This window comes from Nelumbo lutea, chromosome 2 (assembly GCF_056320005.1).
Source record: "Nelumbo lutea isolate HS-2025 chromosome 2, American lotus-T2T, whole genome shotgun sequence".
Taxonomy (NCBI): Eukaryota; Viridiplantae; Streptophyta; class Magnoliopsida; order Proteales; family Nelumbonaceae; genus Nelumbo; species Nelumbo lutea.
This window is the reverse complement of record NC_142685.1, coordinates 103,470,189-103,614,367: the sequence shown is the minus strand read 5'-3', so window position 1 is coordinate 103,614,367 and position 144,179 is coordinate 103,470,189. Positions and strand designations below refer to the sequence as shown.

General features: G+C 38.0%; 6 protein-coding genes across 13 annotated transcripts; 3 read left to right on the top strand and 3 right to left on the bottom strand.

Annotated features, from left to right (window-relative positions):
- The first annotated feature begins 45,221 nt into the window (after positions 1-45,221).
- Positions 45,222-47,507, top strand: LOC148872438 (acetylajmalan esterase 1-like). The gene is made up of 5 exons (XM_088967522.1): positions 45,222-45,486; positions 46,040-46,252; positions 46,371-46,519; positions 46,662-46,935; positions 47,061-47,507. The coding sequence occupies exons 1-5, from the start codon at positions 45,222-45,224 to the stop codon at positions 47,276-47,278; spliced, it is 1,119 nt and encodes a 372-aa protein (XP_088823648.1). The 3' UTR covers positions 47,279-47,507.
- Positions 47,508-61,152: 13,645 nt separating this feature from the next.
- LOC148872437 (sulfite reductase 1 [ferredoxin], chloroplastic) lies at positions 61,153-66,819 on the top strand. 3 transcript variants are annotated; one of them, XM_088973047.1, is made up of 8 exons: positions 61,153-61,789; positions 62,082-62,864; positions 62,953-63,249; positions 63,420-63,617; positions 65,041-65,175; positions 65,314-65,430; positions 65,581-65,739; positions 66,134-66,819. In XM_088973047.1, the coding sequence occupies exons 1-8, from the start codon at positions 61,622-61,624 to the stop codon at positions 66,338-66,340; spliced, it is 2,064 nt and encodes a 687-aa protein (XP_088829173.1). In that variant the 5' UTR covers positions 61,153-61,621; the 3' UTR covers positions 66,341-66,819. The 3 variants fall into 3 exon arrangements, with proteins under 3 accessions (XP_088829173.1, XP_088829174.1, XP_088829176.1); XM_088973048.1 differs by having other exon boundaries at positions 61,395-61,728; XM_088973050.1 differs by having other exon boundaries at positions 61,395-61,728; positions 62,016-62,864.
- Positions 66,820-66,922: 103 nt separating this feature from the next.
- LOC148872436 (40S ribosomal protein S27) lies at positions 66,923-79,075 on the bottom strand. The gene is made up of 3 exons (XM_088973046.1): positions 78,834-79,075; positions 69,322-69,662; positions 66,923-69,215 (listed from the first exon to the last, which is right to left on the bottom strand). Exons 1-3 carry the CDS (start codon positions 79,021-79,023, stop codon positions 67,062-67,064), a joined length of 2,685 nt encoding a protein of 894 aa, XP_088829172.1. The 5' UTR covers positions 79,024-79,075; the 3' UTR covers positions 66,923-67,061.
- A 17,440-nt stretch (positions 79,076-96,515) lies between these two features.
- On the top strand, positions 96,516-105,368 carry LOC148872435 (cellulose synthase A catalytic subunit 3 [UDP-forming]-like). Of its 4 annotated transcripts, none has more exons than XM_088973042.1 (16): positions 96,516-96,846; positions 97,032-97,126; positions 97,319-97,611; positions 98,217-98,406; positions 98,497-98,702; positions 98,794-98,911; positions 99,642-99,825; positions 100,201-100,467; positions 100,565-100,910; positions 101,020-101,157; positions 101,550-101,675; positions 101,765-101,977; positions 102,159-102,423; positions 102,547-102,749; positions 103,945-104,295; positions 104,414-105,368. In XM_088973042.1, exons 3-16 carry the CDS (start codon positions 97,588-97,590, stop codon positions 104,996-104,998), a joined length of 3,216 nt encoding a protein of 1,071 aa, XP_088829168.1. In that variant the 5' UTR covers positions 96,516-96,846; positions 97,032-97,126; positions 97,319-97,587; the 3' UTR covers positions 104,999-105,368. The 4 variants fall into 4 exon arrangements, with proteins under 4 accessions (XP_088829168.1, XP_088829169.1, XP_088829171.1 ...); XM_088973043.1 differs by having other exon boundaries at positions 96,704-96,846; positions 96,995-97,126; XM_088973045.1 differs by having other exon boundaries at positions 96,721-96,846; positions 96,995-97,126; positions 97,325-97,611.
- Positions 105,369-108,632: 3,264 nt separating this feature from the next.
- Positions 108,633-108,956, bottom strand: LOC148872434 (photosystem II 5 kDa protein, chloroplastic-like). The gene has a single exon (XM_088970125.1). It carries the CDS (start codon positions 108,954-108,956, stop codon positions 108,633-108,635), a length of 324 nt encoding a protein of 107 aa, XP_088826251.1.
- Positions 108,957-112,169: 3,213 nt separating this feature from the next.
- On the bottom strand, positions 112,170-142,134 carry LOC148872433 (Aldolase-type TIM barrel family protein). Of its 3 annotated transcripts, none has more exons than XM_088973984.1 (13): positions 141,934-142,134; positions 141,032-141,263; positions 140,780-140,906; positions 139,649-139,776; positions 139,485-139,554; positions 139,258-139,360; positions 135,552-135,669; positions 126,405-126,486; positions 123,626-123,687; positions 113,285-113,357; positions 113,108-113,191; positions 112,731-112,811; positions 112,170-112,615 (listed from the first exon to the last, which is right to left on the bottom strand). In XM_088973984.1, the coding sequence occupies exons 2-13, from the start codon at positions 141,235-141,237 to the stop codon at positions 112,451-112,453; spliced, it is 1,299 nt and encodes a 432-aa protein (XP_088830110.1). In that variant the 5' UTR covers positions 141,238-141,263; positions 141,934-142,134; the 3' UTR covers positions 112,170-112,450. The 3 variants fall into 3 exon arrangements, with proteins under 3 accessions (XP_088830110.1, XP_088830112.1, XP_088830111.1); XM_088973986.1 differs by having other exon boundaries at positions 141,032-141,159; positions 141,934-142,078; XM_088973985.1 differs by having other exon boundaries at positions 113,108-113,179; positions 141,934-142,073.
- Positions 142,135-144,179: the final 2,045 nt, after the last annotated feature.

Genomic DNA, 144,179 nt, shown 5'->3' with positions numbered 1-144,179 from the left:
AGATGACATAGTGGATGGAGGAGCAGAATCAGTAGGGTTCGTCCCACGAACTGAATTCTTTAGCAAGAATCCAATGGAGGCAGTGAACACAACTTCCTATCAGCCTTTCACCAAAGACTGATGTCAAGATCCAATCTTCACCACTCCTATAATGTTGGAGAACGAAATGGCAGTATGGCGGCGGCAGGAAGGGATCACAGGGAGAAGGCGCAGTCACACTGTGTATTCTTCTCTCTATAATTTGAGATCTGGTATCTCTGGAATTTCTGGGATGGTTTGGATGGTTCACCCCTTCCTGCTTTTATAGGCTTAAAGAGATCAGCTTCTGATCCTATCAGGAGTTTCCTAATTTAGATCATTATCTGAATCTGGACTCTCTTTAAGTGATAAGGATAAGACCCTTATCTTATCTGCAGATTAGATCAGCCTTTTCCTAATCTTATCAGGAGGTTTCCAGATCTGAATTCAGATGTGGACTCTCTGAGTGGATAGGGTAGGACTCTATCATATATGCTAATTTAATCCCAGATCCACCCCATCTATTTAACTAATCAAATTAGGCCAGTTCGAAATGGGATTTAGGCCCAATAAGTCTATGTGCTCAAAACTGCTTCCAAACTATTGCCCAGTTGGGCTTCTTTGTATGGCGTGGGACACAAGCATTGATCTACACATCAGCCACATGGATTCGGCCCAGCCTTTGTTACAAGGCCTAGCTGAATACACTGTTGTGGACAGTGCACCCCTTGAAACCCATCACATGGGCTTCTATTGGGCCCAACACTTACATTAAGTGGTCCTTGGGCCAAGACACCATATAAAACCCAGGGGCTATGGGCAGATGCAAGATTAGCCCATCAGGGATTACCCTCAGTGGCCTTACACTTAACCTATCAGCCCATAATGATCAAACACTGCCCGACAAGAGAGGACATCTCCCTCGGCTGCAAGGAACAGTGTTGCACACTCTTTTTATATGGATCCCGGGAATTAAAACCTTTTGCAAACATTTTAGAAATCATAATATATATACTTTTATATCTCATATAAAATATATTTTGCAAATCAAATCTCAACGATTGAAATTGGCCACCGACAGTCTGTGTTTCCATCAGAGAGAATGCATCCCCGATCATTACCTTTGCTCGACAAAGGGGCTAATCCTGTCACTATGATCACCCACTCAGATGAATTCTCAGACTGTCCCAACATACCTAGGTTTTGACCCCCGCTAAGGATCTCACAGATTGGTACATCAAAGACAACCCAATCCGACACCTAGTGCAGTATCATAATCGAGTCTAGGGGTCAGGTGTAACTTTCCAGTTTTGCCCATTAATCTCCAAAGTCCCGGGAAATATTGGAAATCTGGTCCAATTCAAAGATTTAATTAGTCCTACACTGCATGTGCCTTGGGTCTCACCTTGGCAGCTGAGACAGGCCACCCAACCGACTTGGTGGCACATCAGTTTCAGCCTTATCAAGATAGGTCTCCCAGACTGACCCACCGGCTGTGAACATTCTAAACTAACACGAGTCTCATTAAGTGTCCAGTTTAAGGGTATAACAAAGAAACACACCACAAGAACATTAATCAAATATGCACTTTATTTATTTACAATAAAAGTCAAAAGTACATCATTCTGATTGAAGGTAAGGGCATACAAAGACTGTCTAACAACTAAGTGTTGTCTGGGATTTCATGGGGCCTTATGCACAGATTTTAAATTCCTTGTATATTTTATATGTCAATTGGATATTGTATTTAAGTAATTTTTTGGATATTATAATAATTAATAATTTAAATATTTTTTTTTATTTTTATTTGCATTTTTTTGTTTAAATTGATTTTTATGTATTATCTGCCATGAGATTTGTATTAAACAGGTACCAAAATAATGTTGAAATCAAATTGATATAAAGAATAAAAAATAAAAAAAGCAAAGGCAACTGTCATACAACTGCTGCCTTAGATATAAAAAGACCTAAGGCGGCAACCTAAGGGGAGCTATGCCGGCGGTCCAGACCGCAACCTAAACATGGAAGAAACATTTTAACTGACCTAAGGCGGTGGTCTAAGGGGATCTAAGCCAGCGGTCCAGACTTCCACCTAAACATGGAGGAAACATTTTAACTGACCTAAAGCGGCAGTCTAAGGGGATCTAAGCCGTTGGTCCAAACCGCCACTTAAAAATGGAATAAACATTTTAACTGACCTAATGTCACGGGGTTAATTGTTGAGGCCTTGTGTGGCACTCGAATAGGGCGAGTAAGCCTAAGCAACAAAGCAAACACACACAAAAAGGCAACAAGATGGCACACGAATTAACAAAAAGCTATTTGTATTGAATTAATAGATGGCATTCACAAGCACACAATTTAGTGTCGAGGGGATCTTGTGCTTAACATTTACACGCTACTGATTCACTCGACTACCTACCTCCCCTCAAAGAGTACGTTAAGCTTTTGGGGGAGTGCAAAAGAAAACATCAAAAGAGTGGAAAATCATACTAAATAATTACAATAACACCATTGGCGGTCCCCCCTTACAAGATACATACATAGCCCACCCATGACACCCATGATGACACCATGAAGGCACGTTGTAGGCACTCTGATGGCATGACGGTAGGTGCTTGACGGCGCGGTGAAGGAGTCACTTGTAACACTAAGGCGGCGGCCTAAGGGGATCTAAGCCGATGGTCCAGACCACCAGCTTTATTAACTCAAACCCAGTGGTTCTGATATACCACCGCTTTAGAAATGATTGAACCATGTTTGCGAAATTTGACATCCCTTTGACTATTGGATTTTCCTTTTAATCAATACCAAGGAAGCATTGATACATCGTTCATTACTAGTCTCACCTAAGGGTGTCAATGGACCTGTTTTGGATTGGATCTCATCTAGTCCAAAATCAATTTGGATGGATTGGACTAACCAATAAGACATATTGGATTGTACCAATCTGGTCCAAAATATTTATTAGATTGGATTGGACATAGTCCGTCCGTAACAAATTTATTTTGGATTGGATTGGATTAAGCCAATATTTGGCCCACTGATATAAGATAAGAATATATATGTCAATGGACCGGGTTTGGGTTGAAACCAATCTAAATCAAAATGAATTTGAACAGATTGAACGGTCCAGACATTGAATTGGGCCGATCCAAATTGATCCAAAACATTCATTGAATTGGATTGGACCCAGTCCATTTATAATAGACTCACATTGGATTGGATCGGACTGGCCAGTCCCTTGACACCCCTAATCTCACCTCACTTGAGTACTTCTCTTTCCTATAATCGTTTCCAAGGTTCATTTTCATTTAGTTCATTAGCTAACATTTCCAAACTCGAGGTGTTTCATTCTGTAGACAACAACCTAGTTGTAGAAATCGACTCTTCAAATTGGGTTCCAAGTTTCCAATTGAAATCTCTCATTTTATCAAGTTTAACATTCATAAATGGTTCCATTCCAAGCTTCTTCTACCATCAACACGGCTTGTGAATAGTTCAATCTTTGACAACGAGAACTTGAAGGGGAAGTTTCCCATTGATTGTTAGAGAATAATTCCAAATTAGAAAGTTTAGATCTAATGAATAACTACTTTATAGGCCCTCTTCTTCTTCTTCCACCTCATCCCTGTGTAAATTTGTCTCAATTATTTCTTTCTCATAACAATTCTCTGGTTCGATCCCAATAGAGATATCAGTGTTATTTTTCCAAACCTAGAAATAATTACTTAAATGGATTGGACCAACATTTTAAAAAATGACTTGGAATTGGAACCATTCTGGCCATTGGTTTCTAGGTCGACAGTTCGACCATCCAGTCCGAATGGATGATCCATTATGACAAAATAAATTAAAAAAGGAAAAAAATAATTAAAATTTAAAAACAGCTAAAAACCATTGAAATGATCGATGGTTCAACTGCTTGGGTCAATGGGTCACTGACCGATTCAACCATTTTTGGTCAAGCACCAGATTTAGGGTAAAACGGAACCAATTGCTTGGATGGTTTCTAGGCAGAACGGTCCAACCATCCAGGTCAACGGCAGTTCAAAAATCATGAACCCACATGCGAATTTTGTACCTAGACAACAAGTTCTTTACGGGAAACCTTCCTGATAGCTTGCTGAATAGTTCTAATTATTTGCAAGAATTAGATGTCAGTCATAACTACATATATGGTCCTCTACCTGGATGGTTGGGAAATTTATCATGACTTATATCTCTTTCCATGCCTAATAATTGTCATGAAGGGCCAGTCCCACATGTAACTATGGCAATTGGACCAACTTCAATTTAGTCCAAGTTCATTGCAGCAAGTACATCTTCAAAATAATGGGCTCAAAGGACCAATGTCAAAAGCATTCTCTAATTGCTCCTCCTTGGTGACTCTAGATGTTAGTTATAACCACTTAACTGGTGCCATTCCAGAAAGGATTGGTGAACTTTCAAATTTAGGTGCCCTTCTCTTAGAAGGAAATCAATTTGAAGGTAGAATTCCTAAGTTGCAGAGGCTTAGCATAATGGGCTTCTCCCACAACATTCTTTCTGGTCAGATACGTTCATGCTTCAACAACATAACATTTGCAAGGGAAAACGAACCATATGAAAGAAATTGGGAAGTTTTCTTGTCTGGAATTGATCTTTCATGCAACTAATTAATAGGTCACTTCCCCTATGGAATTGGAGACATAAAGGGAATCCGTGCATTGAACCTATCCCACTATATATGAACCACAATCAAACTGAGTTCTTTCTTTTTTTCACTTTGTGAAGAAATTTATTTGTTCATTTCTACTGAGAAAATCTTTTTTTTTTTTCAAAATAATCTAGATTAAGTCGTTATTATGCTCAATTTTGGAACCCCTACATAAACATGGTTCAAAATATAGAGCCATAAAAATCAAAAGCAACCATGTATGTAAATTGCTATGACTTGAAGTTATGTACTTCTATATGGCCTCACAATTTAAGGATCTGCCCAAATATACAGTGATTAATTAAATTACTCAAATCTAGTTGAACCACCGGTGGATCAAATTCATGCGTGTAGCTTTTGCTGCATCAACTCTATGTGTACAATTCGACAATAACTGACTCAATCATTCACTAATTCCCCTATTAATTACTTATTTTATAACTAACCAAATTTACCCTGTATCTTTTTTTGAAATTCAAATTGATATTGTAACTGACAACTGTATATATTTGGTTTCAATTACAATCAATCTAGTGAGAGAAAATCCTTTTTTTTCTATACTGTCCAGTTTTTGCATTCTTCCTAACCTGGTATCAGAGCTCTCGTATCAGGGCTCTCATGGTACAAGGAAGCACCTCCTCTAGAGCAACCACTGTAGCATATGGATCAATGAGTGCACTTAGTCCATCAAACAAGGGAAACATTGCACACCTTCTTCCCATCAAGTTGAGCGGGAACAACTTTAATCAATTGAAGGCTCAGCTCATGCCAATTTTCAGAATTCACCAACGATTGGGATATATTGATGGTATGAACCCCTGCCCTCCTCATTATGTTAGGAAGCCTGTCCCTAGAACTAATACTGAAGACACAGTGAGTGTCAATCCTATTTATACTTGGCAACAAAATTATCGAATGATATTAAGTTGGATCATTGCCTCCCTCACTGAATCCACTATCGCACATGTTGTTAGTTGTTCTACATCCTATGATGCGTGGCAGAAACTTACTCGGACATATTCCTCATCCTCTCGTGTGAGAGTTCAACTATTGAGACTTCAATTAGCAAATCTCAAGAGTGGATCTACTAGTTGTACTGAGTACCTTCAGAATGTCGTATCATTGCTAATAATCTTGCAGCAATAGACAACCCAATGTCTAATGAAGATCTCATTTTGGCCGCTCTAGGAGGCCTTGGCCCTAACTATGGACCATTTGTTACATCTGTCACTACAAGAGCAGATCCTCTTTCCTTTGATGACTTTTGTGGTATGCTTCTTAGTTAAAAAATTCGTTTGAATGATCTTCAACCTCACAACTCATCAGATCTTCAAATACCATCAATTAATGCAGCTACAATGTCCTATCAAGGTTCACACTGTGGTCATAACAATTATAAAGCAAAACAAGCCCCACGAGCTTGGTTTCACCGTCTTAGCAATTTTCTTCAAGCACATGGATTTGTTGGATCTAAAACTAATTCTTCACTCTTGGTTTACCGCAATGGAGGCACTCTCATTTATTTTTTGGTGTATGTCGATGATCTCCTTTTCACGGACAATGACACTTCAGCAATTAACTCCCTCTTGCAGTCCCTTGGTTCTACCTTTGCTTTACGGGAACTTGATCAACTCAATTATTTTTTAGGTGTTGAACCCGCCTACAACCCTAATACACCAGGGATTTTCTCCAACGGACTAAGATGGCTGAATCTAAGGCTATCCAAACACCCATGTCTCCTTCTACCACTTTAACTTGCACATCTGGTTCAGCTCTCCCTGATCCGACAGAATACAGGAGCATTGTTGGTATGTTATATAGCCTTATCAGGCTTCACATTCAAAAATGGTGCATTTTCGAGTTTCCTCTACTACCAGCATGAGTTGAGATTAGTTCAACTCTCTAGAAACAACTTAAAGGGGGAGTTTCCTATTTGGTTGCTAGAAAAAAATACCAAATTACAAAGCCTAAATCTAATGAATAACTCCTTTACATGCCCTCTTGTTTTTTCTTCTCATCCTTGTCTAAATTTGTCTATTTTGATCATTTCCAACAATAACTTCTCTGATTCAATCCCAATAAATATCGGTGTCATCTTTCCAAATTTGAGAACCTTAAAACTATCACAAAATTGTTTTGAAGGAAAAATTCCTCCATCAATCGGTAATATGAAATCATTATGGACTTTAGATCTTTCCAACAATAATTTATCAGGTCAAATTCCAGAGCGCTTGGTCACGGGGTGCTCCATGTTAACGTTTTTCAAGTTGTCATACAATAATTTGTATTGAAAATAATTCCTACAATTACAAACCTAACTAATTTGATGTTGTTATACCTGGATCACAATCTCTTTGGCGGAAATCTTCCAGATAGCTTGTTGGATGGTTTTAATTATTTGTCTGAATTAGATATCAGTCATAACAACATATCCGGTCCACTACCTAGATGGTTGGGAAATTTATCAAGTTTTCAGTCTCTTGTTATAAGTAATAATCATCTTGAAGAATCAATTCCAAGTGAGTTTTGTCAACTACAACACCTCATGTATTTGGATCTCTCTGAAAACAATATCTAGGGCTCGATTCCTTCTTGCTTTAGCCTACAAGATTTGGAACATGTGCATCTTCAGAAAAATAGGTTGGAAGGACCAATGACAAATGCATTCTCAAATAGTACTTCCTTAGTGACATTGGACATTAAGGATAACCACTTAAATGGTGGAATTCCAGAATGGATTGGTGGGCTTTTATCTCTAAATGCACTGCTTTTGAAAGGGGATCAATTTGAAGGTCAAATTCTAGTTCAATTGTGCTAGTTGAAAAATCTCAAGATAATGGACTTCTCTCTCAGGTTCGATACCTTCTTGCTTAAATTACATCACATTTGAAGGAGAATCAAGTTCATATGGAAGAAACTTAGAAGTTGTGCTTACTGAATTGGAATATGTTCATATATATTCATATAAAAGTATGTTAATTGGATATAGAAATTATTTGAGTGATGAAAAGGTCACGGTGGAAGTAGAAGTGGAGGTCACAACAAAATTCTAGTACGAAACTTACAAGGGTGTTGTTCTTGAGCTCATGTATAGAATTGATCTCTCTTGCACAACTATTTAAATGGACAAATCCCACCAAGCTTTTCAAATCTGAGAAAAATAGACCTTTCCTACAACAATTTGACGGGAATGATCCCTCCTCAGATGATTGAGTTAAACTCTTTGTCAAATTTCCTACTCCCTAGAATTCCCCTCCAACCCTAAAATTTGTTGATTTTCTTCTATTGTTTCACATTCTTTTTTATTTTTCTGTTTTATGTGTTTTCTAAAAAACCATCAAGGTAATTTCAATCAATTGCGCGAGCACTTAATGTTAGGCATCTCTGTGCATCAGTATCCTGTAGGGTTCTTTGAGTGACAAAAGACTCTTTATCAACCCCGACCTTACTGCAGCATCGGCTACCAAATTAATTAACCGTCATGGAGCACTACCCAAAGAAGGCGGCCAAACCAAAGCATAGCAACTTTAATATCCCTTACACACAAAAAGAACTTCATGCCGAAAGCTATCAACGTGCTGACGTGCTATGTCATGCCAGCCCATAGGTTTTGAACCCCCGGCCCAACACTGTATGAATCTCTATGCCGGGTCTGACATGGTGCATTTGTCATTGTGCCATATCTAGCTGTGCCAAACCATACCGGGACACGGACGACTTGATTCGATTTACACCTCTAACTATCATGCAATCATAAACCCGTTTTATTAGTTTGGGCTTCCAGTTTAATAACAAGAGTATGCAAATGGACCTGTTGAAGCCATACAATAAGCCAAAGTGTGAAATACACAGAAATAATTACACCACAAACTTTCAAGGCTTTTGGAAGTCTATTGGCCCGTCGACAAAACTTCGATTCAATAAATAAGAAAGAAGCCCGCTGTAACTCAAATTTCACTACATATTTTAACTCAAATCATGTAGAACTTGTCAATAGCATATTTTAACTCAAATTTCACTACATATATTGATCTATGCTTTATTAGTGTTTGTTTGTTGATGTTTTTATTAGTTCTTTTAGTAAAACAAAAAGAAAAAAGAAACAGAAAAGTAAGCATTTGAAATGACTAGTTTATTATGAGTTATTACTTATAGGTAGCAAAGGGCTGAGAGGAGGGGAAGAATAAAATATGTTATTAGGGTTTTAGTCTTTTGGATTGGGATTAAGTTAAGTGATTATCTTTAAGACATGATAGTATGTGATGGGGCTAAACAACTATTATGCATCAAAGCAAATCTGTGTATGGTATATCATATATAATATATTTATTTATATATGACATGTATTATAGAGTTGGGTTCAGGTTGCCCAAGGGGTCAACCCTAATTCAACTCAAAGTAAAGTTGGGTTCAGGAATTTCAACCCTATTCCTAACCCGAACATCAGCCTGGCTCAACTCAACCTGACTTCTAAGTTGCAGCCTTATATATGTGTTGTATGGGATAAAATTCTAAAACATAATACTGTATTTGGTTTGATAAAAGTAAGAGAGAAATAGAAATTTGAAGTAAAGGTCATAAGAATTTTATGAAAGCTTTAACCTTCATTTTCTGTTTTTCTCTTATCCTATCAAACCAAACATAATATAAAGGCTTATATAGCAAAAAGCAACAGATAAAATAGAAATTCTTATTAAAATACATATAATCCTCCAACACCCAGTCCCATAGTACCGGTAGATTTCATCTCAGTATTCCAATTCTCCATTTTACTTCAAACAGTTCAACAGTAAGAAAAAATAGATTGGAGACCTTCAAAAAATAATTTATTATCACACACATAGAAACCAACCCTTCCGGAAGAAGAAAACCCTAGCTGGAGGGAAATCTCTCTCCTCCCCACGCCTCCCAACAGAGAGAAAAGTGAACCGATCACTCAAAAAACATAATAAAATTTGGACTCACATAACTACTGTGGTCCCCAACTCCTATCTAACAACTAACAAAAAACATCTACTCAGAAAATATCATAAAACTAATTGATCTTCAACAGTTTTCAATAGTTATTGCAATAATGTTTTTTGAAAAATGTATTAATTTTAAAAAGTATTTCTTAAAATTTAATAATTTATATTTTATTGTCCATTAAAAGTTAATCACAATTCATTTTCTTTTATTTTCAAATATAATTTAATCAATAATTTTCTAAAAATGTTAGACTTTATCAAGAATTTTATGAAAGTGAAATAGTTTATCTTTTTTTTCAACAATTTTCTAAAAATGTAATAATTTTTTGACAACTGAATTATTGATATTTTATTTTTCAATATAAATTAGTCAAAAAACTAATTATGTTTTAATTTATGGTAAATTATTAATTTGTCATAATTAATCAATATTAATTTACAAAAATTAATTTTTATTGAATTGATCAAAATTAATAATTTTCAATAAACTGTCAAAATTAACCAATATTAATTTACTGAAATTATCCTTTTTGGTAAATTACAATTTTTTATTAATTAAATTTTTGTTAAATTAATTTTACAGAATTACCGAAACTAATCTACAAACTTTAGTTACCAAATTTACCTAGAATAGTATTTCTAAATTAGTTACGAGACTGAAAAAAAAAGAGCTTACCACAATTAATTACAAACCTATCAAAATTAATTTTTCCAAATTCACCAATATTAATTTTGTAAATTAACAAAATTGTATTATATTAGTTTTCTCTAAGATTACAAAAATTAATAAAATAATGGTTTTACAAAACTATCAAATTTATTGATAATAAGATCTTGGACACCTTCCCCTTCCATTACTTCTAACTTGTTCAAAGAACACCGATCATTAAGGACCAAAGTTTGAACCTTTCAGTTCAGGTGTGTTCGGTTTGTTATAGAGTTCCGTTTTCTTAGCATCTATCCATTGCAAAGAATCAACAAATTATCTCTCTCTCTCTCTCTCTCTCTCTCCTCAATCGACACGTCAAGCCTTAAGGCCCTTAACACCAAAGGTAGGAAACCCTTGAAATTTCTCACCACGGTTCCACTCTCATCTTTCATGTCCATTCATCGTAGGTAAGGCCAAAAGCTATAGGTCCATCCTATCTTTCTTTACCAACTAAATTCTATTGTTCTACTATTACTATTTTTCCTTTATGTGTGAATTGCAAATTCTATAATGTATTATTTTAATGTGCTTTTGCTATTATTCTAAACTAATATATTGTTTGCAACTCTGTCTAGACTTTTTTGTTCATAAAGCTAAATTTAGATGATTCATGTCATGAATATGAAGCAATTACTCTTCTTGATGCACTTTAAGTTATATTTGGTTTGATAGGTAATAAGAAGAAAACAAAAAGCTGAGAGACATCATAGGCATTCAATCACTAGAGAGAGAGAGAGAAAAAAAAGCCGATGCAAATAAATATTTTATGGATTTTTAAAAATAAGTTTGTCATTCTCAATATAGATCTTTCTTCCCATCCTCAAACAGACACCATCATCATGGCACCACACAAAAATCTATCTATGTATCTATTCCAAAATTTATGATAGCTGAAAGACAAGGTATTGAATATGCTTCGAACAATCAAATTGTCCCCTTTAACATTAATCTACATGAGACTCCAAAACCCTCATTGTAATTTTAATATTTATTTTATTTTATTATTTTAATTCCCTAATTAACGATACCATCTCATTGAATCACTCATAAAACCTGGCCCTTTCCTAAAATTTCTCTTATACTATCTCTTCCACATATTTTTTTCTAAAACATCTCTTAAATATTATCTTACATCCCCAATGGACTATCTAACCTCTCTCTCTCTCTCAATCTCTTTCCACTAGGGATTCGAGCTGACCCGAGCTGAATATCTGGCTATTCGAGCTCAGTTCGGTCATAAATTATTAGGCTCAAGCTTGGTTCAAACTAGTGACTTGAGCTCGAGCTTGGCTCGAGTCAAAAGGTAGGAAGTTCAAGCTCGAGCTCGGTTGCCTCTGATTGTAAAGCCGAGGTGTTGATATGAGATGCAAAGCCGAGGTCTCCCTCAGCTGATGAGGTACCGAGCAGAGGTCTCCTTTAGTTGTCGAGGTACCAAGCCAAGGTCTCCCTTAGTTGTCGAGGTACCAAGCTGAGGTCTCCCTCAGTTGCCAAGGTGCCGAACCGAGGTCTCCCATAGTAGCTGAGGTGTCGAGCTGAGGTCTCACGAGCCTTACGAGCCGAGCTATATTAAGCTCGAGCTCGGCTCGATTAGCAAACAAGCCCATTTGGTAGGCTCGAATTCAGCTTGAAGCTTGGTTTAGACCAAGCTGAGCAAATCTTTTCATGAGCCAAGCTCGAACAGCTCGTGAACAGCTCAGCTCGTGGCCACCCCTACTTTCCACCTTCCCAGTACAGTGTATAATTTAAACTTTAAAAATTTAAATAAGATAAATCAAATATATCTTATATGCTAATAAGAAAAAGTATATAATAAAATAAGATAGATCATAAAAGCAAAGTAATAAAAGTTAGTAATTGATTATAAAATCTTATTATAATTAAAATAGCGGTAAAAGGCTTAAACATAATAGGTCTTTTATCCTTCATTTTCTTCCAAATTTTCAAAATATACCTTGAAAACTCATGTGGATTATTAGCATACTAGTAAAAAATGCCGAACAAAATTTCTAATCTAGCACAATCTTATTAATGGCAACGGGTGATGGACTACAAAGAGTAAAGGTATATAAGACTAGGGGTGTAAATGGATTGGATCACGATTTGATCCGATCCAAAATCTGATCTTATTTTGATGGATTGAGATATACCCTCATTGGATTTTCAAATCGGAATTGCCCCCATCCAATCCAAATAGATTCAAATCTGATCTTATTTTGCAAAAGCAAAAGCCAAGAAGAAAGACAAGAAATTAACACATGTTTCTCACTCATTGTCCAAAGATGAAGTTTTTGAAGGACCTAGAAATGGAAGACCTGATACTAGTCTAGACCATCTGATGTGAGTTCTTGTACCAATGAACTTATTCATGCAAAACAAATGGTCATTGACAGTCTTCATTGGCTGATTACTGCATGGGAAGAATGGAAAGAATTAGTAGTTGTTGTGGGTGTTCACTTAAGCCTCAACTTTGTAGTGAGTAGATATCATTGGAAATAAATAACCCTTCCCTCATCTCTCACTATTTACCATCATACTTGTATTAAACTAAGATTCAATAACTCTTATTCTACTTATTCAATGACTTAAACATTAAACATAAACACACTATAACTAGACAAATTAGACCCTACCATTGGAATCCATAGGAAAATACAAACATATCCCCAATGTCCAAAAATACGAAAACACAAAATTTCACAAAATTCCAATTCTGACTCTTTAGCTTCTACATTAGACCAACTCCTTTGGTACAAACTGATAGGACTGGTCATTTTTTATTTGTTTAAAAGAAATATAAAGTAGAATTTGATTAAATCTGAATCTGATCTAGTTTTGCATGATCTGAACCTAAGCAGATAACCTATATCTGATTGGCCGGATTCAAATTTCAATTTATGTGGCTGGACCCAATTTGAATCTGACCCGATAAAACCATAGACCCAAGTATAAGTCTATGAAGAATGAACTAATGATGGGATAGGAAAAGCTTAAGGAATATTTTAGGACTACAAAAAGTGTTAAGAGGGGTTAGAAAAGTTTTAGTGTGAAAATAAAAGAGATCTAAAATAAATTGACAGAAACCAAACGTCAGTTCTTGGTGGTGGCTTTCTTCTCCCATTGATGGGTCCAATGTCTAATCCTTTTCCTTGGATGATAATTTGAATAGAGCCTGGGTTCCATCTAAGATCTCATTTTTCTTGTAGACTGTGATTTCTGGCAGGATTATAATGATTGACCATCTCATTCATAGAGGGATGGCTATTGATTATGTTTGTTTGCTATGCAACCAAGCAGGGAAGTCAATCAACCACATATTCATACAAAATGATCCATCTTGGGGTGCATGGGTGTACATTCTAAGTCTTTTTAGTAGGGTTTTGGTGATCCCAGAAGATTACATATGCTTTTATCTTGTAGGTAGGTGAAAGGTTTCCGTATGAAGCGAAATCTTTTGGAAATCAGAAAGTACTCCCTTTTGCTATATGCTGGTCATTCCAAGAGAGTGGAGGGTCTTTAAACATAAGGTTTTAGGCCTCATTGGATAGATTATTGAATAACCTAAAAAGACACTAAAATAACACAAAATAATTTTGAAAATTGGATGAAAAAAAATGTAACATGGTTACAATGGGCCCCTACAAGTGGTTTTAGGCCTTTATGTGCTTGGAGTAGACTATTATGATTATTAATTCTTTAGAGTGGTTTAAGGAGTGTATTAATAAATTCTTGAGGTTGAATCTATAGCCATTTCATTCTCATTCTATTATGTATTTTTAGGTGATAACTATGATCCCATCCTATTATTTTGTGATTGAAGATGCATTGAGATCAAGGTCAAGATTGTTATATGGTCAGGTTCAACTTCTATTTGAAGCAATTCACAGAATGTGGCAACTGCATTTTGGGAATTTTTGCTCTCGACATGCACACCCATCATAGTATTCCACATAGAAATGTTGCTCTCATGGAATAACTCACCCAGCTATTAAAGTATTCAATGAAACCACATTCCTTATTGCCATCTTATGGAATAACTCAAGGGAAGAAGAAAGTCGTTCACAATCACAATAGAAAGTTAATAGTGAATTTAATATATTATTTAATTATTTCTTTTACAAAAAGATCCCCATTTCCTATTCAACCAAAGGTGTTAACATTTCACTGGCCTTCCTCCCTCCAACTTAGCTATTGTTAGATTTTAGAGAAGACTAATAAAACATTGCATTGTTTGAACATTGTAATTACATCATATTTATAGACTAAAATAGACCAAACCTATTCAAACTCATACTTAAAATCTTAGACTCGACATAGGACTCTATGTAGTCTATCTCAATCCATATCAAACTCTATCATAACATAACAAACCCAATCCATATCCTTAATATGCCCCCTCAAACACATGGGGATCAATGATCATCATGTGTTTGACCAAAAAATATTGTAAGTTGATGATGATGGCTTCCAACCCTTCAAGTCTTGATGTAATTCAAAGGATGTTTAAAATACAACATTATTTCAACCTTGCAGCAATGATGATGATGTGTTTGCATCTCCCAACTATAATATGATGTGGTAAGGAGCTGATGATGTGCATATATTCAAAATTTGAAGTTGTAGTGATGACAATGTGGAAAGAGGTCCAGTTGTGAAAATGGTGTGGCAAGTAATGGATGACTGGTTATGACAATCACATATCATAATGACAAGAACCTATTGCTTCTTCAAAATGAAAAGAGCCTCTATGGGATTGTATTGGTATGAAATTGGGACAATATAGGCCAGATTGAAGTTAGGCCAAAACAAGCTACCAATAGACCTCATTGGGTCAACTAAGATGCCTTAACAAGTTGGCTTTTGGAGTCTATCTAAAATGGGCCAACAATGGCCATATATGAATAGAAATAGAGAGGTAGACAAGTATAAGTGAGAGAAGAGAGAGGTAAAGAAGGTAAATTGTGTAGAAAGAAGTCCAATAAGAGAGTAAATAAGAGGTATATACACGAGGATGAATCATCAATGAAATAGTAGAAGTGTAAGAAAGGGCAGGAGAAGGGGTAAATCTATTTTTGAGGATGATATGATTGAAGATCCCAGTAGCAAAGAGTCGATGAGGGTAATATCAGATGCAGAAGGTGTCCGAACTAATAAGACCTAAAGTTATGTTGGAATAGGGGCTTAAAATCTGATAAGTGAGTTTCTCTTTAAAGTCTATACATGGAAAGATGGGAGAAACTGAAAGTAAAAATAAAAATAGAACTAGAAGAATAAGGATAGCAACAATATTAAGAATAAAGGAAACTAAAAAAAGTGACTGAATGGGAAACATAACAAGTAAACAGAGAGAGTAGACCTGGAGGGTGGCTAAGATTCCAACCACCCACCGAAAACATAGGATGCATGGTGGGAGGCCTCTAGGTTCAGACCTTTATTTTTGATACCATGTTAGACTTCAGAGAAGACCAATAAAATATTGCATTATTTGAATGTAGTAATTACATCATATTTATAGACTAAAATAGACCAAACCTATTCAAACTCATACTTAAACTCTTAGACTCTACCTACAACTCTATGTATTCTATCTCAATCCATCTCAAACTCTATAACAACATAACAAACCCAATTCATATCCTTAATAGCTACAAATGACCACCGTCTCCTGCAAGGTTACACTAGTCTGGTTAGTTGTCCTTCCCCCATATCCCTCTCATCTTCCTTTTCTTTCTCTTCTCCCCTTTTTTTTCTCTTCTTCCACTCCCTCTTCTTTCTCTCCCTCTTCCTCCTCCCTTCTCTTCTTTCTTCCCTTCATCATCATCATCATGTTCTTCTTCTTCTTCTTCTTCTTCTTCTAATAATAATAATAATAATAATAATAAGGGCAAAATTATAAATTTTGACTGACTCCAAATCCTGCTTCTAGTTGAACCAAACAATAATCCAATTCTGATTCTTAGTAGAACCAAACAAGCTTCAAGAATAGGTGATTCTACTTTTGATTGTGGGGATTTTGATTCCAATCATAGGCACAAACCAAATAGACCTGTAGGACTGCACTCAAGTCAATTATTTTAACTTCAGATAAGTCCACGAGGAAAGGTCTATTATTCAAAGTTGAAAGTGATGCTAAAGTAATAGTAGACCATGATAATTAATGTGTAGAAAATAACTTGAATAACGGGTAGTATTGGATTCAACCATTTTTCTTTGGAACGGGTCCATGTGGGATTGCTAATGGGGATCATAATTATAATTTGGGGTTTTCCTCCATCTCATAAATTCTTATTGGTGTGTATGGTTGTAAACAGTGTTAGGTGAGGAAATGTATCACAAAAGGGAGTAGTGGGGGTTTAGGATAATGCATTCAAAAATCAATAAAAAATTATAAGTGGGAGCAAATCATAAATTTCTCTTATAAATTTTGAGAGGGGTCATATGACCATTAATAAACACCAATAAACCAGATCGATATTGCTGAATTTAGCTTCTATTAGGGCAAGTCGGTGCTCACACCCTTCGAGCAGCCCCTTGCAACCTTGCATCGAGAATATTTCCCATGAAAAAAATCACATAACTATGGAGACATTCCCAATGCAAGGCTATAAAGGCTGTTGGAACGGACTTTGCTCTGACTGAAGCTAGTCTCGAAATTGCTTCTTTATTATTTACCTTCTTATGATCACTTGTTCAAGTCCCTCTAATGTACAAACCTTGAAAAAACTCCTTAATTGTGCATCAGATAAATTAAAAAAAAAATGGTAACTTGTAGATTGCCACCCAATATTAGGCTTATGTTCGGTCCTCAAAATTTATTTTGCAGCTAGACCCCTTTGGACTTATGGATTTCTGCACATTGCCCACTATCGTTGAATGGTGAGGTTGTAGGAAAGATAAAATTACTAAATTTCCCATCCATGATTGAATAGGCTGAGATTAAAAGCTATCAAAATGATGAAAATGGGCATTTTTTTGGTAAAAAATGGACATGCTCAAAAAAAAAGTTGTAACTCCAAACCTTTGTCAATGATTTCAGCACTATGCTTCTAAACCCTTGTTAATGAAGAAATAGAATTTAAGATCAAGGGTTTAAAAGCACAGCAACCCAATTCAAAAGAAATATGGTGCTTTAGCATGCCCATTTTCATCATTTTATAGTTTTTTTGTCAGTCCATCAAGGCAATTTCATACATTGACATTCCATGATTGCATCAAACCAGTTAATGGAGTAGGGGCATTTGCCGAAATCCAAAATCTCAAGCTTGTCGCTAAGCAAGGTTCGAAGTGCTAAGTTTCAACAGCCCCAAAGTCAAGGGTTACAGTCTTTAATTTACCTAAAAAAAAATCCTTAATACTACAGGGACATTGCACACAAAGGTAGTAACCTAAATTTATATCACTTCTCCATTTGTTACGGTTGTATTTGATTTGAAGGAAAAGGTAGGGAAAGGTAAGGAACCTATACAAGTTTTGTAAAGGTTTTCCTACCTTAACCTACATTTTCCTTCAAACCAAGCACAACCTACAAGAAAAATAATATTTTTTCCTGACTGTCATGGCCTACTGGTATATGCATTCCAAAATTTAGCCAGCATAACCTAAACTAGCCAACATAGTCCTCAGCCTTTATATTAAAGACTAAATTTCATTAAATAAAAGCTAAACACCTGATTATAATAAGATAAGTATGTTTAACAACGAAGGAGTACAAGGGTAAACTAGGATTATTGTTTCTAGAGAAAGGCTCAAAGTTAATAATCTTGGATGACCAGATGGAGACAAAAGCAAGTAAATATGGGTAGGTGGGACAAAATATGTGAGATTTAAATGGATATTGTGGGGAGGAAAACCATTCACCTTTCAAGCAGTTAGTCCTAGCTAAAAAGTTGGCTATTGTATTAGTTTAGCTTCCTTGTCAAATGAGAGAAATAAAACAGAAATGGTTGTTTCTCACTTAAGATATCATTCTTCTGCTCGTTGTGGTATTATTATTTTGGAAGAAAACTCCAGGTTCTTTAAAGGGGTTTCATGTTCTAGTCTCCAAACTCGGAGATCAGCTATCTTTTCAGAAATTCAAACTCTTCTCATGGGGATACATCTAGGAAAAAAGATGAGTGAGAATCAAATTATAGTGAAATCTGATTATGTGCAGCTAGTAAACATGAAACCACTACACACAAGTAGATATTATCGCAATTTTATCTTTTCATGTAATTTTACTTGTTAGATTGATCATATCACACCATATGATTTACATGAGGTTACAATACAACAAACCCAGCTTTATTGCTACGATTAACCTTGGCATGTATGGTGGATTCAAACTGTCATGGTGGCAAGATGCTGCAGCCATGAGAATCACATTGTATTGTGAACTTTTAGATCTGTAATGGAGGGTATGAGGTTCTCAGACCTCATGCAAATCAGGCCCAACTCAATTAAGGTTATAACATGATAGGCCTATCTTAATTTGTCCATGTTTTGGGCTGAATTGCATTTTTCAATTGGGCTCAACTCAACACATGGGATGGCATTAAGTCATAAGAATGTTATGTCACTAAGTTATTTATTGGGCCCATTGGTTATAGTGGTAATTAAGTCGAGCCCATTTACTTTTATGATATGTTATGTTGTTTAATTTGTTAAACTTGCTGAATATGTTGAATTTGTGACATGGGCCATAAGCAATTGACTATGTCAAGACTTAATGTGATTATCCTATGTATCATGGGTGGATGTACATCTTTCCCATGATAATTTTAAGATAATTGAATGATATCCCTTGATGAATTGGCCTTTTATTAGATTCCTCCCCAAGAGGGATCCTCTCATTGCCACTTACCTTTTGAACCAATCGGAAATCTAATTGGGAGTCACTAAGGCTAACTGAACCCTAGATCCACTTAGGATTGAATTAAGTTCCATCATATGTTTATTAGACTATCTTTGAAGGCCTTCCATCAATAGTTTAAAGGTGAGTTGATGTGGTAAATGGAGATGCAACTTAAAATGTGGCTATCTACTTGATCATCAATGCTCTTTGATCACTTCATTGGATGATAGGGATGTTATAGACTATTAGAAGTGGCCTACATAAAATGGAAAACACTCTCACAAAACCTTGCGTCACCGATTTGATAGATTACACTTACTATTGGAAAGGTTCAACCAACAAATGGCAATGGATCTTTTCTGATAGAAGCCAAAGAGGGTATCTATTACATAAATGGATAACAAGTATTCTTCATAAAAATTGATGGGATTATGCAGTTGAAACAATTGGCCCCATGGACCTATGTGACTTTTCACATTTTAAGATGTGAAAACACCTCTATCTCTAGATCTAAGGGAATTTTCAAAGATGAACAAATGTAAATGGAATATAGATGAAAACTCTTCTATGTAGAGACACATGAAATAATGTTGTGGGATAACTAATGCAATTTGGAATTATAGAAAATACAAATGAATCTTTTGCCAAACTTCTCAACTATAACAAGCTTAAAGGGCATAATTATGTTGATTGGAGACTGTTACCTCAAAATCGTTCTCACATTTAAGAAATTGGATAAGTTCACTTACAATACACTAGAAGCACTTAGGAATTGAAACTTTAAAGAATAAATAAGAGAACATAATGATTGATAGCATAAGAATTCTCTTGCCAAATGTTATATTCTTTCTTCCCTACACAACTCCATCCAAAAACAGTATGAAAATGTCTACCTATAAAGAAGTTATAGAATGATTGAAGTCTTTATATGAAGAACAAAATCATTCTTGTTGGATGAGTTATAAATCAGATTAGATATGGCCGAACTAAATCTATTGGCTTGCCAAAATTTTAAATATTTTCTAACCAAACCTAGGAACCGATTTCTTGATGATTTTGAAATAAAAAATTTCGAGATGGATCTTGCAGTAAACCTGACCAGATTTGAAATCTAAATTTAAATTTGATTATACCTGATATGGAATCCACAAGTGAAGTCGATTTAGCAATGTAGTTTCTACACTTTGAACTTCTAATCTTCTTGGGACTGATGTAATAGTGTGAGCCTTCTTAGGATTGATTTTTTCTCTAAAAACATAGTTAGGAATAGAGGAAAAATATCCCTACTAGGGCTAGAATGGACTAGGCTTTTATGGGAGAAAGGGAGGTAAGAGAGAGAAAGAGAGCTGGAAAGAACTTATGATAGAATGGTTTGCCCATCCCTCTCTTCACCTATATAGAGCACTCTTCTAGTCCTACTAGGAGCTGAATTCAAATTAAATTTGGATTAAGGTTTATCATTATGGATAAACTCTATCTTATTAAAATAATGGGTGCTCCATACCAATATCCATAACTTAAATTCACCCCATGTCACATTAAGTTGTCATGTGCCTATTTAATTAATCACATTAGTAATGGGCCCATTTTTAATGGATCACTTTCCTATGAATTGCAGGGCCATGTAGACCTGAACAATGTATGGTGTGGGACCTACAAAGGTTTCAAGAAAGTCCATAGGGGTTTGGTTGGGCTCAGTTGCGCCCAACATTTACATATAAATGATCCTTGAATTCAACCACCCTATAAAGACCTAAGGACAATGGAGCTATGTAAGATGAAGCCCATCACCCTGTAATGGCCTCTTACACCTAACCTCATAGCCCATGATAATCATAAAACTACTCACAAGGAAAGATCTTTCCCTTGACTGCAAAATGCAGTGTCACACTCTCTGCGCGTGTGGATATCACGAAGTGGAGGCAGACTTTTGAGAGATTGTAATGGGGACCTCTTATTGACTTTTGCAAGGGGAAATTTCCAACACAAGGGTTAAGGCACAGGCATGGCAATTCTTTATGGAGCTCAGATCTATTACCTAGGAATGGCAATAGGTAGGGTACCTGTGCAAATTGCCCTATCCATTCTCAAACCCACCTATGTATCCCTGATTTCAAACCCGTCTAACTTTTCCTCTCAATTTCCCAAACATGTCTAACTGCACATCCCCACCTTGTATTAGAAACATTTTCTATTAAAAAAAGTTTCTTAATGCTTATAGTGTGACTTGAACCCGAATTAATTAATGATATCATCAAATCCCTTAGCACTATTTTAAGCTACTAAGCCATCTTGCCTTTTTATGCTATTTAATGAAATAAAATAGATTTTATTAACTTTTGTGTTCATCAAAACAATAGATCCATATATATGATTAACAATTCCAACTAAAAAATAAAAGAAATAATATTTAAAATTAGCATTTTATAACTAAATGAAAAAAAAATCTATCAAATCCAAGTTGAAATCAAATGATGATTTTAATCCCAAAAATTTATACAAATAAAATATTAATAATAGAATAATTATCTTACTACTTAAAATTTATAAATTTGTGCATGATATATAATATAATAGGTTCATATTTATGCATCCCGGGAATCGGGTATCAAATACCCTAAACTCAAAACCCAAACCCTATTGGGTTTTAATTTAAAATCCCAAACCTTATAGGGCTTTAATCTAAAATCCCAAACCCTATATGGTTTTAATAAAAAATCCCAAACCCTATATGGTTTTAATAAAAAATCCCAAACCCTATAAGGTTTCGATAAACAAGTCCTATTAAGGTCAGGACAGGTTAGATACCTGGAAATTCCCACGAAATTTCCATCCCTACTCAAACCCCAAGCTATTCCCACATCTCTACCCATGACACATTACATCTCTACCCATGACACATTACAGCTATGCATTGGTTGAACATAGCAGAAAGAACTTGCATGCTAATAACAAACTTATCCTGAATCAGGATTTTGCACTCCATTTGCATCGCTTCCAAATGCAGTGTAAATAATTTGCAGAGTAGTGGAAAAATAATATCACCCTGGATTTCATTCTCCGAAATAGTTGTTTCTGAAGAAGCCACTGTTCGCATTCCTTCCTTAGTTCATTCTTCCAGCTTCATCATATCATTGGCACTCTCTTGAATTTGTGCCAATTGACTTCCTTAGTCCATTCTTCTCTCCAAAAGTCTTCAATTAACATACAAACATTCCTTTTCTCTTCAGCCCACATAGGCATAATTAGGGCTGGATAGAAAGAAAGAAGGGTAGGGTTTGAATCCAAAACCAGTACTGAATGATCTGAGAAAATAGTATATCATGATGTTATAACTGCATTAGACTTCTGCATAACCATTCCGGAGTAACAAGGCCCCTATCCATGTTTTCTTTTACAAACCCACTCTCAACTTGGCCATTGGTCCAGGTATATTTCCCTCCCACCATTTTAATTTCTTGCAAGGAAATTTTGTAATTAATTCGAGTACAGATCGTCAGGGATTATGGGATATTTTTCGCTTTCTTTATATTCATCTGCTGTTAGCGGTGCAAACGGATCAAATTTGAATTGAATCAAGCAATATCTGAATTCGAATCCGATTAGAAAATCGATACATGAATTCGATTTAATATCCAACGGATATTGAAAATTAATATTCGAATTTGACCAATTAATTATTTTAAGTAACTAATAAATATATTATTTATATAAATTATATAAAATATTTAATATTTTTATATAAGAATTAAATAATCAGTCGAATTTGGATATTTATCGAATCGAATCAGGTCAACATATCCAAATTCAACCAATTAGATATTCAAATTATCTGAATTCGATTTGATTATGTCAAATCTCAAATTCAAAATCAGATTTTCAAACATCGTTGATACCCCTATCTCCTGTAAATACCTCATTTAAATTCCCTTCCCAATCATCAACCAATTTGTACAGTTGTTATTCATAAGAGCAGACACTAGCACCCATGTTTCTGGCTTTGTTCTTTCCTTGGGTGCCTATATACCAGGACTACCTTCGAGACTCACATCTTGGGTGCACCATGAAAATCAACTCGATGAATCTCTCATGAACAAGACCTACTGATAGGTCCACATCCTATTTCCACCACACAAATAGTCCTCCCGACTGGCCTTGTTCAGGGTATCCTACATATCGATAATAACCCAGCCTCTTACATAGGAGCCTATACATTTTATCTGGGTTTTGTTTTCTACAGGTTTTTAATAGGGAACGGATCGTTTAAGGGTCAATGGATCATCACACCCTCCAGCTTTCAAGCCAACAATTTCAAAATGCACAGGGATATGCAAAACAACAGGGTTGTCCGAAGCCCAAGCCCACTGCAAAAAATCATTGGGCCTGGTATTTGAGAGACTGAGAACTGGAGACAGGGGGAGTGAGGGAGGAGAAAATGAGAGTGACAATGAGGGGCACCACTAGGGAGGAGAACTTGCAGTTGCAAGGAAGCAGCCGTAGAGAAGAGAGCTGAGACTAAGAGAGACAACAAAAGAGAGTGAGAGAGAGGAGGAAGAGCAGCCGAAGTTCAGTCGTTGAGGGAAAATTTGCTGGTAGAAATGTGAAGAGAGTTAAGATTGTGAGAGACGATGAAAGAGAGAGAAGGAGGGCGGGAGAGAAGAGGGTGGGCCCTGGCATGGTCATTTTAGTCTTTACAACTTAAGGTTAATTTTCAAATAAAAATTTAAATAAATATTATTATGAATGGAATCCGAGATGGATTGCCACCTCACAGGAAAAACATAGGTAAGTGTATGGGCTGGCCTGGAGTTCAGATTTCGGCCTGCCCATACTTTTCCCATCAGTAAATGGCATTTGAAAATCCAAATTCGATGATCAAATTGAATTGGGATATTGGAATGTTGTAAACAATCAAATTCAAATTTGGATGCATTTGATTTGATAAAAATTCAAATGGGAATAAAATAATATTATAGTATATATTATATGTTAATTATGGATGATTCTTATTCTTATATGTATCTTGCACATATACCTATATACCTACCAACCCTATACTGTTCTACCTGTTACCCTCAATCTTTTCTGACATCATTTCATCTCTCCATAACCATCCCATCCCATCCCTTTTATCTCTCCAGGCTCAATCTCAAATCTCAACAAATGCTCCCTCCTTTGTCTTTCTTCTTTTCATTTTTCGATGAAATTACTTTCCTCTAACTTTTTTCCTCCCATTTTTATCTACACCTTTACCTCTTTGTTACAGATCTACTAAAATCTAATTATATCTGCAAAATATGGAGCCGAGGGCAATAATTAATTATATTTCTAGTGTCCGAGGTGGACGGGTCCAACATAATGAGACAAATAAGACATTAGAGGCCCTAGGAGTTGTCCGAGGGGCTAAAACTCTGATGGTCAAATTAATCGAGGGCCATGAAGGGTCAGACCAAACAAATAAATAAGCTTAGAGCTTAAGTCTTTATATCTTTACCTCAATGTGGAAGTCCCTTTTATAGCCCAAGTTGCCTTAGAAGAGGAGTAGTTGGGAAGTGGTTGATAGTAGTTAATGATGGATGGTCAAGATGCATTCGATCGACACCACATGTTAAGATTTGCAAGTCGGCCAAATATTCCTACATCTGTAACTATTGAAAGAATAGAAAACAATTGTTTTAACAATGATCTTGTTGTTGAAATTAGAAGAAGCAAGAGACATAGAGTATTGGCATTCAAGCCTTATAGAAGCCATAAATGTTCCAGAAAAGATCATAAGTTGGTTGTTCTGGGGCAATGTTTTAAAAACTGACTTGGAATTGGAACGTTTTGGCCACCAGTTTTCTGGTCAATGGTTTGACCATCTGGTTTGAACGGACAGCCTGTTGAATTCAAATTGATTTTGAGTATTCAATTAAACAAATGAATTTAAATTCGACAACAAGTTTTGGATATTCATCATATATGGAATCGTATTTGAATCACCATTTGTATAATCAAATTTGAATTCAAATATGATTTGATTCAAATTTGATCCATGTACTTGTACAGGCCTACTTCTATTTAGAACAAGAATTCTTTACCATTCAAAAAATCAGAAAAAAGAATTAAAAATTAGGATAAATTGCTAAAATCTCCCCTAAAGATTCTGATCGTTGTAGAAACTTTCTTTGAAATTTGGTAGTTACAATCATCTCCCTTAAACTTTTTGACACAATTTCAAGTAGACCCCTTTTGTAAGAATCCTCATAACAAGAAAGAAAATGTCCGAACCAAATACCTATACAATTACTATTGAAAATGAAAATTCTTTATAAACGAAAATGAAAATTACTCACAGCATATAATCGGTAAAAGCTAGGAGTTTCCATTTGTTTTGCAATCTACCGAAATCGATACTTTCAACAACTCCTGGCATCCAATATCTGTTTAATAATCATTTACATGGTTTTTAAAACTGACCCGGAGACTGAACCAGTCAGGGTCCGGTTACCAAGTCGAATGGTCTGACCGTTCGAACTGAATGGCCGGCTTGTTTTGATAAAAAAATAAAAAACGGTCAAAGCCATTCAAACAGTTAATCTCCCAAGTCAGTGGTTTGTTCATCAAAATCAATGGTTTTGGGCAAATTTCCAGTTTTGGGAAAAACCAAAACCAAAACCAATCACCTGACCGGTTCCTTGTTTTTCCGGTCCAACCCCATCTGGTCCGGTTCGGTTTTGGAAACCATGAACATTTATATGTATAATAACTTTTGATAAAATTTGTAATTGTATTTCGTTGAATATTGAATGGATTTCAACATCTTTATATTCGTGCATGGATAATGTCCCGGTGCGAAACAACCATGAAGTAAATACTATCCTCAATTTTTCTATAGCACTTTAGTGGAGGAATATCACTTACATGATATCCAAACTTTTAACCCTTCTACAAGGACAGATTGGCATATTATTCAAAGAGGAGTAGATTGTTATTTGAAGGGAGACTCAACGTCAACGTGACCAACCTTTGGTCTGTGATATTTCTTGGTCCGTGGTCACGGAGTAAGTTGGTGCAAGCGGGTGTGGCCCTAGGGAGGAGAAATTCAGGAAGTGGTCTGAAAAGTTGAAGAAGAATTCGTGAAGGGGAAACCCAAAGAAGTATTGCAAATTCCATAGAGGCACTGGCCATGATACCAGGGACTGCTACGATCTCAAGAATGAAATAGAGTCCTCATCCGCCGATGCCACCTCAAGCAGTACGTTGGGGGTGAGGCCAGCGCCTCATCTTCTCAGCAGCAATAGCAGCATCAGCAAATAGTCGACGTCATTGACGTCATAGCTGGAGGCATGGCCTCGGGTGGAGCCTCGGCCTTGGCTCACAAAGCCTATGCCAGGCAATTAAACGTCCAGGGGCCGGCCCCCAAGAAGCAGAAGCAGGAAGAACCCCTCTCCTTCACAGATGAGGATTTGAAGGGGGTAGCAGTCCCCTAGGACGATGCTTTGGTGGTTTCGGTTGTCATAGCGAACTTCATAATCAAGAGGATTCTTGTTGATAGCGGCTGCTTGGCCGACATCCTCTTTTACGAAGCATTCGAGAAGATGAAGATAGCGTTGACGCGCCTTCAGACAGTAGATGTCCCACTAGTTGGCTTCTCCGATGATGTTGTCAAACCAGAGTGCAAGATCGTCCTATCAGTCATAGTAGGAACGAAGCCCCAGCAGGTGACGAGGATGACATAGTTCTTGGTCGTGAGGATCGACTTACCCTAAAACGTAATCATGGGAAGACCAACCATTCATGCACTCCGGGCAGCCATCTCCTCCTACCACCTCACTCTCAAGTTCTTCACCGAGCACGGTGTTAGAGTTGTTCATGGGGACCAACATGCCGCCCGCTAGTGCTATGTGGCAGCACTAAAGGGTAAGAATAAAGAAGCTCTACCACTAGAGGGCCTCAACCTTAGCGAGGAACCAGCGAGCTGAGGCCAGCTGGCCAAGGACCTCGCCTCGATCCCCCTAGACGAGGACGAGCCCAAAAAAATTGTCTGTCGGGTCCAACCATCCCTCTGAGATCCTATCCAAATTGGTAAGCTTCCTCAAACATAATGCTGACGTCTTTGCTTGGTCCACCATTGACATGCTCAGAATTGACCCTTTAGTCATTTCTCACAAGCTGAGCGTGGATCCGAGCTCTAGGCGAGTCAGGCAGAAAAATAAGAACTTTGCACCAGAACGTTGGAAGGCCATAGAAGAGGAAGTTGGGAAGCTACTGGACACCGGCTTCATCCGAGTGGTACACTACCCTAACTAGTTGTCAAATGTGGTTATGGTAAAGAAAGCTAATGGGAAATGGTGGATCTGTATTGATTTCACAGACCTCAACCGAGCCTTCCACAAGGACAATTTTCCTTTGCCGAAGATAGACCACCTTGTTGACGCCACTGTAGGGTATGAACTACTCATCTTCATGGATGACTTCTCCGGATACAACCAGATCAAGATGCACCCGGGTGATGAAGAGAAGACCTCATTCATCACTGAGCATGGCACATATTGCTACGGAGTGATGCCTTTCGGCCTCAAAAGTGCCGGGGCCACCTACCAACGCCTTGTTAACAAGGTGTTCAAAGATCAGATGGGGAGGATGTCGAAGCCTATGTGGATGAGATGGTAGTAAACCCATATCTTGGACCTAGCCTAGACCTTCGACACTTTGTGGAGGTACAACATGAAGCTCAACCCTAGCAAGTGTGCCTTTGGTGTCACATCAAGCAAATTTTTAGGCTTCACCGTCACTCAAAGAGGCATTGAGGCTAATCTTGTGAAGATACAAGCCATACTGAATATGACGCCTCCCTGAACGGTGAAGGAAACCCAAAGACTCATCGGCCAGATAGCAGCCCTTAATCATGTCAAAGTCAGTTGACTGCTGCCTACCCTTCAACGAGTTCAAGGCTTATCATAAGTTGCCTCCCCTTCTCGCCTAACCGACCGAGGGGAGACCCTGTACCTGTACCTCTTGGTCGGGGATGAAGTAGTCAGTTTAGTCCTGATTAAGGAAGATGGTGTGCAAAAACCAGTTTATTATTTCAACAAGGTCCTGTGCGACGCCGAAACCAGGTATCTCAAGATAGAGAAGTTGGCTTTCGCCCTCATGGTTTCAACTAGGAAACTCAAGCCATACTTCCAAGCTCACTCAATAGTGGTCCTGACGAACCAACCCCTCAAGGCTGTCCTCACCAAACACGAGACCTCGGGACACCTGACGAAATGGGCCATTAAGCTCTCCAAGTTTGACATTTGGTACCAGCCAAGACCCACAATCAAGGCACAAGCCTTAGTAGACTTCATAGTAGAATGCACCTTTATCCGAGCCCTTTGCCAAACCCCAAAAAACATTTAAGGGGATCCAACACTAAAGTAACTGGAGTGGACCTCATTCTTCTCATCCTAGAGGATGTTGCCCTAGACTATGCGCTAAGGTTTGACATCCTAGCATCAAACAACGAAGCTGAGTATGAGGCCCTCCTCGATGGCCTACAACTTGCTAGGGACCTTGGCTCCCCACATGTTGAAGCCTTTAGCGATTCTCAGCTAGTGGTGAATCAAGTAAATGATGAGTACGAGGCTAGAGAACAAAGCATGTCCAAGTACCTCGCCAAAATCCAAGATCTAGCTCACCACTTCCAGCGCTTCTCCTTGCAACAGGTTCCACGAGCCGAGAATGCAAGAGCCAATGCCCTCTCCAAGTTGGCAAGAACCTCGAGTGGAGTCCTCAGTCAGACCGTGTGTGTCAAGAAGTTACTTCGACCTCCATTAAAGAAGTCCAAGTACTCCCAATAGAGGTTGAGTCATCATGGATGGATCCCATCATCAACTTCCTATTAACAGGACAACTACCCAAAGATAGGAATGAGGCAAAACAACTCAGACGTCAGGAAACCCACTATGCCTTGTTTGAGGGAAAACTGTACCAAAGATCCTTCACCTTGCCTTACCTTCGATGCCTGCGTCCAGAGGAGGGTGAGTACATACTACAGGAGATTCACGAAGGCATCTGCGGCAATCACCTCGACAGGTGGGCCATAGCCTAAAAAACTCTAAGGCAAGGGTACTTCTAGCCTCCACAAGGACGCAGCCAAACTGGTACGAAAATGTGACCCATGCTAGAGGCATGCCAACTTATGCCACCAACTAGGCACCACTCTCTCGGCCCTCGGCAGTCCCTGGCCCTTCGCCAAGTGGGGCATGAACCTTCTCGACCCTTTCCCTCAAGCCACGGGGGGCAGAAAGTACCTCGTTGTCGTCGTAGATTAATTCACCAAGTGGGTAGAAGTCGAGCCCCTAGCCAGCATCACAGCCGGAGCAATCCAAAACTTCTTTTGGAAAAAATTATTTGCCGCTTTGGCCTACCCTACATGCTGGTCACTGACAATGGGAAACAATTTGATGACGCTAAGTTCTAGGAGTGGTGTGCCTCCCTTGGCATAAGGCAACAATACACCTCGGTATGCTACCCTCGAACCAATGGCCTATTCGTGGTCACCAACAGGATGATACTAGACAGGCTGAAGACTAGGTTAGATCGGGCAAAAGGCCTATGGGCTGACGAACTAAATAGTGTACTCTGGGCATACCGAACCACACCTTGGACAACCACGGGGGAAACCCCTTTTGGCTTAACTTGCGACACTGAAGCAATGATCCCAGCAGAGATCGGCCATCCGACACTCCGAGTTGAGGCATACAATGAAGTCAAAAATAGTGAAGCCCTCAGAGCAAACTTGGATCTATTGGAAGAAGCCCGAGAGCAAAGGAAGGTCATGATCCTTGAACCTGGGGTGGGAAAGCTGGGTCCCAACTTGGAAGGCCCCAACAAGATCAGAAAAGTCGTTGGCCCCAACACGTTTCACCTAGAACATCTAGATGGAAGACCTGTCCCTCGGAGAATCTCCGGATGTACTGCAAGTGAATGTAATGTCTTTTTGAAATGATTAATTGAATGAAGCAAAGTTCCTCTTCGGCTCAATGCTCAATGTGCGTACCTACTAAGTCCTTACAACTCTTTGGCTTCGTGACTAGCAGAAGCGCATGACCTTCTCAGAGGGCTGAGCCCTCTCGTTGGACTGATGCCAAGACTTAAACAACTAAGTAGCGAACACCATAGCCAAACAACGCATCAAAATATACCAGGATGGTTGAGGCCTTACGCACCTCAATGCCCCACCTCGGTGGCAGCTGGCCTCTCGAACTTTTACACTTAGCGCTATTTGCAAAGGATGGCAGCTTCCTCAGAACGTTGCATAAGACCTCGTCAAAATAGACACGGGGAGACTAGAGCCAAGCGAGCCCCAGCTCTGCCTCGGACACTCCCCCCGTAAGGCAAGCCCCATCGGCTTCGTCAAGGCCAACACTTGGGGAAACGGGAGCTAGGTGAGCCTCAGCTCTGCCTCGGCCCCATCCTTGGCTCGACAGGTCATCTTTCCTTTGCCTAAATGTCCAACTGGAGGAAGAGAGTCAGGCAGGCCCCTGCTTTGCCTCAGCCTCCCCCCATCATAGGCCACCTCGGACTCGCCTAAGTGAACATTTAGAGGGAAATTAGGCCAGGAAAGCCACACTTCGATCGTATGGTTTTGCCCTTGCCTCCCTCTGCTACACATCTAAGGCACGCGTCTAATAAGCCAAAGTAAAGAAAGAGAGCCAAGCAAGCTCCCGCTTCGCCTCGACCTCCCTTGTCACAGGCCACCTAGGCCTCGCCTAAGTAAATACTTAAAGTGTCTCACGTTGTGATCTTTTTACTTGGGGGCGGGGGGAGAGGCAAGGACCTCTCAGCGGAAAAATAAGGCAATAGAACAAGCAAAGGAAAAATAACACAGTAAAAGACAAATGCTTGAAATGAGGTTCAAAAAATGCCATTAATTCTCAATACATTCAAAAAATTGGCTTTACAAGAGTTCTTTCACGGAGAGGGAAGAGCAGAGTTAGTAACCTCCTCAGGAGAGTTGGGGATCACCTTCAAAGATCCGGCGTCAAAATCGGGAAGCACCGCCACGAGCACCTTCTTTGTATCCTTAATCCCGTCCAAGTAAGCCCCAAAAGCGAGATCGGTCAACTCCTCGGTCCGCTTCTCCACTTCCTGGGCCCTCTTCTCAGCACTGACAACCCTCTGTTCGACCTCTGTAGCTCACTTCACCGCTTCCTCGACCCACCTCTCTACCTTGGCAACTTGTTTCTTTGCCTCGACAACATCTCCCTTGGCCCTAGAGTGGGCACTAGGGCGACCGCGATGCCCGCCTTTGTCCCTCGAGTTTGCCCTTCGGCACCAGTGATGTTGCTCGGAGGATTGGAGGCTATCCTCAGATTGTGCCGGTTCCTCCTTCCTTCAGCTGGGAGGTCGGGAGTTCCTAGGATACTGGCTGGCTAGGTGACTGCTGCTAGACTCAGAGGGGTCAACCTGCAACACATGGCTAGGGCCAAGAGTTGGCTGTCTTATGGACCCATGCCATCCTGGTTGTGCTGATTTCCTGGCGGGGCGGTCTCCCTAGGGAGGAAGTCTTGCATGGGGGTAGCTCTGCTTGACTCGTTGAGTTAAATAATTAAGGCAGTTGAGCACGACTTGGAATTGTTCATTAGTGATAAGGTTCTGGGTGTTCTTGGCTCTTCGTATCATGGTGATCGGAGCTTAGGGACTTCTTAGTTTGTCAAAGTTCTTTAGGGGATCATCTTAGCAACGTTCCACAGAAGGTGTCAATTGTTGATGCTCGGATTGGTCGAGTACAACAAAGTAATTTCACCCCTAGGCTCTGGAGGTGAGCCAAAGTTTTCGAGGATCCGGAGACAAAAAGGCCGAGGAATGTGCCCGTGGCAAAGACTCCGACGGTCAAGTTAGTACGAGGGTATGAGGAGGGGAATTAGGTACAAACAAGGGCTTTGAGGGGGATGCTTGTAGACATTGAATTCCCAAAATGAATGCACTTAAGTTTTGTAGTAGGATCAGATTCAGGACCAGGATCCCTTACCTGGAGGGGGGTACCCCCTATTTATACTTGAAGCGCCTGGAGGTTGGTGGAGATGAACGCCTAAGATGGGAGCCGTATGAGAGCGATCAACGAGCTTCCCGGGGACGCGTGGGCCCTCCACGATTGGCTCCATACGAGGTGTGTAGGGTCGCCCCTATTGTGGCAAGTCGCGTCCCTAGATCTGGTGTTTGTGGGCTAGGCCTCCCAGCCCAGAATGGGCTGGGTTGGGCACCCTACATCAATATTATATGTAATATTTTATATTATATAATGTATAAAATAAGTTTATATGTATGTGATGTTATTTAATATAAAATGTTATAGATATATAATGTTTTATATATGAAAGATATTGGCCCAAAATTAGGCCCGGTCCAGCCCGGGCCCGTGAAGACCTAGGATAGGGCTTATGTTTCAGGCCTAAAACCCTAAGCTGGGCTGGGCCTGGGCCTAAGCTATAGTCCTTATCAGAACTGCAAAGGCCGGCCCAGCTTGGCCCATTATCACCCCAGTCATGGTATATTGGTATACATTCTATCAAGGTCCATGGTCTTGCCTACCCGAGGGATAGGTCAATGGTTTTTATTCATATGGTCCGTGATGAGGCACACAGCGGATCCAAGTGCTGAATTAATGACCGTGAGCGAAGTTGGAGATAGCATGAAAGAGTTGTCATTTTTTTCTCCACGACTGCACAAGTGAGTTGGAGATTGTGGATGCCAAATTATCTGAGTTAGAGATCATGACAATTGAGTTGGTGATCACAGTGACCAAGTTAGAGATTGCGGCAACTCCTCGACTCGCTTCTCCACTTCCTTGGCCCTCTTCTCAGCATCAGCAGCCCTCTGTTTGGCCTCTGCAGCTCTGTTCACCGCCTCCTCGGCCCTCCTCTCTACCTCGGCAACTTGTTTCTTCGCCTCGGCAGCATCTCCCTTGTCCCTAGAGTGGGCAATGGAGCGACCGCAACGCCCGCCTTTGTCCCTCGAGTTTTCCCTTCGACACTGGTGATGCTGCTTGGAGGGCTGGAGGCTATCCTTAGATTGTGCTGGTTCCTCCTCCCTTCGGCTAGGAGGTCGGGAGTTCCTAGGATGCTGGACGGCTGGGTGACTGCTGCCAGACTCAAAGGGGTCAACCTGTGGCACATGGCCAGGGCCAAGGGCTGGCTGGCTTATGAACCCATGCCGTCTTGGTTGTGTTGATTCCCCAGCGGGGCAGTCTCCCTGGGGAAGACCTCTTGCTTGGGGGTAGCTCTGCTCGACTCATTGAGTTAAATAATCCAGGCAGTCGAGCACGACCTGGAATTGTTCCTTAGTGACAAGGTTCTGGGTGTTCCTGGCTCTTCGTACCATGGTGACCGAAGCTTAGGGACTTCTTAGTTTGCCAAAGTTCTTTAGGGGATCCTCTTAGCAATGTTCCCATAGACGGTGCCAAGTGTTGATGCTCGGATTGGTCGAGGACAACAAAGTAATTTTGCTCCTAGGCTCTGGAGGTGAGCTAAAGTTTTTGAGGATCCAGAGACGAATTGCTAAGGCCGAGGACTATGGCCGAGGCTGGTCACTGAAGTGCTGCACGGCAGAGGATGTCAGAGGCCTCGAGTGAGAACCCGAGGCGGAGACTCCGACGGTCAAGTTAGTACGAGGGTACGAAGAGGGGAATTAGGTACAGACGAGGACTCTGAGGAGGATGCTCGTAGACACTGAATTCCCAAAATGAATGCACTTAAGTTTTGTAGTAGAATCAGATTTAGGATCAGGATCCCTTACCTGGAGGGGCGTACCCCCTATTTATACTTGAAGCGCCTGGAGGTTGGTGGAGATGAACGCCTAAGATGGGAGCCGTATGAGAGCGATCAGTGAGCTTCGCGGGGACGCATGGGCGCTCCACGAGTGGCTCCATACGAGGGGTGCAGGGTAGCCCCTGTTGTGGCAAGTCACATCCCTAGATCTGGTGTTCGTGGGCCAGGCCTCCCAGCCCAGAATGGGCTGGGTTGGGCCACCCTACATCAATATTATATGTAATATTTTATATTATATAATGTACAAAATAAGTTTATATGTATGTGATGTTATTTAATATAAAATATTATAGATATATAATGTTTTATATATGAAAGACATTGGCCCAAAATCATGCCCGGCCCAACCTAGGCCCGTGAAGACCTAGGATAGGGCTTATGTTTCAGGCATGAAACCCTAAGCCGGGCTAGGCCCGGGCCTAAGCTATAGTCCTTATCATAAGTGCAAAGTCCAGCCCAACTCGACCCATTATCACCCGTCATGGCCCGGCCCAACCCGGGCCCATAAAGACCTAGGATAGGGCTTATATTTCAGGCCTGAAACCCTAAGCCGGGCTGGGCCCGGGCCTAAGCTATAGTCCTTATCATAAGTGCAGAGTCCAGCCCAGCTCGGCCCATTACCACCCCAGTCATGGTATACTGGTATACATTCTATCAAGATCCACGGTCTTGCCTACCTGAGGGATAATCAATGGTTTTTATTCACATGGTCCCTGACGAGGCACGCAGCGGTTCCAAGTGCTGAATTAATGACCGTGAGCGAAGTTGGAGATAGCGTGAAAGAGTTGTCATTTTTTCTCCACGGCTGCACAAGTGAGTTGGAGATTGCGGATGCCAAGCTATCTGAGTTGGAGATCACGACAATTGAGTTGGTGATCACAGTGACCAAGTTAGAGATTGCGGCGACTGAGTTGGTGATCACGATGATCGAGTTGGAGTTCGCGGTGACTGGGTTGGTGATCACGGTGACTAGGTTAGAGACCGTAATGACTGAGTTGGTGATTACGATGACTGAATTTGACATCGCGGTGACTGAGTTTGTGATTATGGTGACCAAGTTGGAGATCATGACGGCTGAGTTGGTGATCACGGTGGCTGGGTTGGAGATCGCAGCTACTGAGTTGGTGATGACAGTGACTGGGCTGGAGATCGCGATGACTAAATTGGTGATTACAGTGACTGATTTGGAGATTGCGACAACTGATTTGGTGATCACGGTGACTGGCTTGGAGATCACAGTAGCTTCTGACATACGTCACAAAATTGACCCCACTTCTATTGAGCCACTCCTTTGTAAATTGGAACCGAATTAAAGATTCTATTTATAACTTTTAGGTGCACATTCCGTAAGTTTCCTAAATTTGTATTTTTCCTATTTTATCTTTATATTCCAAAATGTTCTTTACACACATTTAAAATATATGGCTATATATCCGTCTAGAATTATCTTATTAATTGTTATTTATAGTTTACTCATTTGTCACATATTTATTTCTTTGCTTAGATATATATTTATTTCTAGAGTTTTTCCATATTTATTTTTAAAATATTCATTAATTAGGCTGAAATATTCAGCATTTATATTTAATGGGCCAAATTGACCTAGGCTTGATTGGTCTTGTTGAAGGATTGCAATCATCGATCCGTGTTGCTACTTAAGTCGATCCTCTTACCTAAGTATTGTTATGTTAAAGTGTAAGTGGGAATAAAATTGTCTGAGCAAATAATAAAGGGCATTTTAAGCATTTAAAAAGCTTTAAATTGTCAAAGGATCTTTTTAGAAGTTGACTGATGTACCACTAATAGAGGGGGTATTTGTCGCATTATAATAGTTTATAATTTATAGATAAATTAATTTTAGGGAATTTGTCCAAAACCCACCATCACTTTTAATGAATTCTCTTAAACTCACTACAACTTTTCAAAACGTTCAAAATTCACTATGTCATATGAGTTTTATTTTCCAAAACTCACATTTGGTTAGTGCATCTTTAATGTTTCTTAACATAAATAGCCATGTCAGCATAAATAACACTTTTCATGACCAATTTACCATTGAATGGTGAATTAGGGGAAAAGGGTCATTTAGGTTAGGGTTAGACCAAAATTCACTCACTCTCTCTCTCTCTCTCTCTCTCTCTCTCTCTCTCTCTCTCTCTCTCTCTCTCTCTCTCTCTCTCTCTCTCTCTCTCTCTCTCTCACTCTGCCTCTCTCACTCAGATCTGGCTGCCCCACCATCTTCTCTCGCTCAGATCTTGAAGGTAGTCACTACATCACCCTCTCCTATCACTCAGATCTGGTAGTCGTACTGCCTTCTCGCGCTCAGATCTTGAAGGTAGTTGCTGCATCACCCTCTCTTTCGCTCAGATCTGGCAGTCGCACCACCTTCTTTCATTCAGATCTTGAAGGTAATCACTGCATCACCCTCTCTCTCGCTCAGATCTGGCTGCCGAAACACCTTCTCTCGCTTAGATCTTGAAGGTAATCACTGCCCCTCTCTCTCGCATAGATATGGCTATTGCACCACCTTCTTTCGCTCAGATTTGTTTGCCACACCACCTTCTCTTGCTCAGATATGGCTGTTGCACCACCTTCTCTCTCGTTCTTGAAGGTAGCCACACCACCCTCTCTCTTGCTTAGATCTTGCTGCCACCGCACCACCCTCTTCGGATCTTGTTGTTGTTGTAGCACATTCTCTCTCGCTCAGATCTTGAAGAAGACGATCTACTGGTTTGAAGATTTGAAAGAACACGATCATAAATTCCAAAGATTTTTAATGTTTTGAAACATTTGCAATGTATTCTTTTGAATCTGGAATGTAAATCCCCATCGAAGGTTCTACAAATTTATGCAAAAAATGTTTTTGTAATTATTTATCTGATTTTCTAAAAATCTTTTTCAAATTTTGTTGCAACAATCTTTGGATTTAATGTTTTATTTTTGCTTATTTTTTGAAAATTTTTATCATTTTATTAGTTTGTTTGTAATTTTTTATTTTTTCTAAAATATATAACAAAAAAATCTTTTCTTTTGCTTTTTCAGTTGATATTTTTAAATTTTTATAATTTTATGTATTTTTATGTAGTTTTTTATTATCTTTTTGAAAATTTTATTACTTTCTTGTGTTTTTTACAATTTTTTACTTTTTTCTAAAATATATAATTTTTAAATTTTTATCATTTTATGTATATTTGCAATTTCTGTTTTTATCCAATCTTTATATTTTCCAAGTTTCTTTTGTTTGTTTTTAGTTTTCAATTTTCTTTTGCATTTTTAGTGTTTTTTTTAGAATTTCCAATGTTCTTTTCTAATTTCTGTTTTTCACATTTTTCTATTTTCTACAATCTACAAATTTTTCTGTATTTTTTGTTATTTATTTGCAATTTCCGTGTATTTCTATAATTTTAGGTGTTTTTCTACAATTTTTATTTTCTGATTTTGTTTTCAATTTCTATACTTTTTTTTTTAATTTCTGTGTTTTTATGTATTTTATATTTGAAAATATTTTTCGAGCAGTTTCCTTTTTTCATGTTTTTTAGTTAAAATATTAAAATATGTAGGTATATATTTTATATTTTTCAATTAAGGGAAAAATGGTAATGTTTTAACTCTGGCTAGCCTGTTTAATGTCAAGTTAGTAACATGGTGAGTTTTGGACATTTTGAAAAGTTGTGGTGAGTCTAAGAGAATTCATAAAAAGTGATGGTGGGTTTTGGACAATTTCCCTTAATTTTATTGCCTAAATTAGCTTCACTTAATTATAATTTATTAATCAAATTATTAATTTACTTAAATAAGATATTGCACTATTAATTTATTATTTTATAATTAAATAACATTAAAGTTTTTTAGTTAATTAACTAATTTTTAATTTAATCATTTGAAAATGAAGTAATTAAAGGGAGATTAATTATGCATAATAATTAAATGGGGAGATTAAAGCAATTTCAAATAATTTTATTTAATTAATTTTCTCAGTTTTAGTTGGTAAAGAATTCTTGTTCTGATTGGGAGGCCTAGCCGCGTTTTCTATCAAAAACTCTCCAGAGTCCTTACTCCTAACGGTTGTAACCCAAGAACTTAAAAGGGAAGGTTGGCGTATTTGCATGTTCGGATTTCCTACCCACGCTGTACATTGAGAACATCTCCTGTATTTGCATGTTACTATTCATGGAGAGATATTCCCAATGTACAGGTGTAGTATCATGTGGGTATTTGTGAGTAGGATTCTTGTGGTTAGGAGATGATATTTTTTATCCTTCATCGTTGCAATAGAACTATAGAAGTGGTAGGATTCATATACTTTCTTGTCTTGAATTCAATTTCCTACTACAACTAGAAATAACGAGACACGATCTTTCTCTTCAACTATAAATAAAACATCTACTTACGATTACTCTCACAAGTATAAACCCTCTACTTACCATTATCATGTAGAAATCGAAAAGGCAAAACAAAGGAAAGTAACTAGAAGGAGAAATTTGCACTCACGAAGGATCTCACAAAACAGAAGAAAAAGCACACAGTAGAGTGAATAGCAACCAAGCTATTATTAGTTTGAAAATTTGGTGCAGTATCGGTGAACAACTTTGCCTTATATAGGCATACAAAGGAAGATCACGTTGCCACTAACTCAACTAATTCCTAAAGAATAGGACAAGTAACAATAAATGAAACAACTTAACAGCTAATGACTTACCCACTAACAATTGACTCGGTAACTAAATAACAAACTTCACGTGCTGGTGTAATCACTAATCCACTAACATTTAACTCGGTAACTAAATAACAAACTTCACGTGCTAGTTTTGTATTTTACCACTCCCCCTCAACACCAGCTTTGGTTCTTTCTACCATCCCGAGTTGCTTGTAGAAACTTTCAAACATGTTGCCACCTAAGCCTTTTGTGAACAAATCTACAACTTGGTTTTCTGTCTTAATATGTTTTAATACAATTTCTTCTTGCAGAATTTTTTCCCTGATAAAATGGTGGTGTACCTCCACATGTTTAATTCTTGCATGAAAGATTGGATTATCCGCCAAATGTATTGCCGACTGGTTGTCGCAATACAAAGGAACTGCATAATTTGTTGGTTGACGCATGTCCTTCAACAATTGTATAAGCCAAGTGCTCTCTTGAGCTGCCATTGCTATAGCTCGATATTCCGCTTCTGTTGTTGACAAAGATACTGTTGGTTGCCTTTTACTGCACCAAGAAATTGCTCCAGACCCAAGCATAAAGACATACCCAGTAGTTGAGCATCAGGTATCATGATCACCTACATAGCAGCATCACAGTAACCAGCTAGTTTGCAATTCCCACCTTTCTCATACAAAACACCATAGCCAGGCGTACTCTTCACATATCTTAGAATTCGCCGAACTGCTCCCAAGTGAGGCTTCTTTGGATTTTGCATGTACCGGCTCATCACACCAATTGCATAAGAAATATCAGGTATGGTTAAAGTTAAATAGATTAAACTACCCACCAATTGTCGATACATCGTTACATCTTCCAGATCTCTCCCTTCATGAGCACACATTTTGGCGTTTGGCTCTATCAGAGTTGAAATTGGTTTGCACTCAAGCATTCCAAACTTCTTCAATAAATCTCTAGAATACTTTTGTTGACAGTGAAATATTCCTTCTTGAACATGATCAATCTCTAGACCAAGAAAGCGCTTGAGCTTACCAAGTTCTTTCATCTGAAAATGAACTAATAAATTCTCCTTTGTTTGGAGAATTTTTTCTTCACAATCTCCTATTATGATTAAATCATCCACATATACTAGCACAATATCTAGCTTCCTACCACTAGCTTTGACAAACAATCTAGAATCCTCAAGTGTCACTGAATAACCACTATGAATCAGAATTTCAGCAATCTTGCCATATCAAGCTCTCGGTGCTTGCTTTAACCCATAGAGCGCCTTCCGTAGCTTATACACATATTCAGGATGATCATGACTCTGAAAGTCCATCGGTTGAACCATGTAGATCTCCCAATCCAATTTCCCATGCAGGAATGCATTCTTCACATCCAACTGGCACAAGTTCCAATCTTTGTTTGCTGCAAGTGCAAGTAGGACTCGTATAATTGTAAGTTTTGCAACTGGACTAAATGTTTCATCATAGTCTAGTCCATATTGTTGAGAGAATCCCTGAGCTACCAGAAGAGCCTTTTGCCTCTCAATTGATCCATCTATGCGATGCTTTATCTTATACACCCATTTGTAGGAGATAGGCTTCACATCTTTTGGCTTTGGCACGAGCTCCCAAGTCTGATTTCGTTCTAATGCAGCAATCTTCTCATCCATAGCTTTATTCCACTCTAGATTCTGAAATGCTTCCTCAAATGTCTCTGGTTCTTGTACAGCTGCTTCTTCTATTATAGCGGTGTTGGCATATTTGGGATTTGGCTTTCTGGCTCTCGTAGATCTTCTGAGTGGAGTCAGTGCTTCTACTTCACTAGGCTCACCTTCTTTGCTTGGTCGATCATAAACTCCAGCTTTCCAAGGACTTTGGGCTACGCTTTCCTGGACATTGCCACCATCATCTGCATCTTCAGATTTACCAAAACTCAGCTGGATCTGAGCAGATTGCAGCTCATCTTTAATAATATCTAAGTCTGGTAGTATCTCCTTTTCTGAGGACCACCATGAAGATGCTTCATCAAACACCACATCCCGAGATGTGTAGCACTTTCCAGTTGTAGGATCACAACACCTCCACCGTTTTCTTTGATTGTCATATCCTACAAAAATACAGTTAACAACCTTCTTGTCCATCTTGCTACATAAATGGCCAGGTACAAAAACATAGCATACACAGCCGAAAACTCGAAAATAGCTAACTATAGGCTTCATGTTCCATAATTTTTCAAAAGGTGAAAGAAAACATAACCTTTGTTGAGGAAGCCTATTGATTATGAAAGTCGTAGTCTTCATTGCTTCTACCCAAAATCATCTTGGAACATTCTTTGCATGAAGCATACTGCGACATACTTCTGCCAGGTGCTTGTTCTTCCTTTCTGCTACTCCCTTTTGTTGTGGAGTGCTAGGACACGTGAACTAATGGCGTATTCAGTGCTCCCGAAGAAAATCGCAGATCTTTCCTGAGGTATACTCTCCTCCATTGTCAGTGTGTAGACAACGAACTCCTTTGCCAACTTCTTCTTCCGCTAGTTTCTTGAACTCATTGAACTTTGAAAAAGTTTCAGATTTTTGCCTCATGAAGTAAATCCACACGTACCTTGAGAAGTCATCAATAAAGGTCACCATGTACTTCATCCCACCAATAAAGGCTTGCTTGATGGTTCCTTCGCTTTAAATTTTGACTCTTCATACGACAACTGATGCGCTTTACCATACTGGTGAAGGGATGAGATATCCATCGTGTGGACGCCCAAATCTTGCAGAATAGAATGGTCAAATTTTAAAAATTTCTCTCCATTTTACTGGGAATCATATTCCCTATTTTAGAAAAATCATATTTTTCAATGATCAATCTTGAACCAAGAACCGAACCAGATCTGAACAAAAGGTCATAGGAGAGGGATATACCTGATATAGAGAAATAATATCTCTCAATGGAGGTGATCACGCCTAAGGAAGGAACCAAAAACTGCTCCCACTGAAGATGGTGCAGGGCAAGATGGAGCAGAATCAGTAGCGTTCTTCAAAAGAACCAAATCCTTGGCAAGTATCAGCTGGACGACACGTGAGCACTTCTTCCAATCAGCCCTTTCACAAAGAACTGATATCAAGATCCAATTTTGATCATTTCTACTGACAAGAGGAGAACGAACTGGCAGATATGGCGGCGATAGGAAGGAGACGGTAAGAGAGGTTTAGCGCTGTGATGCTGAATTCTCTCTTCTATGATTTCAGCTATGAAGACAGGATGTGTTGTTATGTCAAAAGGCTGCCGCCCCCTCCTCCTTTTATAACCTTAAAGGGATCAACTCCTAATCCCATTAGGAGTTGTTAACCCTTATCATATATGCAGATTAGATCAGCTTTCTCCTAATCTTATTAGGAGGTTTCCAGATCTGAATCACATTCAGATCTAGACTCTCTGAGTGGATAGGGTTAAGACCCAATCCTATCTGCTAATCTAATCTCAGAATTCACCCCTCATTTAACTGATCAAATCAACCCAGTTAGAAATGGGCTTTAGGCCCATTAAGGTTATGTGCTCACTTAGCCTTCCAAACTGTTGCCCAGTTGGACTTCCTTGTATGGCATGGGACCCAAACATTGATCTACACATCAGCTACATGGGCCCTATGGGGCCAACACTTACCCTAAGTGGTCCCTAGGCCAAGCCACCTTGTAACACCCAGGGACTGTGGGCAGACGCAAGATTAACCCATCAGGTATTACCCTCAATGGTCTTGCACTTAACCTCTTAGCCCATAATGATCATACACTGCCCGACAAGAGAGGACATCTCCCTTGGCTACAAGGAACATTGTTGCACTCTCTACTCACATGGATCCTAGGAATTAAAACCTTTTGCAAACGTTTGAAAACCATAATATATATACTTTTATTTCTCATATAAAATATATTTTGCAAAACAAATCTCAACGATTGAAATTGATTGCCGGTAGTCTTGGTTTCCATTAGAGAGAGTGCATCCCGATCATTATTTTGTCCGACAAAGGGGCTGATCCTGTCACTATGATCACCCACTCAGATGAATTCTCGGACTGTCCCAACATACCCAGGTTTTGACCCCCACTAAGGATCTCACTGATTGGCATATCAAAGACAACCCAATCCGACACCTAGTGTGGTATCATAATGAAGTCTACGGGTCAGGTGTAACTTTCCAGTTTTGCCCATCAATCTCCAAGGTCCAGGGCAATACTGGAAATCTGGTCCGATTCAAAGATTCAATTAATCCTACACTGCATGTGCCTTGGGTCTCACCCTGGCAGCTGAGACAGGTCACCCCAACATTTGGTAGCACATTAGTGTCAACCTTGGCAGGATAAATCTCCTCAAACTTATCCAACGGCTGTGAACATTCTAAACTAACACGAGTCTCATAAGTGTCCAGTTTAAGGGTATTACACAGAAACACACCACAGGAACATGAATCAAATATGTACTTTATTCATTTACAATAAATTCATAATGTACATCATTCTGATTGGAGCTAAGGGCATACAACTGTCTAACAACTGGCATCCTGCGCAAACTGTGTCTATTTTTACTTCGAGTTGGGAAAGACCTTTCAACATTGATCTTTTCATCATCACATTTAGCTTGGAATAGCTAATGTGACTTAACCGCGTGTGCCATAAGTCAACCGTCTCATTTTTTCTCGTCTAATCTACATATGCAATTTTTGCAGACATCACATAGACTGACTCTAATTTTCGTCCCTTCATTACCGGCTCTTCTATAATCTCAAGGTCGTGATAAACCTTGACATCTTGCAGACCAAATAGAACAAAATGGCCGAAAGATGTTAATTGTGATACAAAAAGCATATTTTTCTTCATTCCTGGAACGTGATAAACATTTTGAAGTGGCACCTTATTAGCACTATATTGGGGAGAGAATATCATATTACCAATGTGAGCTATTGATAACTTCAAATTGTTGACTGTCACCACAACTCGGCTTCCCTTGTACTCTGACAAATTCTACAACTTTTCTTTATCACCCGTCATATGATTTGAGCATCCCGATTCGATGATCCAATCTTTCTCATAATTAATATGTTCAGACGTAGTTGTTGTAAGAGCTAATTCCTCCTCTTCTGCTGCAAATAATGCCTTAGCATCCCATTCTTCTTTGCTTTTGGAAGTAGTCGGGTTACTCTCCACTGGCTTTTTCTTCAACCAACAAGCTTTCGCCATGTGACCCTTCTTCCTGCAATTGTAGCACCTTCCTTCAAACTTTTTGTCGTTGCCATGATTCTTCAAAGCTTCCCCTGTACAAGCACTTCCTTTGCCTTGATGACTTTTTGCCTTATCATCATTCTTTTAGACCCACCAAATGTGTGTTGCTTGGAGTTTACTCTGCTTTTATTAGTGTAGAGCGTTTCCTCCTCACCCTTTAGCGAAACTCTTCCCATTTGCTTAGCTAGTGCTTCTTGTCCAACAAGCAAATTTTCGAACTCAACAAGTGATGGTTGATTTTTCCATCCCTGTACTGCAGCAACAAAGCCCCTATATTCGGGCCTCAAACCATGGAATATTCTTTTCATCTTGGTTTCCCCGATTGAAGCTTTCGGATCCAACTCAGAAATTTCGCGGCATAGTGACTTTACCTTGTGAAAGTACTGAGCGATCGGCATGTCGCGTTGTGCTAACGATAAAAGTTCGCTCTCTAAAAGTTGAAGCCTTATATCGTTCTTCTTTGAGAAAAGCATGGCAAACGTATCCCAAGCTTCTTTGGGAGTTTTGGCATCCCGGATGTGTTTTAGCACATCTTCTTCAACCGTAGTCTTTAAAGCGAACATTGCCTTGCCCGCTTTTATCTTCCACTTCCGTAATGTACCATTTGCATCCTCTGCCTCCGGTTGCATAACTTCGCTTCCGTTGATAACCTCCCACAAATCTTGGCCTTGTATATAAGACATCATACATGTAGACCAAGTATTGTAATTCTGATTGTTGAGCTTTTTTATTCAGCCAACACTTGAATATCCTTCATCTTGTCAAGAGAAAAAGCTCACCAAATATGATGCCCACGACCAACCTGGCTCTAATACCAGATTGTAGAAATCGAAAAAGCAAAACAAAGGAAAGTAACTAGAGAGAAGAAATTTGTACTCACGAATGATCTCACAAAATAGAAGAAAAAGCACACAGTAGAGTGAATAGCAACCAAGCTATTATTAATTTGAAAATTGGGTGCAGTAATCGGTGAACTACTTTGCCTCATACAGAGGAAGATCACGTTGCTAGTAACTCAACTAATTCCTAAAGAATACGACAAGTGACAATAAATTAAATAATTAACAGCTAATGACTAACCCACAAACATTTGACTCAGTAACTAATGTAAACACTAATCCACTAATATTTAACTCGGTAACTAAATAACAAGCTTCACGTGCTGGTGTAAACATTAATCCACTAACATTTAACTTGGTAACTAAATAACAAAATTGTATTTTATGATATCAGTAGTGCAGTTCTGTTTACTTCTTCATCTTCTTCCCATTCTAGGTTCTTCCCACAATGGCCATCAACAAGAAGTCGATGGTCTCTCTGTTTCTGATATCGATTAGCTCTCTCCTTCCATTTTCTATATCTGCTCTACCAAAGGGTTGCTCCTTTGATGCCATGTATCAACTGGGAGACTCTATATCAGATACTGGAAATCTGATTCGTGAAGCTCCAATCGGGACCTATTCTGCATTCGCTAGGCTTCCTTACGGTGAAACTTACTTCAAAAAACCTACTGATCGTTGCTCTAATGGCCTTCTTATGGTTGACTTCATAGGTAACTTATACAAACTTTCTTTCTATATATGTTCCAATTAAGTCCTAATTTGTAATAAATCATTAACGCAGTATCGGAAGTAGTTCGCTCAGCTACCTTCTTATATTTTCCTTTTAGTTCTTCACATCTTTCTGGGTTTTCTCTTTTCTTGTAGCAGGTTCTCTGCCTTCATTAGTTTCTTTTGGATATAGCCGGTGTAGATTTTTATTGGGATTCTTTTAGATATTTCCTTCCTTAATTTTTGTTTTCTTCATGGATAATATATCAGTCTGATCATGATACTCGCCTGACTACTGGTTTCAAACTATCAATGAAACCCTAGAAGAATCCCTCTGGCGGGTCGAAACAGCCTGTACAAGTTTGCTTCAGAACAGTATTGGTAAGGGTAAGCTGGGTCGATTGGGTCAGACTAGATTCAGATTGTTGGTGGTCTGGACTACTGGACTGGTCCGTTTCTGTTTTGATCTCCATATCAGGTTTTTTTTTTTTTTTTCAGAATGTTCATTGCTAATTATATTTCCAACTTGTTTTTTTTCGTTTTGATGTATTGCAGCTTCAGCCCTTCATCTACCTCTTCTTAACCCTTACTTGGAAAGAGATGCCGACTTCACTCATGGAGTGAACTTTGCAGTGGCTGGGTCTACAGCACTTGACACATCCTACCTTGCAAAAAGCAAAATTATAGCTCTGGTGACCAACAGCTCCCTTTCAGTCCAACTTGGTTGGTTCAAAGACCATCTACATTCCATCTGTTACACACAAACAGGTAAGTGGCAATAGTGAACACGATTTAAATTATCTCAGTTACACCACGGTTACAGTTCTAAGAAGATTACTATTCAGTTTCAGTAATTGAACTGTGTTTTTCTTTGATCTTTGTTTAGAGTGTGCCCACAAGCTTGGAAAAGCCCTTTTCCTAGTGGGGGAGATTGGAGGGAATGATTATAATTACGCATTCTTTCAAGGAAAAAGCATAGGAGAGATTCAGAGTTATATGCCTCATATCGTCCAAAAAATCAAGGATGCTGCTAGAGTGAGTCCCTTGTCTACCTCCTGACCATTACCATTTTTATGTTTTGCTAGTAATGGGTCTTTAATTTATAATCATGATTGATTGATTAGTTTTTACTTGATTGAACTTTTGCTCAAGCTTCATTCTCTCATGTTTTGTGCAGAAAGTGATAGATCATGGTGCAAAGACAGTGATTGTTCCCGGGAATTTCCCTATAGGATGCTTACCAATTTATCTCACAGCTTTTAAAAGCGATGATCCAGCAGCTTATGATGAACTCAAGTGTCTGGAAGGCTTGAATAACATGGCAATGTTTCACAACGATCACCTCCAAAGAGCCTTGAAACAGCTGAGGAAGGAGTACCCTGATGTCACTATCGTTTATGCTGACTACTACACAGCTCTTCAGTGGGTACTTAGCCATGCTCCTTCTCTTGGTAAGTCCTCTTTCTTCTGCTATGGACAAACAATCATTTTGTAACTTGAAGTAATTAAAATTTAAAAACCAATTATATATGAATCCCTTTTTTCTCATTCCCTATATCTTTATCTTGGTGTACAGGATTTGAAGAGAAATCTCTACAGAAAGCCTGTTGTGGAACTGGAGGAGACTACAACTTTGATTTGACCAAGATGTGTGGAGCTCCTGGGGTTCCAGTTTGTCCTGACCCGGAAACACACATTAGTTGGGATGGTATTCACTTGACAGAGAAAGCTTACAAGTACATGGCTGATTTCCTCATGCACAACATAATGCCAGAAATCCAATGTGCCATCTGAACCTGTTTTGGTTCAATAGTCACTGAACTTGATTAGAAGTAGGTTACTACTTCGATTGTTTGGTTCCTAAGTTGGGTACTTAAGAGTCTAGTGTACTGTACTTTTTTTTTTTTTTTTTAATATTGTAAGGTGGCCCTTAAACTTGTCTTTGGGCCCATGAGCTTTGTCTGGATTTGAAATCGAAGCTAAAATTTTGCATTATATTGAATTTACATTGGTACTCATTAAATTGATATGGCTTCATCTGTTAACATTGCTATTGTGAAGCATCGAACAAGACTACAAGAAAAGAGGTCTATTTTGGCGGTTTCTGTAGCAGGGATCTCCATTGATGGTTTTTATATATCATAATCCTGCTCTAGTGATGTAACTCTTTTCTAATAGCTAAACTTACACCACAATGCAATAAAATATTCAGCATGGCCTCCTTTACCAGGGCCTCAACTCAAAACAAAAAGAATACCATGTTATGATATCCAATGATACTGATTGTAGTTCAACCTGGAAAACTTTGTGCTATGCTGTGATACCCTTGTATGAATTTGAAAAAATCCAGAATATGGTTCCCTGACCTGTGACCTTGTCTTCATTAAGTGCTACTATAAGACTTATTCATGAGAGTTGTTGCATGGAATGATCATGTCCCAAAGTCGGTCAAAAAAAAAAACCAAAACTGCCAAGGAACTTGGGCTTGAAAATTCCAAATTGATAGAACACTGAAAACTTTCCTAATGCTTTGATTTAGGCTGAAGGAGATTGCCAGATGGTTATTATGTAGATGCAAGTGGTTAATGAGTGTCATTGGGTTCTTAGATTTCAGCGTAGAGAAGTAAACACCTTAGCTTCCCATCTAAACACTTCATTCTCTGATGGATCCCATGATATATATGAATAGTTGGGAGTGGTTGATAGTAGTTAATGATAGACGATCAAGATGCATTCAGCCAATGCCACGTGTCAAGATTTGCAGGCTGGCCAGATATTCCTACATCAGTTAACTATTGAAAAGACAAACTAAATCAAAGATAAAGAATGAAAAACGATTGTTTTAACAATGATCTTGCTGCTGAGATAAGAAGAAGCAAGGAACGACATATAGAACGTTGGCATTCAAGCCTTATAGATGCCATTAATGTGCGAAAAAGGATCATAAGTTGGTTGTTTTGGGGCAATGTTTTAAAAACTGACCAGAATCGAAACGTTCTAGACACTTGTTTCTAGGTTAATGGTTCGACCATCTGGTTTGAACGGACAACCTATTTTGACAAAAAAGCTAAATGAAATAAAAAAGGACAAAAACCGTTAAACAAGTCAAATGGGTTAACGGTTCGATCGCTTGTGTAACAGGTCATTGACCAATTCAATGGTTTTTAGCCGTGGACCGGGTTTGGGATAAAACAGAACTGGTTTCTTGGATAGTTTCTGGTAAACGGTTTGACCATCCGGGTCAACGGCCATTTGAAAACATGTTTTGTTATTCTTCAACTGTCTTACGTTGGGAGTTCAAGTTGATTTTAACTTTTTCTTCCTTGTTTCTCTTCAATATCAATACAAACATATTTATTAGCCTGTTGAGTTCAAATTGATTTGAATATTCAATTAAATAATTGAATTTAAATTCGACAATGACTTTCAGATATTCGTCATGGGAAAATCTATGATGCAAAAAAGATATGACATGGAAAGAGTTTTGACCAAGCAAAACCCACTCATGAATTTTGATAAATAACACCTTATTTGTTCCCACGTTTGTGATTTCAGTTTATTGGTCAGTTATTTTTCCCATATCATAGTCGAACCCATTCGTCATATATGGTATCGAATTTGAATCACCCTTTGTATAATCAAATTTGAATTAAAAAATGCCTTGATTTGGTTCAAATTTGACCTATGTACTTGTACAAGCCTACTTTCAATTAGAACAAGAATTCTTTACCAACAAAAAAATCAGAAAAAAGAATTAAAAATTAGGATAAATTGCTAAAACCTCCCCTAAAGATTCTAATTGTTGTAGAAACCTCCTCTAAAATTTGATAGTTACAATCACTTCCCTTGAACTTTTTGACAGAGTTGCAAGTAGACCCCCTTTGTAAGAATCCTCACAAGAGGAAAGAAAATATCCCAAATACCCATCCAATTACTACTGAAGTTAATTTCTACAAAAAAAAAAAAAAAAAACAATACAAACTTTATAAAAAAAATAGAGAATTCGATTGGCAAGGTGTAAAGTTATAAGAATTCTATACAAAAAAATTGTACCAATTTGTCCATTCATTTCAAATTAAATTCACCAAGAAAGTCTATCTACAAATCCAAAAATGACTTTTGTAAACAAAGTCCATCTACAAATCTCACCAACTAGTTCTTTGCCTTTCATTTTCTTTGTTATCTATAAATTGATCCAATTTTTATTCTTTTCTTTAAAGAACTCTATAAATTCTTTATAAACAAAAATGAGAATTACTCACAGTACATAATCGGTAAAAGCTAAGAGTTTCCATTTGTTTTGCAATCCACCGAAATCGATACTTTCAACAACTCCGACATCCAATATCTGCTTAGTAATCATTTATATGTATAATAACTTTTTAATAAAATTTGTAATTGTATTTCGTTGAATATTGAATGGAATTTAATATCTTTATGTTTGTGTATCTCGTGCATGGGATAATGTTCCGGTGCCAAACAACCATGAAGTAAATACTATCCTTAATTTTTCTATAGCACTTGGTGGAGGAATATCAATTATATTCAACCTTTTAGCCCTTCTACAAGGAGATTGGCATATTATTCAAAGTGGAGTAATTTGTTATTTGAAGGGAGATTGCTATATGGTTTTAAAAGCTTTGGTCGGACCGGATGGTCCAGACTGGGCAAAGCATGCAGACACTGAATCATCCCGTCCAGAACCGTTTCGGATTTGGATCAACCCGGCTGGTTGGATTGGACAACCCAAATTGAGCAAAGCAAGCGGTACCAAATCATCCTGCCCCGGTCTATTTCGGATTCGGGTCGGACCATATTGAATTAGTCTGGACTCGGGTTAAATCGATTTGGATTTATGTTAGCAAAGTGTGTTGATTCAAGATAAAACTAAATTTAGTCAATAATTAATAGAAAATTAATGCATTAATTATAAATTATTTAATTCAAATGAAGAAAATTAAAAAAAAAAACTAAGGAATTAATACTTATGTCTGTAATGGCTAACCGAATGATTATCTACAACCCAACCCAACCCATTTAAATGGGCGGGTTGTGTGGATAAGATACTGGGTGGATTGGGTGGCAGGTTCAGCGGGTTGGGTGAAAAGCTGCCACCCCTACTTACCATGTAACATTGATGTTAAATAATCACTAAAGTAGCATATTGTTTTCTTGTCTTCAACCAGCTTGCAAGGATGAGATGTGATACATGTCAAGTGGATTCAAGCAACATATCGGTACCCATAAATTAGAAGTATTGAATGAGTTAAAATTTTGTCTAAGAATTCGAAAATTTTGTTCATTGTTCATGTCTTAAATATCAGTAGACTCCCTTAGGCCTTAATAAGGTCTATGAGCACCTAGAAGGATCCTTTATTATCAAAGTCATGGAAAAGTTGGGCCTCAATCATCACTTCTAGGGGTAGATTCAAGTCGAGTCGAGCTGAATATTTGGCTATTCGAGCTTGGCTCGCTCATAAACTATCGGGCTTCAACTCGATTCGAATTAGAGACTTGAGCTCAAGCTCAACTCAAGTCAAAAGTTCAGAAGTTTGAGCTTGGCTACCTTTGATTGCAAGTCTCCCTCAGTCGCTGAAGTGCCAAGCTGAGATCTCCCTAGTAGCTGAGGTCCTCCTTAGTTGCTGAAGTGTCAAGCTGAGGTTTCCCTAGCAGCCGAGGTGCTGAGTTGAGATCTCTCTAAGTTGTCAAGGTGCTGAGCCGAGGTCTCCCTTAGTGGCTGAGACTCCGAGCTGAGGTCTCCCTTAGTAGCCGAGGTGACAACCTATGTACACATACTTGATTAGGCTCATGAGCCTCATGAGGTGAGTTTTATTAAGCTCAAGCTTAGCTCGATTAGCAAACGAGCCTATATTTTAGGTTCGATTTCAGCTCAAAGCTTAGTTTAGATGAGCCGAGTATGCCAAAGCATACTTGGTTTGGACCGAGCTGAGCCTAAGCTTAAGCTCAGCTCAATTAGCAAATGATGCTATATTTTAGGCTAGAATTCAGCTCGAAGCTCGGTTTAGACCAAACTGAGCCGAGCTTTTCGGCTCATGGCCACCCTTAATCACTAGCATTCTCTTGTCGAATATGCCAAAGCATCAAGACAATGTATATATTTGCAAAAATCTGAAGTTACCTTCAGCAAAACTATTCCTCAAAAGTTCACATGAATCTTGTCAAGAATGATTTCAGATCAAAGAAGGCAGAGGCCAGTTGAAATATTTAGGCCTCCAAGTCCATTGGCCATAATAAAAAGTTAATATTTGCTGAAATGACTGATGAACTAACAACAAAATCCAAGACTAGAAATGTGGCTCATTGAACCAAGCAAATAGAGAAGTTCTAATAAAAGCAAACCCAATTCCTACCCCAATGTTCTATATATATGAGTTATTTCAAAATTCCTGATTCTATTTGCAATAAGTTGAATGGAAAATTTGTTAACTTTGTCAAGGGGCAGAAGAGAAATGGAGGATATGTTGTGTGAACAAAAAGCCTTGTTGAGTACCATGCTAAAGAATATCTACTTCCCTTAAACTGATTTTTTATATATACCTCCTTGGGTCACCTACATTATTGCTCTTGGAGGAGTCTCCTTTATGGCCATGCTCTCCTAAAAAGGGTTCTTGTGAATAGGAAATGGAAAGAAAATTTATATTTCATAATATTTGTAGATCCCCTCATTATTCTTGATTCAAAGGATAAATTAGTCTAGGCTTTCACCAAGGACGAGAGATATTTGAACACAACTTTAATATTTTATAAAGAAAGATAAGGTTCTTGAAAATAATTGATATTATTTGATGGCAGGTCAACAATTCAACCTTTTGGTGGCGATGGAGAGATGTGCCTTTGACTGGATAATAGTGGTCGGCCTTAGTCCTACCTCCCTTTCTATGCACAATCCTATTGCTTGCAAATTGTGACTTAAGTATTTTTCCTATTGTTGCGCTTTAGTTTTCTAACAGATTGCTTGTTCATTCTTGCAGAGATGGAAGACAAGCAAAAGATGTTGTTGCTGATGAAGGCAACTACTTCAAAGAGGACCGCAAAGAAGGGTGTAGCCGAGGGGACACCTCGAAGGTAGCCAAAGGAGGAAGTAACCATAGCACGAGTCAAGGCTGAGACTAAGGCCTCAAATAAGAAATCAGCGGCTCAAAAGCACCCCATTGAAGGAGGACAAGATCTGAGAGCTGTGAAGAAGCAAGCGGTGAGAGATCGCTAAGCCAAGGGACCTTCTGGTGGGTCACAGTAGGTTGCCCTCGTTTGTTTGTTCCCTTGGATGAAGAACCACTCATTAACCGATGGGTTTTCCGGCCAACTTAGAATGTACAAAAAGGGGACAGTTTGTCCATCACAAGCATCGGTCAATAGCTTGCAGTGGGGATGGTTCTTCTAGGAATATCGTTAGTCCTAAACCAAGCATTTGATAAACTTGGTCCATGATTCTTTATTGGATAAGGTAGTCGAGGTGAGTGTTGGAATCCTTTTATGTTGTGATTAAGTTAAGTCAAGACTTTTGATATGTCTGACTTGTATTTTTCTTTCAAATGGTTTCCTACTCCGTTAACCTCTACGACAAAGTGGGGGTTCTAATACAACAGTTGCAGCAAGAACAAGAGGAAGTCGATCGGTCAATCGCTAGGTGGCACAAGAATCAGTCGAGACCAAGGCTTGCAAGGAGTATGAGCGTTGAGAAAAGGCTGAGGATAAGGTTATAGCCAAGAGGGACATGGTGAAGGATATGAAGTCAGCCCTTGAGTCAATAGAGCAGAAGCTTGAGGAATCATTCACCAAGGTTGTTTCCAATTACAAGTGTCCTCACAGGAGCATCAGAGGGACTTGGCTCACTTTGCTTCTTGTGCGTATTTGGAGGGATACGAGGATTGCAAAGTCCATGTATCGAAGTTCTTCTTGAACTTTGATGTTGATCGATTGGATCCCTTCCTAGAGGGCTAAAGGTCGGTCAAAGTCATGGAGACGAAAGTAGAGGGGTCGATGCCCCCCTTTAGGCACTTTGTAAATGAATGAATATAAATACAAGACTCTTGTTTTTTTTGTAAAACTATGTTTTTAGTTTAAGTGTATGTGTATCATTGTTCTTAGGTAAGTGAGTAGTTGGCTTAGACTCGTCTCTTTCAGCCTAGGTGTTTTGGCCTTTGGATGAGGTCAATTTGCGGCCTTTAACCATAAACACTTAATAAGGTTGGTCGAAGTCCCAAGGTCTCATGTCTAGCCGAGGGGGCCTTTTGGATGTGTAACCTATGAAAGGTTATATGCCACGGGTTGGGGCCAATATCCAAGGGGGTTTTGGCAACCCAAAAAGTGAGAATGATCATATACAAAGGCAGGCAAACTAAACAGAGATGAATTTTTGTTTTCATTAAATTTCTTCAAGTACAATTTGCATCATTGGTAGTAGATACAAAGGTTCTCCAAGTTCCAAGTATGAGGTACCGGTCTTCCACCAAGGTACTCTAGTCGAAAGATGCCTAGCCCTACCACTTGTCTAATTTTGTGAGGCCTTTCCTAATTTGGGCCAAGCTTTCCAACACTAGGCTCAAGGACAATAACTTTTGAGAATGAGGTCTCTTGAAGTGACGTTCCTTGACCCAAGAGTTTTAGTATCTTGATACTCTTTGTTGGTAAGTAGAGACTTTGATCTTAGCTTGTTCTCAAGTGCCTTCTAATAGGTCAAGGTTGCTTTTAGGTTTTTCATTGTTCTTGGCTTCATTGTATGCCTCTGTCAGACGCGTCAGCTGATCGATTTCTATTGGGATGACAACTTCTATTCCATATGTTAAATTGAATGGAGTTTCTCCCATGTTCATTTGAGGTGTTGTCCAATATGCCCATAGTACACTAGACAATTCATCTGCCCAAAGTCCTTTGGCTTTGTCCAATCTAGCTTGCAGTCCATCCAAGATAGTTTTGTTGGTGACCTCAATCAGTCTGTTGGTTTGAGGATAACAAATCGAGGTGTATTGTTGCCTTATGCCTAGTCTAGACACCATTCCCTGAACTTGGTGTCATCAAATTAGCGGCCATTGTCAATGACAAGCATGTGCGGAATGCTAAAGTGGCAAACGATGTTCTTCTAGAAGAAACCTTGCATGGTTCTTGTTGTGATGGTCGTTAAGGCCAGTGGGATATACTAGAGTGTTGTTGGCATTGGTCATATTTTTTACTAGTTGAATTGAATCCTTCTATATGGAAGGCCAAAAATATCCATGTCTCAATTCTTTTTGTGAAAGGGCCCTACCTCCCAGATGGTTGTTGTAGAGGCCTTCATGGATTTCTCTTAACACATATTCACCCCCGTCTTGGATTAAGCATCTGAGATAAGGTAGTGTGAAGGATATTTTGTATAGCTTATTCTCTAGTATGACATATCATGTCGATTGTCATCTAACTCTTTGTGCCTCATTTTTTGTTTGTAGTAGTTGCCCATGTTATAAATAGGCAAGTATGGGTAGGGATGGCAATTTTCCCCATCCCCGACAGGGACCCGACTTCTCCAACCCTATGGGGTCGGGGATGGGGATTGTTTTGGCAGGGTGGGCACAAGGACGGGGATTAATAGGAATCCTCAATCGGGGTCAGGGTCGGGGTTAGGGATGGGGATTGAGGTCCCTGCCCCACCTCGACACTGATTATGTATGTATATATCTATTATTTATATTATATATCAAAACATATTTAAAACATTGTTTATAATTTAAATTTTTTTATTTATTTTAAGTAATTTTATTTTTCAAAAAAATTATCAAAAAAAATTTCAAGGATTCAGGTCCCCATAGAGAACCCATCCCCATCAAGGATCAGGGATGGAGGACAAATTTTATCCCCATCGGGGATCGGGGATGGGAATGGGGTGAATTCCAGAATCGGGGTCGAGAACAACGAATATGATCCCTACCCCGAACTTGAAGATTAACCTGAATTGGGCACACTTGCTTCTCTTTGATGATGGGATGTGCCAAATTTTCCATGTGCATGGTGCGGCCAAGGGCCGACCCCAAAGAGTTGGCTAGCTTGGAGAAGGTGTCAGCTTAGGAGCTCTTTGCTTGTGATACTTAATGTAGAGTAAAATGTTGGAACTATCTAACCAACTCTTGGACTTTACTTAGGTGCTTAGCCATGTTGGGTTCTCTAGCCTCATATTCCCCTTTTACCTAGATCATGACCAACTATGAATCATTGAAGACTTCAATGTGCTCAGCTCCGAGGTCTTTGGCTAAATGGATACCAATAAGCAATGCCCCGTATTCGGCTTCATTGTTTGAAGTAGGGAAGTCAAACCGAAATGCATATTCCAGTTTGGTGTTATCTAGATTTAGTAGGATGAGGTCAGTTCCTCTCCCCTAGTGTTAAAGGATCCATCCACATACAAAGTCCAAGAGGGCTGAGGCTTTTCCTGCTTGAGGGTGCTATTGTAACTAAAAAGTGCATTCAACCAAAAAATCTACTAGAGCATGTACCTTGACTACAAGCCCCAGCTAGTAGTGGATTTTAAACTCCGATAACTCTATAACCCATTTAATTAGCCAACCCGAGGTCTCTGGTTTTTCTAGTATTTGCTTCAGAGGTTGGTTGGTAAAAACTGCTATAGTGTAGGCTTGGAAGTAAAGTCTCAATTTTCTGGCCAAGATCACTGTCGCGAAGGCTATCTTCTCCACCTCAAGATACCTAGTCTCGATGTCGTGGAGGACCTTGCTAACATAGTATACCAACTTCGGCAACCCATCTTCTTCCCAAACCAGTACTGAATTGATCGCCTTGTCCCCTATAGAGAGGTACAAGAAGAGGTTTTCCCCTAGATTAGGTCAACTGAGTAGCGGTGGTGAGGCCAAGTATGCTTTTAATTCGTCAAAGGCCTTTTGGCAATCCTCTGACCATTGGAAGTCTTTTAACTATTTGATATCCTGGAAGAAGGGTAAGAACCTATCGACCGATTGAGACATGAATCAGTTGAGGGCTGCGATGTGGCCAGTGAGCTTCTGAGTCTCCTTGATCAATCATAGGGGCTCAATGTTAAGGATAGCTTGTATTTTCTCAAGATTGGCTTCAATTCCTCATTGAGAGACCACAAATCTGAGGAATTTTTCCAACGTGACCCCAAAGGCACACTTAGTGGGGTTCATCATTATGTTGTACTTCCTAACATGCCAACGTTTCATCAGTCTTAGTAATATGTTGGCTTGATTTAAGGCTTTATGCAATCATGTCGTCGACATAGGCCTCAACATCTTGGCCAATATGTTCCTTGGACATTTTGTTCACCAACTTCTAGTATGTGGCTCCAACATTCTTCAATTCGAAAGGCATCACCTTGTAGCAGTAGGTTCCATACTCAATGATGAATGACGTCTTCTCTTCATCGTTGGGATGCATCCGTATTTGATTGTAGCCTAAAAATGCATCCATAAATTTCAAGAGCTCATAACCTATCGTAGCATTAACCAAGTGATCTATTCTTGGAAAGGGAAATTTGTCTTTAGGGCAAGCTTTGTTAAGATATGTGAAGTCAATGCATATGCACCACTTCCCATTAACTTTCTTAACCATGACCACATTAGATAGCCATTTAGGATAATGTACCTCTCTGGTGAAGTCAGAATTGATTAACTTGTCCACCTCCTCTCCAATCACTTTTCAGCTTTTCGATGCAAATTTCTTCTTCTTTTGCCAAACCAGCTTACAACTCGAGTCCATGCTCAGCCTGTGAGTAATGACCAATGGGTCAATTCCTAGCATATCAATGGTAGATCAAGCAGATACATTGGTATTGGCTTTAAAGAAGCTTACCAATTTAGAAAATTTGTCCCAAGGGAGGAGAGACCCAACTTGTACTATTTTCTTGGGCTCAACCTTGTCCAAGGGAACTAAGGTCAGGTCTTCTAAGGGATGGCCTCGAATGGAGAGGTCGTCCCTGAGTCAAGCCCTTCTACTAGTAGGGGTGTTTTATTCTTGCCTTTTAGTGTTGCAATGTAGAATTGTCTGGCTGCCTACTAGTTTCCCCTAACCAACCCTATACCATGCTCCATGGGGAACTTCATAATGAGGTGGTATGAAGATATGATGGCCTTGAGTGCATGAAGGGTCAGCCAACCAATGATAGCATTGTAGGGTGAACCGACCTTCACAACCAAGAACTCTATCATTCGAGTAACGTGTCGAGGATATATCCCTACTGTCATATGTAAGGTGATTATCCCTTCTAGACTCATGGCTACCCCAAAGAGTCCAAATAATGGCACATCAATAGGTTGTAGTCAGTCTAGGGTCAACTGCATCTTCTCAAATGCCTCATAGAATAGGGCACCAACTAAAGAGCCGTCATCTATGAGAATCCTTCTCACTTCATAGTTGGTGATTATCATTGAAACCATCAATGCATCATCATGAGGTGTGGAGACCCCTCTTAAATCGTCATCAGAGAAGGAGATGAGTTCCTCCAGCCTCTAATTCTTTGGGGTCCTATGCTCAATGCTTAACTATCGAGAATATGCCTTCTTGGCCAAGGCGGTTTCACCCTCCACAGCCAAGCCACTAGCAATGACTTCGACAACCCCTGATAAGGTTCGGTTAGGCTAGGGTCGGTCGGTGTTGGTACTGACAACAATGCTAGTACTTCACTACTGACATAACCTTTTAAATGTCCCTGTTGGATGAGGGACTCAATCTCATTTTTGAGATCCCAGTTAGGGATAGCAATTTCCCCCGTAAAATCAAGGCCCTGCTCTGCCCCGCACCTAACGGGGTAGGGACGGGGAAAATATTTTTTCCCTGTATCGGGGATGGGGTAAAGACGGGTTTTGTATATAATTCCCCAAACCCGAAGGTAAAATTAGTAAAATATCTCTAGGTTTAATATTGATATTTAAAATATCTCTAAGTTTTCCCTAAATTCTTAAAACCCTAGAATCCCATAATTTCATTTTTGGAGTACCCCCAAAGTATTATAATTTAATTCCTAAAATACCCCAAAATTCCTATATTATGTGTAAATTTTTCACAAAATAAATAATTTTTAAGAAATTGCCTTGAAGCGGGGAAAATTCGGGGACTACCCGTCCCCAATGAGGAGTGGATGCCCTACCCCAAACCCGCCCCGCCACCGAGAATGAGGCAAACAGGGAAAAGTATCTTGACTTCGGGGCAGGAACGGGGAGGGGGTACCCCACCCCAAACCCGCCCCATTGCCATTCTTACTCGTAGTAGTCTTTAGTGTTGTGGCCGGTGATACTTGTAGTACTATTTGGGATTTTCCTTTCTGGGGTTCCTTTTCAACTTGGTGGGTCATTTCATATATTCCCACTTCCCTACTTGCATTAGGATATGGGTTCGGGAAGCATTCAATGGAGTGTATTTGTCAAATGATGGTGTTGGCGACTTCTTGTCATGGTTCTTGTTGTTGAGACCGTCAGCTAGTCCATCTCTGTATTTTCTTTTTTCTTGCTAGGGCCAACTTCTGGATTTTGCATATGCTTATTGGCCTCGACCTCCTCATCCGCTATGTACTTTTACACCTTTTTAAGGAACTCGACCTTGTTCTTAGTTGGTGGCTTAAAAATAGACCAATTGAGAGGTCCTAGGTGGAGGTCGCTGATGGTGATAACCATGGACATTGAGGGGTCGAGGTCTTTAACCTCAAAGTTCCTCTTGGTTGAATAGCTTCTTGTATGCCCTAAGGCTCTCCCCAGGCTTTTGCTTAACGAACATAAGGGAGATGACAGTCTTTCGGCACTATTGGTTGCTCACGAAGTGAACCGAAAAAATGTTTGTGAATTGGTCCTAAGAGTTGATGGACCAAGGGGAGCATGGAAAACCATCTGTGTGCGGCTCCCTTAAAAGTGCCCTAAAAGGCCCTACACATTAAGGCATCGGAGTACCCATAAAAGAGCATTAAGACTCGAAAACTCTCCCAAGTGGTCCTTCAGACTCTACTCCCATCATACGTCACAAGAGTGGGCACCTTGAAATTTTCCAAGAGTGGTTTTGAAGCGATGGAGTCATTGAAGGCCTTCGTCCAACTAGACGAGGTTGGCTGACTAGTGCAAACATCACCCTTCCCCGCCTTGACCTACCTAATCTTGTCTTGAATGGCATCGATTTGTGTTTGGAGGCCTCTGAGACGCTAATCGATCTAAGGTATCAGGACCTTGGCTTGTTCACGGGGTTCTCTCACTTGGGTGAGGTCCATATGGTTCGTAGAGTATTCTGAGTGGGTTGGGTATTGGGCTCTGTGTGCATGACGATCGTTCAAGTGATCGCAAAGGTCCAAGACCTATGGGGGAGAGGCGTGGCGACGACCAACTCCCGACCAATGAGGGGGGCTGTGGTGACCTGAACGCCTCTTGTCGTCCTTGCTGCAGTTGGAGGCAATGTGGTTGGTGTGGTGATCTCTGTGATTGTTCAGATTGTCACGGACGTTGGGACCGAGGGGTCCCCACCAACATGTCCGCCTAGACACTGGCTTACTGAGACTAGGCGAAGATCTTCTGCCACGTTGTTCTTGGGTCCTAGCGGGGCAACCATTTTGTGGAAGGCCTCCTTTCGGGTGTCGTAATTCATCCAACTATTGGGCCAAATGGTCCAGACGTTGAAGTACAACGTTGAACTGCTCATGTGTAACCATATTTTGAGCAGTTGGGGCATTATCTTGGTTAGCAGCCATTGTTGAAGCTTTTCAGATTTTTCTTAAAAGGAATATATCAAGTCGTTTCCCACAAATGGCAATAATTGTTGCTGCCAAATCTGAAGTCGAGGGTAGGATAGTAATTTTTGAGTTTTAAAAGTTGTGGGTCCCACTTAAATAAAGAGTGAAAGGATGGTAAAGGCCTAAGAATGTTGGTAAGGGACAAAGACTTCAAGGATCAAATCTGAGACCACAACAAGAGAGTAAGTAGTAGTTGGAGTATACGTGAACATACCTTCCACTTTTACAGTCGGAGTCACCGAGGAGAGGAGTGATGAGGAGCGAAACCACCCATAGATTGAGGTCACGTAGATGGGAGCCAAAGAGGCGTCGACCCACCACGACCTTTCATAAGTATGTCGGGAGTAAATGCATCAAAAGCACACACCTGCAAGCTGCGACAAATGCTCCACACTGGTTCATCGCGAGAATTACCCTGTTGCCCTTAGAAGAATATGGATTGACAGGAGTACCCCTAGATTATCAAAAATCATCCTCACTTTTTAATCAATACAACACCAACCCTAGATTATCAAAATTAATTTTGATGATATATACACGCACAACATGAACAAACAGATCCAATCATCCAAATCCAATATTACCTGCTGTTTTGCTGCAGGGCCAAGTACAGAAGGTCACTGTTATAAAAAGGTCAGAGACGCCATCGTCAACACTATATAAGGGAAATCACGTAAAGACCGTACAACGCTCAGATACATGAATCCAACGGTTGGTAGGCCGAACTCAAAAAGGCCCGAGGATTTGCCGATGAGGCATTCCGAAACCACACTCCGTCAAAACAGACAAAACCTTTGATCTTAACAAACTAACATTTGCTAATTGCTACAACAGTAGTGTCGTAGCGCCGCGCTGACACAACAAATCAAAACCTTTGATCCACTGCTGTGGCCCCACCCTAACCTTTGAATAAGATGAAGTGACATCTTGCGCTGCGACCCCTGTCGTAGCTAGAAATGAACTCAAATTTTAATAATTGCGCTACGACTCCATCAAGCACGTCCACATACAATGTATTTGCAAAAGCCCAAGTAGGATTTCCTACGGGTCTATCCTACCGTGCTCACCATGCGTAATGCGCTCGATCTCCACTTGGCTTGGCAGTTGGCACTTTGGTGATGTCATGTGTATCTGCCTATCTGGTTAATGCAGGTCTTAAATAGCGTACTTGCGTACGTTAGCATTGATCATTGTGTAAAACTAAAATGTATTAGATTATTCGAGTCCAACTTCGCAAATCGCAACCACCCAAACAACAATAAAAATTATCCGACACGTTTGGCCGGTAGAAAGATTCCGACCAGTGAGTGTGGACAGTCTGAGATTCTGAGCTTCAAAACCCTACCATTTTCTGCTGCTGCCGTTGCTTCTGGCTCTGAATCGGAGCTCGTCAACTCTTATTGTTGTCTGTGATGGCTACGTCGGTAGGAGCTACGAATGCCATTGTGTTGAACGAGCCGCAGCTTCGGATTCAGCGGTTCAATGGTTTGAAACCGTCTGGATTGGTTCCGCTGAACAGGTGCGTCCATGTTTTTCCGGCTTCGGTGTCGAAATCTTCTCCTGTAACTGCTGTTTCAACGGTGAGGATTCTTCGGTTTTTATCAATTTGAATGAACTGTTTCTGACGGAGATTAAAAAGAAAGAAGAAATCTTTTTTTTTAAACGGTCGATGGAGGATATAGTCATTATGTTGTTGTTTCTTTATAGAAAGGCTGAATGAAATTTCAAGTATGAGCAGTTAGTTTTAGGTTATATATATGAACAAACCGTTGTCTTATTAGGTTTTGCATCTTGGATTAATTGCAGTAAGTGAACAAGGAACATATCAGGGATTTCTAATAATTGATCTTGGCATCTTGTTGCCCTCTGCAGCCAGTAAAGCAAGACACTTCCACTGAGACTAAGCGTAGCAAGGTTGAGATATTCAAAGAACAAAGTAATTACTTGAGGTTCCCTCTCAACGAAGAGCTACTATCAGAAGCCCCTAACATAAATGAAGCTGCCACACAATTGATCAAGTTCCATGGAAGCTATCAGCAGTATAACAGAGATGAACGTGGTGTTAAGTCATACCAATTTATGCTCCGAACAAAGAATCCTTGTGGTAAAGTCCCAAACAGGCTCTACTTGGTCATGGATGATTTGGCTGACCAGTTTGGAATTGGAACCCTTCGTCTGACAACCAGACAAACATTCCAGCTACACGGCGTTTTGAAGAAGGATCTCAAGACAGTTATGAGTACTATAATAAGAAACATGGGTTCAACTCTTGGTGCATGTGGTGACCTGAACAGAAATGTCCTTGCTCCTGCAGCTCCGTTTGCAAGAAAAGATTACTTGTTCGCACAGGAGACTGCAGAAAACATTGCTGCACTTCTGACCCCTCAGTCTGGTTTCTACTATGATATGTGGGTTGATGGAGAGAAAATTATGTCAGCAGAGCCTCCTGAAGTAGTGAAGGCCCGTAATGACAACTCATATGGAACAAATTTCCCTGATTCTCCAGAGCCCATCTATGGTACTCAGTTCTTGCCAAGGAAGTTTAAAATTGCAGTCACTGTGCCTACAGACAACTCTGTGGATATTCTCACTAATGATATTGGTGTTGTTGTGGTCACTGATGCTGACGGGGAGCCTCAGGGATTCAATATTTATGTAAGTTTATCATTTGCATTTTGCATTTTTTTTTTCTAGTTTTATTTCAATCCTTTGTAACAAATGTTGGAAATAATTTCTATTACAGGTTGGAGGCGGGATGGGAAGAACTCACAGATTGGAGACAACATTCCCTCGTTTGGGAGAACCACTTGGCTATGTGCCAAAAGAGGATATATTATATGCTATTAAAGCAATTGTTGTTACACAGCGAGAAAATGGGAGAAGAGATGACCGAAAATATAGTAGAATGAAATATCTGATCAGCTCATGGGGGATTGAGAAGTTCAGAACTGTTGTTGAACAATACTATGGGAAGAAATTTGAGCCCTTCCGAGAACTACCAGAATGGGAATTCCAAAGTTATTTGGGATGGCATGAGCAGGTTCAGTCTTACCAATTTAGATTCTTGATGACTGTCTTTAGGGTGGATCTATGTTATTTATCATTCAGCTGAGTAACTTGTTGGTACCAAATCTGACATATGAGATTATGTTAATTGTGATTTATTTCTTGCCCTTGTTCTTTCATGAAGGATCAGGTGTTATGTTGCAGGGTGATGGTGGTCTGTTTTGTGGGCTCCATGTTGATAATGGTCGTATTAAGGGAAACATGAAGAAGACTTTAAGGGAGGTGATTGAGAAGTATAACCTAGATGTGCGCATCACACCAAACCAGAATATTATCTTGTGTGACATTCGCCGTGCTTGGAGGCGTCCTATCACAACAGCTCTTGCACAGGCTGGGCTACTGGTAAGATATTTATACTTTGATGATACAAGGTAATAAATTTTTTTTGTGACATAACTATCTTAATTTTGGAGTCAATTTCTTAAAGTTAACTTTACTGAACTGAACAGTGTTCAGATCTTAAAAGATCAAGTATGTTAAAGTTTTGTTGAATCAAATGACAAGTCAGGTAAGGCAAGTTAAGATAATTGAAAATGAAGAAAAATATAAACAAATCTTAGAAACAAACAAAAAGAAAAGAAAAGAGAAAAGGTTGAAAAAAGAATACTATAACCATAATTTGACCCTAGTAATTAAATGCATGGTCAGTAAAATCAATGCCAAAATCCATGGTGTGAACAGGGTAGAATGATATTCAGAGTTCATCTAGTGTCCAATTGAGGAAACACGATTCTTTACATGAGAAAGAAAAAACAACTGATTATAAGGAAGCATCTATTATTTAATATGTTCTTTCAGTAAAAAGATTAGAATTTTAATGTACCAAATGCAAAACCCCAATTCGATGGTTCATGGAATAGCAAAAGAAATCAAAACAAGGAACTAAAATAAGAAAAGGAAACTTATAAAAAAAATGGATTGCCATCACTGTTTTCATAAATGGACCGGACCGGAAAAACTGGGAACCAGTCACTTGACCGGTTCCATTTTCCTCCAAAACCGCTTTTTTCCCCCAAAACCGTTGATTTTGGTCAGCAAACCGCTGAACCGGCCGGTTAACCGTTCAAATGGTTTCGACCGTTTTCCCAATTTTTAATTTTTTTATTTTTTTTTTGTCAGAATGGGCCGACCATTCGGGTTGAACAGTCAGACCGTTTGAACCGGTAACTGGACCCCTGACCGGTTCGGTCACCGGTTCGTTTTTAAAAACCATGATTGCCATGATGAGGGGAAAAGATATCTTCTTACATTGGTTGAGGGTACGTGTTGGTTTTGGAAGCCTTTCCGGGTTGGTGGGATAACTAAACTGCCAAGAGAAATTATCAGAAAAAGAAAGAAGAAAAGAAAAGAAAACTGAACTGCCAAGAGAACAGCTCCCATTCTACTAGTTGGACAGGCCAGACTGGCCAGTGTTCCCAAGGCATTGGTTTCAGCGTGGGAAATTACTGAACTTCTAAAAAAATGATTGAGCTGGAAATGGTAAAGGGAGGCAATTAAATATGTACTAATTATAATATATCTTGTAAGAATTTTCATGAAATCTTTAAGTAGAACTTGTAGAGGTTTTGATGTCCTTTTAGGGGTTTCCCTTAATTTATCATCTTACAATTTTCTTATACAATTTCTTGATCTCTCTCTGATACTTGCATTTTGACATTGTTATCTTTCAAAACATAACTTGGAGTCTATGTTGTAATGTAACTTTGGTTGAAATACTATGTAAATTCGTGGTCAAGAAAATTTGACTTGTTTTGCATGTGGGCAGCATCCTAGGTATGTAGACCCCCTCAACTTAACTGCGATGGCATGCCCAGCATTGCCACTTTGCCCATTGGCAATAGCTGAAGCTGAGAGGGGGATACCTGACATTCTTAAGCGGGTTAGAGCTGTATTTGATAAGGTAAATTACTATAACTATCAAGTTTTCTATACTAGTGTTTTAAAGCACAGACCAATTGGAAATATCAACTGAACATCTAGATTGCAGGCCAGTGCCATTTTTTTTGGTGCTAATAAGCAAACATTCTTTGTATTACAGGTTGGTCTCAAGTACAATGAGTCAGTTGTAATAAGGGTAACTGGATGTCCCAATGGATGTGCTAGGCCCTACATGGCTGAGCTTGGACTGGTGGGTGATGGACCCAACAGCTATCAGGTACGTATAGCACTTGTACAACTGAAATCCGGGAAAAGAAATTCTTAGGTAGTTAGGACTTAGGTTTGTGGCATCACTATAGGTGACATCACAAACCTCTTCATGCAACAGGAGAAACTAAGTTGATGTGCTGTCTCTCTGTGAAAACAGATTTGGCTTGGGGGAACACCCAATCAAATGTCACTAGCAAAATGCTTCATGGACAAGGTGAAGCTTCATGATTTGGAGAAGGTTTTAGAACCATTATTCTACAACTGGAAACGCAAACGACAGGCAAAGGAATCATTTGGCAGCTTCACAACACGTATGGTGAGATGCAAAACTATTTTTCCCCTCTTTTACACCTTTGGGCCATCTGCGGAACTTAGAACATCTTATTTAGGTTGTGTATGGTACATCACTGTTTCTACCTGAAACATCAAATTGACATTTCTATAAGAAGCCTCCCACCATTTTTTAAGGTATGTCTGTTTCAACTATAAACATCCTTGAATAATAATTACATGCCAATTTGTATTGATCAACCCAAAATGTTTCAGGTAGAAACAGCAATGGTATCAAAGACAACCTTAATTTATTTGGCTGATCTCAAGGATCAAGAATGTCCACATATCCTGATACCTTGAAAATTTATAGTCCAGTATTTTTTTAGTAGAATCTTGACTACTGATGGATTGATATAGACTTTAATTCTTCTGTTTAGGGCTTTGAGAAACTTAAAGAGATAGTTGAAAAGTGGGAAGGTCCTGTGGAGGCACCAACTCGATTCAACCTGAAGCTTTTTGCTGACAAGGAGACATATGAAGCTATGGATGCACTTGCTAAGCTGCAAAACAAAAACGCTCACCAGTTGGCCATGGAAGTCATTCGCAATTTTGTAGCCTCCCAGCAAAATGGCAAAGGCGAATGACTGTCCTTCGCTTCTACATCCCCACCCCTAAAGAACAAGTAATTTTTTATTAATTTTTATCCAGGGAATGGGTGAGTAGTTATCAAAACTTAAAACTAGATTTTGTGGCCCCTTTTATTGAAGTCGTTGATTGAGCATTTTCAGTTTGTAAAACACGAGCCTGCCCTCTTATTGTACCAAAAGTTATTAGAGCTGAGCTCAAGCCCTTCTCTAGGGTCATTCCCTTAATTTTACGTTTGTAGAAGAGAACAGAGCACTCTTATTATAGTTATCGGCTGGGTTCGAAGTTCGATCTTCGGACAGGATTCCATGGATGAATTTGAATTCTTTGGGATCCATGGTTGGCTTACACGGTCAAGAATGGTGTTAAAAGGAATTTGTAATTCGGGGCCTTATTTTCCTATTTAACATGTTTGTGTATCTGGAATGTTTACTTTTGTTTCGTTCTTGAATTTCTAGCCTCACTTTTTTCTCGTAAATCTTTTCGATTACTAATGAAAACTGTTACTTTATCATGAGTTATGGAAAGGTTATGTATTTTAACCATTATAAACAGATGGAACAAAGAAACACACGTCACTATGAAGGAAAATTAACTCATGGTCAAGTAATTAATCCATTGGTCAGATCTGTAGCATACATTGATTTAGGTTCCCACTTTTCACTGGTCTATTCTATCTAATATACAAGATGGCACGTATAATATAACAAACAATCGTTCTCAAATGAGGCTTGGGAATGGCTCCTGGTTGCCGCATGGAGAAAGATCCTGTGGTGGTTCGCTTTCCAAGTTTGAAGTTTCGTTTTTCTGAGTGAGATCATCTACGTCCAACAAAGGCTGGTCAGATGCTGTAGGCGCATTAGGTTCATCGTCCTCCAGAGAGAAAATGTGGTGTTTCTCATCGGTTGTGACACCATCATCTCCATTACTGGCACAAGAAACTTCTTTCCTGGTTTCCGTCATGTCATTTAGAAGTGCTTCAAGAGGAGATGTAGCCTTCCAATGTTCTTGGACAACAAATTTTACATCAAGGAGGGGAAGTTTGAAATCCACCATAGGTTGATCAGGAACATGAAGCAACAAGTCCTTGTATCCTGCACCCTGGACCTCCATTGCAGTGGTGAACTTAGTAGGTGCAGTAACACCCTTAATAATTGTACCTGGATTTCTATCGTCATCGAACTCCAGGGAAAGATCTCCCTCGGTGAAAGTTCCGTCCACAGTACTGTCGTGGCTTTCACCAGCCCGGCTTACGGGAGACTGGTTCTGGATGATGGTTTCATTCCAAGGTACTCTATCTTCAGCCTTTTCCTCATTTGGTGGAGCCCCATTACAAGTTCTCTCTATCATTTCTTCAATGCTGGTTTCCTTTCCGCCCATCAGATCATCTGTCCTTGTTACATTGCAACTGACTTCTGTCCTATCCTCCTGCCTACAAGCTGCTTCATTGGTAGCTTCAGTAGGGGTGTTATCAGGTGACTGCATCACTTTCACTTCACTCTCTAGAGAAGCAGTGTCACAGGGATCTAAAAATGAATTATTTACCCTCTCCGTGCCACTTTGTTCAACATGTGTGGCCGGATCTGCAAGCCTTTCACATGAAATTATTGGTGAAGCCAAATTGTCATTGTCATGATCCTCTTCATTAGGAAAATCAGGAGCACTAATTTTTAAAGATTGGGAAATTTGTGGAGATTGAATCGAAGTTGAAGTTAAGAATCCTGCGAGTGCCAAAGCTAAAGCATCATCAATGGATGGACATGACGTCACTGTTAAGGGCTCCTTCAGTGACTCAGAAGAATCACTACAACTCTTAATATCATTGTGATTATCATCATCATCATCACCATTTGAAAATTCTGGAGCTGTAACTACCAGACCTGGAAGAGATTGAGAAGCATCAACTATAGCATTATCAGTTGCAGGTGACAATTTATCAAAATCTGTATCTTTCTCCACAGATTCCAGACCACCATAACAGCATCTATCATTCCCATCTACACAGGAGCTGGATTCAGATTCATTGCATGAAAATTCAGGAGCAGCAATCCTTGTGCATGAGTACCTTCCAGAAGGATGTGATCTCATGGTAAGGGCCTCCACTTGCTGCTCCAGTCGCAGGAGCCTCGTCTCCATGCTACTGATGGGCTTCAACATATTTTCTTCAAACCTAGAACAGACAGCTTCTATTCTGTCCATTCGACAAACCAGCTGATCCAAAATTTTCTCCAAACGACTACAAGGAAAACCATTTTCTTCGATTACAGAATCAGATCTGTGTTCTGTACCTTTCATCTGTGTCTCAGATTTTAACTGTGTGGTTTCTCCAGTAACCCTTCTCACTTCATGCTGCTCAGCTATGCTGGGTTGTGGTTCACAATACTTTGCCATGGCCACAGCCACTTCTTGCATTTTTATTTCCTGTTGATCAGCTATGCTGGATACAGACAGGGTTGATTCTACAGTAGCCCCAGTTGCACGTTGGATTTCCAGTTTCTGTTTATCAGCCATGCTGGATTCAGCTTCCTTTATTATCCTCCCAGTTGAAGGGTTGGTTAATTCAGCTGTCTCTGAGTAACCACCCCAATGATTGTATGTCTCTCTGATATTAGAAACATTCCTTTCTCGTGTTTGGCCAATTCCAGATTTAGATAGCTGCAGAAGAGTGGGAACAAGCATGGCCATTAAAGAACTTCCTGCTGGTTTTTCCATCAGACCCACTTCATGATCTGAATCAGAAGATTCAACAGGATCAGCAAATATGTAAATCTCCAGTAGATGAAGACATCCTTTGGTCTGAAGTGATAGCAGTCGAAGTGTAAGAGATGTGCAGGGGCTTGCATCAGTAATCTCTGCTGTAGCCTCGTAAAGATCCTGAACCATTTTTTCAATCAGAAACAGGATATAATAAAACATGAAATAGAAAATAGAAAATATTGTTTTGCTCAAGTAAGACTGCACAAAAAGTAAAGAAAAATGCCTGAATGCTTCGATCCATATTTAATTCATTCTTTTTGGGGGGAAAAGTGGCATTGCTATCAAGTGATGGAGAATCAGGGACCTTAACTTCTACCCAGTCATCTTCATTAGTGCTATTATGACTGCCATTCTTAACTTTCTCTTCTTTCATTGGATTTGCAACAATTGTTTCTCCACTATCATTTGTGTGGTGAACTATTTCACTTTTAGCAACAATTCCACAGCGTACTGTGCAGAGATATTCATTACTGCTCTGCTGGTTGGTTGCATAATATATCTCATATACTCGAGCAGTACTGCGAACGTAGACCTGTCGGACTTCATGTTTCTGCCTAAAAATAACTGCAGATAAAGAAATACAAATCATTGCCAAGGATATTAAAAATGTATAAGAATGAAGAAGGTATTCATCCTCTCAAATAAAAGAAATGGAAAAGTCAATTGATTAAACACATCAAACAGCAGTCATTCTATTGATGACGACATGACCAAAAAGGATTTTGTGTGGATGATGGATTATGGCATGCTAGATTATAGCAAATGATAAAGCTCAGATAACAAATGGTGGCATTACCCAAAAGTCACTTGAACATTATTGGTACTCCTTGGAACTGTTAATACCATTTAAAAAAACTAAGTCTGGATTCAATTTTTTTATTTTTTTATTTTTTTATCAGCAACTAAACTCTGGACTGATTATTGATCAACAAAACCCTTGACTACTTGAGGATATCTCAGATGCCGGTTTATCCATTCATTTCATGCAATCATCATTTTTCAGCTAAACTGACGAGTAACAGAGAGAAGCCTAACAGCAGCTAATTTGGAATCTTTTTTTATCAATAAAGCTAATTTGGTATCATATATGCTCAATGAATCAACAGATTCACATTGGCTTTATTATGTTGCCCTAATAAAGGCCTAAATAGGCTTTCTAATTCTTTCAGAAATGTCAGCAATTTATGCTTCATAAAACCCAGAAAATTTTCAACACATCAGGTAAAAGTGTAAAACTCCAGGAAATGTATCAGATTCTGACTGCATGTAGTATTCATACAAAACTAATTATTTTCCTTTGTGTCAGAGATCCACAATAGGAGCACAGAATTTCCAAAAAAAAACAAGCATTTTAGGGGGTTGCAAGTAATTTGTTTGCTTGGTTGCTTATGTTCTTCCTTATGAATGGCAAGCTGCATCTTTTCCATGTTTGTTTACGTTCAATTCGCCAAATATAGTGTTTCCCCCTTCTTTAGGAGGCAAGGCAAAAGAACCTACCATTGTGTAAGACCTATTTATATTTATCAAAAAAATAAGTCTAAGATCTATTTAAAAGACATCAACTCTTTTTTAGTTAAAAGGCATATGACCATCACCAATTTTTATTTGGCGCATCAAGGGTTGAGGAGATTGGCATGGATCTATGTGTTTGCTCAAATTCATCATCCCTGCTATAAGATTCTCCTTTTAGTGTAGAACAAATTCTAGTTAAGAACAACTTTAGGGCTAAGTACATCATTCTAGGGAAGCTCATGGTTTTTGTCTCCTTGTGCAAAATAAAAAGAGAAACTATAGCAAATATAAAGAAAAGGAATACCACCTCCAAAAATACCAGAAAGAAGAATACCACCTCCAAAAAGAGGTGGTTTTTGTCTCTTTGAGCATTAATCTGAAAGAGACACCACTTATATACCCTCGTAAACTTGTTACATGGGCAATATTTTTAACAATTTCAAAGAGACTAAACAGGTTGACCTTGTGAGAGGAAAGAAAACTATGTTGAAAGTTGCAAAACAATTAAAATATATATATACAAGCAACTAATTTGACAACTGACCAAGATAACTAAAGGGCAATATCAAAATTATCTTGGAATTTTTTGGAGAGTATAAATCCAAAGATGTGAATGCTAAGGGCATCTTTGAAGGTTTTTTCTTTTTCATTAACAGATCAGAGAAAATTTTTATTAGAAACCTTATTTGCCTAGGGGAACATAACTTTGTGCATCCTCTTTTTCTCACAATTAATAAAATTTTCAACAGTTACTCATCAAAAATAAGAAAACTTTTATTAGAGAAGTCTTTCTTCACTGTTGTTGTGAAGGTCTCTTTATCCATGGTTAACAGTGCAATCTATGTTAAATCTTGAAGTAGGAGTTCCAGTGGACTGGTTTTGGGTGGACCCCGTTCAAATGAAAATCAATTTGCACAAATTGGACGGACCAATAAAACATATTGAATTGGATCAGTCCAGATTTAATGGTCTAAAGCATTTATTTTTTATTTTTTATTTTTTGATCAATAACACTTTCATTAATTCATCAGTAGAAAATTTACAAGTGGAAGACAAACACACTTATCTTCCAAGAGTCACAAAGAACTTCAAGAAAGGAAAGAAGAAAATACAAAGATACAAGGACACTAACATTACAACTTAGCCCAAAACAAGGAATCCCCTTCTGCCCCTTGTTTTGCTAAACCGTCATCTAGGGAATTAGCTGATCTCTTAATCCAACATGTCTTAATTTCCATCTCCCGCACCAGCCATTTGAATTTCCTCTTCTCATTGTTATACTTCCAAAGATCATTTTGTTCTTTAGTCAGCCACCCTATCACCACCTCTGAATCCCCTTCAATTATAAGTTTCTTGATGTTCAATTCCTTAGCTTTCCGGGCTCCTTCCATAACTGCACATATCTCAGCTCTAAGGGAGTCACCCACTCCAATTGGGCATGAGAACATAGCAGAGATGACCCCATTTTCATCTCTAAAAACACCGATCCCTGATTGTCCCAAGTTTCCCCTACTGCATCCATCAAAGTTTAATTTCGAGAATCCACTAGGGGGGGGGGGGGGTCCAAGCCACACTCATTACTGACTTGGTCTGTGTGCAACTTGCAATTTCACCCCACTTCCTCAACATGTCATCCACAGTGTAACCTGTGAATATTTCCAGAGATTTCAGCCACTGTACCGCCCTAAACTGTATGATAGCCCTCAAATCTGCTGTCCCTCTCTGAGTTTCTGAGAATATCCTGGAGTTCCTTTCTTCCCACAGTGTCCAACATACTACAGCCTTTAGTCCTCTCCACATTGTCCTTCCCCTTTTTAATCGCCACCTGAAGAAGGAGGGAGCGAAAAGGCCCTGCATGTCTGATGGGGGATTCCAGCTGCATCCAAATAAGGAGAAAGCCCAATCCCACAATGACCTCGCGAAGTGGCACGACACCATTAGGTGAAAACCAGTCTCCCCATCTGCTTTACACAGAACACACCACTGAGGTGACAAGCAAGTATTGGGTCTCTTCTTTTGGAGTAGATCACCAGCGTTGATTCTTTCCAAATAGGCTTCCCAACAAAAACTACCAACCCTAGGAGGTATAGCTCTGCACCAAACCTCACCAATAGGAAAAGGGGGCAGGGTAGGACTAGTGGACTGACTTAAGACTTTGAAGAACGAAGCACAAGAGAAAATGCCATTGGGGTTAGGTGTCCAAATTCTAGAATCCGCCCTAGTGGTCCAAAGCATTTATTGGATTTGATTGCACCTGGTCCCTAGCCAAAAACCATTGAATTGGTCAATGACCCATTGACCCGGGTAGTTGAGCCATCAACCCGTTTGACACATTCAATGGTTTTTGGCCATTTTTAAATTTTAATTATTTTTATTTTTTAATTTTTTTTGTCGGAATGGGCCATCTGTTTGGACCAGACGGTCGAACCGTCAACCCGAAAACCGGTGGCTAGAACGGTTCCAGTTCCAGGTCCATCCATAATGGATTTAAGTTGGATTGGGTTGGACTGAACCAATATCTATAGAAGATAAGGATACAGGTGTCAATGAACCAGGTTTGGGTTGGAACCAATCTAAATGAAAATCAATTTAAACACATTGGACAGTCCAAACATTGAATTAGACTGGTCCAAAATGGTCCAGAGTATTCATTGAATTGGACTGGACCTGGTCCATCTATAATGAACTCCTATTGGATCCGATTGGATTGAACCAAATCCAGTCCAAAAGACACCCCTATCTTGAAGGAAATTCCTCCTGTTTTTTCTTTTTTCTTTCTTTTTACCTATTTATTTATTTATATTTTGAAGGGGGGGGACTATTGCTGGATAGTTGTTTCCAAAAGAACACCTTGATCCCATCTTTTGACTTGGTAAGCTTCACCATATTTTACATGGTAAATGGTTCTATGAACCAATTATCTACAATCAGCTTGGCCTTATGAAAACTATTTGCTACAAATTCTAATCCATATTTCACTCCACATATGGCCATATTGTATATTAAACCATAGGCTCCAAAGTCTTGTTTTTCACTACTCCCACTTCCCTAATTCTTGGCCTTCCCATTACCCTTGTAGACCCTTCAACTTGCAACATCCATTGATCATTGATGTGCATGACTAATCTCAAAATGCATTTCTTTATATTTTTACCTTTTAGCCCCACCACCCCTTGATTCCTTCAGATGCATTTGTTTCTAATTTTATGCTTTCAATTCTCAACAACACTGTCTCATCATCATCATCATCATCTTGGGTAGAAGCATTACATGCACACCTCAATTTTTAGTTGTTTCTTTTCCTTGCATCCCAAGTAACAGTGCAAAGGAAATTAGGGAATTAAGTTGTAATATATGTTACAAAAACATATATGTAAATTTTTTGTGTGTGTGTATGTGTGTGTAAATTTCATGTATGGCACATTTTTCTTGTCATGTAGTTGACATGTCTACATAAGATGGGTTATGAGAAAATTTTCCAAATCTTCTCAAGATCCTCCAATCCTTTCCATATTCTGCCAACTATGCTGATTCATAATGACGGTTTGGAGGAGGCAACTTGATTGACATCTTTGTTATATGGACACTTCAATTTTCAAAATGGGTGTTGTATCCATGTCAAACATGTTTAGACACAACATTAGCATGAAATTTGAGGGACCTCTTCAAAATTGGGAGGATAAACCCTTGGGACCAACCCGAAGCTTCTAAGAAAAACTTGCAACCTACTTGAACATCAATAGAACCCCTTGTAGAATTCCCCTCTATTCCTCCCCTTCAAACACTTCCTCCTGCCCATCATCATCCTCATTCCAGGCTTCCAGCTCTCTCCACCTTCCCCTTCTGTGTCTTTCTTCATCCTCTCCTCCCTCTTCTTCTCAAACTCCTTGAAAGTTCTTCTAGCAAACTCCTCCCCACCCCAAAGAAACAGCCCAAGCCCCTTCCCAACCTGAACATCTCTGTTAACAATTTCCTCAAGGGGCAAACTTCCTTGCATCTCCAATCTTCCAGCCAAGGTTCAAAAAATCAATACGATACGCCCCATATCAGGCGTATCGTATCATATCTTTTGGGTCCTGAAACACCTGTAACCAAATTTTGGAAAAAAAAACTAAAAAAAATTATTTCTGTGTGTATCTAAGTAATGATATGCAGAGGCATATCGATACTTTGAACCATGCTTCCAGCTCAGAAGAGCTTTTGAGGAGTTTGAGAAGAGGAGGGAGGAGAGGATGAAGAAAGACACAGCAGGGGAAGGTGGAGGGAGCTGGAATGAGGATGATGATGGGCAGGAGGAAGTGTTTGAAGAGGAGGAATAGCAGGAATTGTATAAGTGGTTCTATTGATGTTTGAGTAGGTTGCAGGTTTTTCTTGGAAGTTTTGGGTTGGTCTCAAAGGTTATTCTCCCAATTTTATGTAGGTCTTGAGTGGTTTGTGTGGTAGGAATTCCTGCTAGTGCCTTGAGTCTGATGAAGGGTCAGGTAAGTTGTAAGCTGTGTTTTAGGTGTTCAATTTTCTCCTCTAGGGTAATATCTTATCACCTTATGTACTTCCTGTTTTCTTTAATGATTCCTTTTTCTCTTTATCTTTCAAAAAAAAAAAAAGATCTGACTAAAGAACCTCAAACTTTTACAATAAAATTTGGACATCATATCCGATCTCCTTATGTTGTTGCTAGTGAATTTGTTTGCATTAATTTATACACCTATATTTACTTTTTTTTATTTTTCTAACAGTTATCCCATTATTTACATGACACCAAAAATATATCATAAAAAATAACTTGAAACTAAAATATAACAGCCTAGTTCCTGGGGCTTATTTTTCAGGCTTGTTGAGTTCAATACCTCATACCCATGTGAAATTCCAATACTAGTACATGATTGATGTAACATGGTGATGCGGGAGCAGTAGGAGAATGACAAAGAAATATTTAATAGAAATCAAAGACGTGTTTTCTATCAATATCAAAGTGAAAAAAGAGCTCCTGGTTAGGTTAAGATAGGGTTTTAGGGATGAAATTAATACAACAATAAGCTGTTTCAAGCAAGTCAATCTAAAGGAATACAACTAATATGAAAAAAGAAGCTAAAATGATGGGTTGATTGGTTGAGAACAATCAATAGTAAAGCTGGAAATAGGCCATAAGCCCCTTAACATGCTTGCTTAAGGCTAAGGAAGTTGGATGGAACCTAAGGTGGCTTAAAAATTATGAAAACAAAAGGGGAACAGCAATAGGCTATGCTGTTTAGTGACTACAAAAACTTTGGAACCAATAAATAGATGAAAGAAGATAATGATAGAATAATAAAAGAAAGGGATATTATCTAAAATTCACCATGACTTTTTGGCATTTCAAACTCACCATGACTTTTTGGCATTTCAAACTCACCATGACTTTTTTGGCATTTCAAACTCACCGTGACTTTTTCAAACCTCCAGAGAGCCCCATGTGAGTGAGTTTTTATTGTCCAAAACTCACCTTCCATCAGATCACTGTTAATGATTATTTACAGAAGTTGTCCACATAAGCACTAAAATAATTTACATGACCAAATTATCCCTGAATAATTAGCAAATTTCTGGAGGTTAAATGGTACAAGAGGCACAACTATTCTAAATACTGAAATGGAATATCCCCCTAGTAATCTTTTTTGGTAGTCTACCCTCCTAGCTTCTGCATAGAATAGAGTCAACATGGAAGGAGGCCCCGACCAGATCAATCATATTCTCTCTCTTCTTTCGGCATGGCAAGTTTTTCTTCTAGGGTTTTCTCTGTGACTGAGCACTCTATTAGTGCTCATATTGATTTATGTTTTCTACGCAAAAGGATCCTTCAGCGAAACCCATTATAAGTCCCATTCCACATGCATGGTACCCGACATTTGTCTTTCTTATGCTTGCAACTGATCTAGTTGTAACAACTTCCTTCTTCATGTAGGTGATCGATTCAATTCCATTCGTCTCTCTATAATGGGATTTAGTGTGATTATGTTGATTATTATTGGATGATTAATGAGCAAACAGTTCATCTCAATTCACATTTTGAAGTTTAATCAGGACCAGTAAACAAGTTCTATGCATTATTATTGTTCAAACCATTATTATGTGAGACAGTAGATATAATACTCTTGGAACACATATATGTTATGGTTTGAACACACAAGCAAATTTACTCCACTTTATCAAATACTTTGACCCTTGTACAAACGGATACTCGAATAATTATAAGCTATAATCCAAACAAAATCCATGGAAGATGATGATTCCTCCTATTGGTTGTCGCCAACACGAAATCTTTCCAATTGGCATCCAAGTTCATGCTAAATTTAGACCCATATCCCTACATTCCATCTAGAAAGTACATGCATTTTGGCCAACAATGGAGATTAAACATTTTCTTATACTCATTGGTTATGTTGTCTTAAAACCCGAATTTGAAAACGTTGGAGTTTTCTTAATCAATAAAAAACATTGGCAAATAATATCATGGATGTTAAGGATCTATGTACTCTGTTTCACAAACAGAGTACCCTAATTTGCTTGAGTGTTTGAACAGTTATTACTGTTCAAAATATTAGAGAGAGTAGGAAATAAATGGAAATGAGTTCTCCTTGTCCTGCTACTGTAGAGAAGAGGAAGGAGGGAGGATGAGGAGGAGAGAGAGGCACTTATGGTTAGGTTGTCAGGTGGAAGAAGATAATGAACAGTTTTTTTCCTAGCACCATGGACTCCAACAAGAGATCAATATTTGGAGGGTAGTATGGGAAATTTGATAAAATTGATTATCTTTTAACAGTAGATCACTGACATGGGGCTTCGTGGAGATTTTGAAAAGTTTTGGTGAGTTTTGGATAATATCCCTAAAAGAAATAAGGGTAAGGGATAGATTCAACAATGAAGAAAGGGAAAAACAATAAAAATAAATGATAAAGGCAGGTTCGGTAAACTAATTATGCAACCAAGAAATAAAGGACCTGTGCAGTATTGGTCTATCTAGTTTCTAGGATCATGGGAGTGGTGGACTGGATACAGACCTAAGCTTTGGCATTGCTTTGCACAAAATGGCCATTACTTTGTCAGCCTGAGGTTTTACTATTAAACTATGCAATTGCCCCTGATATAAAATCTCATTAACCATTCAACAAATGGGCCCTCACTACCATAGAAAACTGTAATAGCCATGTAGCACATCCATAATTAATAATTCAATGAACAAGCCCATACAAACTGCCAGCCAATAATGATCCTCCAATACAAAAAATTCCCTATCCCACCAATGGCCAGGCTATCTGCAGAGAAATTTGCATCTCCATTACCAACTTCATCTCTTCGTCAAGGAAGCCAACCCCTTATTAAAATATATGGTCCACCACCTGAATAGCATATTCATTCTAAGACTACGATAGAATTGACTTATACCCTCAGTCTAATTCAGTTGCATTGGTAATGCAACTATAAAGAAGTTCAACTCTACTTCATCTACCGCACTCTTAACTCTAAATGCAATTTTAGTTCAATCTCTCCCTTTTGATTGACAATCAAACCTACATATGGGGAATGGCTGCTTCCATACATTACTTAGGCATCAACCTTGATCGTTCCCTTATTTATTATAAACGAACGAAAAATGAAGTTCATAAATAGTTTTATGTTGGCCCGACCTATTAGTTTGTTTCTAGAATATATCTACATACTTCTTGTTTTTGTACTTCACCCTTCTCTAGACTCACCAGTCAAGGTTAAGTAATCAACACACACCACAATACAAGGGACCTCCTCCGTTAGAGGCCTGCACAAACAGAGCAAAAGCCCCATCCACACACAGAGAGCCTCCATAGTCCAGTTAATTCCTTGTATCTCCTACGGGCAGTGTAGTGCCTAATAGAATGAATTAATTATGTATTAACCAGCTAATCCTAATCGAGTATAGCAGTATTTCGGTTACTAGACAGGAGAATTCGCAATTGTATAGCTAAAACATCTAATCAAACTAACAACTAAACGAAGCCCTAAGCAACGGAAAATTACTATATAATCTCCTAGATGGTCTCCCGCCAACGCTAGCGCCCCCATGTTTTCTGCAAATTTCTCAACTCCACTTCTTTGAATCACATGCCCCAAATATTTATAATGTTTTTTTTTTCATGGGAAATATTTGCACCAAAAAATCTCTGAATCCGGCATAATTAAACTAGTTTTGGACTAAGAAACTGAACTTACTCTTGATTTCGCAAGGTCCAGAATCGAGTGAATCGGGCTTGAGCAGGAGATGATCTCTCGAACTTGCATCGACGTCTTCATCGATCGGAGAAACTGAAGACTCGAAAGTGATAGAATTCTCTAGACATCCCTGCTCGACGATCCAGTTAGTGGAAAAGCTGCAGGAAGAGCTGCTGTTCTCTGCTTCCATTCTCCGCTGTCTTTCTTCGCTGTTGCGTTTGGGAAATAAGTGAACCACTTTGTAGATTGCCGCGGTGTAGGGCAATGTCGTAATTTATAGAACTTTTGTGGTTTATTTTGCTGCTCCGTGCTAGGGGTGCAAATCGATCGGATCATGATCCGATCCGAGATTCGAATTTATTTGGCCGATTCGGATCATCCCTGTTCGATATTCGGATCGGATTCGGGTAATCTCTGTCCGATCTGAGAAGATCCGGTCCAATATATGTTATATATTTAATATATAATAGATATATATGTTATTTATTTATTTATAAATATATTATTTATATTGTATTTTTATAAATTTGTTATATTATTTATTTATTTATAAAAACATGAATATATATGATGAAAATAATTAAAACATACTTGTTTTTTTGTTTTTTATTTAAATTGGTATATTTTAATTTTCTTTTAATAGTTGATTAATTTTTAAAGAAAACAAGTCGGATTGGATCAGATCCAAAGATCTAACTTACTGATAGGATTCGAATTCAAATCAAGGCCTATCAAATTTGATCAAATCTTCGGTTCGAATCGAATCTAACATGAACAATGTTAGATCATATTCGGATATACCATGATTCAAATCCAATCCGATCAATTTGCATCCCTAGTTTGTGCTACATCCTAAGCAATGATGCAATGGTTCGGGTTATGGATAACCCATAGTAGGGCCAAGTCAGTCTTAATCGGGTGTTACTCGGGTTCATATTAATGTGAGACTGTTTCGTTGGACAGAATTGAAATCATATTCACTTTTTTTATAGACCATTTGAGTGAATGGTCATTCCCTCCTTTATTGGAAATGGTAATCTCATTCCAATTTATTTTAGTTTTGATTTCAATTGCTATCTAATCTAAAGAGACAAAAGGAATAAATCATTTTAATTTCGATTTTGAGGGATTTCGAATCTAATTCAGTTTCAAATCCAACTACAAACCAAATTGACTCAGAATGTTTGTAAATATAGGCCATGTTGAGTATATGGAATAGAGAGGGGTGGGTTTGATATCCACTATTTATTCAAGTTGGGTTGAGAACTTGAGATTGCTTTGGATTGGTTTAGGTTGAGGCAAACTCGCACCAAACCCTAACCTATTGGCATCCCTATTTATAATGTTAGTGCAATTTGTACAAGAGGTAACACAACATATTTGGGGTGTGTCTAATTAGGGAAACCACACCAAGAAAGAACTATTTGTATTAAAGAATGTAAAAGGATACTTTTATCCTTATACTACAATAAATGTACAAGAAATAAAGAATATAAAATCACCATACAATAAAAAAAGTAAAATTACTATTGAGCCCTCACTATCACTAACACTACACTCTCCCTCAAACTAATAAAGGGGTACCATCATTAGTTTGTCCATAAGAAAAGAATCTTGGGCCTTAGTCATCAAAATTAGATGATACATGAAGCAATAAAACACAGCTAGAAGTGAGGTTATCCCATATAAAATGACAATCCACCTCAATATGCTTTATTTTTTCATGGAAGACAAGATTATAAGCAATCTTGATTGCACTTAGATTGCCAGCCAATTAAGGAACAAGAGAGGACTAAGTAACATTCAAACCATGTAAAAGTGACTAGAGCCAAATAATCTCATTGCATACTGAGGACATGGCCCTATATTCTATTTCAATGGATGACTTTGAAATAGTTTGTTGCTTCTTGTATTTCCATGAGATAAGAGAATCGCCTAGAAATATGCACCACCTAGTAGTAGATCTTCTGGTGTCTAGACAACCAACCCAGTCAACATTCCCATATGCAAAGAGTTGAAGTGAAGAGGTGGATGGGAAAAACACGCCATAAGATACTGTTCCACAGGTATATTTGATGATACGGTGTACAAGTGTTATGTGAGATTGGTGTGGAGCATAAACAAATTGACTCATTATCTGAGCTGCATATGAGATGTTTGAGCAAGTCATTGTGAGATATATATGCCTACCCACAAGCTGATGATACAAGGTGGCATCTTCAAGAAGAGGAACATCTTCCTTGCTTAGTTTCAAGTTGACTTTTATGGGAGTATTAACAACTTTTGTATCAATAAGATGAGCAAAACTGACAAAATTAGTTACACGTTCCTACTGATTAAGGAAATAACCACTAGAATTATGATAAACTTCCAAGCCTAAGAAGTATATAACTAGACTTAGATCTTTCATCTTAGACTATTGACTAAGTAATTTGTTTAAGTTGATGTATACCATCATAACCACTATAATTATGTTGTACTTCCCTGAGACCTCTAAGATATAAAGAGAGAACATTTTGAGGAGCTCTAAATGAATCCAATATCAATAGTCATATATCTAAACCTCTCAAACCAAGCACGATGGGCCTATTTAAGGACATAAAGGGATTTCTTGAGTCTGAAAACAAGGTGGGATTGATTACAATACCCAAGAGGAGGTTTTATGTACTCAACCTCTTTTAAGTCCCCATGCAAAAAAGCATTCTTGACATCCATTTGGTGAATAACCCAATTTTTTACTGTAGAAATGGCTAACAGAAAATGAATAGTTATCATCTTGGCTACCAGAGCAAATGTTTCCTCATCTTGGCTAGCGAAGGGTAGACCACTCCCGCCTGTGCAACAAGTCTAGTCTTATACCTATCCAAGCTGCCATTAGATTTTAACTTCATAGAGTACACCCATTTGCTCCCTATAACTGATGCATTGGGAGGAGGTTGAACCAACTCCCAAGTATCATTCTCTATAAGAGCAGCCATTTCAACACCATGACATCCCTCCAATGAGTGTGTGCTACAGCTTGCTAGTAAGGCTTGGGGATATCTAAAGTGGACAAAACAATAGAGGAGCTATAGCCTGAAGGAAAGCCATAGTGATTAAGGGGTCTAGACACTCTAGTGGAGTGACACAAAGTAGGAACATAAATGTGAATGGAAGGAGATGGTGTACTTATAAAGGTAAGAGAAGGTGTGGTACCATGCTTTGGGAAATGAAAGGTTAGGAGCATAAGGGCTGGAGATGTTAGTCACTCCTTGAAATAAATTCGGTGCAACAAATGAGAGGACGGTAATCTTTTTGAGATACTTGTAGGCTCAAAGTGTGAATCCCTTGTAATCATAACTATGTCTCAAGAAAGCACATAAAACAGATTGTGCAGACAATTTAGTATGCTCATGAGGAGGAAGATGAACAAAACAGATGTACCAAACACATGAAGCATAGATAAGTGGGAAGGAGACTTAAATAGATATTGATGTGGAGATACATTATCAAGAACAGATGATGGAAGAAGATTGATGAGATATACAACACTGCTAGCTACCTCCACCCAAAAGGTTGTAGGAGCATGAGAATAAAAAAATGAGTTCTAACAATACTCAGGATATGGCCATTTTTGTGTTCAATAACTACATTTCGTTGGGGTTCTAGGACAGGACTTTTGAGATTGTATACCATTTTGTTGAAGACAGGCTTGGAACTCCCCATCAATATACTCTCCCCCTAAGTATGAAAGGGTACAAATGGTGGTTTTAAATTATGTGGTCACTCTCTCACAAAAAAGTTTAAACATAGCAAAGGCATCTGATTTTTTTTAAAGAAAGTATATCCATGTATAACAAGTGTAATCATCAATACATGTTATGAAATATCTAAAACCAATCCTGAAAATTATTGGAGATGACCAAACATCTTGAAATGGTGCAAAAGCATGAGTAGTAAAAATAGGAAATGGTAAAACATGACTTTTACTTAAGCAACATGACATGCAAGTTCCATCCATTTTCTTGGAAACAAAAGAAGATAATGGTAAACAACTAGATGAAATAAGTAAATCAAGTTGCTTTGCAAAAGAATGGCCTAACTGATGGTGCCAAAGGTTCCAATCATTATTACAAGATAAAGAAGTAGCAAAAATAAACATGAACTAATTGTTGGAGAGGTAGATCCCTTCTCAAATTCTAGAACAAATAGTCATCCCAATCTATGCCCCTTCCCCTTCACCTCCCCAATGCATTAGTCCTATATAAAACAACTATCAGGTGAGAAGGTGACAGTGTGACCATGTTCAACAAGTTGTCCTACTAAAATTAAGTTTGTTGTAAGTTTAGGAACAAATTAAATCTGAGGTAATTTGAAGGGGGAAGAGCAAGAGGTAGATAAAGTGAGATCATTATAACCAACAATGTCAAGTTTTTCACTAGTGGTTGTAATAATGTATTTGCCAGAAGGAAGAGGATAAGATGACTGACCACATGTAGCTCCCATCATATGATTGGAATCACCGCAATCTATTATCCAGAGATAACTAGGAGAAACACAATAGTAAGCATGCTTATAGACAAGCCAAAAGTAGAAAAAGAAAAAGAAATTGCCGAGGACATCATCTACCAAATCTTTTCTATAGTTAGAGTGTTTGCAACATTTGTCTTAGTCTGAGATGTTAGTTTTCCTTTGACACCAAACTAATTCCCACACTAAACCCACTGTAATACCATGTTAATGTAGTTTGTACAAGAGCAAAAACAACAAATTTGGGTTGTGTCTTATTAGGGCAACCACACCAAGAAAGAACTATTTATGTTCAAGAATGTAAAAGGACACTTTTGTCCTTATAGTACAATAAGTTATATACAAGAAATAAAGAATAGAAAATTACTGATACAATAAGAAAGTAAAATTACTATTTAGCCCTCATTATCACCATCTCTACACATAATACTTGATTTATTCTTAATCGGGACGGTTTATTTCTTGCGAATATTTTACCACAAAGGCCTGTATATGGATTTACCAAAAATAAATAAACATGTCAACTCATTCAGGGTGACCCAAATTCGACCCATTTATAGTTGGATCAAATACGGATCTACCCCTATTTGACTATTTGATTTGATTTGAATATGTATTGATATATACTTAAATCTTATATTCAATAGTAAAATTGAATTGAGTATTGTACTTTTACTAGTAGGTTCAAGTCCCATGTAAGTTGTTATTCGGTTTATTTTGTTTTGTGATATATAATATATCATTTTTAGTTTGACTGAGTAATGTTATGGGCCCATTTGGTTTGCAAGAATAGGGGTCTAGAATGATTTCAACTGTTTGATTCGGCGGAATTGGAATCCCATTCCTAGTGGAATGGCATTTTCCCATTTAAGGGAATGGCCATTCCCTCCCCCTCCCTTGGGAATGAAATCCCATTCCAACTAATTCCAAATCTCATTACAATTTCTATATGAACCAAACAGACCATGGAAATAGACCATTCTAATTCCAATTACAAGGGGTTTCAATTATGATTCTGATGTTCAAACAAATAGACCCTAATTTCAATCCAATACAAATTTTATGGATAAAACTTGATTCAAAATCAAATATTAACAAATCAAATTTGGATCTAAGTATATATGTCTAATTTCAATCCCATGTGTTACTTTTGTGGGGAAAAGCTAAAAGTGATATTAAAATTGATGGAAAATATTAAAAAAAAAACTATCTTGATTTAAATCTATACATTGTAGATGGGGCGCATGCAAGTCAAGATGCCCAAGTTAAAGAGTCTTAATAACAATATCAAGTTCGGGTTCACTGAGAATTTAACAATGGTTCAATCCAATCCAACCCAACCCAAGTCGTAGCCATATCATGGGAGTCTAGATGAGCTACACTTGATGGATGTATTAATTAGGGGCTGCTTAACTATTAATGCTTCACATCAACAATCAAGTGTAAATTCCCCATGACCACTCCAATCTCTCACTTTACATGCATGGCTAATCGAGGGGGTTGTAGATCCTAGGTGACTAAGGGCCCATATATAAACTTGGACTTGGACACGAACCAACTTGTTGCCTAGAAATGCAACCCAAGATATGGGTACATTAAGTTTTCTAAATTTTGGATGACTTTTCTTGACTGATTCAGTTGAGTGAATATTCTTTGACATGTAATCTATATCTATCTATACTACTACTAAAAGTGTGAATGAGGTCTAGATTCTAGATTTCTTTAACTAAAATACCCCTACTCTTTGAACTTGTTCTCCCTATATTTATGAGGGAAAAAAGTGTGTGTGTGTATAATTAAGGCCACGTTAGATGGCCTCTTTTTGCTCCATTTCCCAAAGGGATCAATTTTAGAGAGGGGGTAAGATTCCTTCTAAGATCACTAGGTGTTGCCATCTCAGCATGGCAATCTCCATTTCCCTCCTTTAATGGAAACGTATAATCTCAAATTTGTGTACTTAATCCTTATTTTTCAATTACCTAGAAATATTCCTAAAATCTATCTCTCTATTTGTATGTTTGTGTGGACCCCAGATCCCTTGCCCACCAGAACACCGCTCACTACCCACAACACACTACCCCCGTGAATTGGGAACATCTCCCCTTGCATAATACCATGTAGGAGGATGAGATGTTCTCCATATGTGGTTACGATGTTATGTGGGTAGACATGGGTAGAGTTTGTGTGGGCAGGAGATCTAGACTCCTTTGTGTGTGCATGTCTCCACACTCTTAAAACCTCCCCAACACATTAGGAAACTTCTCCGAATTTCATGCTACCCTTAGTGTGCATTCCTTATCTTTTTTATCAACTTCCTGTCGTATTTATCATCTTTCCATTTTCTTCTTCCTCCTCTCAACATATTCCTCTTACTTTCTCTTATCATCACAACCCACATGTTAGATGACACATTTTTAAAAACAATGTTCATAAACATGACCCATTAAATATAATTATTGCCTTTAATCATATACAATAACATAGCTAATTAATAAATAATGTATTTGATTAGCTAATTAAAGTATTACCTAATTAAATTGAGTAACATAATCCACACGAGTGGAGTAAATTATGAGCGTGCAAAGTCCAAGATCCAAACATGTGTGCTTTCTCTTTCTACTCCCTTCTCACAAAATCAAGTTTCTGCTTCCAACTCACCTCTCCGCCACTCTCTCTCTCTCCTGTGTTTATGGTGAACACTTCTTCTTCTCAGTCCCTACCGCCCTTCCTCCTTCCCTCTTTATTTTCTATCATGGGAAGGGAAAAACCTAACCACCCTTAGAAACCCTCTATTGCCTCTTTTTCTAAGTCCCTATCACCCTACCTCCCTCCCTCTTATTTTAAGTCATGGGAAGGGAAACTCCTTACCACCCTTAGAAACCATTTGCTCCCTCTTCTTCTCAGTCCCCCCCCCCTCAGTTTTATTTTCTCCTAGACCCTATATTCACTCTTTTTCCAATACCACCTCTTCCCTATCCTTCTTAGTCACTGCTTGAGTTTTATTTTCTCCTAAACCTTACCGCCCTACCCCCATCCCTCTTCTTTTCAGTCACGGGAAGGGAAAAACCCTATCCCCTTAGAAACCCTAGAGTCACATGAAGGAGTTTTAACACTACCCCTTTAGAAACCCTATTTGAGTCACAAGGAGTTTCTTTCCTTTTCATCTCAATCACCGTCCTTTGCACAACGATGGAGCCTTTTGTAAAGTTTATGTGTGTGTGACATTAGTCAGATTACCGACTTCTGTTGTACAATGATGGACTTCTTGTAGTTCATGCCAAGTGAGCATTATTGTCTCCTTCATTGGATTACCGACGACATTCGAGGTATGTGCAAAGCTTTATCTCAGTAAGTAATCAATGACGTAATCTTTATTAGTTGTTACCAATAATTAACTTTTTTTTTTGCATAATGCACACATGTAGTACTGGCCACCTCACAGATCTTATGGCCGAGAACCCTACCATCACTGGTAATGAGAAATTTGATAGTTGGGATATGATTAGTGTCCTACCATCACTTGCAAACATGCTTGAGTTTTGACATTTACTTATTTTGCACTTTTTATCTCATATAATAATTATTCTATTTATTATCAAAAATAACTATTGTATTTTTTCTATCAATTGGGATTAATCCTTTAGATAATTAATAAGTGCCTGTCTCTTCATATATTTCCCTATTTTTTATGCCACTAAATTCTTTGTCTAACAGTTATGATTGACTCATTTCCATTCCAATCATTGTTTGATTAATTGGGTTAAGAGGCATAATAATTCCTCCTCGGTAGATGGTAGGGATTTTCCTTCATATATGGACTTCCTAGTTTGGCCTTGCTTTCTACCATAACCATCATTCTGTTTTTCACTCTTCTACTTCTCTCTTCCTCTCATTCTACTCTTGTTGTTTGGATTCTTCCTCTAACTACTTTCTTGCTTTCCTATTTTATTAGCTCTATTATTATTGATCAATGTTCTATTGTATTGTTGGCATTGTGCTAGTCCTTTGATCTTTTATCCCATTGTTATATAAATGATATTAGGTATACATGTTATTAAATAAAAAAAACTCATGAATTTTATGCTTCAAAACATGTTTTTTTTTCTATATTGATATTGAAAGCATTGCCCCTGTGTGGTTTTACATAAGCACATGTTCATGTCATTGAACTGTTACATGTTGAACTTGCTATTGGAAAAAGTTCTTGATGTTGCCAGGTGGCTCTCTATTATGGTAATGCCTAAATTTCCAAACAAAATTGTCAAAAATAAGGGTATTCCAGTTAAGTTTACTAAATAATAATTATTCTTATTGATGTTGGAATGAAATATAAATTTAAAACCAATCCAAAAAATAAAAATGATTTTCATAGTGGTGGTCAACAGTTCAACCTTTTGAATCAAATGTGTTAACTCTTCTTATCATAATTAAATTAAAAATGAAAAACATAAAAACACAAAAAACATTATGTGATAATATAGAAATTTTGTCAAAAACATTTAGACACTTATCTAATACTTTATATTAATCATATTAAAGAAAGATGAGTGTGATAAATAATAGTTGTTTTATTGATGTTGAAAATAAAATATAAAATTTAAAACCAAACCAAAAATGGAATTGTTTTCATAGTTGTGGATCAAAATTCAACCTTTTAGGTTAAATAATAAAAAATCAAAAAATGAAAAAATATAGAAACTATGTAAAAAACATTTAGACACATCTCTAATATTTTATATTAATCATATTAAAAATTAAACACAATAAACAAGAATTGTTATTCCACTTTTTATTGATGATGGAAATAAATTACAAAATTTAAAACTAATCGAAAAGTGAGATTGTTTTCCTGTTTTGTGTTAGATCAACAATTCAATCTTTTAGGTCAAATGTTTCAACCTATGAAGTCATAATTAAATAATAAAAAGTAAAAAAAAGATAAAAACACAAAAAAATACAACAATATAAAATTATGTAAAAAAACATTTAGGCATATCTCTAATATTTTATATTAATTTATTATATTGAAGAAAAATTAGTGTGACAAAGAATAATTGTTTATATTGATGATAGAAATAAAATAAAAAATTTAAACAACAAAAAATGGAGTTGATTTCCTATTTAGTGGTGAATCAACAACCCAGCCTTTTAGGTCAAATGCATCTACCCTTGATGTCATAATTAAATAATAATAATAATAATAATAATAATAATAATAATAATAATAATAATAATAATAATAGTAATAGTAATAATGATGATGATGATGATAATAATATAATAATAAAAGATGAAACCACACAAAAGTATAAAAAATACAAAAAAAATGTAGAAAACATTTGGGCACATCTTTAATATTGTATATTCATCTTATAAAACAAAAATAAGTGTGACAAATAAGAACAAATTTTCTAAGACATAAAAATATTAAAAATTGTAGAAAAATTGGAAACATATATTTACTATTATCATCATCATAAAAAATTGTCACATGCACATTTACTACTTTACAAAAAATTACTATAAAAATTAAGCCTAATTTGACAACTAAGATCTTCCTGTTCAATCAACTTACTCTTTTTTTTCTTTCTTTTGACTTAGAAGACTTCAACTCCTAAGTAGCAATTGATCTTCTCCATTTGCAAGCCACTTGAATGAAAACATTAAAACACTTGAACAATAATTTATACCTCTTGATCAACTCAAGGCTACATGATCAATTCATCCATTTGGTGTGTTTGTTATTGAAGAGGGGTGATTTGGCCCTCCACTGACCTAGTAACACGTGGCATCCGTCTTCATCGCTTGACACCTCAACACCACATGGATAGACATGTATCTTGCTAAGTCAAGGAGAAACACCTCGGAATCAATCCAAGACATCTCATACGTAGCTCGGGCACCTTGTCTAGGGCTGACCTATGGTACCTCGTCATTACCAGTCCAAGGGGTCTCAACGTGATGAGCGACCTCCACGAGGACTTGCCGACCTATGGTACCTCGTCAGTACTGGTCGAAGTGACTTCCCTTGAGAACTTGTCACCTGACTGAGGTCTAGGTGGCAACTGCAAGTTGTGCTCGCTGACCTCCTCTACGTGCATCCCATCACTCCTGGGTCTCCCGGGAGTCAACTCCCATACCGAATGTTCCGGAGGAAGGCATAAAAGCCTAATCCACGTGCACAACTACCTTTGATGACTGGATTGGCCAACTATGGAGATCTTGGACGTTTTGCGTGAAGCTCATGTCAGCCAACTCCTATATAAAGGTATCATTTCCAATATCAGAGTTATGTGCAATTTAGCTCTCACAATTCTCTATCTCTTTCGCACTTTAGCTCTCTCCAAAATCTCCAATTTGCTGACTTAAGCATTAGAGAGCCCATACCGGGTAAAGCACCCCGCACACTCTGACATCATTTTCTTGCAACTCGACTAGGTGACCTTGCTAGCCTGATGTTCGAGCTATCCTCTAGCATGGAGCACCAAATTGTGCATCATCAATTGTAGCCCGAATACTCTGATACTGTCTTTTTGTAGGTCAACCTAGTGAACTTGCCAGCTCGGCATCTGAGCTGCCTTCCAACAGGAAGTTGCCAAATCGCGCATCATCAATTATCCTCCAAAAAATATACTAGGAATTGGATTATGGCCAATACAACTTGCTATCAGACCTAGAGCTATGTAAACCTAGCATGATCTAGCATATGGTATAAAGGCCCCTATGTAAAGTTGGCCATGGACCAACCTGCACATCAACCCTAAAATGAAGGCCCAAGCATCCCTATATTCTAGATTGGGCTTGGACAATGAAGGCCCAAGCATCCCTATATTCTAGATTGGGCTTGGACAATGAAGGCCTAGGCTTGGAAATTTATGTGTTCGACAAATTGGACCATGAATATTCCTAGGCTTGGGGAGAGCACTCTGTGCCCCATGCCCCCCCCCCCCACCCCAAATCCCCACCTCATTGGCATTCCGAGGCGAGTAACATGTTGTTGGTCTTCGACTCATCTGGGCTCTAAGGTGCATGGCAGTCCTCAGTTGAATTGGGATTTGCTCCTAACAAAGTGCACCTCACACGAACCTCACAACCACATTCCACTTTGAAGAGGGAACATCTCCCCATGAATATTAAATACAAATACAGGAGATGGGACATGTTGTGAATTCGGTGTGAGGCACACTCACTAAGGAGCAGATCCAAACTTTCCTTCGCTTGGCTACTAATAGAGTGATAGTCTTTCGACTAGTCCACGCGGCAATTCAACCCATACATGATTTACGTTCACGTCAGTTTGAATATTGTGCTTTTAGATTATCATGAGTTTAAGTTTCATGCAAGTAATTTTCAATTCATTTTACTCATTAGATACACTATTTAAGTCAATAAGTTCATTTTATTAATAAATATAATATTTTTATCATTTTTAATTTAATTTATTTTTACCATTCAAGATCAGATGGCCTACTCCCCTTCTTTCCGTCCCTCTCAGACATCCACCCCAACCATCCGTCCATCCAGCCAAGAAAGAGAAAAAAACAAAGACCGGAATTTTCTTTTTAGCCTGATCCGAAAAAGACACAGTACGAAACCTTATTAGCGTTTACTTCATGTATTGTTTTATACATGATTACAACGAGAAGACAAATAATGAACAACTGGCCTAATATATTTATATTGATTTAAAAATAATATTTTGGCATCATCACACATCCAGCGATCAATTTAAGGGTGCAAAATCTGAGATCTGATTCTATTTAGTCAAATTAGGATTATCTCGGTTTGAATATTTGGATTGGACAATATGATTTGATAAAAAATTGGACTAGATATGGATCATCTCTATTCGATTCGATACATATCATATATTTATAAAAATAAATATATATAATACATATATATATGTTATTTATTTATTTATAAATATATTTTCTATATTATATTTTTATAAATTTGTAATATTATTTATTTTTTATAAAAAACATGTATGTATATGATGAAAATAATTTAAACATACTTGTATTTTTTGTTTTTACTTTATTTAAATTAATATATTTTACTTTTCTTTTAATAATTTATTGATTTTTAAAGAAAATAAGTCGGATCGAATCCAAAAATCCAACTTACTGACTATCAAATCCGATCGAATCTTTAGATCGGATCAGATTCAAACCATTTGTATCCCTAACCGATCATAAATCTTAACCATCCAAACAAACGGTATCCATTAAAAAGGGCAGGAATTATTTCAACATAAGGAACATATTTTTGGCGTTATCCAATGATCCGACAGTTGTAACAATCCAAATAATGGCATCCATTAAAAACCACGCAAGAGTTTAGGACTAGTGTTGTGAACGGGTTGACTCGGATCTGATCCGGGTCAAGTAGATCCACTCCAATACAAGGTCTAATAATTAACTCATAATTGGTTCGTATATTAATAGGGAATATCGAGTTTGGTCCAATAAGATCATATGAAAATTGGCAGCATGGTTCAAAGTATTGAAAAGCACCAGAAAATATTAAGCATCTAAATCATGATATTTTGTTATTTTTTCTAGGTGACTCTAAAATCTGATATGTATTAGATAAATGAAACTTGATGATAAATTAGTTTTTTTTTTGTTAAATTGACACATTTAAATATGATAATATAATAAATTAATAATATCACAAGTATATCATCAAAAGGTAGGAGTGCAACATGGGCAAACACAACTTGAATTCGAATTGACTTAACCCACAATTTTATTTATATGGGTTGGGCTTGGATTTTTAGTACTCGGGTTAGGCTTGGGCCAAAAAATTCTGACTTTTTAATTTTTTTGGGTTGAGCTTGAGCCGAGCCTTTAGGTAGCTCTAACTTGGTTCGAGCCTAGTTTGACCTTATCCTAACTCAAGCCCAACCCAATTATATACATGTATATATGTATCCAAAATTTTAGATGATGATAATGATAGTAATTATGTATTCAAATTTTTTTATAACTTTATATTTTTATATTTTTTTATTATTAATTGGATGCAAATTACAAAATCCAATGGTTACATAAACACCTCATCCAAATATGTGATAATTGGGTCAAATTGTGAAGTTTCAAGTATCATTGAAAAGCCTACTTGCTTGGCTAGACTATTTTTTTATAATATTTTATCTTTTTGGTGTATCTATTTTTGTTCATTTATAAAAAAGAATGTAAGATTTAAATCATAGAGGGAATTGAATGAGGTGAAAAATAGTAGTTCAATTTACAATTTAAACCTCACAATTAAATAATGACTAAATTTGAAATAAGTATTTTAGTCAAAACAAAGTTCCATAGTCTTATTCATATTTTTAATAGTAGTGTAAATATAGAATTATAGATGTGTTAAATATTCCTGTGTGTAAACATAATTATGATATGTCACACTTACCTTTTGTTTAATATGATAAATATATAATAATAATTTCATTTTTAGTCAATTCTAAATTATGTATTTCATTTTCATCATCAGTAAAAGTAATTCTTATTTATTACACTTATCATTTTAAATTTGATTAATAAAAATATTGTTAACGTGTCTAACTTTTTTCTACATTTTTGTAATTTTCTATAATTAAATTTTATTACCTAACTATGACTTCATAGGTTGATCAATTTGATTTGGATGGTTGAATTACTTAGCCACCACTTGGATAATATGGTTTTGTTTTTTAGTCGGTTTTAAAATATATGGATTTATATTGTTGAAAATATTGAGATAGATATACCTAGTATCATTTATTAGTGCAAAAATAACTTAAACATAGAATTTAATAAGAAAAATGGGAGTTAATATCTTAAGCATAACACTTAATAAGAAGGGATTAAATGAGGTGGAAAGTAATAATTGAACTAACATTTTCAACCCTTACAATTAGAGATGGACTAAATACACAAATATGGGCATTTTAGTAACCACTAAATTTGACATTAAAACTGTAATAAAATGATTTTTATACCCTTCCTCAAACAAAGAAATAGAGGGCATTTTTAGTCCAAAAAAACTTTCACATTTATATATAATATAGATATAGACATATACTAGTGGGCTCCCGTATGATGCAAGGAATTGGACTTAAAACTTATTGTTCTATGGAACTATAACTCAGGGGTAGGGATGGTAATTTTCTCCATCCATGCCAAGTACCTGGCCTCCCCTATTAGGTGGGGATGGGATGGAGATTGCCTTTGCGAGGTAGGGTGGGGATGGAATTAATAGGAATACCTGATTGGGGATGGGGAGTAAAATCCACATGCCCCAAAATTACTTAATACTTGATTGACCAAAATTACTTAAAATATCAATAACTACTTATTGCTAAAAATTATTGATAATTTTTAATTATTAAATTTATATTTATTAATATTTTTAATATTTTAATTAATTATTAATTTTTAGTAATTATTGATTTCAATAATTAATTTTCAAAAAATTCTGAAAATAAATTACCAAAATCAGTAATGTTTAGCAAGTAATTCTTAGTAAGTAAAATTTTCAATTTACTAAAATTATGAAAATTTATAGTTTAGGTGTTGATATTTACTAAATAATATTCAATAATATCAGTAATTATTGAAAATATAAAAGATATTTCACAAATTAATTTACCCATGTTTTTGGTTTTTAGATGGTTTATAATATAGATTAAGAGGTGTTGTAGGAGGAATTTTAGATGGGAGAGATTGTTTACGAGAAATTTTAGGAGGAGGTTGAGCCCATTGGTAACATGAGAGAGAGAGAGAGAGAGAGAGTTGGAGTGGAACTCTAGTGAAGAAGAGAGGGGTTGCCACTTGGCAATATTGATGAAGAGGTGTTTGAAGAATGTTAGGTGGGAGAGATAGTTTAGGAGAAATTTTAGGAGGGGGTTGGCTAAGTGGTTGAGAATATGAGAGAGATTTGAAGTGGCACTCCAGTGTAGACGAGAGGTCTGCCACGTGGCTACATGGAAGGGCTAGGAAGGGGTAAGGGAGAAAGGAGAGAATAGGGAATAGGAGAAGGAGAAGGCTACCTGGCCTAGTTTGGTTCATAGGAATAGGGGTCTGGAATCAGAATCGGAAATGGGCTATTCAAATTCCAACTGTTTGGATGGGCAGAATTGGAATCCCATTCCCATTCCTATTGGAGTGACATTCCCCCATTTGAGGGAATGGCCATTCCCTGCCTGTGGGAATGAAATCTCATTCCTACTGATTCTAATTCTCATTCTCACTCCTCTCTAAACCAAACAGACTATAGGAATAGACCATTCCAATTCCAATTCTGATTTCGGAGGATTTCGATTTCGATTCCACCTACGAACCAAATGGACCCTTAAGATTGGGCTTGGGTTAAGCTAAAATACAGCCCAACCCGCCCAACTTCCACCCATATCAAAAGGCAAGTATTATACTTAAGGCATTTAGGGTCCACCTATTTCATAGCCAAAATCGGAATGATCCATTCACATAATCTTTTTGATTCAAACATGAACAAGAATGGGAATTGAAATCAATAAAAAAGAGATTTCATTCCAATTCCACCCAACCAAACAATTAAAATCAGAATAACCATTTCGATTCCAATTCCAAACCCCCATTCCTACAAACCAAACAAGCCTTAGATCTTCATCGAATAGAAAGTAGAAACAACCAAAACTTTCCCCAGGACATCTATACTTATATAAAGCCGATGCTTATAGGCTATAAAAATTAAATCCAAAAATACCATGTATGATGTATCATTATGTAATTAATACATATGGTGTAATATAAGAACCAAACCGTATATAATAGATAGGGTATTATCCAAGAAAAGTATCCTAATATACTATATAATAAGATAAATTCGGTTTGGTTCTATCGGGTCACCGACCCATTGACAGCCCTGTGCAAGACCCCAATAGAATGTCCAACCAAAAAGTCAACCAAATCAAAGGACAACTGTTTATTAAAAAAAAAAAAAAAGATTAAACCATGTGTGACACTTCGTTCCACTGTCTGCGTTCAGATCCTCCACTAGACGAGGGCATTCTACTGGAATCCATCATGTATGATATGGGGTTTGAGAGGGTGTTGAAATATTGTTGGCGGGACAACTTGCCATGGATAGGGATCTGCTACCAATATAAAGCAAATTCACATATCTGCCCTGGAGAGGGTGGCCCACAAACGCCCCACAATATATCCTAAATCGTGTATTGAGAACATTTTCCATTGACAATTTCAAGAAATATCCCTAATGCACGCTGAGATGTGTATGGGGGACATTTGTGTGGTGCAGATGTGATCTCATATAAAGCTCCCAACATGTCGCTGCAGTTGCCACTTTAGAAACATCTCCTTTGTTATTTCATGGCTCTACTATAAGAGTTGGGATCTACCAACAAAACACGTTTCAAACACCATACATCTCATTATAAAATGCATGAGATGTGCAGTGTCAAATGATGTTGATAGGGTGTTGAGGTGATTTTGTTGATAGGTGATTTGGACTCCCATTATAATGGCTTATTCGGGGAATTGGGATCTCTTGCCACCAAAAGGAGGTTGGATCTGTTCCTCACATAGGATGACTCACACGCACATCTTACCATACATTGGGAACATCTCCCGTACTTATAAATTATTATTCACGGGAGATATTCACAATGCACGGTGGATGTGCCTGTGAGGTGCCCTTGTGTGAGGAACAGATCCTGTTCTCACCAAAACACATTCCAATCCCTACCAACATGATTTGACACCACACATCTTACATGAGATTGGGACCCATCATAAGAGCGGGACCCACCATGTATGAGATATGGTGTGTTTAATTGTGTTGGGATCAACCATCAACAAAAAACATTCTAACACCTACCAACTTAATTTGACACTACATATCACATCATGCAACTAGGACCCACCATAAAAGTGGAACCTACAAGTCTAGATTTGGTCTCATAGAGCGTGCCTCACACTGATCGAAAACATCTCCGATATAAAGCATTTTTGCTTCAATTAGGACAAAACCTATTTGAATAGCTTTTACTACATTGTATTGAGAATATCTCCATACTTGTATGCTTTATTTAATATAGAGATATTTCTAACGCAGGGTGGGATGTGACTGTGATATCAATGTGAGGCGCGCTTCATAAGGAACAGCATGTCTGAGATGTAGGGGGTTGGAACGTGTTTTGTTTGTAGGTGATCCGGATTCTGTTATCACATCTAAACCTCTAAGAAGTCAAAGTTCAGACTCTACTGTGTTATTGTAAATCATGCTTACCGTCTATAATTCAGGTAAGGATTATAGATCATTTGCTGGCACCACCTACATCGGATGCCAGCTCAGCAATCCATTTCGTTTTTTAAAATCTCTTGATACTGGGCGGAGAAAAACTAGGGCTTCCTTCTCTTTCCGGTTCCGCCGATTGCGACCAATAAAATTTTAATTTCTCAGAAAGCAAGAAAGTTAGAACTTCACACTCATTCTCCGCAGTCTACAACCAGTAAGTTTTAAAAATCTTCAACTAGTTTCTTAATTAATTGCATTATTTCTTTTCTGTAATTTTCTATTAATGGAGGAGGGAAGGGAGATTGGAAGATAAATGGAAATGACTTGTGGGTGTTCGTTTTCTTCTCGCTCACTGTCGGTAGGATTTATGAGCTCATTCAGTTAACATACCAATTACAGCTAGAGCTGATCCTTGCTGCTTCGCGGTAGTCGATCGATCCGTGGATTAATTTGTCGCAGGACTGTAGTGACCGTCTTTCAACTCTTCGATTCAGGTGCGGCTTCTCATTTCTGTTGTTCTGGAATTCTTTTTTTAATTTATATTTGGTGAATTATCAGCAAACTTGGTCAAAGTTTTAGCTTTTTGGGGTGAGTAAATTGGCGTTTTTTCTTTCAGAGATTCATCATTTTTTTTTCTCATGTAAAAAATGCGTTTCTGATGTGATTAATTTTGTTCATTTGGGTAGATCCAGTTGAGGGTTGAGTTTTATTGTAAAAGGATCGAGTTTTGACTGTCAAAGAAGTCCCTGTGAAGGGGAGAAGCTTTCAATGCAGATCTTGACTGGCGTTCAGGCATTTCGGGAGAAAAAAGGATAATCTGTTTGCAGAGTGTATGCGTGAAAAAGCACTTTCCTAGCATTTTTGCATGAGGTGATGTCATTAATCATTAGATCTGATTGAGATTAATCAGTTCATCCTCGGTCTTCCAAAGTCGAATAAGGAGACGCAGAAGCCAATGGAGTCGGGAGGAGAGGCGACGGTTAGTATTACAATAGTTTCCCATGACCACTCTTTTTCTGTAATTCATTGCGTGGTTAGGAAACCCCAATTTTCAAATTCATGAGATTTTAATGTCTGTCGTTGACTCGTTGTAGTTCACTTATTTGATGGGAGTGCGAAATTTGGTAGCTTAGTACTGCCCTGATTTATTTGTCTCTTCATTCGTCAGTCGTTGCCCTCTCTTGTTTAGCTAAATACATCTTAATTGCACAGAACTTGAGTCTTGTCACAAGCTTAAATGGGTTTGCACTTCTGTCTTGATTTATTTGTCTCTTTATTCGTCACTCTTTCTGTTGTTTAGCTAAATGCATCTTAATTGCACAGAACTTGAGTCTTTGGATTTGCATTTTTTTTTTGTTTAGTACTGCCTGATTTACTTGTCTCTTTATTCGTCATTCTCTCTGTTGTTCAGCTAAACACATCTTAATTTCACAGAACTTGAATCTTGTCATGCGCTTAATTGGATTTGCACTTTTGACCTCTTATCCTCGTGTTTGTAGTGGGTTGATATTGTTAAAAGTCCAGAATTGTATCCCTCCCTTTACTGACTTGAGACTTTTGAATTGGTTTTATTTGATTCTTCAGTCAAGGACTTCAAAGCATGGTCAGGTCTGCCAGATCTGTGGTGACAACGTGGGCACAACAGTGAGTGGTGAACTATTCATTGCTTGCGACGTTTGTGCATTTCCTGTCTGCAGGCCTTGCTATGAGTATGAAAGGAAAGATGGGACTCAATCTTGCCCTCAATGCAAGACTAGATACAAGAGGCATAAAGGTTTGTTGCAAGTTAGCCTTATCGTATCATGCTGATGATGAACATCAATAAATAGTTGGCATGATGATAATTCTGTATACTTATTTGCAGGAAGCCCTCCCATTCGTGGTGATCCAGTTGAGGATGATGTCGATGATGTTGATTATCCTTCTGGGAATCAAGACCAGAAGCAGAAAATCGCAGAGCGCATGCTAAGCTGGCATATGAGCTATGGGAGAGGGGAGGATGTCAGGACCACTAAGTATGATAAAGAAGTTTCTCTCAACCACATCCCTTTGCTCACCAATGGCCAGTCAGTAAGTCTCAGCATTAGCTATTCCTGTGTATTTCCACCAGACATTGAAACTGAATTGGAATCATTCTTTTCTTTTTGCTTTTCCTTTTCAGGTTTCAGGAGAATTATCTGCAGCATCTCCAGAACGTATTTCAATGGCATCTCCTGGTGCAGGTGATGGAAGCAAGCGTGTACATCCACTTCCTTATTCAGCTGATATTAATCAATCACGTATTTCTCTCTCTCTCTCTCTCTCTCTCAGTCACTGACTCACACACACACACACACACATACACCCTCCAACAGAAACAGAAAAACACAATCAAGGGGGCTATTCTCCAATTTGAATTGTTTTTCTTGTTTCCAGATCCAAGAACAAAGCAAAACCAGCTAGTTTGCATTCAAATTGGTTCTTAAAACATAAAACACAGAACACTTGTTCTTGGTTATGTATGCCTGTTCTATTTCCAAAACTGAAACAAAAAATGTATTCTTGAATTCCTGGTTACCAATTGAGCGGTGGCCAGTTATGTTAGCTGGGTAATCCCAGCAGATATGTGGATTCGAGTCCTACCAGAACACTTATCTCCAAGTGTTATTAAAGTGTTGTGTTAAATACCAAAAAAAAATCTTGAATTCCTGGTTTACATAACATGTTTTCATATGGTTTTCTAGTATAATGTTCCACAAATCATATAATTTCTATACTGCATTTTTCATAAGAAAACATTAATTTGATGGTTTCAGAAACATGCATTGTTTTTTTGGAACAAAATGAACTTGTTTTTAATTTTCAAAACAAAAACGCAGTTCAAGAATGTGGTTATTCTTTTTTGTTCATAAATTTCAAAAAAAAAAATCATGTTGTATAAAACCCCCTAAGATGTACTGCCATTAAACCTATTTTTTTTTGTGTGTTTCACTGTCAGTTCCAGTTTCTAAAAGAGTTGCATGTTTGCAGCTAATATTAGGGTCGTAGACCCAGCACAAGGATTTGGCAATGTAGCTTGGAAGGAGAGAGTTGAGGGCTGGAAGGTGAAGCAGGAGAAGAATGTTGTACCAGTGAGCACTCATGCCACTTCTGAAGGCAGGGGAGGTGGAGATATTGATGCTAGCACTGATGTACTTATGGATGATTCTTTAATGTGTGTCACCCCTTGATTTTATACTACAAATTTAATTCCCTCTTTAGTTTTACATTTTTACTTAAAGATTTTGTCTGGCTTCTGATTTCCATCGAGGCTTGAGATTGTGAGTTTTTACTAGAATAATTGATAATGTGAATTTTCATTCTTTAGGATAAATCATACCATCCTAAGAGGTTTGGAGATTTTGGTCATTCCCAATTATTAACTTGTTGTTCAATTAATTTCATGGATCTTAACCCCAAGTATTAGCCATAAATATAGTGAATAGTTTCATTGACACTGAAAACTTTTAATATTATATTATCTACACATTTACTTTTCACTCCAACTTTTAGTGCACAAAGGAGCTTCAATGTTTTCCTTTTAATGCAGGAATGATGAAGCTCGCCAGCCTCTTTCAAGGAAGGTTCCTATTCCTTCATCTCGGATAAATCCTTATAGGATGGTCATTGTTCTGCGATTAATTATTCTTTGCATTTTCCTGCACTACCGTATAACAAATCCTGTACCCAATGCATATGCTTTGTGGCTGATTTCTGTGATATGTGAGATTTGGTTTGCTATATCCTGGATATTGGATCAGTTCCCAAAATGGTTTCCAATAAACCGTGAGACCTATCTTGACAGGCTTTCTCTGAGGTGAGGGACTATTCCTTCTTTTGCCCATCTCCAGTGTCATGTCCTCTTTTTTAAGTCCATTTTTGAGAGTTCTAATTCAAGGTTAATTGGATAACAGATATGACCGAGAAGGAGAGACATCACAACTAGCTGCTGTTGACATTTTTGTCAGTACTGTTGACCCTTTAAAGGAACCTCCTCTTGTCACAGCAAATACTGTCCTTTCCATCCTTGCAGTTGACTATCCAGTTGACAAGGTCTCTTGCTATGTTTCTGATGATGGAGCTGCTATGTTGACATTTGAGGCTCTGTCTGAAACTTCAGAATTTGCAAGGAAATGGGTTCCTTTCTGCAAGAAATATAACATTGAGCCACGTGCTCCAGAATGGTATTTTGCACAGAAGATTGACTATTTGAAAGATAAGGTACAACCATCATTTGTCAAAGATCGCAGAGCTATGAAGGTATTGTTTCTTAATTCAATGAAGGGGGATTGTATTTGTTATTTTCCAAGTAATGCCTCTCCCCTGCTTTTTCATGCATCTTTTTATGATATTTCTGCTTGTCTTGCAGAGAGAATATGAAGAATTTAAAGTTCGTGTCAATGGACTTGTTGCAAAGGCACAAAAAGTTCCTGACGAAGGTTGGGTAATGCAAGATGGTACCCCATGGCCAGGAAATAACACCAGAGATCATCCAGGAATGATACAGGTTGGTGCATTTTGATTTTGTAGATCTGACTCAGAACTGCAAATTGCACATAAGTGGCCCATAAGTCCTAGTATGTTTGTTTCAAAAATGCTTTGACATGGAGAGAGAGTTTTTATACTCACTGACATGTATCTTCATATGAGGATCATATTGTGCATGGTCTTACATTTTTAGAGTTTGTTATTTTTCTTTAGTTGATACAAATTTTCTTGATGTTTTCCCCTTGTGCATGTATAGTCCGCAATTATTGAATCACAAAATTTTCAATTTCTACTTTTACGTTGTGAACAATCAAGCAATCAAGCAACTAGCAAATATTTGAAACTGTTGCTTTGCTCTCTCAGTTTCCTCCCTTTGTACTCATTATGGATATATATCTTCATTATCTGTAGGTTTTCTTAGGCCATAGTGGAGGACTTGACAGTGAGGGTAATGAGCTACCTCGGTTGGTCTATGTGTCTCGTGAAAAGCGTCCAGGCTTCCAGCATCACAAGAAGGCTGGTGCAATGAATGCACTTGTAAGTTAAACAATTGAACACTGAAATTTGAATTATCCATGTTTTGAAATGCTTCAACTGTTATTATGGTCAATTTAACTTCATGACAGGTTCGCGTGTCAGCAGTGCTTACCAACGGCCCTTACCTATTGAATCTTGATTGTGACCACTACATTAACAATAGCAAGGCTCTGCGGGAAGCTATGTGTTTTCTAATGGATCCAAACCTTGGGAGACAAGTTTGTTATGTTCAATTTCCACAGAGATTTGATGGCATTGACAAGAATGATCGGTATGCCAACCGAAACACCGTCTTCTTTGATGTAAGTTCTTGTATTCCTTTCCAAAATTCGTATGGTCTCAGCATGCATTTCTTTATTTAATTTTTAACATCTTAGGTAAAATCTGAAAATTATATAGAAATCATTAAATTTAGAGAAAGTCATCATGGTAACTACTTTTTATTGCCAACCATTGTGGTCATTTTTTTATTGTGGGTTTTAGATAAACTTAAGAGGCTTGGATGGCATTCAAGGCCCTGTTTATGTGGGTACCGGATGTGTCTTCAATAGAACAGCTTTATATGGTTATGAGCCTCCTATAAAGCCTAAGCATAGAAAACCAGGTTTCTTATCTAGCTTCTGTGGTGGATCACGGAAGAAGAGTTCAAAGTCAAGTAAAAAGGGCTCAGACAAGAAGAGATCTAGCAAGCATGTGGACCCAACTGTGCCAATATTCAATCTAGAAGATATAGAAGAGGGGGTTGAAGGTATGGATAGTGCTTTTTTTACATCTTATTCACCACAATTTTGTTGGATCATGACAAAGAACTTATTAAGAAGAGCAAAAGAAGACATTTTTAGACTGATACTTTATTCATGCTCAAAACCAGGTGCTGGATTTGATGATGAGAAGTCACTTCTCATGTCACAGATGAGCCTTGAGAAAAGGTTCGGTCAGTCAGCTGTGTTTGTTGCCTCTACACTTATGGAAAATGGTGGTGTTCCTCAGTCTGCCACTCCCGAGACTCTCCTTAAAGAAGCTATCCATGTTATCAGCTGTGGATATGAGGATAAATCTGAATGGGGCAGTGAGGTATGTTAGTATCTCATTTTGATGCTTTGACTTGCTTACTGACATTTGTAATTTTTACCATTACATCTCATAGAAATTATCATGCAATTACATTATGAATTGATGTTATCAATTTGAAAATGATCAGGTCCTGAACCATTAACCTAGGCTGGCAGCAAGCAAGCAATATTTTAATTTCTTAATGTGCTTTTTTCCTCATAAAGGAAAAGACAACTTTATTGAGATGTGAAAAGATGATTTACAATACAATCTAAGCTCACCTGTGGCTGTAGACATTTTTTTTATTAGTTCTATGGCTGTAGACATTCCAGACAAGTAACAAACTTTCTAGTACTATTTTGGAAAGATATGAAACTTTTCATTGAAGATGCAAAAGAGGTGAGGAAAAAGGAGCTATAGAGCCTACAGACGTGTAGATCTGCAAGGGCATTTTTTATTAGTTCTATGGCTGTAGACATTCCAGACAAGTGACAAACTTTCTAGTACTTTTTTTGGAAAGATAAGAAACTTTTCATTGAAGATGCAAACGAGGTGAGGAAAAAGGAGCTATAGAGCATACAGACGTGTAGATCTGCAAGGGCATTTTTTAGGATACACTATTTTCTCACCTTTGACGTTCAAGACAAGTCATCATTGATCAACAGATTTATTGATCCCTCTATCCACATTTTTGCAAGTCATCATAAAAAGGAATCAAATTGTCTATGTGATGGAGGACAATAGTCTCCTATATCCTTGGGGATGATATGGATGATGATGTTTTTAGAGTTAGTATTGGATTTTCATCTGCCTCAAACCATGAGAAGGAGCCTCTTTCATTCTCTTAAGAATGTTCTGGAGTTGGTAAAGAGAACAATAATAGGGGCAAAATAAACATTTTCATCATTCCATGAAATTTAACAGCATGATCATTTGACAGGGGTACTCAGTCATTTTAAAAAACTGAGGGGTTTATAGGATACCTCAGGGGAGAGCAACAGAAAAGGGGGGGGGGGGGTGCTATATAGGCATAGACTACACCTAAGAACTTTCTCTGAAAAGCTTCACTCGTATTAAGAAATAGAAATATTAACTAGACACCCAGATAAGAAAGATATCATGATTTCTTCCTGCCCCTGTTGCTATTAATTGTCATGCTAAAAATCTCCTTACCATCTTGGGGTATTAACAATTTCATGGTTGTTTGCTTCTGAAGATTGGATGGATCTATGGTTCTGTCACAGAAGATATCCTTACAGGATTCAAGATGCATGCCCGCGGTTGGCGATCAATCTACTGCATGCCCCACCGTGCAGCCTTCAAAGGATCTGCTCCTATTAACCTGTCAGATCGTCTAAACCAAGTTCTACGATGGGCTTTAGGTTCTGTAGAAATTCTTTTCAGTCGACACTGCCCCATGTGGTATGGCTACGGTGGAAGGCTTAAATGGCTCGAGAGATTTGCTTATGTCAACACTACAATTTACCCAGTAACTTCTATTCCTCTTCTTGCTTACTGTACATTACCAGCTGTCTGTCTGCTGACTGGAAAGTTCATTATTCCACAGGTAACTATGATTATCCTCGCCACTCAGAACATTAATTGCTTCCTTATGATCTGACTTCCTCTGGATTAAGTACTTTTGAATCTAACGAGTGCTGTTTTGTTTCTTTTTTTTATTGCAGATCAGTAACTTCGCTAGTATTTGGTTTATATCCCTCTTCCTTTCTATCTTTGCTACTGGTATATTGGAGATGAGGTGGAGTGGTGTTGGCATTGATGAATGGTGGAGAAATGAACAGTTTTGGGTTATAGGAGGTGTCTCAGCCCATCTTTTTGCCGTCTTCCAAGGCCTGCTCAAAGTTCTTGCTGGCATTGATACCAATTTCACTGTCACGTCCAAGGCATCTGATGAGGACGGGGACTTTGCTGAGCTTTACATGTTCAAATGGACAACTTTGCTCATACCACCAACCACTCTCCTCATTATAAACTTGGTTGGGGTGGTTGCTGGTATCTCCTATGCCATCAACAGTGGGTACCAGTCATGGGGACCTCTCTTTGGGAAGCTATTCTTTGCCTTCTGGGTGATTATTCACCTCTATCCTTTCCTTAAGGGTCTAATGGGGCGCCAGAACCGAACACCTACGATTGTTGTTGTTTGGTCGATTCTCCTTGCTTCCATATTCTCTTTGTTATGGGTTCGCATCGATCCCTTTACCACCCGGGTGACTGGCCCCGATGTTCAACAGTGTGGAATCAACTGCTAGAGGGAAGAGAGAAAAGATGAAAGAACAACAAACCAACAATTTAAAGTCTTAAAACTTGGCAACTGTTGGACGAAGGAAAAAGATCAAAGTTTAATCTGGATATCTGATGAAGCTAAGGCTGAAATGCAGGGCTTTTGAGCTGTCCTGATCAGGTTCGGGTCTTGATTGAATTGTGAAAGTATATACATGTAGATAGGACAGCTCGATGCATTTTTGTCTTGTAAGTTATGATTATTTTATTTGTTGAATCAATGAAATTACTGAGTTGGAAGAAATTGGACGGAAGCCGCTTTCTTCCCTTTCGATCTGTAAGGAAAAAAAACAAAAAACTATTGAGTTCTTAATGTTTAGATGTTCCATTCTTTCTGTATCTTTGTTTCCCTAAAAAGAAAAATCTATGGCTTTTGTTTCTATTCTTACGTGCCATGGTTCACAAGCAGCTTTTCTACCAAGGTGGCTGCATGCCCATTTGACTCGCGAGCTTGTGTAAGAACAACACGATCAGAATCGACACGGCAACTTTGGCATGAATAGCAACATAACTAGAGTTTCTGTTTCTGTGAACTTTGTCATACACGATCTTCCTAAAAGGATCTCAATTTCTCTTTTGAAGAGTTTTTGTCCCACTGATCGGATTTCAGTGTTCATAAGATGGTGATCACACGATTTTACAGCCTTTTATTGAGAATATCTTTGTACTTGTATGCTCTTTTTACGGAGAGAAATTCCCAATGGAAGGCTGCATGGGACTGTAAACAGTATTAGCATGGTCTTGTGAGGACCAAATCCGACCATTGGCCCGAGACAGAAACCTGCCGAAAGGTGAAAACCAGTGTTTTCAAACAGTTGTTATCCGAGTGGTTGAACTTGTAGTCGGAATATATGGACTCAAAATCCATTTTCTTTTTAGATTTTATAAAAAAAAGATGAAATAATTCCAATTGATTTAAAACTTGTTATTAGGTAAATCAATTGCAAAATGCTTTTATATAATGTCCAATATCTGTTTTACATCTTCTGTCCGAAGAAATGATTCATCGAAATAATGAGTCACCCGTATCAATTCCATTGATATGGACACATCTGAGATCACCAAATGCTTGGGAGTTCCTCTATTCAATCATTCCTTCTTGTTGCTGGATATCTCGTTCGTACACATCTTCTCTTTGAAAGTTTTGAACTAGTGAACTGGTGACCTGGACTGGGCTGTAATGGATTAACAGCCAGCTACATATGCATCCGATCCAATCATCACTCTGGATCTGATGTGATGGACTCAGATCAGCTCGGCTTAGCAGATCCTTAGTAGTATGTTTGATGTTTCATGTAAATTCAGATTTGGTAAAAGATTACAATCAATAAAATTTGCATTGTTTTTAGTTGTGATGAATATAAATAAAAATTTGGTTGTGATGGATATAAATACAAGGGTGTGTTTTTTTTTTTTTCGGATTTTGAGAAAGGGGAAAGTTGGTCAATGGGATTTTGGCTCCCATTGATCAAGAATACCATGTTTTTATTTCAGATTTATGTGGGGAATAGAGAAATTTTATTTTCTTGGGTATCTTCTAGGTGGATAAATAACTTTCCTACCTAGGGGGAAAATTGTCAACATCTGAATGAGACAAAAACAATATTTTTAATTATGATTAAAATGATCATTTCCTTATTTACATGAGAAATAAAAGAACATGGATAAATGCACTTACCCAGATAAATGTTTTCTGATAAATAACTTGCTGAAAAATGAACGGGGTCTAAATTTCAGTACTTGCTATTTTTACTACCAACCTTGAATGCAAATGTTTGCTTTCTATTTTTTGGGGAACAAACTTTGCTCGCATTTCCAATGCAACAACTTGTAAAAAAAAATCATTTTCAGTACAAATATGTATTCGTACCAAAAACCTGCAAAAACGAACCGTAGTACAAATTGGCCTTGGTTCTACCTTTTGCAGTCCTGACGAACTCAGTATTTTTCAATTCAACACATGTTCTATTGCTACTTGTTACAATTGTAATTTGAGCAATAGTTCATTAATTCGATATGGAAATGGTTAAATTGCCATAGGGTTGAATTCCAAGTCTGCTTGAGGAATCAAGTGGCATTCCCAGTTGAGTCAATCAACAAGTCTAATGTTTGCCAGCATCCTACGATTTGTAGGTCATCATCCTAAAATTCAGTCAAGGTCTGTTCTAGTAAACCTCACAACAGTATTAACAGAAGCTAGTTTTTGCCACCCATATTATATTCTCTTACACCCAATTCAATAGGAATTAAAATAAGCAGGAATGAAATTTCATTAATTCCTAAGGGAGGGGCAGGGAATAGCCATTCTCTTGTATGGGAAAATGCCATTTCAGCAGGAATGAGAATGGAATCCCGATTCCGCTCAATCAAACAGTTGGAATCAGGATAGCCTATTCCGGTTCCGATTCAAACCCCTATTCCTGCAAACCAAACGGGACTTCAGTCTTTGATTTCATTATAGTATTCTGTGGCAAATTTGTATTTCAGAAGGACCAGAACAATAGCCATGATAGGGTCCTACACTCCCTGTTTTAAGTTTCTCAAAGAACCATTCAACCTAAAAGCTTAAGTTGTTACGTGAGGTTCTTGAATAGGTTGATATTCTCTAACACGCCCCCTCATAAGAAAGCCCGTTAGGCTTGAACCTTGTGATGAAAATTAATTATAATGGGGTGATGAGGGTGAACATTGGACCACTTGGTCAAAGTGGCTTGCATACAATCTCAAAGAATTAGGGGTGAGCAGGAAAAACCAAAAAATCGAACCGACCAAAACCGAACTGAAAGTTCAGTTAACTGAACTGGTCGAAACTGAATTGAAAGTTCAGTTAATTGAACCGATCGGTTCAGTTTAGATTGGTTTGGTTTTGGTTCAATATTTATATATTTTATGTATATTATATTATATATATATATATATATATATATATTTCTAGTGTTTTATTATATAATTATATATTTTTTATAATATATATTATAAATAATAAAAAACCAACAAACAGAATCGGTCAATTGGTTAACCGGTCGGCTTTGATTCGGTTTCAATTACTGATTTTCCAAAAAATGGTAACCCCAGTTCAATTTAAAAAACAAGCCCACTGATTGGCTATTAACTGTGAGCATCCCTAGAAAGAACTATTTAACCTAAAAGCTTAACAACCTGTTAGGTGAGGTACTTGAATTTGTTTCTCTACCAAAGTTTTGAACCAGCGTGAAATTCAGAAAGTTGTTGTTGGGAAGAAATTACCCACTTAGAAGGGGAAATCTGGATTCCTCTACCTAATACCCAACATTCACTCACCATTTCACTCAAGAAATTAAACTAATAATAATAAATTGAGGTGTCTATCTCCTTGAATCTGAATTCCAGAAAGCAACCCACCATGATTAAATTAATGAACCAATCTAAATTGGCATTAATCTATTTTCCCAAGATTGATTGTGCCGGCCAAAAATCCTCAAAGCCAAAGCCAAAATGGAAGTGAGAAAAGAGATAAAAACCAGACTTAACAAAGTTTTTCAATACAAGGATGAAGAGATGCATACAAATAGTAAGTTCTACACTCAAGACCCATCAACAATTCTTGACAGAAGACTCCATGGATCACCTTCCTTTGTGGCAGACGCGAGCTGTGGGCATGGTGACACAGATTGGAGCATACTTTTTCAAAGCATCTGGGGTCCCAGCCTTTGGCTCTTCGGCCACTGCAACACCTGCAATGGAGCAAACAGCAGCAGCTGCAGCTGCAAACATCAGGTCCCTCCTCCCATTGCCGGCCTCTTTGTTGGTGCAACTCAACTTCACTTGATCACCTTCGCCGGCTCTCGCAGCCTTGGCAACAATCAGACTGCGCCGAGCAGTCGTCGAGGGCCGCTCGGAGGCGCTTACTCCGCCTAGGAAGGAGGCTGTCATGGTGATTGAGGCCATCTCTGCAATTTTTTATTGCAGTACTCGAGTCTGCACCTTTTCTCTCTACACACAAGCTCTTCAATGCAACGGAAGGAGATAGAGGGGAGTGTTTGGTTTTTCTAAGTGTAAGGAGTGGGAATAACAGCAAGCGAGGTTGATAGAGGGCCATCCATTATCTTATCTGAAGGCATATTTGGTCCAATGGACGATGACCACGTGTTGCTTTATCTTGGGGGAATTAGTGGTCTTGAATGGTCTTGTATGGTCTTGTATTTTTTAATGTTCTCAGGTTATTTTTGCAGGTTTTCTGTTTTCTGTTTTTTTTTGTTTTTTCAAAGAGAGCTAGCCTACCCTCGTTATGTAGTCCCATGAGAGAAAGGGCCTCAAATCTCGTCCATACGTAATTATTACACGTGGCGACTCCAAATTATCCGATGAAGAATGCTTCATTTCCCATTTAGCGGTGCCCATTTAAGTCCACTTCTATTATTAGTTTTTGGGTATGTATACTTTATCTGATTATAAGTTGCACCGAGAGTGGTTGATAAATTCATATTATTTTTTATATCTTAATATTTATTCTTTTATTAAGTTTTGTTGATTCATTTAGGGTGTAATCGAATAAAATTCTAATATTTGAATTCAAATCCAATTAGAAAATTTGATATCTGATATATTAAAAATCAATGTTTGGATTCAAATTTAATTAAATATTCGATTCGATTTGAATTAGATTGATTAATTATTTTAGGTAATTAATAAATATTTTATTTATATAAAGTATATAAATATATAAATCATTTATATAATTTAATAATTATATAAAATATTTAAATATTTTATATATTATATATAAGAACTAAATAATCGGTCAAATTTGGATATTTATTGAATTGAATTAGGTCATAAATGAATTCGACCAATTATGACATTCGATTAATTCGAATTTGATTTGATTACATTGAATCTCAAATTGGAAATTGGATTTTTGAATACCATTGACACCCTTAGGTTTGTTATTATTTTTAGGTAAAATTATAAAAACTCCTCTTATAGCAATTCTATAAACCACCTTTGTGTTTTTCCCTAACAAAGGCCTCCCCTATTTTAGAAAAAAAAAATTGCAAATACCTCCATTCCCTTGGCTTTTCAATAATAAAGATATTGAAATTACCAAAATGCCCTTATCATTGTTAATGCATTATTGTACAGAATTTAAAGTTTCAACTTTACCCTCCACTGATTTATTTTGTCAAACAATTTTCAGAGTAATTCTCTCTAGTCTTCTTAGACAAAGTGAGGTAAAAAAGCTGAAGTCAAGTAAAAGGAAGGCAAATCTTTTAATAAATTTACATGCAAATGAAGTTAATTAAAGGTAAATTTGGTATTTTAAAAATATTGATGCATTACATCATAATTTTTTGTTTTGAATGCTAATGAAAGAAAGGCATTTGCACCTATTTTTCATAACAATAGAGGAGGTTTTTGTTAAGGTCAAAACATTGGGGAGTTTCATAAACCCAAGGAGGTTTTTATATTTTTTCCTATTATTAAATGGAATTTAAATTAATTAAATTGTATTTAAAACTAATTTTTTATTAATATTTATTTTTATTTATCCTTATTAAATATAATTATCTATATTAAGTTTCTATGTTTTAGTGGAACGTAAGTTGGTTTTAAATTAGTAAAAATTAATTATAAAACTAATAATTGTCAAATAGTTTTGCATTAGTTTTATATTAATTTTAAAATGATATTAGTTTTTAATTTTTATTATTCCTTTTCATCTATTAAATTATTTTTATTACATTAATAAAAATAATTTTATTTATAACAATAATTAATAATGGTTTTAATTTTATTTAAGTAACTTACTAAATTATTTTACTATGGTTAATTAATTTTTATTATTCTCAATGGAACATAAACTGATTATAGTTTTTATGATGTTTTATTCAAATTTTTAACCTGTTTAGATAATTTAACCATTCAAATTGACTCTATTTCTAATCCAAGTTTCCTAAAACCTTCCATGTATGACTTGGGCGGTTGATACAATATACAATGTAGTGAAAACTTCTGGAGGATTTAATTTTTTGCTTGGTTGTCTAATTGGGATGATCTTTTTTTTTTTTGGATTTGTGATCTTTGCAGACACACTATAGAAAAAAAAACTCAATTGTTGGGCTTAAATTTCAGTTTTGGCTCTTATATTTATAAAAAAAAAATTAAAAAAATAAACCTTATATTTTATATATATAGATGGATGACATGTCACAATTTGACTTGTCCAACCTGAAAAGTTGAATAGTTGACTTGTGGCTTAGAGGCAAAAAGTCAAACCATTCAACCTCCAAGTTAGCTTTTAAAACACTGATTTTATTTGTCGGGTGGAGTAAATAATATCTATTTTGAAATGCAAATTACTTGATTAATTAACAATCTTTTAAATGGAAGTAGATTATATAGCCTAATAATATATCATTGAATATCATCATTTTAATATAATTAATCTTTATTGATAATTATAATTTAATAAAAATATATCTAATGTATATAAAACTATAGTTATATTGAAATGGATATAGATATAGATATAGATAGAGAGAGAGTTAATGGCATAATAATTAAAAGAGCTAATAGGAAAGAGAGAGAGAGATAATGGTGAATTAATGAGGAGACTTATAAGTCTTAAAGGGTACCGTACTCCATAAAAACTTCCTACCTTCCTGAAAGGAGAACATTTCCCTTGTTTTCTTGATTGAATGAATGTATAAATACAAAACCTTTTATCTTGTTGCTGATCAAGCAACGGTAAAAGCCTTTGATGAAGACAGTCTAGAAAGAATTCTATATTTCAACAAAAGGCGTGAGTAAATATGCCTTCACCTTCTTTTTGATCTTTCTATGCTAATGGACCTTGTGGTTTAAACATCCAAGCAAAACCACACTGGTATAAAACTGCGCTTTTCCCATCATTCTTTTTTTTGGGTAAATCTCATCATTCTACTTAGAATTTAGTACTAGGATCAAGACTGACCCATATACGGCGTCCAAGTAATTCATCACAATACCAAACGCAAACATTCCAAAGGAAATAACTACTAAAAGTTTATGCAGCTTGAAATCTAACAAATATTTGAGTGCCTAGCTCGAAGGTTGCTTATTTCTATTGCTAGTACCACCATGCACAATCAATTAATGTTGTGAAACTTGGAAAAGCAGACATTAGAGTAGGGATTTGTCCTCCAGACCTCTTTTATCTATCAAATAAATAATAAGTCGTCCAGACCAATAGGTCGGTATAACAAAGGGGCTATTGCTTGGTGGAATGGTAAAATCTCAGACTAACGAGTTTTAAGTCTGAGAGTGGCTGTAAAAAATGCCAGATGTTGTCCAGTCCACCCATCAAAAAACCCTGGATAGCAAGGACAAACCTTGGGTACATCCACAAATAAACTTCAGATACAATCATGTAGAAATTGTACATTTACAGACAGTCATAGAGACTAAAGATACTGTACTTCTTGTTCTCTTAGTTTATATGGAGGTGGCAGCAGGCCATGTACATCAGCAAAAACATCTTTATAAATAGATGAGATCTTGTCAGGCGTCTTGTCCAAGACAGAGTCTGGAATGGCATCCAGGGTTTCCTCAAGAAAGGCCTTGATCGTCTACCAAATTGAAGAACCATCAGAACAGTTTCATGGAATATTTTAGACCAAACTGAAAGCACCATAAGAACAAAACTAGAAAGATATCAGAAAGGTTTCCTAAGAGTTCATATACCGTGCAGTGGCGAAATGCAGTGTCTGCCTTGCGCTTCCATAGGCCATTTCCAGGCTCTGAATGGAAAATGTTTAGTAATGGCTGCACCATACAAGGAATGCAAAAGAGTATTTAGCAAAAGGATGTAATAAGCTCAGCATTTTATATTTATAGAAAATTGATGTTATAAATCACAGCATGTGATTCTAAAACAAAAATAGACCTCATAGAAACACAGATCGTTTTATGAACAGTATAATCCCTGATGTCTCCAAGATGACTAAAGCACTTTATAAGTATTCATTTACTGAAGAAAACCATTAGTTACTTGACATACCCATGGGGGAGACATGATAATCACTCAGATGAAAAGTGAAAGAAAAGGGAAAAACCATTACCTTAACTACTTCCCGTACACTTGGTTTATTAGGTCCATATTTTCCTAAAATAGAATCCCCATACACCTGAAACTGTTCAAGGATCTGCCCAAGATCACAAAATGAAAGATGGAATTAACAAACAGATAAATCTTATATATGGATGCATATCTTTTAGAGAGATCTCTGTTACAGAACCTTGCGACGTGTAATACCACTACTTGGTACACCATATACTGTGGCATCAACATGTCCTAGCATAGACCAAGGGCTGCCAAAAATGCACTTGAGTTGTTAATTCTCTCATCCAGTATCTAACAACATCTAAAATGAGAAAAAGAGGATGAAATGGTTAATAAACTTTTAGGACACAAATATAACTGGTTCCATACATAGCAATAGTATTTCAGCCTGTTGCTTCCCAACACATTTATTCTTTGTGGAGCATTTCTAGCTCCAATTTGTATGAAATATTTTATAAAATAATACATGCATTATATTGACCCAAATGGGATGCTTCTGATGTTTTCCATAAATAGCGTCTCAAAAACAAGTACCTTAAACAAGCTTTATTATTAGTTTGACGAATAATCCATGATTGAGTCTACCCCCAGTACTTCCTTCTGTGCATGCTAATTAATGCCAGACCATTTAGTTTTTGAGCCACCTCCTTAACCCAAACATAAATCACATCTTCTAAACAACCAAAACTATTAGAAACAATGATAAAATCCACTGATACTGAATTCTATTTCCAGTTACTTATTATACTACCTCTTTACCAAGCAGAACGTAAACATTCTGATGTTAGGACAAGTATCCTACAATTTTCAGATTTGAAAGTAAATTCATCAATTCATAGAGTGCATGAAGATGATTAAGGTATCAATGAAAATAGAGATGGAGACGCAAGTAAAAAGCTTTTTTTTTAAGGATAAAAAGAAATTTCATTAAACTGAAAAGGGCAGAATGCAAGTAAAAAAGAATAAGCAGGAGATTAGGAGGGAAGTAGCTCACTTGGTCACTGGGAAGAAATGAGAGAGAGAGAGAGAGAGAGAGTCAACATAAAGACTTTGACCTCCTTTTGCAGACTTCAGACTGAACTAGGAAATTGACCCAAATCAAGCTATACCCATAGGGACACTTCCTCTTAACTTCTAAACAGCATAATACACTATTAATCCTACCACAAGTAAACAGACCAAAACAATTCCAACATAAACCCAGAAAATAGACTACAATCTTGTCGTTATCAGCAAAACAGCCGTAACTCTCAAAACACGTTGGATTTAAAAGATACTGGTCTCATTGGATAGATAACTCTATAACTTGTAGAAATAATTTGAAAGGCTTTCTTTTCTTATTACCACTAATAAGGGTAGTAATGTAATTTTACAATCTTTAAAAGGTTATGTATAAGCTAAGAGTTAGCTGATTATTAAGTTATTAAACTCTCTCAATTTGTGTTATGGTCTACTTCTACACTACTCTCTCTACTCTTCCATTCTCATCATATTTCTTTTCTCTCTACAGAATACTTCTTTATTGTTTATTCTAAAATGGTACCAGAGCAGATTTAAGGTCTGGAGGGCATAAACAGTAATCATGAATAGTACTAGAGGTGATTGGGCAGTGTTGACTGCTGGGTGTGGGGATTATACCACTTAATCAAGGAGAGTTTAATATATATTTTAGTGATGATCTGAGAACCACTGTAAGAAGATGAAAATCCTTTCCTGGAATGTTAGGGGTCTGAAGGAGGGTAAGAGAAGGATGGTGATGAGAGAGCTGATTAGAAGGCTTAAGCCGGATGTGATCTGTGTCAGCACCCAAAATTGAGCACTCACCCCCTTAGACCATAGATTGCCCATATAAACACTTCATTTAATCAACCGGACAGTACCAGAAGACTCTACGTACCTTAAAATCCTTGCCTATAAAGTTTCATCACAATGCTCCTTCATTTGACCCTTGATCGAAGCAAGATTCCTTTTCAGCTATTCTCATTGTTCACGAACCATGATATCATAAATCCCCTAGGTGCAGGCCTCTTTAGACCCATTTAACCCTGTCAATGAGTCTGGGACCCTCAAAAACCCCACCCTACCAAATTTCACCTAAAAATTCCATCCTTAGCCTTCAAACGAAACAAGATTCTATTTCACAAGCTGTCATTCGCTTGCACAACTTTCTTGTGATATAGCACCAACAATAGCCTTTCCTGAGTAAATCCTGGCCACCCAAAAGTTGCTAACCCTTGGATCAGAATATTCCTTGTTTGTAGCTTTTATTAGAACAACCCCAAGGCCCAAACTCACCTCATTTGGACCATTTTGCCCCTAAACCCCACAAAATGCCCCTACCTTCCCTCTTACCTAGAATACCACCCAAATCACACCATTTGGACTATTTCACCCCTAAAAACACTCAAAATACCCCTCACCCTCTTCCTACCAAGAATACCCCTGAATTTACTTCACTTGGACTATGTCGCCCCGGAGAACCCTTAAAATACCCAAAATAACATTCATTCTCCCTCTCCCCAAAATACCCATGTTCTTACCACCTTTAGACACTTTTGCCTTCAAAAAATTCCAAAATTCCTAAACTACCCTCAATTTGCCTTTACCCAGAATGCCCTTATTAAATTCCTAGATACTCCTACCCCTAACCTTTTTTCAAAATACCCAAAATACCCCTCAACCTTCCTCTTATTAGAATATCCTTGCTTTCACCACTCTTAGACCCTCCTACCCTTAACCTTTTTCAAAATACCCAAAATATCCCCAACCTTCCTCTTACTAAAATGCCCTTACTTATTAGATTCTTAGACCTTCCTACCCTTAAACATTTTCAAAATTCCTAAAATACCCCTACACTAGGCCTATAAATAGGGGGTGAAAGGGAGCCCAAGGGGGCATCGGATTAAGCATTGGGGAAGAGAGCCCTTCTCTCTCAAGACAGATTCATTTTGTTCTTTCCACCTCAGCTTTTCTCATCTTTTTTTAAGGTGGAGCTTGAACGGTTGAAGGCAGCCATGGCCACCATTAACGATATGAAGAAGCTTGAATAAACTCCCATTGTTCTTCCATTCAAATCAGCACTCGCCTCTCTCTCTCTCTCTCTCTCTCTCTCTCTCTCTCCATTTACGCGCTCCATGATCGCAGGTAAGTCCCAATCCTTATTTTACAATCAATAATTTTATTCAAACTTTGAACAGAAAGAAGGGGTTTGGGTTAAGTGTCTGCTCTCTTTCTTTCCTTAGTAGACAACTGATTCCAAGAGAGGTGTGAAGGGGGGAAGCCCAGTACCACCCCACTCATTGAAGAGGGGAGAGTTTGAGCAGATGTAAGCCTCAACTTCCTTTTCTCATATCAAGTAGGAGTTGGTTCCAAGGAGGGAACCCCAATACTACTGCCCCCGTTGGATTCCAAACTGAAGCACTTCTTCAAGTCCATTAAGATCTTGCTCCAAAAAGCATGTCATGGCATTGGGGGTTCTCACCGGATACGAGAGAGGGGTGCTTCATCCCATCCCTCTCTCAAGCTAGAATCCTAGAATCTAGGTTTGAGCAGGCTGGATATGTGGAGTCACTATAACAAAAATATTTTCCAGAGAAACCTTTTCTTGGGGACTCACCACCCCGGGTTCATGGTGAGTGGAGACTCCAAGAGGCTTTGAGCCAAATTTTCGGGCCTCACAATCTGCCTTCAAGAAACTAAACTGGAGGGGTTCGGCTTAAGGAGAAGTTTGAAATTTAGGGTTCAGGTGGTGGGGATTGGCTGGAACTGAATGCAATGGGTCTTCCAAGGGGGCTAGTCATAATCTAGGATCCAAATGTGCTCTTGAAAATAGGTGAGAAGGTGGGGGAATCTGTTATGGACGCATTTGTGGGGAAGAAGTACTGCCACCGGCAGCAGCAGTAACGTGGGACTTTCATCAGATTATCTAGCTAGCCACAGTTCATCTTACCTTATACTTATCTTATTTGCCTTCTTACTCTTATCTTATCTGTTCCAATAAGGATTAGTATAGAGTCTGATTTATCTTAGGGAGTTTTTATCCTTCTTGGGTAGGGAGTCTTATCTATCTTATCTGTAAGCAGTTTAGTTAGTCTTATCTAGGAGTCTTATCTATCTTATCTGTAAGCAGTTTAGTTAGTCTTATCTAGGAGTCTTATCTATCTTATCTGTAAGCAGTTTAGTTATCAAGGAGTCTTCCTACAAGGAGGACTCTTACCTCTTGTAATCTCCTATTTAAGGAGCTGAAATTATTGAATAAAGATATCAAATTTCCAGTCAAGAAAGAGAGTAAAAGGAGAGTTCAGTGATCTCTTGGACAAATCACCCCCTTAGGTTGCCACGATAGGGTCTGCACGCAAAGGGAGGGGGGCAAGGGGAAGCTAGAGGTTCTCCCCGTGGACCGACCCGTGATGAGATCCTATTCCCGGGCCCATAACAGAATCTTCTGTGTCTATCTATTTCAAGACAGTAGAGGAGGGTGAGTGGTGTTGAGGAGTTACTATTGTCTATGACCTAAATGAGGAAGGTAGGAGGGAAGAGTTCTGGGAGGAGTTGGAGGAGGTCAAACGGACACTGTGGGGGGTGGGGGGGAGGGGGGGCATTTCAATGTGGCTAGAAGGACAAGCGAGATGAAGGGGGTAGGGAGGGGAGAGTTAGTGTGGGGATGAGGAGATTTGGAAATTTCATTTCCAACGTTAGGTTGATTGATCCCCTGCTGATGGGTAGGAGGTTCACCTAGTCAAACAGGCAACATCCGACAATTCTCAGAAGGTTGGATAGACTTTTTTATTCATAGGGGATTGGGTTGATGATGTTGGGGAAGTGGTTCAAGAGGCCTTTCCTTATTTCCTTTCTGATCACAAACCAATCCTTCTAAAGAAAGTGTCTAGGGTGTCGGGTGCTAAGCCATTCTGCTTTCAGAATATGTAGCTGGATCATCCAGACTGTAGAGATTAGATAGAGGAGAAATGAGGTGGGTGGCAGGTGGAAGGGTCTACAGGCTTCAAGTTAATGAAGAAACTACAATTTCTAAAAGAGGAACTAAAAAGGTGGAACACGGAGGTTTTTGGAGACTTGTTGAGTAGAAAGAAGTGCTTAAAAAAATGGGGAGGCGAATAAGCTGGAGGAGGGGAATATTTCTGGGGAGATAAGGGTGGAGACGGAAAAAAGCTGAAAGGTGATTTGGAAAGATTAGTCAAGAGGGAGGAGGTGATCTGGAGGCACAAGTCTAGGGCAGTTTGGTTGAAGGCTGGTGATAAGAACACTACATTTTTTCATGCACTTGCTAATGCCAGGCACAAATGTAATACCATTTCCAGAATTAAAGTGAGGGACAAAGTAGTGGATGCCTGGTATTCAAGAAAAAATGGTGGAATTCTATAAAGGTTTGTACTCTTCTAGACAACAGAGTTGGGTAGTGTTACGGGGGTTAGAGACCAAGAAATTGAGTGAATTTGCTTCTCATTGGCTTGAGAGTAGCTTTGGCCTTTGAAGTGGCAGAAGTGAAGGAGGCTTTGAAAAGAATATCAGGAGATAAAGCCCTGGGATTGGATGGGTTTAATTTTGCCTTCATTAAACATTGCTGGTCTTTGTTAGAAAATGAATTCATGTCATTGTTTAAGGAGCTATTTGAGTCTAAGTACCTAGATAAGTTAACAAATGCCTCTTTTATTTCCTTGGTCCCTAAAAGGGGTGGGGCCTTGGACATTAAAGACTTCAGACCAGTTATCTGAAACCGATGAGGTTCAGACCTGTTTTAGCAAGAAGAAATCAGAAAAAGAAGAAAGAAAAGAACAGAGATGGAAGAGAAGATAAAAAGAGAACAAAGAAGAAAGAAGAAAGAATAGAAGAAAAGGGGTGCAGAAATCTCTTCTGATCTGTTGCCCTAGGTACTATTTATATTAGGCATAGAATAAAAGATATACATGGACAGGAATACCCTTGTCGCTAGTAACAACAGTAAAACACATGCTAACAGCAACATAACAGTAATATATCATCAAGAAATAATAAAGAAGTGGGACCACAAACTAGTCAATCATTTTCTTTACAAGACCCATAAGTCTAATCAGCATTCGTGGAAGGAAGACAATTTCTAGATGAAGTTCTTGTCGCAAGCGAATGTATTGACTTTAGGATCAGGTCTGGTAGGCCGGGCTGGTGTGCAAAATTGATATTGAGAAGGCTTATGATCATGTGGAATGGGGTTTCTTGGAGAAAATTCAAAGATTGATGGGCTTCGGAGAAAAATAGGAGTTGGAGTTATGCTTGTGTGCTTTGGTTTCCTTCTCAATCTTATTCAGTGCAGTTTCTTTAGATTTATCTCAAGCCTCTAGGGGCTTAAGACAGGGAGATCCCCTATCCCCTCTACTCTTTGTGCTGGTGGAGGTTCTTAATTTGTTGCTAATCAAAGGAGTTCAGTTTGGATTTATTGAGGGCTTCAAAGTTGGGTCTAATCGTCCTCGTATATCCCACTTGCAATATGTTGATGACACGCTAGTTTTTTCTGGATGCCTCTATTGACCAAGTTCTAATCCTGAGAGCAATTCTGGCCAACTATGAGATGCTGGCAGGTTTAAAAGTGAATCTAGAAAAAAAATCATCTTGGGGTCGAGGAAGTGGAGAGAGAAATGTTGTTGAACTATGCTGCAGTGTTTGAATGTCAAGTTGGAGAGCTTCCATTTTCAGTATCTAGGGATGCCAGTTGGGGCCAAATCCTTCGCTTTATCTACTTGGAGGCCAATCATTGAGACAGTGGAGAAGAAGCTAGATAGGTGGAAGGCCAAGTACTTATCATTGGGGGGGGGGGGGGCAGAATTACTCTGGTTAGAAGTGTCCTGTCTAGTTTGCCAACGTATTACATCTCTCCCTTGAAATTCCAGCTGAGGTGGCTAAGAAAATTGAAAAGATGAAGAGGGAGTTCTTGTGGGAAGGGGTGGGAGGTTCTAAGAAATTCCATTTGGTGAGCTAGGACCTGGTTTGTAAACCAAGAAGAACGGGAGATTGGGAATTAGAAGGCTTAAAGAGAATGATTTCCTACGGAGGAGGGTAGTGGCTGGAAAGTACGGGGTGGTTGGCTTTGGGTGGGAATCTAGAAAAGTCTCAGCTTCTTTTGGGGTGAGCGTCTAGAAAGGTATCATGAAGTTCAACCAAGAATTCAGAGATCTGACCTGTTTCTTTGTTGGGGATGGATCCAGAATAAAATTCTGGGAGGATGATTGGTGTGGAGTGGAAGGTTGTGCGAGATTTGCCCCAGACTATACAGGCTGGTTGAACATGATGTTCCCATCAACCATTGCTACGAGAAGAGGGGACAAGGTGATTTGGTGCTCGAAGTTTAGGAGACCTCTTTGGGGCAAGGAAGTGGAGGAATGTGTAAAGCTGCTGGAAGTTTTGGAGAATTCAAAGGTCTCTAGTTCTTCAAGGGACGAATTGTGGTGGAAGGAATACAAAAATGGAAGGTTCACGGTGAAACCCTTCTATCTAGCTTTGATTAAAAACCAGATTAACGAAGAGAGATGTAGAGGTGAGTGGGGTAATCCTATTCCACCTAGGGTAAGAGGTGTAAATCGGGTTGTGTTGCCCGTGGCCCGGCACGATTTTGAGCCTGCCCAGCACGATGAACTGCAGGCCGTGTCAGACACGGCACAATCGTATGGGTTGTGCTGCCCGCGTACCAGCAAGGCCTAGCACGACCCATATATATTTATATATTTTATATATAATATGTATATATATTATATTATACTATATTATATATAATAATTATATAGTATATTAATATTAATATATATAATTTTATTATTGCATATATAAACAATTGTATACATTAAAATTCATATAAAATAAAATTTTAAGATCTTTTTAATTTTGTCTATTTTTTAGTTTATGTTAAATTTTTCATTATTTTTTTCAAAATTTTTAAAAAACATGGCTTGGCCTAGTCCATGGCCCAGCCTGGCCCGAGGTTCAACCCGGCCCACGCAGGCTCGGGTCATGGGCCGTGTTGGGCCAATCCCTCAAAGTATCATAGGGGAGCGAAGCACGGCCCAACTCAGCCCACAGGCCGCACGTGGGTCATGTCATACCAGCCTAACACGACCCAATTTACACCTCTACCTTGGGTGGAGGCATTTGTGTGAGTGGTTGGTGACTATGGATAATGTTCTCACCACTGACCATTTGAAGTCAAGAGGCTTCTACATGGCAAATAGATGTTGTATCTGCAAAGTGAGTGAGGAAACAGTACTTCATATGTTCTCGTGTTATGTGGTTGAGATGTGCTGGAGCTATTACTTAGCATTGTTTGGCATGCAACTGTTCCTTCCTGAGTCTCCATTTGAAATCTTTTCCAAATGGCCGTCCTATAATGGAAGCAAAAAAAGCCAGAATTGTGTGGAGTTGTATTCCATTTGCTGTGTGCTAGTCTATCTTGAGAGAAAGAAACAAAAGAGTGTTTGAGGACAGTCAGTGTGAGTTAGAGAAGGTGGTGGAGTCAGTGATTTAAAAGGCGCGTTTAGGCGCACAGGCGAGGTGCATTTTGGGGTATGCGCCTCGCCCAGGTCCTAGGCTCACCCCTTTTAAAAGCACAAGGCGCACCCCTCGCCTTTGTAATTGTACGGGGGATGACTTGGGGTTGGGTTGAGTTTCTATTTTGGGTTGTACAGCTTAGAGGGGTTTGTGTAGTTTTTGTATTAGTTGTAAGATCCTTGAGGATTAGTTGTGGCTAACATCCTCTTTGGGCATATCTTTTCAGTTGGGTTTAAATTTATTCTGTTATTCATAAAAAAAAGAACTCTACTCCATATATCTACAATTTTATCACCAACTTATGCTATAATACCGTGTTCTTCACTCCACAGTGTCAGTAGTTTTCATTAGGGAATATATTGATTCTAATAATATTTCGTGTCGGTACCCATGGAAATGGAAATATGTCGTGGAAATATTATTAGAATCAACATATTCCTCAACATAACAATTCATTGGGAGTTGTTTGGTTATAAAAGATAGTTATGCAGGCCAACTATCTTTTATAACCAAACAACTTCTCAAGCCCTCAGATAAACTAGTCTAGTCCCTCACCCCTAATGGCTCCTTTACCACCAGGTCTTTCTATAAAAACTCATATCCAGCACCTTTCCACCCTTTCAGACAAACAAGATTCAGCTCTCTCCCTTAGAGTTTCCTTCCTCATTTGGGAGGCAGCTTGGGGAAAACTGAACACTTGTAACATCTTATAAAAGAAAAGGAAAGGGCAGTTTTATACCTCCCAATGTGTGTATCCTGTGCCTTGGAGATGGAGAGTCCATTGGCCATCTTCTTATCAACTGTCAGCTTGATAGAACACTTTGGCAATACTTTTTGGATCTAATCTTCGGAGGTAACTACTGCTAGACTCCTAACTCGGTTGGTAAGTTCATTTTTTATCCGTCAAAAGAGATTTTATTAATATTAAGTTCAAGTATTACAAATAGGTGGGTTTTTCCACCCTAAAGACAAACTTTATGATATATAATTTTGCCCAAAACATTTGGTGCCTGGCTGTCCCTTGTTTAGTCAAAAGGCCCAAAACATCCACCACCCCATTTACTGATCTTCTACCCATTTAAAGACAACAACATTCAACTCCTTTGTTATGCTTTCTATTTCCGAAAAGTATGTCTATAGACCCATGGGATTTGGGAGCTACATCTTGTCCATGAAAAGACCACCTGAGAGTCCCCTTCCACCTCCAAGTTCATTAACCAATGGCAAAGCTATAAGCTGGGAGGTAGGGGCAGATGCTACTGGAAAGCCATAATCCATGCTATTATGTGAGGAATATAGGAAGAACAAAACAAAAGGATCTTTGAGAACAAAGCCTCGATGATTGAAAGACTAAGAGATTGAGTTCTGACCATGCTTAACTCTTCGATAGTGATCACCAAGAAATTTGCTTGTAATTTTCTTTTTTTATCAGCAACATGAAATTTTTATTAGAAGGAGGAAATCAGTACAGATCATAAGTAGCCTCGGCTACCCCAAACGTTTAACAGAAACCAGCAAAAAGCATAAAAATCATAAAAAATTCTCTTTTCAGCTTTACAAAGTTGCCCAGAAGCATTGTTCTCTGCTATTTTTTTTCTTTGGATTTTATTCAAGGTCCCTTGTACATCCCATCTCATGTAAACCCTTTTCTTGAATACAAGTTATCTTTCTACAAAAAATAAAAAAAATAAAAATAAAAATAAAAATTATATAGGACAAATATTGCAAACTTGAAGTAATTTTCACGGTAGCAGTATTATTGAAACAATACAGGATTTAAACAAATAAACTAATTAAGTTATAAGATCACATTTTTAATTATAGAAAACATATGAATGCTCCAAAAGACAAAACTTGCAAAATCTTATTGTCATCATATAACAGTTAAAAGCACATCATAATTACAAAGAAAGCCAAACATGAAAGAACAATTATCATTTGAAATGAGCAAATAAAACTTCTTTTAGTCAAAGTCCATGGTGCATACTTGTTGTAAGCAGCACGGCCAACCATCACACCATGTGCTCCTTTTCTTCGTGCTGCATTAACCTATGGAATGAAATTGTAAAAAACACAGTCAAAGTGGTGAGTTCCTGTGGTTTTAAATTGGAAACAGAGACAATAAGGAACTTTTATGCCAAAAATTTATCTTAAGGAAGCCTTATACAACACCAAAGATCATGAAAATTTCTAAAAATAGCATGTTAGTAAGACACCTTTATCATAGTAAATATGAAGCACAAGAGTCATCATCATCTAAGTCTTATCCCAACAATACAGGGTCAGCTACATGAGTCCTGTTTCGCTCCATTCTGTTTACTCATGTCTATTGTTAAATTTTGAGTGCTTAAATCATTTCTACTACTTCAACCTATGTCCTTTTAGGTCTCCCTCTAGTTTCAATACCTGTGATATGCTCCAGAGAAGGAGATCAAGGTGGTACCTCTCTCCTCATGTCTATCCTATGCAAATCTAGTGGTGAGTCTATTTCCCATTTACTAAACTTCTGTGTTTTTGTATTTATCAAAAAAAAAAAAAAATCTTCTGTGCTTTTGTGAAATGCATTTGAGTGTGATTTTGCTCTCTTTGGTTGCAGGTGGGAAACCCCACAAAATTTGGCCAGTTTATTCAGCCCTGGATTCCTTAGACAGCCTAAAAAAAGAGGTAATGTGAAGAGCCACGAGAGCTGTAATACTTTTTTTATCAGTAAAAATAGAAATGATTTAATGATAATAGAAAGGTGTATTTACATCATTCAGTAGCCTTGGCTACCCCTTACAACAGAAAGCAGAAAAACCCCAGTGACTTTGCTATTCAATGTTACAAATGTGCCCAAAAAGCTCATTCTCTAGTAACCCCTTGTTTTTCTAACTGATTAGCTTGATTGTTGGATGACCTTGGAACCCATTGAATTATTAACTGCATGTCTTTTGACAGTTTAAATTTTTTTTTTATCTCATTTCTGAACCACCATGAGTTATTTTCCTCTTTTCTCAGCTAGCCTAGAATTACTTTAGAATCACCTTCAATTATCAGCTTCTGAATACCAACTCCACATTTTTTTTCTATAGACCAAACATGACTGCCTTTCGCTCTGCTCTTGTGGAATCCCCTTCCCCAAATGGTCCTGATAACATCCCCATGATTTCTCCCCTATGATTTCTTAACACTCCACCTATCCCAGAAGGGCCTGGATTGCCTTAGCTTCTTCCATCAAAATTCAGTTTGAGAAAATCAGCTATGGATGGGGTCCATTATTCCTACAAGTTTTTTCTTGGAGGAGGTGTAAGCTGCAATCATCTCCCAATTTCCGATAACATCATCAAAAGTGAAATCCAAAATCACAGTCATAGTCTTTACCTAATGGGAGGAGAGAAACAATAGAATATTTAAAGAGCTTAGCAGATCCAAGGAAACAATCAGGAAACAATCATAGAAAGCATTAGTGTGAAAGTTGTGCACTGAGCAAAAGCAATGGAGATCTCCAAGGAATATACAGTGGATGACATACTGAGAGCTTGGGGAGCAACTGCAGCTTCTTCTACAGTGTCCATTCAAGTTCATGAAGAACGGAGGCTTACAAATAATAACATCGTGAAGCTAAATTTTGATGGAATCTCCCAAGGTAATTCAGATCCTGGAATTGGAGGTGTAATAAGGTGGATAGGAATTGATCAATTACGGCCCTACATTCGGAGCCAGTAGGGACTGAAGGCTCTCTAAATGCAGAAATTATGGATCTATTGTATGGGAAGAGACTAGTAAAACAATTAGATCTCAGATGGATCAAGGTAGAGGGGGACTCAATGTTGAAAATATCATGGCTGCAAAGTGGAAATCAAGGTGTTTGGACTCAAACAGTCTTAGGGAATAGGGAGATTAGCTGCATTGCTAGGGAGGTTGAAGCCACAACTTCTTGGGTCAAAATATCTATAAATGGATCATTTTTGTCAAAATCAAATACTTCATTTGAATTTTGAAGAATTCCCACTGCATCAGGGCTTTGAAGTTTAACAAATTCTCAATACAGGCCTGCCCAAGTTGCACTCCTCTTCCTTGATCCACTTCTCGTCCATTTGATTTGATTTTTTCCACTTACCCAGAAATTACCATCATTACAAATCAAGTACCTTCATAAAGAAATATGCATGCTATTTCTAATATCTTTTAGATAAAAATATCAGCAATTTTTCATTGTGGGTTGCAAAGTAGGAATGCAGGATCATGGACAATAAACAGAAAATGAGTAGGAATTTAAAATGTTCTCCAATAGTGTCAACCATTTCTGTTTCTGTACTTGGAGGATGTGCCTGGGTACCCCATCTGATCCTAGGTAGTCTTTCTTGTGTTATCCATCAGGTCTCACTAATCACCCCCAAATGCAAGTTGTCCATGTTCACCCCTTGCCTTGCCAAACCATACGCCAAATAATTTCTGCAACCCATGCAGAGCAATGCAATAGCTGGCCAATTGTATTAATTATTTAAATGATAGCAAACCAATATGAATCTCAGGATATGGAATCCCTACCAAATAGGTGACACCATTCATGATAATTTATTCTTACTACAAAGAACAATAACGGAAATGCAAATAAGGGCTATAATGTTGCAATTTACTGGAACAAATAAAAGTGATTCACTGAAATGGACATCTAGCTACCAGCTACCCAAATATAAGGTTGAAAATAGAAAATTTTGTGGCAATGGTCTCATTTCCTCTATTCTAGGTAGGACCAAATTATAATTGAGCTATCAAATGCTCACCCCGTCAATGCAAGTTATTCCTCCATTTATTGTGAACTGTAAGTGTGGAAAGTCACGCAAAAGTGCAAAGTAGAACTCGTATCTGCACCAAGTAAAGCATTGCCAATTTGCCAAAAACCAGCATATCAGATATTAAAAGAAATTCTACAAAACACATCATAAATAGAAATACTGATTTATGCCATCCTGGAGAAGAGGTAATCAAAGACAATTTCCAATATTACAATCATGATGTAGAGATGTAAGAAAGCCGATATTCTGTGGTTTATATGGGAAGAGAGAAATGTGAGAATCTTGAAAGATAAAACACAAACCGGGGAAGCTCTGATAGAAATCATTGCTGTGGAGGTGGCACATGGGTAAAATCTCTACCTATTTTTGCCAGGCAAGAGGAGGGGTTCCTACTTGCAGTTCGCCAACACCACTACTGCCACCTCTGGATTTGAATTCCAACCATTTTTTCTTCAGTTTCATAATTACTTTTTGTTCTTTAATTTCCAGTTCATTTTTCCTTCTTGCAAGTTTTACTTTTATTAGATTTAATTTGTACTTTATTTCTTTTCTGCAGATCTGAAATTCGCCTAGGTAAGATGGAAGGCCTAGCTCGAGAAGTTCAAGGGTCGAAGGAGAGATCCGAAGACTACTACCTCTGATCGGATTCTCAAACATTTTTTTATGTTGTTCCTTTTATTTATTTGTTTCCGTTATTTATTTATTTTTATGCACTTGTTATTCTCAGTACTGTTTGAATTTGGTTTTAATGAATTCTATTTTTTTAATTAATTAATTTTATATTTCTACAACTCCCCTTTGTGTTCTCTCTCCTGTATCTAAGTACGTAATTATTTTTCCCCTACTTCCCTGTGGATACGACCCGTTCTCATCACTTTACTGCGTTAGTAGTTGTTTGAGAATCAAAATAAAATAATAAATGTTTAAACTAGTGTTCCAAAGTGATTAACAAAACGCTTCCAGACACACTAGTCACACACTTACAATTTGCGGATGACATCATCTTGTTTTGTGACGGGGAGGAAGGGGAATTATAGAACTTAAAGAGTCTAGTGCTTCAATTTGAAAGGAAGTCCAATCTTAAAGTGAATTGAGAAAAAAGTTGTATGGCAAGGCTCAATTTAGGGGGAGAGGAGATGGATTCCCTAGCTAGGATTTTGGAGTGTGAAGCGGGGGACTAGCCTTTACAATATTTAGGGCTACCACTGGGAGGGAACCCAATGGTTGAGAGTTTTTGGTACCCTGTATTTAAAACATTCTCCTAGAGGTTAGCAAATTGAAAGAGGAATTACATCTCTTTAGGGAGTAGGATAACCTTAATCAAGTCAACCTTGGCCAACCTATTGATTTATTTCCTGTCTACCTTTAGAGTATCAATGAAAGTAGCTAACCAGTTAGAGAAGATAATGAGGGATTTCTTGTGGGAACTTGGGGATACTAAGAAGGATCACTTAGTGAAGTGGGAGGTGGTTTCTAGGAGTAGGGATGATGGAGGCCTTGGGTTAGGAAATATAAGATTAAGAAACACAACTCTGCTGGGAAAATGGATTTGGAGACTACTGATGGAACAGGACAGACTTTGGTCTAGAGTGATTGTTAGTATTCATGGATTGCAAATAACGGCTAGGATGCTAGACTTGACCCTGGGGCTTTTCAGTGTTGTCTTTGGAAAGCTATTCAAGTTGGACTCCCTCCTCGAGCGTGGTGAACCTCTTTGATCCAGCTTTTTGCAAGCAACCAACGGTTCGTGAAAGGATTATGTGGAGAGCCACTAAAGCTGTTGTATTGTGATTAGTGTGGGAGGAAAGAAACAATAGGATCTTCAAAGGTAGTTGTATATCCAAGGAAGACGTTGTGGAAGGAGTAACTACTAAGGTTATCCATCGGTTGAAATCCTGTGATTTTTTTAAGGATTTCTCAGCTGAAGACATTTATAGAAGTTGGGGTATTGTGGCATCTACTACCACTTCCAAAGCTATGATACAAGATGCTTGTTCCTCACCAGCACAACAAAGGGTGAAATTGAACTTTGATGGAAGCTCTATAGGTAATCCAGGCCCATCTGGTATAGGAGGTGTTTTCAGCGATAATGAAGGCAAGATAATGGCTCTATATTCAGGTCCAATAGGAGTTGGAGATTCCTTAAGAGCGGAAATCTTGGCACTACATCAAGGTGTAAAACTGGCCAAACAATTGGGGCTACAGCAAACTGAGATAGAGGGAGACTCCAAGTTGGTAATTAGGTGGATGCAATCAGGGCAGCTGGGAGTTTGGCAATATAGACAGCTGATAAGGGAAATTCTTAGCATAACACAGGAGGTGGGTGCTTGTTTCAAGTGGGTAAGGAGATCAGCAAATCGTTTTGCTGACACCCTAGCAAAACAAGGAACTGTAAGGGAGAGACTTTTTTGGGCAGTGCTGTAATTTTGATGTTTATTGGATCAACCTTTTCTAATAAGGGTTGACTTCTGTATTTCAGTTTAATTTATCTCTAATGAAAGTTATCGTTTCTGATAAAAAAAAAAAAACAAGCAACCAATGGACTCAGAGATCAGTCAACAATATGGCTGATGCATAAGCATGGCAAGGGGTTAATGAAAATCAGATGTATTGTTTTGAGGGGTTGTTCCATCAGGAAATTAGTGTATTACAATAAAATAAAATAAAGAACGAAAGTTGGAGAAGGGGGTAGATAGTAGATGCTAGTCCACCAAAAAGAGGTGGCACAACTTCATTTTTGTACCTTATTCTTTTATTACAAACTAATAAAAGCGTATTTGTTACTGTAGAGAACATTGAAGTGGGCCCCACAGCTACGGTCCCACTGTGTTCGTAGGGTAGAAGATATTCTAGTCTGCCTAGGGTTAGCTATTGGTCATTTAGTTGTTTCAGTTATTTATTTCAGCCTTTTGTTTTACTCTATTTGTTATGTAAAGACTAAGGGCAGATCTGTCCTTTCCGTGTAATGAGCATAACCTATAAATATTAATTAAAGTGGCGGCGGCAGAATATGATGCTTCTGCTCCTCCTTTCAACCCTTGTGTTCTACTACTTCTTCTCCCTCTTTCTCTTCTCTCCTCTTTCTTTCTGCTTATCATCGATCCTGAGATTCATTAGGGTTCAAGACTGATAACAGTCCTGAACTTCTAGTTGGTATCAGAGCTAAGTTCTCTCATGTGAGCCTAGTCCAGCCGACCACATGAGAACCATCTAAGGCTGGAAGACTGAAAAAGCAGAGTTCGTTGACTGGTTCTTGGAGATCTCCAAAGGATTAGCAGCTGTTTGAAGAGTATCACAGTTGTAGCAAGTTGGTGATCAGGAAGAATCAGAGAAGGCTAGGGTTCGGGTAACCTTGGTAGGCAACGAACTGCATTCTACTGTAAGTTTTTTACTTCTGAGAGAAGTAACATCAGAAAAGATAGGTTGGACCTATCTAGTAAGGGTGGCCGAACTACTCTAGGGTTTTATCTCTCTATTCTCTAGGGTTTCTCTAGGGTTTTGTTCTATCCCTACGGCAAACCCTAGTATTAGGCCGAAACTTGTGATCTTATTCCTGCGGCAAACCCCAGAATTCTCCTCAACATTGATCAGTTTTAGGGTTTCATATTAACCCTAATACAAACCTTATCCGTAAGGCTCTTAAGACTGATTAAAACCTCGAATTTGCTTCAACATATCAGATTGCCCTTCAAACTGTGTTTCGGTCTTTTTTTGGGGTTTCAAACACTTTTGAAGGGGTGAAAACAGTTCGGACTGTTGCTGTTGTGTGTGGTTATTGATTTCAGATCAGTCTTATATATATTTCATGCACATCTATCGTGAGTACAGATTGATTCTCTACTGATTTTGTGACTGTTGTTGGGATTTCTAGTGCTGGTTTTGACTGTAGTAACCCTAATGTTTGATACTTCTGGCTCTTGACTGAAATGGAGCTTAAGAATCAAGCAGAAGGCAGTTTTGGGAACAGCAGTTATGGTGGTGGTTCTGAGACAGGTTTTCAGATTACAACCGTAAAGTTTGATGGATCAAACTACTTGGAATGGGCCCAATCAGCCATGATGGCTACTGGGGGAAGGGGCAAAGTAGGGTATCTCTTGGGAGATGTAGCAGAACCTTCCAAGGGAGACCCTACGTATACCAAGTGGGTCCAAGAAAACTACTTGGTTATGACATGGCTCTGTAATTCAATGCAGCCCCATATCAGCCGAAATTACTTATGGGCAAAGACAGCTAAGGAGATATGGAATGTGATGAAAGAGACTTACTCCCAACCCCTTAATGTTGCCAAAGCATATGAGTTGAAATGTGAGGTGAATGCCCTTAAACAAGGAGAGAAACCGGTGTCGGTCTATTTCTCTAACTTGCAGTCCCTGTGGCATGAGATTGATCACTTAGAGACTCTTGAGTGGGAGAGTCCCAAAGATGCTCAGATACATAGAAAGCACATTGAGACAAACAGAGTGTTTGAGTTTCTGGCAGGACTGAATTCAGAATATGATATTGTGAGGCAACAGATCTTGACCAGAGATAGTGTGACCCTCTCTCAGGCATACTCCTTAGTGCACAGTGAAGAGACCAGGAGGAAAGTCATGATGCAACCTCAGCCGCTTACACCTGCCTTGGTAGCTGTCAAACCCAAAACAGAGGGTGATTCAGAGAGGGACAGAAAGAAGGAAGATAAAAGGGATGTGGTGTGTGAGCATTGCAAGAAACCTACACACACAAAAGAAACATGTTGGAAGCTGCATCCACATTTGGTCCCGGCAAAGTTGAGAAATAAAAGGAGTAATGCTCATGTGGCTATGACTACTGATTCAACATCCTCATCTGGCACGAGAGGCACACCATTAGAGACCTTAGCTGCAGTTCGGGCAGTTCTAATACAATTGGAAAAGGAATTGGCAGTTCAGCTCAGTTACCACAGTCATCATCAGCTCCAGCTACATCGGCCTTTGCACACTCGGGTACTCGAGCCTCAGCCTACCATGCCTCCGCTCCAGGTACTACTGAACCGTGTTGGGTAATAGATTCAGGTGCATCTGACCATATGACCAGCTTGCCCTCTCTGTTTACTACTTATCACTTATCTTCTGGTAGGGATAAAGTATCTATAGCCGATGGCTCTCTTGTTCCTATTTCTGGCAAGGGTGACATCAAACCGTCAGATACTATATCCTTGTCCTCTGTCTTGCATGTTCCTAAACTGGATACTAACCTCCTTTCCGTCAGTAGCATTACCAAACATTTGAACTGCTCAGTAACTTTCTTTCCTGACCGATGTGTTTTTCAGGACATGGAGACGAAGAAGGTGATTGGGACTGGCTGTGAGACGAATGGGATCTATCTGCTCGGGGAGAGTTCTCGTCGGGAAGAGTCAGTGGATAAGAAGTTATTGGTTTCTCAAGTTGTGAGTCCAGTTGTGTTGTGGCATAACCAATTGGGTCATTTATCTTTTCGGTCCTTAAAGAGTCTGTTTCCTACTTTGTTTGAGTCTGTTGAGTTATCTCAGTTGAAGTGTGAAAGTTGTGAGTTGGCTAAACATTGTAGAAACTCTTATTCATTGAGTAATAAAAGGAGTAATAGTTCCTTTGATATTGTGCATACTGATGTTTGGGGGCCATATCACATTCCTTCTATGGGGGGGTACAAGTATTTTTTACTATTTGTTGATGACCACACCCGTTTTTCATGGGTTTATCTTATGCGATCACGAGATGAGGTGCCTGTCCTGACCCAAAACTTCCACCAAATGATCCTAACACAATTTGATGCCAGGATAAAAGTACTTAGATCTGATAATGCAAAGGAATACTTTGCTAAGCCATTGGCATCGTACCTCCTTAATCATGGGGTTATCCACCAGAGCATGTGTCCTCATACACCTCAACAGAATGGGGTTGCAGAGAGGAAGAATAGGCACATCTTGGAGGTGGCTAGAAGTATTATGTTTACCTCCAATGTCCCTATTCGCTTCTGGGGTGATGCTATCCTTACGGCGGTATATCTTATTAATCGGATTCCTTCTCGGGTTCTTGATATGAAACCTCCTTTTTCCCTTCTATACCCCAATGAGGAGTTGTTCACTATTCCCCTCAAGACATTTGGTTGTACCTGTTTTGTTCAGCTTCTTGGTCCCAATCACTCCAAGTTTCAACCCAAGGCCTCCAAATGCATCTTTCTTGGTTATGCACAAACTCAAAAGGGTTATTGTTGTTATGATCATGTCTCAGGGAAGGTTTGTATCCATGGATGTCACTTTCTTTGAGGAGACACCCTACTATTCTCGGGTCTCTCCTCAGGGGGAGAGTAGTGAGCGTGGAGATTTGGGTCTTTTTCTTCAGGGGAAGGAGTGCAGTGAGGACAGGGTTAATACCTTTGGGGCTGTTCCCTTACCTATTCCAGTTGATGATGAGGGTTGTAGTAGCGAGGGTGGCCAAAGGGATCGGGAGTTGAGAGTCTATCATAGGCGATGCAGGCAGATTGATCCTGGTCATCAACAGTCCCAGCCAGCTACAATCTCTTCTGCGGCTCCAAGTCCAGATATTACAGTCCCAGGGCCCACAGAGACTCCTTCCATTGTTGCTACCTCACCCTCTGCAGATGACATTGACCTTCCCATTGCCCTCCGTAAAGGAAAACGGCATTGCACCACATCTACAGCCCACTACATCTCCCAATTTTTGTCCTATGATCGCCTATCTCCCTCCTACAGGTCCTATCTCACCTCTGTTGTTGATGTCCCTATTCCGAGAACAGTGCAAGAAGCCCTATCAGTCCTGGAGTGGAGAAGTGCAATGCAAGTTGAAATGGATGCCCTGTTGAAAAATAATACCTGGGAGCTAGTTGATTTGCCCAAAGGAAAGAAACCAGTTGGATGCAGGTGGGTATTTACTGTGAAGCATAATGCGGATGGTTCCATTGAGAGGTACAAAGCTCGGCTAGTTGCAAAGGGGTTCACTCAAACTTATGGTATAGATTACTTGGAGACATTTGCCCCGATAGCCAAGATGACCACCATTCGGGTTCTATTATCTCTTGCAGCAAGCTACACTTGGCCTTTGTACCAAATGGATGTTAAAAATGCTTTCCTGAACGGGGACTTGCAGGAAGAAGTCTACATGCAGTTGCCTCCTGGATTCTATGATACAGAGGCAGGTAAGAAAGTTTGTCGGCTCAATAAGGCTTTGTATGGTTTGAAGTAGTCACCTAGAGCTTGGTTCGACAGATTCAGACTAGCCCTTGGGAAGTTCGGTTATGTACAGGCCCAGTCAGATCATACATTATTCATCAAGAGGGTGGAGTCGTCAATGACACTACTTGCAGTTTATGTTGATGATATTGTGGTCACAGGAAACGACAACCATGAGATTGAGTCCCTCAAACAGCTTCTTCATCAAGAGTTTGAGGTGAAAGATCTGGTACACTACGGTATTTTTTGGGTATTGAGGTTGCTAGATCTAAGCAGGGGATCTTTGTCTCTCAGAGGAAATATGTGTTAGATCTCTTGGCTGAAACTGGAAAGCTAGGTGTTAAACCTGCAGATACACCTATTGAACAGAACCACAGGATTAATGCAGAGAGTGGGGAGCTGCTTGAAGACAAAGTTATGTTCCAGCGGTTAGTGGGAAAACTCCTATATCTATGCCTTACCCGACCAGACATCAGTTATGCCGTTAGTGTTATCAGTCAGTACATGCATTCTCCTAGAACCACACACCTTCTAGTAGCAGAAAGAATACTAACATATTTGAAGAGATGCCCGGGTAGAGGTATACTGTTCAAGAACAATGACCACATGAAGGTGGAAGTCTATACAGATGTCGATTGGGCTGGGAGTGTTGATGACAGAAGGTCTACCTCTGGATATTGTGCTCTTGTGGGAGGTAACCTGGTTTCTTGGCGGAGTAAGAAACAAAGTGTTGTCTCTTGATCCAGTGCTGAAGCTGAGTATAGGTCAATGGCTAATGGAGTGGCTGAAATTCTTTGGCTGAGATCACTACTTGAGGAGTTGGGCGTTGAGTATGAGAAGCCCTTGATGTTGTATTGTGATAATCAAGCGGCTATTAATATAGCACACAACCCAGTGCAGCATGACAGGACTGAACATATTGAAGTTGATCGACACTTTGTACGAGAGAGGGTCTCATCACAAGAAGTATGTCTCTCATACATCACCTCCAATATGCAACTGGCAGATATCCTCACTAAAGCTGTATCACGGAAGAAGCTAGAGGTAGATCTATCCAAGTTGGGAATGATAAACATTTATTCCCAACTTGAGGGGGAGTGTAGAGAACACTGAAGTGGGCCCCACAGCTACGGTCCCACTGTGTTCGTAGGGTAGAAGATATTCTAGTCTGCCTAGGATTAGCTATTGGTCATTTAGTTGTTTCAGTTGTTATTTATTTCAGCCTTTTGTTTTACTCTATTTGTTATGTAAAGACTAAGGGCAGATCTGTCCTTTCCGTGTAATGAGCATAACCTATAAATATTAATTAAAGTGGCGGCGGCAGAATATGATGCTTCTGCTCCTCCTTTCAACCCTTGTGTTCTACTACTTCTCCCTCTTTCTCTTCTCTTCTCTTTCTTTCTGCTTATCATCGATCCTGAGATTCATTAGGGTTCAAGACTGATAACAGTCCTGAACTTCTAGTGTTACTGATAAAAAAAAACATGATGCTAAAAAATTAATTAGTTGATTTTGAATAATTTCTAGTCTTTCTTTAGTCTAGACACTACAGGTTTTGAAGCCTATGACAACAAGCTCAGGCTCTTGGAACCATCACAGACACACACACACACAAACGCACACACACTGGGGGTGGCATGACAGATCCAACCATCTATCTGATGAGTCATCTAGATTAGTGTCCTTGTCCATGTCAGCCCTACTGCATACTGCACATTAAGTTTTCAAAAGGTGGCTCCCTCTGCTGTGTAGAGAAAGCTATTAGATGAACCTCATTGCAAAATAAGAGGGTGATATGGGAAAATATGTGAAGTCATATTAAGTTGCCACATCAGCTCCTACATGCAAAAGATAGCACAATAAAAAGATTCAGACTTCTGTCTGAATGGTATACCTGTTATACCACATTACTTATTTGCAACCAGATACAATTATCAAGAACATACTTTAGAGGAGGGATTTTTCGATTTTCAGCAGGGCTTATGCCATTGAGTAATGCCTTCCGTGCATGTATGATGAAATGTCTAGTTGGTGATTGGGAAGCAACTATATCAATAAAATTACCTGAAAAATCAAGATCTATGAATCAATGATATGAAGCAAAGAAGTATATTTTAGGACAACCATAAGCATAATATTTTTTTTAATAGAAAACACATCAAATGTAATAGCAATAATCCCAACATCTTTACTACATAATGCTAATACTTGCCTTGGTTTCATGTCCAGTCCATACAAATTAAATAGAATATTTAAAATAGTATCACAAAATAGCAATGCTTACAAAGGGTAGTTCAAATATTTTAATCTTTAAACCCAATCAATGAGTTAAGGTACTTAAAGTACAATAAGAAAATCTTTTAAAATCAAATGTCTTTTCATCTTTTCATCCTTTTATTTTTACTTAGACACATGCTATACACATGCCCTTCCACTAGTATATATAAATTGGTAACAAGATCAACAAGAATTATTTAAAAGATCAACAGCAATGAATTATGAAGGTAAATAGAAAAGAAACAATGAAAAAAAAATAATGGACCAGCCTCCATATACATCCTGAAGCTCTCCCATCTGAAAGATTACAGCCTTAAGATTTCTCAGATACCTATACACACCTGAATTCAGGCGCTTCAAACAGATATCTAAAGACATGATGATCCAAATAAAGTGGATTAAGAGATCTGCAAACAGTATAGCCGATGGTTTAGCTAAACAAGGAATTCAAAGACAATCCATGCTCTGGGCTGTTTTGTAAATTTTGGGATAGTTTTTTTGGGCTTGTTGTTTCCGTCCACAACTTCTTGTTGAATACCTTCATTTTAAAATTAATAAATCAATTTTGTGTTGCTGATAAAAAAGAGATACTTATACATGCCTAGTGTACCAATGTCCAATGTCAGACACAACACTTACTGGACAAGACCAGATGCTGCAAGGACACTTCTAGATGTGCTCTATAACATCAATACTTCTAAAATATATAAAATGGTATGCTTCAACAAATTATACTATAAAAATATGTAAAAGGGTCATTACCCAATGTTGGTCCCAGCCATCTGGGGTGGTCTTGGGAGGGGAAAATGGTTCTAACTTTTGGCAATTTTTTCGCACTAAGCATCCACCCTCAATCTCAAATCCATGTTCTCATGCATGCCAAAAAATTTACCATTACACCAAGTAATGGCCCCTATACTACAAAACATATGTACATATTAGAAATTTAATTAAATTGAGAAAGACATAAGTCTTAAAAAAGGCAATTAGATTAAAACTAGACATAAAAGAGTGATATAAGCATATTACACGGGATACTATCCCCATGGTATCCATGTCCCAGGCATCATTACTTACAGCCCCAATCCTGGCTAAAGAATCAACTAGACCATTGACAGGACTCCTGATTGAGTGGAACAGGATGTTCCTGCTAGCCACCAAGAATCTAGCCTCTCTAATACAGGTAACTCCTGTAATCTAATAAAATTTTGAGTATTCAATTTGGTTCTGAATTTTAGGGCTAATATTCTCTATCTACTACATGATAAGCTTTCGAAGTTCTCTGACTATGTCTATGCATGCATATGTATACATACAAGTACAAACAGACTACATTACAAGATAGAATTCTCTAATTCTAGCATGGCAATCATTTTCTCCAAGACCACTAACAAATTGATTGTTTAATGAAAATCAAATAGCACCAAAAAAAGAAAGTATCTTTAGAGAATGTGCAAAGCATATTGAGGTCTGATCCATTTTTAAAGAAAAGAAAAAAAAAAGATGCTAGACCATATATGAAGGAGGAATGTTAAACAGAAGGTGTTTTTAAAGGTTTTTAAAGGCACCTGAGAACAACTGATTTATGCAATCAACCTCCACCCTCCCCACCCCCCACCCCCAATTTCTATTGTTATAGAAATAGGCAAATTGTATAACTTGTACTTGTATTACAATCGACTCAGAGCTTGACAATCAATATAAATACCCTAAAAAACACATCAGTACATCCCTCTCTTTTCTATGTTTTACATTCCTTCTTTTCATTCCTTTTTCTTTTTCTTCATTTTTTTTCCTTTGAAACCTAGAAGTGCATAAAAATACCATTGCTATGACATTTGTACAGATTTCTTTCATCTGAATTAGGAAGGCACATGAGGCTTCCTCCTCATGGGAACAAGAGAAAGTCAATTAAATAGTCCACCACTTAACAGAATACATAATTCTCCAAGGTGACAAATGACATAAATCCTTAGCTGTAAGCACTATATCAAAGACAACCTTTGCCTAATACCAAGATAAAGAACATATGATAAAGGTGTAAGGCCGGTGTGGTGGAAATGGTCTTAGCTTTAGAAACGTAAGTAGGATGTGAAAGGATAAAAGGACGTTAAAAAGGCTTTGAAAAGGGGGTTTCAAGAACTCTGGAAGAGAGATCAGGACTGGGAGAATATTTTGGTCTCCAATATGTCTCCCCAAAGATGATAATGTCCCCTTTCTTTCGTCAGAGGCCCCCTATTTATAGGCAGAAAGGGGAGTTGGTTTCGTACATGTGTTTATGGAGGATTCAGAAATCTCACTCATTTGTTATTAGTGCAGATCTTGAGGTCGTTAAGATGGTGACACTGTCAGGTTGTGATTCACAGAGCAGATTCATTTCATTCCCTGTTCACAAGCCCTACTACGCATCACGCCTAGGGAATATACTCTAACAATCATAACTTTTATCACAGTTATCTTTTCCATGTTTTTGTCATTTGTGGATGTGGTCCGCAAGGTACTTTTCAGTAAATCTTTACTTTGTCTTATCTCTTTTGTCCCGTTTCTATGGGTTAGTCATTTATCTCAAATTTTGTTCAATCTGCGGGTTCAGTTTATGTTGCTTCAGTCATCAATCCATGGTGGTATTTAGGTAAATCCCCCTACAAAAGGTAGATGCAAAGCAATACAAAGGATAACAAACAGGAAATTAATTTGAAAAGCAAAGGTTTATTCATATCACTTTTTCTACTAACATAACCTCTCCAGTTCCAATCAATCCTTCTTTATTGTTTTCTCATATACAAACATATCTTTACAAGAATACCCCTGATAGGGCAGCTGTACACTAATGAAAAGAAAAAAGGCTAATAGGCCCATAAAATAAAGATGAACAACCTAACATTCGACCCATCTATTCTACACTTGGTCTTTTAAAGAAGCTCACTAAATGACCTAATTACCAACTCAATCCTTTTTATACATGTATACTCAGTCTTTGAGAATTAAAATTGACATCATTTCCATGGTACATATACACAATAATGCAATTTTCATATGATTCAGAAACAAACAACTGCTAAAATTATTGAAAAAAATAAGAAGGCCGCTAACACCTTTTTCCAAATTCCAAGTACCATGAGAAACTTCTTTTAAAATAGGAAAAAGCATATATTATGCTTAAAGCATGAGATGATTATTAAAAGTTAACAGTAGCAAGAAGCAAAATTAAAAATCTTATGGAAGAGCAATTGGAAAATAAAAAAAAAGGAAAATACCCTACTCTCAGTACTATTATAAATCTACCAACTGTGTCATGTAGAATTTCTTAAGAGCAAACACCAAAGTCTTTCATAAATATTCCTCTGAAAAGGACCAGGAAGTTTAGTGCCTTACAGAGTTCACTGTATGAATCATGATCGTCAAGACCTATTCGGCATTTTACACTGACAGGAACATCAGAATTGGCAGCAATAGCTGACATAGCTTCTGCAACAAACTTCCCTTATGAACACCAAAAATGTACATATCAGGACACACTAGCAAACAAAATTTGCACCTTAATGAGTAAGAACTCCAATAATTGATTTTTTAGCAGTTCACTCATGCATAGATTTTCAGACCTTTGGATCAAGCATAAGGCGCACACCAAAGCATCCATCTCCAGCTACTCTCTCACTAGGGCATCCACAGCTGGTATGTCGACAAAATGATCCCAATTATGGATAGGAAAAGTATGAACCAAAGGTCATACTAAAAAAAGAAGGGAGAATAACTAGACACAAACTTAAAGTTGATCTCATCATAGCGGTAGGCACTTGCAAGTTCAGCCGCTTTTGCCAGGTGATCCAAATTACTTCCACCAATCTGAAGAACAATGGGATGTTGCTCTGGAGGAAATGCCAAGAATCTGTCCTGTAAACCCCAAAATTATGGAGGAACATGGTTGCTCAGAACTTTGCCAATAAGTATGAAAGGTAAAAAAATATAAACCATTTCTAAATATAGAAATCTATAATGAAAGCATAAAATAAATATGATAAAAAAATATTATGACAATGATGAAGTACCCAAAGATTTCTACACCTCAGACATACACTTCTGGATAAAGCATATAAGCATATTATATCCTTAATAATGATTTCATATTGACAGGTATGTTCAGTATTTCTGGCAGATAATAGATAATGGCATAATATTTCATATTGACATGTTTCATGATAGAGACAAAAAAAAAAGGATTGGTGTCAAGCAGATAATAGATTCCAGATTCACGTGCACATGCACATCCAGAGAAATGGACCAAACATGAAACACATGATGCACAAATATAAAGTACCGAAATAAGTTAAAGAGAATACCTTAAATTTAATAAAGGTAGGAAAGGTATCCAAGTAAGGAAATAAGCTAAAATAAGATCTTTAGATGTAAAATAGCTGAAACAAAGAAAAAAATGGCAACATAACCAAACAGAAATATACTAATACTCTATATGCACAAAAATCCTTTTCAACATGCTTTTATATAGCTAAAACATTAAAGACAGTGTATTCCAGTTGTTAAAGAGAAATGTAAACTTTACAATTTATCAAGAAAAAAATATTCATTATTCATATGTAAGAAGAATATTAACATTATTTAAATCATAAAACATGTTATCTATAATTTTTAGATGTAGTTTTAATGCAGTAACACTTATCTATAAATGCAACTAAAGCAAAATGTTCATTTTGCTTAAATGACAATATTTAAATTAATGAGATGATAATGGCATCTACAAAATTTAAGAGACAGTGAAGCTAGTGAGCTAGTGCACTGATCAAAAAAATTTATTTGGCCTTTATTACAAAAAGAGAAGTGAAATAAATTTGTCCAAAGTAGAGGATCAAGAAGAAAGAAATCCCCTGTTTCATCTTACCAAGTTTTCCTTTTGGTAGACAATAGTTTCAGCAACAACCATCTCTGTGTAAAGCCATGCATGCTTTGATATAAGCCGGGCAAGAGTCCTGTAATGATTATCTGTCCAGTCCATCATTGGAGCAACACTGCAGGATAAAGTGGTTATAGTTAAAGGATGTCAATGGTACAAAAAAGAAAGGGCGGGGCGGGGCGGGGGGGTGGGGGGTGATTCCATTGTAAAGAACTCAACTTAAAATTCACGCATACTCACCTGAACAATGGAGGAAGATAGCGCCTGGATATAGTAACATCTTTTGTGCTTATTGGATGGTTCTGACTGTGAGAACAAACCATTCTTGATTGAGTTGAATTCCATGTTAGCATCCTGAAGGAGGGCATCTGACAGTTTTTGAGGGTATTAGAATGAATGGGGGACAACGAATCAATCAGAGTATTTACAGCAGCCTTCATCATCATTTCGAGTGATCATGTTCTGTGAATATCTAAACATAAAGAAACTTCATGTGTTAATGCTCACAGCTTCTACACTTACAATACCTCAACCATATATAAACTATAATATATAAGGAGGAAAGCGTGAGCTTTGAGCTTACCTAGACAGATATATGATGGATATAACTTACATTCAGAAAAAAATAAATAAATAAACAGAGATTTTAAATATAAGAATAAGACTATCAGAAAAGGAAAAAAAAAAAACCTGTTTTGGCCCTCAAAGAGTGGAAATTTGTACTACTTGGAATGCATAAAAGAAATCATCAACTACTGTTTATGGCTTCGACTATGACATTGATACTTCGATTAATAGTGTAAGCAGTTTATGCTCTAGCATCTGAATGTACAAGAACAAATTTTCACGCACAGTAAAGTATAATACCATTTAGAGTACAATGAACACAAGTTGGCTTCTTATACATGTTATGGACCATATCCAGTGGGAAAGTAACGTTCGTTATCAAAGAAAGCTTTGGTCAATATTACAGAACTTCAAGAAAGATAATTTACAGAATTTAAAGACATTTCTAGGGCAGAAAATAATCTAAAAATAAGAAACGAATCAACAAAACTTAAGAGTTGAACAAGAAAATAATCAAAACTACTAAGGCAGGGAGATACGGGACATTATGAATTCAAATAAGAAAGAAAGCCTACAGAGATAGATAACAGCCTGCGGGGAGGGTTGTGGTCTTGTGGAGTGAGGAGCTCCAACGTATGCGAATAAGGAAAAAATGCGGGAAGAGATATATTGCCTTCGTGATGACTGAAATAATGAAAATACGAAAATTAGCCGCGCAATTTGGACGAAGTGAAGAAGCTTATAGAAAGCTAGACAAACTGAACAACCGTTGTGCCATCAGATCGGACGGTAGACAAAATGTTTTGGCTTTGTGGCTTTGGATTGGGGTAGCGGGGTGAGATTACTGGTAGACGGGGATGAGTGGAATGATGACCACTTTGACCGGTGAACCAGTCTGTCCTATCCGGTTCGTCCTGAGCTTGAACCTCAAACGAATGGTTAGCATGCGACCCGACCGGACAAAGTTGACAAAAGAGTTGCATACAAGACAATGGTATATGTTTGGTTTTGTGCGCATTTATAGAAGCCATTTTTTGCTTTAAACATTTACTTGTACAATTTTACTTTAAAAAACATTTTTCACTTTAGAATTTTTTGCTTTTGTTGCTTGGTTGGGCATTGCTTTAAACATTTCTTTCTTTATATGTCAGATTAACACCCCATAAAAGTGTGCCATATAAACATTTCATTTCAACAAATGCTAGAGTGTTGGAGAAACAAGAATTTGATGTTTCCCCAAACCTCTACTACACAAGCATCCAAGCTTTTATGATTTTTATGGTTTATTTGATAAAGGATGAAACAAAATCAATGGTTTCATGCACACTAAACACCAATGGGTATGTGGCGCTGATATAATTGTGTTTTCCTAGGAATATAGTAGAATTTAAAATTTACCAAAAAAAAAAAGGTCTTTAGAGTTAGAATGGGTTGGTCCTACATTGTCTAGGTTTTTTTTTTTTTTTTGCATTTTTTGTTATATTTTAGGTTTAAGATAGTAAACTTGATTCATAATATAAAAGATAATTTTAGTTAAAAAACACTAGATTTATTATCAAATAAATAATTTATCATTTAACTATCATTTTTTATTAAAGCCATATTATCAAAAATCAAGTCTCCCATGGGGTAAGTCCCTTAATCCTCTTCAGTTTTTGAATAAGGCCTTAAACCTCCCATCAACTTTGACATTTGCTTAAACCCCCCATGACTTTTGGAGATAAAAGGGACCTATTAGATCCCTTCCATTACTTCACCATTAGAATATCATGGATTCAAACATATGATAATATCAATTTTTACCTTAAAAAATTATCAAATGTTTTGATGATTAAAATACCCTTAAACCTTTAACAAGAAAATATCCTTAAAACTTTTTGTCAAAAATAAAATCTTTAAACCTCTCTTACCCAAAAATGGGTCTGATTATGCGGTAAAATAATGAAATATTATAACATATTTACTTGTATTAACAGTGTAAATATGGAATTAGGAAAAATCTACTAACTTGGTTCCAGGAATTAGTAAGGGCATAACAAACATTTGATGTCTCTGTCCACTTAAAGGCAACCAAAGTAATCTATAAGTCCCTTTATCCCTAAAAGTTAGGGGAGGTTTAAGGGCAGATCAAATTTAAGAGGAGGTTTAAGACCTTTTTAGAAAACTCAATGGCATTTAAGAGATTTACCCTTATCTATGTAAATAATTATAGTTATCACTCCAATTAGTCTATTGGTTCATACTCGATTATCCCAATCAATAATTACAAAGGTTTTATAGGGTTTTGATTTTGTCCTCTGTTAATAATCACTTTGGAACTAGGGCACCTTGTTTCAATCCAAACCCGACCCATTAACAACCCTAAATCCTCGTTATCTCATTTTCAATTTATTCAACCAAAACAAATTGATGATGGCTTAGTTGGTAGGATCTTTAATTCATTGTAGCAGAGACATGGGAGCAAACCTCGCAGCCACTAGGGTTGGCAGGATTAAAGGATGGGGGATGGGCTACCCTTGTAGTGTAGCCTCATGAAAGAAAAAAAGACTTATTCAACCAAATTATGCCCTTAAATAAAAGTATTAGCTTTACCTTTCACAATAGTTCAACCATAATATCAGGAAAACCTATGACCCATAAACCGGTATCATATAAGTAGTAAGCAATCAGGTGATATTTATCAAAATTCACAAGCAAGTTTTGATTGGTCAAAGTTCTTCTAGTGTCATGTCTTTTTGATAGCATAGATTTTTCCTTCAAATATATATATTACCAAATTGGCAAAGTTATTCTTATTTATAATTTATTAAATACAATTTTA

Coding starts and splice junctions, on each gene's coding strand:
- LOC148872436 (XM_088973046.1), bottom strand. CDS start 79,023: ATGGAAGCAGAGAACAGCAGCTCTTCCTGCAGCTTTTCCACTAACTGG. Junction 69,663..78,833: donor TGGACCTTGCGAAATCAAGA/GTAAGTTCAGTT, acceptor CTTTATCTGCAG/TTATTTTTAGGCAGAAACAT. Junction 69,216..69,321: donor ATATGGATCGAAGCATTCAG/GCATTTTTCTTT, acceptor AAAATGGTTCAG/GATCTTTACGAGGCTACAGC.
- LOC148872438 (XM_088967522.1), top strand. CDS start 45,222: ATGGCCATCAACAAGAAGTCGATGGTCTCTCTGTTTCTGATATCGATT. Junction 45,487..46,039: donor TCTTATGGTTGACTTCATAG/GTAACTTATACA, acceptor GATGTATTGCAG/CTTCAGCCCTTCATCTACCT. Junction 46,253..46,370: donor CATCTGTTACACACAAACAG/GTAAGTGGCAAT, acceptor ATCTTTGTTTAG/AGTGTGCCCACAAGCTTGGA.
- LOC148872434 (XM_088970125.1), bottom strand. CDS start 108,956: ATGGCCTCAATCACCATGACAGCCTCCTTCCTAGGCGGAGTAAGCGCC.
- LOC148872433 (XM_088973984.1), bottom strand. CDS start 141,237: ATGATGATGAAGGCTGCTGTAAATACTCTGATTGATTCGTTGTCCCCC. Junction 140,907..141,031: donor TATCTTCCTCCATTGTTCAG/GTGAGTATGCGT, acceptor TTTATCCTGCAG/TGTTGCTCCAATGATGGACT. Junction 139,777..140,779: donor TCTACCAAAAGGAAAACTTG/GTAAGATGAAAC, acceptor TGGGGTTTACAG/GACAGATTCTTGGCATTTCC.
- LOC148872435 (XM_088973042.1), top strand. CDS start 97,588: ATGGAGTCGGGAGGAGAGGCGACG. Junction 101,158..101,549: donor ATCATCCAGGAATGATACAG/GTTGGTGCATTT, acceptor CATTATCTGTAG/GTTTTCTTAGGCCATAGTGG. Junction 104,296..104,413: donor GAAAGTTCATTATTCCACAG/GTAACTATGATT, acceptor TTTTTATTGCAG/ATCAGTAACTTCGCTAGTAT.
- LOC148872437 (XM_088973047.1), top strand. CDS start 61,622: ATGGCTACGTCGGTAGGAGCTACGAATGCCATTGTGTTGAACGAGCCG. Junction 65,431..65,580: donor ATGGACCCAACAGCTATCAG/GTACGTATAGCA, acceptor CTGTGAAAACAG/ATTTGGCTTGGGGGAACACC. Junction 65,740..66,133: donor GCAGCTTCACAACACGTATG/GTGAGATGCAAA, acceptor TCTTCTGTTTAG/GGCTTTGAGAAACTTAAAGA.